Genomic DNA, 138,725 nt, shown 5'->3' with positions numbered 1-138,725 from the left:
AGCAGGAAACCAAACTGATTTTTCACCTCCCCGTTCAGGGGCACTGAGGTCAATTCTAGTGTCCCTACCACTGCTCCAACTGAAATCAGCTAACTCAGTGTAAACCATTCCTAAGTGATGAGGTAATGTTGACCGTGACAATTTATTTCTCCTTGTCCAGAAAAGTAGAACCAGAGGACACAGCCTGCGCTTGAAGGGGGATACATTCAAAATTAACCTGGGGAAACAATATTTCAATGAGCAAGTGGTCAATCTATGGAACAGGCTCCCTATGGAAGCAGGTTTTTCTTTATTCATTCATGGGATGTGGGCGTCACTGGCAAGGCCAGCATTTATTGCCCATCCCTAATTGCCCTTGAGCAGGTAATGGTGAGCCGCCATCTTGAACCGCTGCAGTCCGTGTGGTGAAGGTACTCCCACAGTGCTGTTAGGGAGGGAGTTCCAGGATTTTGACCCAGTGACAATGAAGAAATGCTGATATATTTCCAAGTCAGGAAGATGTGTGACTTGGAGGGGAACTTGGAGGTGGTGGCAATGTTCCCACTAAGCCGCGCATCCGCGCAGCGGTCTGGAGGTCCCGCTCACCGGCTTTTCAATGGAACCGCGCATGTGCAAAAAATTGAATGGGCCGCGCAGTCAGTTAAAGGGCCCACGCACCAAAAAAAATTACAGGGAACATTGCGTGGTGGTGTTCCCATGCGCCTGCTGCCCTTAGCCTTCTAGGTGGAAGAGGTCGTGGGTTTGGGAGGTGCTGCCGAAGAAGCCTTGGTGAGTTGCTGCAGTGCATCTTGTAGATGGTACACACTGCAGCCACGGTACGCCAGTGGTGGAGCTAGTGAATGTTTAAGGCGGTGGATGGGATGCTGATCAATGGGCTGCTTTGTCCGGGATGGTGTCGAGCTTCTTGAGTGTTGTTGGAGCTGCACTCATCCAGGCAAGTGGAGAGTATTCCACCACACTCCTGTCTTGTGCCTTGTAGATGGTGGAAAGGCTTTGGGGAGTCAGGAGGTGAGTCACTCACCACAGAATACCCAGCCTCTGAGCTGCTCTTGTTGCCACAGTATTTATGTGGCTGGTCCAGTTGAGTTTCTGGTCAATGGTGACTCCCAGGATGTTGAAGGTGGGGAATTCGGCGATAGTAATGCCATTGACTGTCACAGGGAGGTGGTTAAACTTTCTCTTGTTGGAGATAGTCATTGCCTGGCACTTGTGTGGTGCAAATGTTACCTGTCACTTATCAACCCAAGCCTGGATGTTGTCCAGGTCTTGCTGCACGTGGGCACGGACGGCTTCATTATCTGAGGAGTTGCGAATGGAACTGAACACTGTGAAATCACCAGCGAACTTTCCCACTTCTGACCTTATAATGAAGGGAAGGTCATTGATGAAGCAGGGAAAATGGAGAGGTTTCCCCCTGATTCCCATTAACTTAAATTTTACTAGGGCTTCTTGATGCCACTAGGTCAAATGCTGCCTTGATATCAAGGACAGTCACTCTCACCTCACCTCTGGAATTCAGCTCTTTTGTCCATGTTTGGACCAAGGCTGTAATGAGATCTGGAGCCGAGTGATCCTGAAGGAACCCAAACTGAGCATCAGTGAGCAGGTTATTGGTGAGTAAGTGCTGCTTTATAGCACTGTCGATGACACCTTCCATCACTTTGCTGATGATTGAGAGTAGACTGATGGGGCAGCAGTTGGCCGGATTGGATTTGTCCTGCTTTTTGTGGACAGGACACACCTGGGCAATATCCCACTTTATCGGGTAGATGTCAGTTTTGTAGCTGTCAGCTTGGCTATACGTGTGGCTAGTTCTGGAGCACAAGTCTTCAACACGATAGCCGGGATGTTGTTGGGGCCCATAGCCTTTGCTGTATCTACTGCACTCAGCCATTTCTTGATATCACATAGAGTGAATTGAATTGGCTGAAGACTGGCTTCTGTGATGGTGGGGACCTCAGGAGGAGGCTGAGGTGTATCATCCACTCGGCACTTCTGGCTGAAGATGGTTGCAAACGCTTCAGCCTTGTCTTTTGCACTCACATGCTGGGCTCCGCCATCATTGAGGATGGGGATGTTCATGGAGCCTCCTCCTCCCGTTAGTTGTTTAATTGTCCACCACCATTCACGACTGGATGTGGCAGGACTGCAGAGCTTTGATCTGATCCGTTGATTGTGGGATCACTTAGCTCTGTCTATAGCATGCTGCTTCCGCTGTTTAGCATGCATATAGTCCTGTGTTGAAGCTTCACCAGGTTGGCACCTCATTTTTAGCTACACCAGGTGCTGCTCCTGGCATGCTCTTCTGCACTCTTCATTGAACCAGGGCTGGTCCCCTGGCTTAATGGTAATGGTAGAGTGAGGGATATGCTGGGCTATGAGGTTACAGATTGTAGTGGAATACAATTCTGCTGCTGCTGCTGATGGCCCACAGCGCCTCATGGATGCCCAGTTTTGAGCTGCTAGATCTGTTCTGAATCTATCCCATTTAGCACGGCGGTAGTGCCACACAACATGATGGAGGCTGTCTTCAGTGTGAAGATGGGGCTTTGTCTCCATAAGGACTGTGCGGTGGTCACTGCTACAAATACTGTCATGAACAGATGCGACTGCGACAGGTAGAATGGTGAGAACGAGGTCAAGTAGGTTTTTCCCCTTGTGTTGGTTCTCTCACCACCTGCTGCAGGTCCAGTCTGGCAGCTATGTCCTTCAGTACTCAGCCAGCTCAGTAGTGGTGCTACCAAGCCACTCTTGGCGATGGACATTGAAGTCCACCACCCAAAGTATGTTTTGTGCCCTTGCTACCCTTAGTGCTTCTTCCAAGTTGTGTGAACATGGAGGAGTACTGATTCATCAGCTGAGGGAGGGAGGTAGATGGTAATCAGCAGGAGGTTTTCTTGCCCATGTTTGACCTGAGACTTCAAGGGGTCCAGAGTCAATGTTGAGGGCTCCCACGGCCACTCCCTCCCGACTGTATACCGCTGTGCCACCACCTCTGATGGGTCTGTCCTGCTGGTGGGACAGGACATACCCAGAGATGGTGATGGAGGAGTCTGGGATGTTGGCTGATAGGTATGATTCGGTGAGTATGACTATGTCATTCTGTTGCTTGACTACTTAAGGGAACAGTAGCAAAGTGGTTATCTTACTGGGTTATTAGAGTCATAGAGTCATAGAGTTATACAGCACGGATAGAGGCCCTTCGGCCCATCGTGTCCGCGCCGGCCATCACGCCCTGTCTAATCTAATCCCATATTCCAGCATTTGGTCCGTAGCCTTGTATGCTATGGCATTTCAAGTGCTCATCCAAATGCTTCTTGAATGTTGTGAGGGTTCCAGCCTCCACAACCCTTTCGGGCAGTGAGTTCCAGACTCCAACCACCCTCTGGGTGAAAAAGTTCTTTCTCAAATCCCCTCTAAACCTCCTGCCCTTTACCTTGAATCTATGCCCCCTAGTTATTGACCCTTCTACTAAGGGAAAAAGCTCCTTAGTATCCATCCTATCTATGCCCCTCATAATTTTGTACACCTCAATCATGTCCCCCCTCAGCCTCCTCTGCTCCAAGGAAAACAAACCCAATCTGCCCAGTCTCTCTTCATAGCTGAAGCATTCCAGCCCTGGTAGCATCCTGGTGAATCTCCTCTGCACCCTCTCCAAAGCTATCACATCCTTCCTGTAGTGTGGCGACCAGAACTGCACACAGTATTCCAGCTGTGGCCTAACCAGTGTTTTATACAGCTCCATCATAACCTCCTTGCTCTTATATTCTATGCCTCGGCTAATGAAGGCAAGTATCCCATGTGCCTTTTTTACCACCTTATCCACCTGTTCCGCCGCCTTCAGGGATCTGTGTACTTGCACACCCAGATCCCTCTGACCCTCCGTCTTGCCTAGGGTCTTACCATTCATTGTGTATTCCCTTGCCTTGTTAGTCCCCCCAAAGTGCATCACCTCGCACTTTTCCGGGTTAAATTCCATTTGCCACTGTTCCGCCCATCTGACCAACCCATCGATATCGTCCTGCAGACTGAGACTACCCTCCTCGCTATTTACCACCCTACCAATTTTTGTATCATCCGCGAACTTACTGATCATACCTTTTACATTCATATCCAAGTCATTAATATAGACCACAAACAGCAAGGGACCCAGCACCAATCCCTGTAGTACCCCACTGGCCACAGGCTTCCAGTCACAAAAACAACCTTCGACCATCACCCTCTGCCTTCTGCCACTAAGCCAGTTTTTTATCCAACGTGCCAAGGCACCCTGGATTCCATGGGCTCTTACCTTCTTGACCAGTCTCCTGTGCGGGACTTTATCGAAGGCCTTACTGAAATCCATGTATACCACATCCACTGCGTTGCCCTCATCCACACACCTAGTCACCCCCTCAAAAAATTCAATCAAATTAGTCAGACATGATCTACAGGCTCTGGACATAAGGCTCTGGACTAATGATCCCGAGGGACATAAGTTCAAATCACTGCAGCTGTGGAATTTAAATTCAGTTAATAAATAAACCTGGAATAAAAAGCTAGTATCAGTAATGGTGACTGTGAAACTACAGGATTGTTGTAAAAACCCATCTGGTTCACTAAAGCCCTTTAGGGAAGGAAATCTGCTGTCCTTACCTGGTCTGGCCTATCTGTGACTCCAGACCAGCAATGTGCTTGACTCTTAACGGCCCTTTGAAATGGCCGAGCAAGACACTTAGTTAATTAAGGCAATTAGGACTGGGCAATAAATGCTGGCCTTGCCAGTGACACCCACAACCTGTGAATGAATAAAAAAACGTCTGTGGAACAGCTCTCCCAATTTAGTCACAAGCACCCCCATGTTAGTGAGGAGGACTTTGCAGGGTCGACAGGCCTGGGTGTGCCTTTGTCAAGCTGAAACCTGCTAACACTACACAGTTAATATTGAGTCATACAAATGCAAATCGACAGGGTATTTAACCATGGGAGGACATCACAGGCTAGTCTGATCCTGTCCTCACTGGAATCCGCACACACACTTTCCAGCAGGGGGGATCACTGGATAGCAATAGTACTGGGAGCCCTCACTTCCCCTTTCCAGCCCGAGATTGGCTGAGAAGGATTGTAGCACCTTGCAAGCTGAGACCTGCTAACACAACACAGATCTAGGACAGTACCTGGGGCTTTGGCTGTCAGCCATGGCTCAGTGGGTAGCATTCTCACCTCTGGAGTCCAAAGGTTGTTGGTTGAAGTCCAGCTCCAGAGTAGTTGAGCACATAACCCAGGATGACACTCCTGCTGTAGTTCTGAGGGAGTCTCTTAGGCAGTCCCTTGGAACCGAGGATGACTTGCTTCCACATTAAAATGAGTTCTCAGGTGACTGCTGAGTCCAATGCGGGACCTACAGTCTCTGGCACAGGTGGGGCAGACGGTGGTTGAAGGGACGGGTGGGTGGGGTGCTTGGGTTGACGTGCGCTCCTTGCGCTGCCTGCGCTTCGCTTCCGCTTGCTCCCGGCAAAGAGACTCGATGTGTTCGGCGTCTTCCTGGATGCTTCACAGAATCACAGAATCACAGAAACCCCACAGTGCAGATAGAGGCCATTTCGGCCCATCGAGCCTGCACCGACACATATCCCACCCGATCCCTGTAACCCCTACACCAACACATATCCCACCCTATCCCCGTAACCCCACATATTTAATCCCCCTAACACTAAGGGTCAATTTATCATAGCCAATCAACCTAACCCGCACATCTTTGGACTGTGGGAGGAAACCGGAGCACCCGGAGGAAACCCACGCAAACACGGGGAGAATGTGCAAACTCCACACAGACAGTCGCCCGAGGCCGGATTCGAACCCGGGTCCCTGGCGCTGTGAGGCAACAGTGCTAACCACTATGCCACCGTGCTCCTCCACTTTGTGCGATCTTGGGCCAGGGATTCCCAGGTGTCGGTGGGGATGTTACACTTTTTCAAGGAGGCTTTGAGGGTGTCCTTGAAGTGTTTCCTCTGCCCACCTGGGGCTCTCTTGCCGTGCCAGAGCTCTGAGTAGAGCGCTTGTTTTGGGAGTCTCGTATTGGGCATGCGGACAATGTGGCCCATCCATCGGAGCTGATCGAGCCTGGTCAGAGCTTCGATGCTGGGGATGTTGGCCTGAGCAAGAACACTGACGTTGCTGCATCTATCCTGCCAATGGATATGCAGGATCTTGCGGAGGCAGCATTGGTGGTACCTCTCCAGTGCTTTGAGGTGCCTGCTGTACATGGTCCATGTCTCTGAGGCACACAGCAGGGCGTGTATCACTGCTGCTCTGTAGACCATGAGCTTGGTACCGGGTTTGAGGTCCTGGTCTTCAAACACTCTCTTCCTCAGGCGACCGAAGGCTGCACTGGCACACTGAAGGCGGTGTTGAACTTTGTCATCGACGTCTGCCCTTGTTGACAGTAGGCTCCCGAGGTATGGAAAGTGGTCCACGTTGTCCAAGGCCTTGTCGTGGATTTTGATAATCAGGGGGCAGCACTGTGTGGCGGGGGCAGGTTGGTAGAGGACCTTTGTCTTACGGATGTTTAGTGTAAGGCCCATGCTCTCGTACGCTTCGGTGAAAGTGTTGACGATGGTTTGGAGTTCGACCTCCGAGTGAGCGCAGACGCAAGCGTCGTCTGCATACTGTAATTCGATGACAGAGGATGGGACGACCTTGGATCTGGACTGGAGGCGACGGAGTTTGAACAGTTTCCCATTTGTTCTGTAAATTAGCTCCACTCCAGTGGGGAGCTTACCGAGGGTGAGATGGAGTATTGCAGCAAGGAAGATCGAGAAGAGCATTGGTGCGATGACACAGCCTTGCTTGACCCTGGTTCATACTTGAATTGGTGGAACCATTGGTCAGGATCACGGCTTGCATGTCGTCATGAAGCAGGCAGAGGATAGTGATAAACTTTTGAGGGCAGCCAAATTTGAGGAGGACACTCCATAATCCCTCACGGTTGACAGTGTCGAAGGCCTTTGTGAGTTCAAAGAAGGCCATGTTGGTGCTGTTCCCTGCATTTCTCTTGTAATTGACGGGCGGTGAAGATCATGTCCATTGTGCCCCTTAGTGGGCGGAATCCGCATTGCGACTCTGGGAGGAGCTCTTCAGCCACTGGAAGAAGGCGATTGAGGAGGATTCTTGCAATGACTTTCCCTGTGGCAGACAGCAGGGAAACTCCTCTGTAATTATCGCAATTGGACTTGTCACCTTTCTTGAAGATGGCCACAATTACGGCGTCTCTAAAATCCCCTGGCATGCTCTCCTCCTTCCAGATAAGAGAAACGAATTCATGAATTCGCGCCAGTAGTGCTTCTCCACCATGCTTTAGTGCCTCGGCGGGGATTTCATCTGCTCCTGAGGTCTTGTTGTTCTTCAGTTGTCGGACGGCCTGAGGGAGTGCTGTACTGTCGGAGGTACCGTCTTTCGGATGAGATGTTAAACCATGGCACCATCTGCCCTCTCAGGTGCATGAAAAAGATCCCATTGTACTATTCTGAAGAGCGGGGCAGTTCTCCTCTGTGTCCTGGCAAATATTTATCCCTCAACCAACATCACTAAAAACAGATTATCTGGTCATGATTACGTTGCTGTTTGTGGGACCTTGCTGTGTGCAAATTGTCTGCCCCATTTCCCTACATTACAACAGTGACTATTCTTCAAAAACTACTTAATTGGCTGTAAAGTGCTTTGGGGCATCCTGAGGTTGTGAAAGGCGCTATATAAATGCAAGTCCTTTTTTTACTATTAATGCAAGTTGTTGTTATTGGTGGGGGCATACCTGCCGCACACCAATCCTTCTGTCACCTGGCGTCCGCATGCAAATGCACTCCCAAGGATGGGGTCATTGGATAATGATCAGCAGCAGGGACCCTGGCTGATTTTCCCTCTCCTTAATCCAGAGGGTCTGAGGCCAATTGTAGCTTTCCTAAAGCCATTGCAGCTGAGATCAGCGGAGTCCCAGGGGGGAACTGAACCCGGGACTTCCCCAGATTCAGTAAGAGTTCAAGTAACAGAGGGCTGTTGACACAGGAACAAACTGCAACCTTGTGCCGTGGCTGCGGCAACTGAGAAAAAAAAACACCTTTTCACCTTGGGAGGAAAGAGTGAATAAACAGGAGAGAAAGAGTGGGAAGAAAGAGACAGACGGACAGAAACAGGGAGTGATAGAGAGAGCGACAGAGCAAGAGAGAGAGAGAGAGAGAAGGGAAAATGGAAAGAAAGAGCCATGGATCTCAAAAATATTTTTTCATAATAATCGGAGCAGTGTTAACATTCAACCTTAAACTCTTTGGAAGCACAGAAAAGATTCTTTTGACTGACACAGCACAATGTATCACAGACAACTCCATCGCCCAGGTTGTTTGCAGAGATTGCTGTGGCTGGTTCTGCCTCCCAGCCACCTCCCCCCTCCAATTCTTTCCACTTTTACTCCTCTCCTCTCGTGAAAGGCGCTATATAAATGCGATTTCTTCCTTATTAAGAAATGAGTGTCAAGGGAAGTGAGTCACCTCACCCGGCGTCATTACAAAATTTCAAATCGTTATTATTAAGTTACAAGAGAGCAACGAACAAAGACTTCCTCATTCAGTGTGCTGCACATCAAACTGGCGAGGGTTTCATTAAAAGAGCCTGGGTGTGGCACAGTGCAAAGCTTGGTGTGTGGTGGGGTTTCCTGAGATCACAGCCATTTTCGAAACCTCTCTCCAGTTCGCCTGTCCATCTTCAGCCTCTGGTGGGAGTACAGGCGGAGGCAGGTCAGCAGAGAACTGGCAAATTAATTTCAATATAAGTAAGTGTGAGGTGGTGCATTTTGGTAGAAGAAATTAGAAGGCCACATGCTCCTTGGGAAATAAGAGTCTAAATGGGGTAGAGGAACAAAGAGATCTAGGGGTACAGATACACAAATCACTAAATGTAGCAACGCAGGTTCACAAGGCCAAAGCACTGGGGTTCATTTATGGAGGGGCAGAATTGAAAAGCAGAGAAGTGATGTTAAACTTGTATACAGGAAACTTTTTTTTATCCGGCACCAATGGGACCGACGTGGTGCCGGTTCATCAAAAATTCCGGATAACCGAACGCTATAGTAAAAGATACGGAGCTGAGGGCTCCGTATAAAGCAACAAACCAACAGGTTCAGAACAATGGCCACAAGTTCCAAGCGTCTCTGTAGCTTAGCAACAGCTGCAGCCACACCCTTGCACAGCAACAGATCGAGGAAGGCAAGTAATAAAACTTACCTGAACCTACTCCTGAATTTTGCCGGTTAACCAAGATTTCCGGTTATTTTGGTGCCGGTAAATCGAAAGTTTCCTGTAGAACCTTGGTTAGACCCCACTTGGAGTATTGTGTGACAGTTCTGGTCTCCATATTACAAAAAGGATGTAGAGCCACTGGAGAAGGTGCAAAAAACAGATTTAGAAGGATGATACCAGAATTGAGAGGTTCGAACTATAGGGAAAGACTGGTCAGACTGGGGCTCTGCTCTCAACAAAAAAAGACTGAGGAGAGACTTGATAAAAGTCTTTAAAGTTATGAAAGGGTTTGATTGGGTAGATGTAGAGAAGATGTTTCCACTTGTGGGGGAGACCAGAACTAGAGGTCATAAATATAAGATAGTCACTAATAAATTCACTAAGGAATTCAGGAGAAACTTCTTTACTCAGAGAGTGATTAGAATGTGGAACTTGCTACCACAAGCAGTAGTTGAGGCGACTAGTATAGATGCATTTCAGGAGAAGCTAGATAAGGGTTAGATGAAGAGGGGTGGGAGGAGGCTCGTGTGGAGCACAAACACCAGCATAGACCAGTTGGACCAAATGGCCTGTTTCCATGCTGTAAAATTCTTTGTAACAAAATAGACTAAAGGGCCATTCATCTCATTATTGTTTGGAATCTTGCTGTCTGCAAAATTGGCTGCATAAGAACAATGACTGCACACCAAGGTGATTCATTGCATTTGAAGTACTTGCATACTTTTCTGAGCAAAATGATTGTTATAAATCTCATCACCATAAAGAAACTACTCATGAAATAACACTGGACGGCCAGCTGGTGGCGCCGTCCAAGGAGTATAAATACTCGGGCATGGGCCCAGCTTGCCAGGGACATTTTGTAAGACAAGAACTAGTGAAGTACAACTAGACCTCCATGTTCTGAAATAAGTTGATTAAAGCCTTGCTTTACACTCAAACCAAGTGCGTAGTGAGTTTTATTACGTCAGTGATATGATATGAATGCAAATCCTTCTTCGTGCATCATTGTCTTGGTAATGTCATTGATTTATGATTTTACCAGGATTCTGTAAATGCAGTTGGGTAATGGCAAGTTTGGTGATACATTATAAATGTCACCCACTGTGTTAGAAATAAAATTCTTTATTTTTCAGTGGAAAGTCAGAGTGCACCAGTTCACAGAATAAGACTATGGGCATGGTAGTGTAAAAACAAAGACTTGCGTTTCTGTAGCGCTTTTCATATCCTCAGGATGTCCCAAAGTGCTTTACAGTCAATTAAGTGCTTTTGTACTGTTGTAATGTAGGAAACCAGGCAGCTAATTTGTGCACAGCAAGCTCCCACACACAACAAATGTGATAATGATCAGACAAGTGTAGTGGTTATACTACTGGATTAGTAATTCAGAGGCCTGGACTAATAATCTAGAAAACACAAGTTCAGATCCCAACGTGGCAGTTTAAAAAAAGCTGGAAATAAAAAGCTGGTATCACTGAAAGTGACCATGAAACTGTTGGATTGTCGTCAAAACCCAACCAGTTCACTGATGTCCTTTAGGGAAGGAAACCTGCCGTCCTTACCTGGTCCGGCCTGTATGTGACTCCAGTCCCCACACCAACATGGTTGACTCTTAACTACCCTCTGAAGTGGCCCAGCACGACGCTCAGTTGTAACAAACACAATGATGCCCACGATAGCAAAATACTGCGGATGCTGGAAATCCGAAATAACAACAGAAAACGCTGGAAAAACTCAGCAGGCCAGGCAACATCCGTGGAGAGAGAAATAGGGCTAGATTTTTGGGGAGCCGTCAGGCGGGGTTTCAGGTGTGTGTGGGGGGGGGGGGGGAGTCCCGAATTTGGGGGTCGCGACACCATCTCGCCCAAAACCCCACCCCACATAAATTTCAGGGGCGGCGGGTACCCACCCCGCACTGGGACCCGCCGAAACCAGGCGGGAAGGGTTTAGTGCCAATTAACTGCCTGTTAACAGGTATGCATGAGTGTAAAGGTAAGTGTGTTTGGTGTGTCTAAAGTGTGTAAAGAACTTTTACTTACCTGTACTTACCTTAGCAGCCTTTCTTCCTGTAGCCGTCGGGAGCGCATCACTCAGCCGGAACTTAAAGCTGAACGGCCGCGATCTGTCAAAAGTGACAGCCTTCAGCTTTGAGTGCCGGTGTGAGTTCTAACTGAGTCTGTGCTGAATGACTCATGTCAGAACTCAGACTGTCAGTGTTTCACAGCTTCAAACAGCTGTCAAACGCTGATATTTCATCTGTCAAGGACTCAACAAGGTCAATCAAGGGAAAATCGCGCGGATTGGCCGGACGTCGAAGTAGGCGGGTCAAAAACCCGAAAGGGGAAGTCCCGCCTTCTTCCCGACAGGTTCAGCAAAATCTACCCCATAGAATCAACGTTTCGGGTCGAAACCCTTCTACAGAATAACGCACACCACTGCCTTCTCAGGGCAACTAGGGATGGGCAATAAATGCCAGTCTTGCCAACGGTGCCCACCTCCTGAGAATGAATAATAAAATAAAGACTGCCACGGTATCTCATATGGTGTAGTGCCAATCTTACCAGCAGCAGTGTGGGATGTGTGGTACAGTCTTCAGGGTCAGTTAGTCCTGGCTGTTCCAGGGATTCAGTTTGACTGAAGACCCTCCTATGTGGCAATGAAGTCCCTTGAAATAATGGCCCAGAAATTCGAGTCGGGGGCTTCCCACGGGTGTAAGCCCCCGACCTGCACTTACCTTGCGTGCCGGCCATTGAGCTGTGGGCCCCCGTGGAATTCCGATCCGGGGCCTGCTCCAGCTGCCGGCGCGCAGTGCTTGCGTATCCCAGGGGCGCAGTTAGTTCAAAGCGTCCCCTGGGATCACGTGGGCCATGGGGAGCCAATCGGAGCAGGGAATGCCCATTCATAAGTTTGACAGGAAGAGATGTCAAAATTTATAAATACTACGGGCCCCAAAACATCACTAAATCTTCAAATACATTCTTTTTTTAAATCACATTTTTTAAATAAACTATAAATTACATGAAAAATCTATTTTAAACAATAATTTAAATTTAAAAAAAAAATAATTTTATTTTCTAACGGGGCTAAAAATAAACTTACCTTGCTTTAAAGTATTTAAAAATAATAAACCTGTGGAAAAAATATTTTAATTTTAATTAATTCACCACTTACTTTGTAAAAAGCAGGCCTTACGCCTGCTTTTTAAATGTGTAACTTCTGGAGACTTACCCTCCCGGGAAAACCTGTAAAAAAAATGTAAGTTTGATGCGCACGCGCAGCCTCTCCTGCGCACGCGTTCGACCTCTGAACCCCTGCTTTCAGGGGAACGGAAGTGCCGGTTTCCCGCGCATGCGCAGTGCATGCAGAAAACCGGCACTTCCATTGGGCCTACGGGTGAGTATCCCGTGCGTACTCACCCGTGGAGACCCGAATTTCTGGGCCATTAATAGCAATTCTGCTTTTAAAATGCATCTCAGCATATCATCAGAAGGCCTCAAAACAATTCATACGATGAATCATTTTGAAGTGCTGTAAAATATTGGAACATTGTGTTCAGTCCCCGCCACAAACTCTGTTCCCTAGCCATCGACTCCATCCCACTCCCTGGCAACTGTCTGATGAGGCTCAACCAGACTGTTCAAAACATTGGTGTTGTATTTGACCGTGAGATGAACTTCCGACCACTTATCCACACCATCACTAAGACTGCTTATTTCCACCTCCGTAACATCTCCTAACTCAGCCCCTTGCCTCCGCTCATCTGCTGCTGAAACCCTCATCCTTGCCTTTGTTACCTCTAGACGCGACTATTCCAACACACTCCCATCCGGCCTCCCATCTTCTACCCTCCACAAACTTAAGTTCACCCAACACTCGGCTGTCCGTGTCCTAACTCGCATCAAGTCCTGTTCGCCCATCACCCCTGTGCTCGCTGACATACATTGGCTCCCGGTTAAGCAACGCCTCGCTTTCAAAATTCTCATCCTTGTTTTAAATCCCTCCATGGCCTCGCCTCTCCCTATCTCTGTAACCTCCTCCAGCCCTACAACCCTCCGAGATCTCCGCGCTCCTCCAATTCTGGCCTCTTGCGCATCCCCGATTTCAATCGCCCCACCATTGGCGGCCGTGCCTTCAGCTGCCGAGGCCCCAAGCTCTGGAATTCCCTCCTTAAACCTCTCCGCCTCGCTACCTCTCTCTCCTCCTTTAAGCCACTCCTTAAAACCTACCTCTTTGACCAAGTCATCTCCGTAATATCTCCTTATGTGGCTCGGTGTCAAATTTTGTTTGATTACGCTCCTGTGAAGCGCCTTGGGACGTTTTACTACATTAAAGGTGCTATATAAATGCAAGTTGTTATTGTAGGGAAAAGAGCCCATCCTGTTCAGTCTTTCCTGATAAGTTTATCCTCTCCGTTACGGTATCATCCTTGTGAATCTTTTTTGCACCATCTCCGGTGCCTCTGTCTACTTTTTATAAGATGGAGACCAGAAGTGTGCACAGTACTCCAAGTGTGGACTATACATGTTTACCATAACTTCTCTGCTTTTCAATTCTATCCCTTCATAAATGAACATCAGTGCCTTATTAACCTGCATTGCTACGTTTCATGATTTGTGCATCCGTACCCCTAAATCCCTCTGCCCCTGTACCCCCATTTAGACTCTTCTAGCCTATTTAGACTCTATGGCTGGAATTTTCTGGGCTCCGTGTGGGCGCGGTCGGAGGTGGGTCGGGTGGGAAATTTGAAATAAGTTGGTGCGGGTCGGGAACCCACTGTCATCCTGCCCCCACGCGCCTTTCCCTCAGGTGTGTGTGCCAGTGCGGCAGCGACCCAAACGGCAGAAACGGGCGACCTAATTCAAATCATAATCACCTTATGTCAGACCCTTAAGTGCCTTTTTTAGCCTATCTTTCAAATTTCCCTGGCTGACCACGGGATTCACGCAGCTTGGGAACCATGTCTGTCAACCTGAGGCGGGAGTTGAGTGACCATTGCTCCAGCTGATTAGTTGACAGCATGAAATGTACTATAAAAACTACCACCTCATAGCTGACCATTTTCCTCAGGCAGAAACTGTTGCTGACTGCATTCGCAGCACAGATTTAGCTTTCTACAGGCTGCAAGTGTTTGCAGCAAAGTCGCCATCCAGTCTCACCTCATTGGTACAACCTATCACTTCATTGACAGATGCTTCTCTCATCTCTACTTGACCTGCCATCTATTCCATCAGCATGGGTGCCATTTATACTGTCTCACCTTGGTCCTCAGAATCGGACCACGATGAGTCCCAACACCAGCAGCACCAGGCACACCAGAAGCACCAACAACAACACCACCAACGTTCTCTTCAACCACCTGATGCCACAAAGGACAGAGGGCATCAGCGCAGGGCTGCACCGCGCCGGAGGAGGTACCCCCAACAGAGGGTATACAGGCAGAGGATGAGCTTCCTCAACATTACTGAGCAACAGTGCCAAAGGAGGTGCAAGTTGGGTAGGATTGATTGGGGAATGTCACTCAAAGGGTTGACGGTGGATAGGCAATGGCAAACATTCAAAGATCGCATGGATGAACTACAGAATTTGTTCATCCCAGTTTGGCATAAAAATAAAACAAAAAAGGTGACTCAACCATGGCTAACAAGGGAAATTAGAGATAGCATAAGATCCAAGGAGAGGACATATAAATTGGCCAGAAAAAGCAGTAAACCTGAGGATTGGGAGCAGTATAGGATTCAACAAAGGAGGACAAAGGGATTAATTAAGAGGGAGAAAATAGAGTATGAGAGTAAGCTTTCAGGGAACATAAAAACTGGCTGTAAAAGCTTTTATAGATATGTGAAAAGAAAAAGATTGGTGAAGTCAAGCGTAGGTCCCTTGCAGTCAGAATCAGGGGAATTTATAACGGGGAACAAAGAAATGGCCGACCAATTAAATACATACTTTGGTTCTGTCTTCACAAAGGAGGACACAAATAACCTCCCAGAGATGTCGGGGAAATCAAGGTCTAATGAAAGGGAGGAACTGATAGAAATCAGTATTTGTAGGGAAATGGTGTTAGAGAAACTGACGGGATTGAAGGCTGATAAATCCCCAGGACCTGATAATCTACATCCTAGGGTACTTAAGGAAGTGGCCCTAGAAATAGTAGAGGCATTGCTGGTCATCTTCCAAAATTCGATAGACTCTGGAACAGTACCCATGGATTGGCGGGTAGCTAATGTTACCCCACTGTTCAAAAAAGGTGGTAGAAAGAAAACGGGGAATTACAGACCAGTAAGCTTGACATCGGTAGTGGGGAAAATGCTAGAGTCCATTATAAAAGATGTAATAGCAGAGCACTTGGAAAATAGCAACCGGATTGGACAAACTCAACATGGATTTACAAAAAGTAAATCATGCTTGACTAATCTACTGGAATTTTTTGGGATATAACTGGTAAAATAGATAAGGGAGAACCAGTGGATGTTGTGTATTTGGACTTTCAAAAGGCTTTCGATAAGGTCCCGCATAAGAGATTAGCGTGTAAAGTTAAGGCACATGGGATTGGGGGCAAGGTATTGACTTGGATAGAGAACTGGTTGGCAGACAGAAAGCAAAGAGTTGGAATAAACGGCTCTTTTTCCGAGTGGCAGGCAGTGACTAGTGGGATACCGCAGGGATCGGTCCTTGGACCCCAGCTATTCACAATATATATTAATGATCTAGACAAGGGAACTAGATGTAATATCTCCAAATTTGCAGACGACACAAAGTTGGGTGGGCGTGTGTGCTGTGAGGAGGATGCCGAGAAACTCCAGTATGATTTGGACAGGTTGGGTGATTGGGCATTTATCCACTTTGGTGTCAAGAACAAGAAGGCAAATTATTATCTGAATGGCAATAGATTGGGAGAAGGGGAAGTGCAACAAGACCTGGGCGTCCTTGTGCACCAGTCGCTGAAGGTAAGCATGCAGGTGCAGCAGGCGGTTAAGAAGGCAAATGGTATGTTGGCCTTCGTAGCGAGAGGGTTTGAGTACAGGAACAAGGATGTCTTGCTGCAGTTGTACAAGGCCTTGGTGAGACCACATCTTGAGTATTGTGCGCAGTTTTGGTCGCCTTATCTGAGGAAGGACATTCTTGCCATGGAAGGAGTGAAGCGAAGATTCACCAGGCTGATACCTGGGATGGCAGGAATGACGTATGAGGAGAGATTGGGTCGATTGGGCTTGTACTCGCTGGAGTTTAGAAGAATGAGAGGGGATCTCATTGAAACTTATAAAATTCTGACATGACTGGACAGACTAGATGCAGGAAGAATGTTCCCGATGGTCGGGGAGTCCAGAACCAGGGGTCACAGTCTAAGGATAAGGGGTAAGCCATTTAGGACAGAGATGAGGAGGAATTTCTTCACCCAGAGAGTGGTGAACCTGTGGAATTCTCTACCACAGAAGGCAGTAGAGGCCAATTCATTAAATATATTCAAGAAGGAGTTGGATATATTTCTTAAGGCTAAAGGGATCAAGGGATATGGGGAGAAAGCAGGGACAGGGTACTGAATTTGGATGATCAGCCATGATCGCATTGAATGGCGGAACAGGCTCAAGGGGCCGAATGGCCTACTCCTGCTCCTCTCTTCTATGTTTCTATGTTTCTATGTTTCAGGTTATCGCACCAGGTCGTCGCAGACATTTGCACATTGCTCGAGCAAGACCTGTAGCCCAGAAGACCTGGTGGACGTTCCTTACCAGTGGATGTCAAAGTCACCAGCGCCCTCAACTTCTTCGCCTCAGGCTCCTTCCAGGGATCTGCAGCAGACATTTGCGGCATCTCGCAGTCAGCTGCCCACAGATGCATCACACAGGTCACTGATGCCCTCTTTGACAAGTACGCCAATTATATCAACTTTGCCACTCAGGCTGTCTTCCCATGGGTGCAGGGCGTCATCGACTGCACGCATCAGGGCACCCCATCATAACCCAGGAGTCTTTGTCAACTGCAAGGGCTTCCACTCCCTCAATGTGCAGCTCATCTGTAACCACAGGAAGATCATCATGCTTGTGTGTGCCAAATTCCCTAGCAGCTACCGTGACTCTTTCGTCCTTCACCAGTCCACCCTCCCTCAGCTCTTCGTTTCTCCAAACAGACTTTCGGGCTGGCTACTTGGAGACAAGGGCTATCCACTGAAGACGTGGCTCATGACACCCTTGAGAAGGCCAAGTACTGAGGCCCAGGAGAGATATAATGAAAGCCACATTTCCACCAGATGATAGGCTTGCTTAAAATGCACTTCAGATACCTTGACAGATCTGAAGGATCCCTTCAGTATGCACCAGCCAGGGTCTCCAGAATCATCGTGGTCTGCAGCGCCCGGCACAACAGCGCAGCAGCGAGGATTAGAGCTGCATGAGGAACAAGGCACTGAGCGCACAGCCTCTTCAGAGGAGGAGGAGCAGGAGGAGGAGGAGCATCAGCTGGAAGATGAGGAGGAGCAGGAGCTGGAGGAACCTGTGGCCCAGATCCCACCAGCACCCGAGCACATTGCTGCCCGGGAGGCCAGGGATGGCCACATTATGGCCAGAATTACTTAACTTTACGCTGTACACCCATATGGCTGCCACATGCTGCGTCAGGTTGGCACCACCCCACAGCAACACCATAAAGGATCCCTACAATGACCAAGCCATTCCTTTCACACTGACCACCATTGCTGGAGGTACCTTTATGTCTCACCATTCACTGTAACTCATTGAGCCAGTTCCAAAGGTGCACACAAATTTGTCCAAGACGGGAAAGCGGTGAAAATAAAGATTTTTTTATGGTTGACATCACATTAACAGAAACTTGACATTAACATTGAATAAAACGCCCAAGTGGCTACCCTTGTGAATCTACTTATGGGTCATCTTTCTCTTATGCGTGCTTCTATGAGGTGCTGCCCCTGTGGCTTCAGCAGAGGTAGAGGCAGCCTGCTCAGTTCCCTGCTGCGACTGCTTAGACACTCTTGGTGGACGGCCTCTGGGTTTTGGAGCCTGTGATGGCCCCACCAAAGTCTGCTCCTCCTGCGATTGTACAGGGGCAGACTCGGCCATCGATGTCCAAGGAGGCATCTGGGACTCTGACTGAGCCTGTCCCTGTCTCCACCATCTGCTCTTGCTCACTTGTGACTTGTGACAGACCAGGTGACAGCACTAGCCTATCTCGCGTGGGACCCACCAAGGTGTGCATCTCTGCGATGGTGCTGGGTGCCCTCATGTCTGGTGACGCTGCGCCCTCAGAGGCTGGAGGCTCCCCCGAGGAGTCGTCTCCTCTTCCTCCTGGGCAATTGTGGGGGGGTGCTGTGAGGGGGTTGGCGGGAGCTCTTCATGGACCTGTGGGAGAGTAAAGAGGTGAGTTCGATATGTCATATGAAGAATGGGTACAGATACCATTATGCACATGATGACCATTCAGTTGCTGATGACATCAGTCCCCATATGAGTGACTGATGTATGCCATGTGATGCGCTATCAATTACTCATAAAAGACTGAGAGTTAGAAGAGTAACCAAAGGCTTTTATTAACAACAGAATGGAGGTCTGCCTCGAGTGGTCGACCGGTCCAGGATACCAAGGGCTGGGGAGCAGTCACCTTTATACTAGGACCTGTGGGAGGAGTCAGCCGAGGCATGTCCAGGCATGTACACAGTGGAATACAAACAGGACAAACAGGAATACAAACAGTGGTTTACCACATTCACCCCTTGTTTAAAATTGAGTCCGGCGGGGTGAAGTGTATTAAAAGTTAGTGTATTGGAGTCTCTCCGGAGGTCTTGTCTGCCGCTGTGATCGGCGTGGCGACGGCAGGGGTAGTGAAGCTTCCGGCGTCGAGTCCAGCGTAGGCTGTGGCACAGGCGTGTCGTCCTCGTAGATGTCGAGCGGGTCGCGGGGCCCAGGCCTGCCGTCTGCTGGGGCTGGATATCGGATCGTGGGGGGGGGTGGTAGTGGGTAGTGGGTTACTGTGGTCCCCGAGGGTGCAAGGTCTCTTATGGAGACTGTGTCCTCCCGCCCGTCCGGGTATGCGATGTAAGCATACTGGGGGTTGGCGTGGAGGAGGTCGACCCTCTCGACCAGGGGGTCCGTTTTATGGGTCCTCACGTGTCTTCTCAGTAGGACCGGCCCTGGGGACGTCAGCCATGGCGGTAGCGATGTCCCTGATGTGGACTTCCTTGGGAAGACGAACATTTTCTCATGAGGGGTGGCGTTAGTGGCAGTGCAGAGCAGTGACCGAATAGAGTGGAGCGCATCGGGGAGCACATCCTGCCAGCGGGAGGTTGGAAGGCCCCTAGACTTTAAGGCTAGCAGGACGGCCTTCCAAACTGTCGCATTTTCTCTTTCCACCTGTCCGTTCCCCCGGGGGTTGTAACTGGTGGTCCTGCTTGTGGCAATACCCCTAGTTAGCAGGTACTGACGGAGTTCGTCGCTCATAAACGATGAGCCCCGGTCGCTATGGATATAGCTGGGGAAGCCGAACAGGGTGAAGAGGTTGTTCAGACATTTAATGACCGTGGCACTGGTCATGTCCGGGCAGGGGAAGGCGAACGGGAAACGGGAGTACTCATCAATAATATTGAGGAAGTACACATTGCGGTCGGAGGAGGGGAGAGGCCCTTTAAAATCAACGCTCAGGCGCTCGAAGGGGCGAGTGGCTTTTATCAGGTGGGCCCTGTCTGGTCTATAAAAGTGTGGTTTGCACTCAGCGCAGACTTGGCAGTTCCTGGTCATGGTCCTGACCTCCTCAATAGAGTAAGGCAGGTTGCGGGCCTTGATGAGGGGGAAGAACCTGGTGACCCCCGGGTGGCAGAGGTCATTGTGGAGGACCCGTAGTCTATCGATCTGCGCGCTGGCGCAGGTGCCACGCGATAGCGCATCCGGGGGTTCATTTAGCTTCCCGGGCCGGTACAAGATCTCGTAGTTGTAGGTGGAAAGTTCGATTCTCCACCTCAAGATCTTGTCATTTTTGATTTTGCCCCTCTGCTTGTTGTTAAACATAAAAGCAACTGAACGCTGGTCAGTGAGCAGGGTAAATCGTTTTCCGGCCAGGTAGTGCCTCCAATGACGCACAGCCTCCACAATCGCCTGGGCCTCCTTCTCAACAGCGGAGTGTCTGGTCTCCGGACCTTGGAGGGTTCGTGAAAAGAAGGCCACGGGTCTCCCCGCCTGATTGAGGGTAGCGGCCAGGGCAAAGTCGGACGCGTCGCTTTCCACCTGGAAGGGGATGGATTCGTCCACTGCGTGCATGGTGGCTTTGGCAATGTCCTCCTTGATACGGTGGAAGGCTAAGCGGGCCTCTGCCGTCAAGGGAAAAGAGGTGGACTTGATCAGCGGACGGGCCTTGTCCGCATAGTAGGGGACCCACTGGGCGTAATAGGAGAAAAACCCTAGGCACCTCTTCAGGGCCTTGAGGCAGTGGGGCAGTGGAAGTTCCATAAGGGGACGCATCCGATCGGGGTCGGGGCCGATGACTCCGTGTTCCACAACACAGCCAAGGATGGCGAGGCGGTTTGTGCGGAATATGCACTTCTCCTTGTTATATGTCAGGTTTAGGAGTTGGGCAGTGCGGAGGAATTTTTCGAGGTTTGCGTCATGGTCCTACAAGTCACGGCCGCAGATGGTCACATTGTCCAGATATGGGAAAGTGGCCTGCAACGCATTTTGATCTACCATCCGGTCCATCTCCCTTTGGAAGATGGAGACCCCGTTGGTGACGCCAAAGGGAACCCTAAGGAAGTGATAGAGGCGGCCGTTTGCCTCAAAGGCAGTGTACTGGCGGTCCTCAGGGCGGATGGGGAGCTGGTGGTACGCTGATTTCAGGTCAATGGTCGAGAAGACGCGGTACTGCGCGATCTGGTTGACCATATCAGCTATACGGGGGAGTGGGTAGGCGTCCAGCAGGGTGTAGCGATTTATTGTCTGGCTGTAGTCGATGACCAGGCGCTGCTTCTCGCTGGTCTTAACGACCACAACCTGGGCTCGCCAGGGGCTGGTGCTGCCCTCAATAATCCCTTCTTTCAGGAGCCGCTCCACTTCGGTTTTAATGAAAACCCTGTCCCCGGCACTGTATCGCCTGCTCTTTGTGGCGATGGGCTTACAGTCGGGGGTGAGGTTAGCAAACAGTGGTGGGGGGGTGACTCTGAGTGTGGAGAGGTTGCACCTGGTGCGCGGCGGGCAATTTGGAAGCTGCTGGCTGCGGACTGTGAGTGGGGGTAGGGGTCCACCGTACGCCATCGTAACACTTTTAAGGTGGCACTGAAAATCTAACCCCAGCAGGACGGCAGCGCAGAGGTCAGGCAGGACCAGAAGTTTAAAATGATCGTACACGGTCCCGTCTACTACGAGTGTCACCACGCAGTAGCCGCCGATGTCCGCCGACTGGGACTCGGAGGCCATAGAAATCCGCTGTTGCGCAGGCAGGACTGGGAGAGAGCAACGCCGCACCGTGTCGGGGTGGATGAAGCTCTCCGTGCTCCCAGAGTCAAAAAGGCAGATTGTATCGTGACCATTTACCTTAATGTCCATTGTGGAACTGGCCAGTTGGTGCAGTCTCGCTTGGTCCAGTGTAACGGATGCCAGCGTAGGGGTCGGTGTGTCGCTGCGGGTATCAGATGAGGCGGTGTCGGGGGCCTGCTGCGTCCCGGCTGTCGTCCAAGATGGCGGCGTCCATGATCCCCATGTGGCTGGAGGCGTCCAAAATGGCTGCTGTACCGGTGATTCGCACACGGCCAGGGAGGTCCAAAATGGCGGCCCGCATGGCCCACACGCGGCGCTGCTGGGGTTCGGGGTGGCTTTGGCCCTGCAGACGCTAGCGTAGTGTCCCTTCTTCCCGCAGCCCGAGCAGATCGCGTTTTTCGCCGGGCAGCGCGCTCTGGGGTGTTTTGCCTGGCCACAGAAGTAGCATTTCTGGCCTTGGGGCACTGCTGTCTGGCCTTGGGACACTGCTGCGGTAGTTGGGCCGTTGTTGGGGTGTGGCTGGGGTGGCACGGCGCTATGAGGCGGTCCTACCGTGTCCCAGGCTGTCATTCCCCGCGGCGTCCACGGTGCAGAGGAGTAGGCATCCATGCCCTGGTAGGCTGCATCCAACGATAGTGCGAGTTCAGAGGCCTTGTTGAGGTCGAGGTTACTCTGCTGCAACAGTCGCTGTCGTGTGTAATTGGATCTGTGGCCCGCTACAAAAGCGTCCCGGATAAGTTCCTCTGTGTACACGGCGGCCTTTACATCCTTACAACCACAGGCCCGGCCAAGCACAGACAGTGCCTGAAGGTATTCCACGGTCGATTCCCCAGGTTGTTGTTTACGACTCCCCAGGAGGTGCCTGGCGTACACTTCGTTCACTGGGCGCGTGTACTGGTCCTTGAGGAGCTTGATAGCATCCGCGTACGAGGTCGCGTCTTGGATGACCGAGTACACTCGGTGGTTCACTTTGGAGGTCAGGACATCCAGTTTGTCCTCGTCCGATTTGATTGCTTCGGAGGCGGTCAGGAATTTTTCGAAACACTTAAGCCAGTGAGTAAACTTGGTGGATGAGTCCGCCTCCCGATGATCTAAGTCCAGGCATGCTGGTGTGAGGATCTTCTCCATTATAAAAATGTTGTTAATAAAATTGATGCGCTATCAATTACTCATAAAAGACTGAGAGTTAGAAGAGTAACCAAAGGCTTTTATTAACAACAGAATGGAGGTCTGCCTCGAGTGGTCGACCGGTCCAGGATACCAAGGGCTGGGGAGCAGTCACCTTTATACTAGGACCTGTGGGAGGAGTCAGCCGAGGCATGTCCAGGCATGTACACAGTGGAATACAAACAGGACAAACAGGAATACAAACAGTGGTTTACCACACCATGTAGCTGTATGGTAAAGCATCGAAGCTTTGACCACGCTCGATCAGCTCCGATGGACGGGTCACATTGACCGCATGCCCAATACGAGACTCCCAAAACAAGCGCTCTACTCGGAGCTCCGGCACGGCAAGAGAGCCCCAGGTGGGCAGAGGAAACGCTTCAAGGACACCCTCAAAGCCTCCTTGAAAAAGTGTAACATCCCCACCGACACCTGGGAATCCCTGGCCCAAGACCGCACAAATTGGAGGAGAAGCATCCGGGAAGGCGCCGAACACCTCGAGTCTCTTCGCCAGGAGCAAGCGGAAGCCAAGCACCCCACCCACCGCCCCTTCAACCACCGTCTGCCCCACCTGTGACAGAGACTGTAGGTCCCGCTTTGGACTCATCAGTCACCTGCGAACTCATTTTTAATGTGGAAGCAAGTCATCCTTGGTTCCGAAGGACTGCCTAAGAAGAAGAAGAATGATATGTAATTCTGTCACCAGGATGCTGAGATGTCCCCCTCTCTCCGTCTCCCGCCTCCAGCTGCTCGACCATTCCCAATACTTCTAATGCAGCCTCCTCTGCTGTTGTGAGGGTGGCAGGTGATGGAGGCCCACCTCCAGTTCTCTCCCTCTCCCTCTTATTGTGGGCTCCCTTTTCCTGCAAGGAAGGAATGAAGAGAAGGTTGAGAGAGAGTGATGGAATGAGTGTAAGGAATGGATGGGTTACATCATTAGAGGGAGACTATGATGGAGTGGGTGGCAATGCCAATTGGCCTCCTTGTGTGTTGTTAATTGGTATGATTGCATTAGGATGAGGGTGAGTGTGAGGGGTGGCTAGTAAATGGGGATGTGATAATGTAGATAGTGAGAGGGGGATGGGTGGATGTACAAGGTATGTTGGTGTGAGTAAGGATGTGCAGGAGTAGGGTTGGGAAGGCAGAGTGATGGGGAAGTGATGAGAGGCACAGCAGGATGAAGTTGAGTGTGGCTTTGTACTCTTTCCTGATCTAATGAGATCATTGAAACGTTTGCGGCACTGCACCCAGGTCCTTCTCATCACATCCCTGCTGTTCACCTCTTCTGCAATTTGGAGCCAGGCTCTTTTTGCCTCCTGGGGAGGTCTCTTCCACCCATTTGAAGGGAAGAGGACCTCCCTGCGTGCTCTGACTCCCTCCACAAGCATATGGAGGGAGTCATCGGAGAACCTGGGTGCAGCCCTCTGCCTCTGTGTAGTCATGTTTCCAAATGTTTGGAACAATTAAAACCTCCAGTGCAGTGCCTGCACACCCCTAGCTGAACCTTCAAATGTAATGTGGCCAGGGCTCCTTAAATATCCCGGCTGAAAACGCATCATCGATGATGACATCAGACCCGCACCATTTAATCGGGCCGGGTAACGCGCAGGGCAGACTTAATAGGTCCCATTAGCGCAAAGTCTATTTCTGCAGCGGAATGGAAGCAAGAACGGGGTCGTGACCCGCCACGCCGACCGCCCGCCCTCGACCCACCCAGGTAAAGAAAATTCCGGCCTATGAGACTGGTTAGTGACTCGGCAGGCTATTTCACTAAGAGAGGCATCAAAGCTGAGTTTGATCCAGTTTTCACCCAACATTCACACACTCAAACACACACATGCTTTCTAGCAGGGGTTAAAATGTATAATACAGGTTGACTATCCCTTATCCGAAAACCTTGGGACCAGCTGTGTTTCGGTTTTCGGAAATTTTCGGATTTCAGAAGGTATTATTTCAGACTGGGAAACTCTGAACATTAAATTAATTTGGTAATTAGTATTTGTATTTAATATAAATTTTAAAAGTTCAGGCTACTTCTTGCGACTGTTCCGTGTCTCATTCCCCTTCCTGCTTCTCTGTGCTGCCGCTCACAGTCTGTTTACAGCTCCCCCTGCTCCGTGTCTCATTCCCCTTCCTGCTTCTCTGAATTCCTTGACTTAGCGAGGGTCTGGGGCTTGACTGCCGCCGCCAGTTGTGGTAAAGCCGGATATCGGCTGACTCCTACGCTAAGCTGGCCCGCAAATCAGGTCGGGGGTGGGGGGGAGAAAAGAATATCGGACGGGCCGCTGCAGCTATCGGACAGGCCGCTGTATTGTTGGGTTCACTCTCCCGGTACCTCCTTCACACTGCCCGGCTCGGCCTGCAATCTCCTACCCAGGAGGGAACTCTGTGACCCTCTGCCCTGCTCACAGGGAAAGGCAGAGCTCCCTCAGTCACACTTAACATCGAGAGCGAAGGCCGGCGTGTCGACAATCTGCAGGAATTCTTGTTCTGGGCCCCGGAGAGCCACTCCTGTCATGTTTTGCGCCACTCGGGTCATGTCGTGCGCACGACTTACGCTGAACGAAAAAACTTTCGGTTTTCAGAGGTTTTCGGAAGTTCGGATAAAGGATAGTCTACCTGTAATAAGGAGCGAGACCTCCCATGGCTGATTTTTGTTCCTTCTCCAGGTGTTGAAGCCAGTTTCTGGGAGGGCAGACGGGCCCTCGGTTCATCGTCTCATCGGAAAGATGGAAGGATGTAAAAGCAATGGAAGAGGTGCAGTGTAGATTTACCAGGACGCTACCAGGGATTAGGGGGTTACGGTTATGGAGAAGAGACTTGAGAAGTTAGTAAAGATTTCCTCTGCTCATTATTTGTAGTGAAATCTTAAACATGTTCTTTATACAATTTTAGCAATTTGTAGCAAATGTCATTGTCCCATGTCCAGTGTTAGCAAAGGCTCTCTGGGGGCCCCTGGTGGTGGAAACATGCAGTGCACAAATTCCAATTCTATATTTACGATAGCAAAATACTGCGGATGCTGGAAATCTGAAATAACAACAGAAAATGCTGGAAAAACTCAGCAGGCCAGGCACCATCCGTGGAGAGAGAAATAGAGTCAACATTTCAGGTCGAAACCCTTCGTCAGGACTGAAAAAACACAGGAAATGAAACAGATTAAAAGGCCAGTTTGGGGCTGGGAAATGGGGATGAAAGTTCAACAATTTCAGATCATAACCTCGGCCCCTATTACATTTTTACATATTTTTTATCCACACCTTTGTTTTGTGCCCTTCCCCCCTTTTCTCTCTCCCACATGGCAGCTGTCTCCCATTCTGTCAGAACATTTCACACCTAATCTAGAGCCGTCTTTTGTCTCTTTACTAGTCCTGTCACCATCTCGTCTCGTTTTGAATACCTCTTAATGTCTCTTCACTTCTCTTTTGTTCTTTCATCCCCATTTCCAAGCCCCCAAACTGGCCTTTTAATCTGTTTCATTGCCTGCCTTTTTTCTCAGTTCTGACGAAGGATCATCGACCTAAAACGTTAACTCTGTTTCTCTCCCCACGGATGTTGCCTGGCCTGCTGAGTTTTTCCAGCATTTTCTGTTGTTATTTCCAATTCTTTATTTGTTCAATTCCTCTACAAACGACATTTTTTTTTAAAGTAACGGCCCCCATTGGGAACAGACAGTCTTGAAACATGCAATCCCTGTGAAGGCAATTGAGCTAAGAAGTTGCTAATCATTGGGAAAAAGCAGCACTTCCTTGTGTTTTATTTAACTAAAAGAGGAATTTCACCTCCCACATCTTTTTTGCTTCACTGATGCTTTGTTGGGGTGAGAGTACCACCCAGTATGGTAAGGTAAGGGGCAGGAGGTTTAGAGGGGATTTGAGGAAAAACTTTTTCACCCAGAGGGTGGTTGGAATCTGGAACTCACTGCCTGAAAGGGTGGTAGAGGCAGGAACCCTCACAACATTCAAGAAGCATTTAGATGAGCACTTGAAATGCCATAGCATACAAGGCTACGGACCAAGTGCTGGAAAATGGGATCTGAATAGACAGGGCTTGATGGCCGGCGCAGACACGCTGGGCCGAAGGGCCTCTTTCTGTGCTGTATAACTCTATGACTCTTTGACTCTAACTGTGCACAGGTTGAGGGAGGAATGTTGTCCAGGACATTGGGAGAACTCCCGGCTCTTCTTCATGAAAAGCTTTGGGATCTTTTACTTCCTCCACAGCGGGTAGAAAGAGCCCTGGTTTAACATCTAATCCAAAAGACAGCACCGTCGACATGTAGCATTCCCTCAGCACTGACTTGAAAGGCCAGCTTGGATTACGTGCTCAAATCAATGGCTTCAGAAGAGGAGAGGGAGCAAATCGGGAAGACTGTCAAGCGCCAAAGGCAGTCATGTCCTTAATTACCTTCATACATTCCTGCTGCGACGTTACAGAACGGGGCTCGCACAGACTGCGCTTCTTACCAACTGGTATGAAAAGCCACTCACAGCAGACGCTGGAATAATAAGAACCACAGACCCAGATGGTTCCACTCTTTGCCCCATTCATTTCAAGGGGGCGGGGGGGGCGGCCTTGATTCACACCAGACCACCAGAATGTGTAGTGACCCTGCGGAGATGGTTTTAATTAGAATCTCAAACATGCTAAATAGCAAGGGAAACCTAAGGAATGCGAATTTACTGGAGACACGGATGTTCTGTGCTGTCCCCATTCAGGCACCGGCTCGCTACACTGGGAATATAAACATAGCTTGAAGAACAAGACTGTTTTCTCCTCCTTGCCTGAAGGCATCGACTCCTTCCTGGGGTACAGTTCCACAGGTACTGAATGTGTCAGCCGGTGGCTCAGTTAGTAGCACCACCTCCTCTGAGTCAGAAGGTTGTGGGTTCATAGTCCCACCCCAGAGACTTGAGCATAAAAAACTAGGCACTGCACTGTTGGAGGTGCTGTCTTTTGGATGAGATGTTAAACTGAGGCCCCGTCTGCTCTTTCAGGTGAACGTAAAGGATCCTATTGCACTATTTCGAAGAAGAGCAGGGAAGTCATCCCTGATGTCCTGGCCAATATTTATCCCTCAATCAACATCACAAAAACAGATTATCTGGTCATGCGGTTTGTAGGAGCTTGCTGTGTGCAAATTGGCTACTGCATTTCCTACATTACAACAGTGACTACACTTCAAAAAAAGTACTTCGTTGGCTGTAAAGCACTGTGGGACGTGAAAGGTGCTATATAAATGCAAGTCTTTCTTTCTCCCATACAACACCAGACTGGCCAATCTTCGAGCGTGACCTTTAGCCTGCGAGTGTTGGCGGGCTATTCAACCATGGGAGGAGCATCACAGCCAACTATGATTCTTTCCTGAGGCCCCACAAATGCACTTCCCATCAGGAGTCAATGGATGGCAATCAGGAGCGTGAACCCTGGGTGGTTTCCTTGTCCTCCCTTTCCCAGGTTTCAGCCTGTGATTCCTAGTGCAGTTAAGTCCTGCCTGTGGTGGAAGTGGTGAGTGGAGGTGAGGCGTATTGCCCAGCCGCTGAAACGTACAGTAGGAGGGCATATCACCCAGAGCACTGTGTCCCTCTGGGCTGAGCTCAGAACTTTGCTACTTTACATTACGCTGAAAGGGAGAGGGCTGCTTATCCATTTTTTAATCATGCTTCAGGATGTGGGCGTCGCTGGCAAGACCAGCATTTATTACCCATCCCTAGTTGCCCTTGAGAAGGTGATGGCGGACCTTCTTCTTGAACCGCTGCAGTCCGTGTGGTGAAGGTACTCCCACAGTGCTGTTAGGGAGGGAGTTCCAGGATTTTGACCCAGTGGCGATGAAGGAATGGCGATATACTTCCAAGTCAGGTGGTGTGTGATTTGGAGGGGAACTTGGAGGTGGTGGTGTTTCCATGCGCCTGCTGCCCTTGTCCTTCTAGGCGGGACAGGTCGCGGGTTTGGGAGGTGCTGCTGAAGAAGCCTTGGCGAGTTGCTGCAGTGCATCTTGTAGATGGTACACACTGCAGCCACGGTGCACCGGTGGTGGAGGGAGTGAATGTTTAAGGTGGTGGATGGGCTGCTGATCAATAGGACTACTTTGTCCTGGATGGTGTCGAGCTTCTTGAGTGTTGTTGCAGCTGAACCTATCCAGGCCAGTGGAGAGTATTCCATCACACTCCTGACTTGTGCCTCGTAGATGGTGGCAAGGCTTTGGGGAGTCAGGAGGTGAGACACTCGCCGCAGAATAAACAGCAACTCTCTTCTTTCCCATCATTTATGGTGCTTTCTGAGTGTGAAACATGATACGGGATTCTGTTTGGGTGGGCAGAGAAAGTGCGTACAGAAACAGAAAATGCTTGAAACACTCATAAGGGTCCAGGTGGAGAGAACAGAGGAATTAACATTTTGGGCATGAACCCTTCATCAAAAATAAACTTGTAGAAGATAGAAAAGAGAGACTTGCAATTATATAGCGCCTTTCAGGACACCAGGACATCCTAAAGCATTTTCCAGCCAATGAAGTACTTTTGAAGAGTAGTCGCTGTTGTAATGTAGGAAACGCGGCAGCCAATTTGCGCACAGCAAGCTCCCACAAACAGCAATGTGATAATGACCAGATAATCTGTTTTTAGTGATGCTGGTTGAGGGATAAATATTGGCCCCAGGACACCGGGGAGAACTCCCCCTGCTCTTCTTCAAATAGTGCCGTGGGATCTTTTACATCCACCTGTGAGGACAGACAGGGCCTCGGAAGATATAAACCGGAGGAAGGCAATGGGAAACCACCTCAGATACTCTTCCCTAGTAATTGGCTCAAGAATCTCATGTGTGTGCGCGCCTGGAGTTAGGACCTGCCCTGGGGTGGATCATGATGGTCGGACAGACTTCAAAGTATAAATGAGAAGAAAACCAGTTCATTGTTGCTCATTTTTTCTGACCTCTAATTGACTTGAGAATCTGCTTGTAATTATATACATTCATGATACAGTATAATGTTCCTTATAAATCAAAGCATCCTCACACGCAACCCAACAGGAGATCCTCCAGACTGTCTAAAAGTTGTTGGATGGTATTTAAGTAAAGTATCTCTTTACAGTGGGGTTTTACAGTGATCCAAAAAATTGGAAACCTACAGACTAACCTGATGCCCAGTTTTGTTGGAATGACAAGTGGTGTTTATTGATGACACTACCAATGTTCCCCCTAATTTTTTGTGGGGGGGGTGCGGTCACTTTAACGGGCTGTGCGGCCCACTCAAAATTTTGTGCCTATGCAAAATCTCTCTTTCAAAAGCCAGTAAGTGGCCTGCGTGGGACCTCCAGACAGCTGCCCGTGCGCGGCCACACAGCTTAGCGGGAATGATGGTCGCTCCGCTCTGCAGCTCCCAATCTCTCTGTATCTCCCGACCCTTGTAAGCTCCTCCAGCTCTACAACCTTTTGAGATCTCTGCCCTCTTCCAATTCTGCCCTCTTGTGCATCTCCAAATTCCATCGCTCCACCATTGGCGGCCGTGCCTCCAGCTGCCTGGGCTCTAAGCTCTGGAATTCCCTCCCTAAAACTCTCTCCTCTTTTAAGATGCTCCTTATAACCTAACTCTTTGACCAAGCCTGTCCTGATATCCGGTTACGTGGCTCGGTGTCAATTTTTGTTTGATAACGCTCCTGTGAAGTGCCTTGGGACTTTTTACTGCTTTAGAGGTGCTATATAAATGCAAGTTGTTGTTGTTGTCTGTCTGTCTTCTGCAAAAGACACATCCTACTGTGTCAGTTTGGGGACGTGTTGCTCTGTATGTACAATTGGACACAATGTGGAAGCAAGTCATCCTCGGTTCCGAGGGACTGCCTAAGAAGAAGAAGAAGACAATTGGCCACCAATGAGAGTTTGGTGAAAGGAATTTTCCTTCATTTACACAGAGTGGAGAAATCACCCAACTTGCCACCAGTCCCTGCCGCTGCAGAACTTAAACACAGCAATGAAAAACTCGGCACAATGCTGAAGACGAGGCTATGAATAAATATTCAGCCGCTAGGGTGTGCTGCAGCACCAGTTCTGTACTTGCTTCAGAAGTTCAGCCTCCAAAGTATGGATCTGAGAGGAAACACCCTTCTCGGGATCCTCCTTTGTGGTTAGGATGTTGTCAAGGGATCTCTTAACTTAAGTCACCCCCCGCCCCATGCTTTGGAAACAATGACGCTCGTCAGTCAATCACATTCACTCAGGAAGTTCCAGCGGATGATATTAGCCCCCGGGGCTGGGACCAAACTAGGGCGGAGCAGCAAGTTAGTGCCAGCCAGGAGTTTTGTCCGTTTCAGGTGCATCCAGGAGGGAGCTCGCCTGTCACTATCCGGCACAAGAATGGGATCGGGTAGCTGTGGATCGGAGCTGCTCCTGCCTCTCAGCGAGGCACTCCGTTTGCCCATAGAACAGGTACCAACTTTACACATTTGTAGATGATCAGAATAAGGGGAATTACTCTGGTTTAAAACATCTATGCCCGAATGAAACGCTCGTGTGTTATCTTAGCGATATTTTGCCTCATCGTGGTAAATGATGGCTGATATCTCAGCTTCATTGACAGAACTCGGTGTCAGCCTTGGCTCGATGGGTCGCACTCTTCCCCTCTTGGGTTCAAACCCCACTCCGGAGACTTGAACACAAAATCTAGGCTAACACTTCTGTGCAGTACTGAGGGAAAGCTGAACGGTCGGAGATGCCGTCTTTCAGAGAAAATGTTAAACTGAGGCCCTACTTGCCCTCTCAGGTGGACATAAAAGATCCTACAGCACTATTTTGAAAAAGAGCAGGGGAGTTCTCCCTGGTCTGCTGCCCAATATTTATCCCTCAGCCATAACTAAAAAACGGATTATCCAGTCATTATCTCATTGCTGTTTGTGGGAGCTTGCTGTCTGCAAATTGACTGCCACATTTTCTACATTACAACAGTGACTACACTTGAAAAAGCACCTCATTGGCTGTGAAGTGCTATGGGATGTCCTGGGGCCATGAAAGGTGCTATTTCAATGCAAGTCTTCCTTTTCTTTTAACTCTTCCTCTTTGAGTCCGAAGGTTCAAGTCTCATTCCAGACACTTGAGCTCATAATCCCAGCTGACATTTCAGTGCAGCACCGAGGGAATGGGGTCTCGCATTGTAGGAAGTGCATTTTTCGGAGGAGCTGTTAAGCCGAAGCCCCTCTTTGCCCGAACAAAGATCCCGTGGCACTATTCCAAGATCAAGGAGTTGTCTTAGACCTGGGCGAAATTTATCCTTTAACCAACCCTACCAAAAATCAGATTAACTGGTAGCTTGCTGTTTGTGAGATCTTGCTGTGCACAAACTGGCTGCTGTCCTTGCCTACAGAAAAACAGTGACTGCACTTTACAAGTAATTCAAAGTGTCAGCTGTGGCTCAGTTGGTATCACACTTGCCTCTGCGTTAGAAGGTTGTGGGTTCAAGTCCCACCCCAGGGACTTGTAGCACATAACTCTAGGCTGACACTCCAGTGCGGTACCGAGGGAGTCTTTTAGATGAGACGTTAAACCGAGGCCCCGTCTGCCCTCAGGTGGACGTAAAAGATCCCACGGCCACTATTTCGAAGAAGAGCAGGGGAGTCCTGGGGCCAATATTTATCCCTCAATCAACATCACTAAAAACAGATTATCTGGTCATTATCACATTGCTGTTTGTGGGAGCTTGCTGAGCGCAATTTGGTTGCCGCGTTTCCCACATTACAACAGTGACTACACTTCAAAAGTACTTCATTGGCTGTAAAGCACTTTGAGACGTCTGGTGGTCGTGAAAGGCGCTATATAAATGTAAGTCTTTCTTTCATTGGATGTGCTGGGCTTTGGCATGTACTGGGGGTGTGAATGGTGCTATATCAATGCGAGTACTGTCTAGCAGTGTGATTGAAGTGCTGTTTATTACATGATGAGAATGCTAAATTGAATTTTACTTTTATGCACAAATTTCTAAAAGAATTTAAATAGTTCGACTAAATGACTAAGAGGGGCAGTCTACCCCTGTTAATTCAAAGTACTTTTTGCTTAAAAAAATTAAATGAGTCAGTTCTAATACTAATAAATGTAGAATAGGCTTTTTGAAATTGGACAGAGGGTATTATAACTATTGGAGGAATGTCCTTTTCTAAGCAAGGGTTGGTTTCTACAATCTTTACCATGGTGAATTTGTGTGACCAAACACAGAGGTCAATTTTAACTGTTCCTGCTAATACTTTCAATCGCTTTTCTTTCATTGAATCCAAAGATGTGCATTCTTTTGGTGATCTGACCAGGTTTGGCCCCGGGCAACTCCTGTTAGGTATCACTTCAGTTCATGATGATGCCAGTCAGCACAGGGAAACCCGAGCAACCGGTTTAACACCCATTAAATCTCCACATAGGATACCCATATAGACTGGAGTGGGCTCTCTGTAGAATAATGTGGAGGCCGGTAGTATATCCTGTAACTGTGCATTATTGATGGGCTGGCATCACAAATTACAACAGCAATATTCAACTTGAGGTCTACGTAAACATGAGGTCATCTAAAACTCGGTTGCCCGTGTCCTAACTCGCACCAAGTCCCGTTCCCCCATCACTCCTGTGCTCGCTGACCTACATTGGCTCCCGGTTAAGCAGCGCCTCGATTTCAAAATTCTCATCCTTATTTTCAAATACCTCCATGGCCTCGCCCCTTCCTATCTCTGTAATCTCCTCCAGCCCCACAACTCCCGAGATATCTGCACTCCCCTAATTCTGCCCTCTTGAGCATCCCTGATTATAATCACTCAACCTTGGTGGCCGTGCCTTCTGTTGCCTAGGCCCTAAGCTCTGGAATTCCCTGCCTAAACCTCTCCACCTCTCTTTCTTCCTTTAAGACGCTCCTTAAAACCTACCTCTTTGACCAAGCTTTTGGTCACCTGCTCTAATTTATCCTTATGTGGACCAGTGTCAGATTTGTTGTCTTAAAATACTCCTGTGCAGCGCCTTGGGATGTTTTACTATGTTAAAGGTGCAATATAAATACAAGTTGTTGTTGTTGTTAGTGTATTGATGCCTTAACCCAAACATGCAGGTGCAGCAAGCAGTTAGGAAGGCAAATGGTATGTTGGCCTTCATTGCAAGAGGATTTGAGTACAGGAGCAAGGATGTCTTACTACAGTTGTACAGGGCCTTGGTGAGACCACACCTGGAGTACTGTGTGCAGTTTTGGTCTCCTTACCTAAGAAAGGATATACTTGCCATAGAGGGAGTGCAGTGAAGGTTCACCAGACTGATTCCTGGGATGGCAGGACTGTCATATGAGGAGAGATTGGGTCGACTAGGCCTGTGTTCACTAGAGTTTAGAAGAATGAGAGGGGAATCTCATTGAAACGTATAAAATTCTGACAGGGTTAGACAGACTGGATGCAGGGAGGATGTTTCCCCTGGCTGGGGGGTCTAGAATGAGGGGGTCACAGTCTCAGGATACGGGGTAGGACATTTAGGACTGAGATGAGGAGAAATGTCTTCACTCAGAGGGTGGTGAACCTGTGGAATTCTCTACCACAGAAAGCTGTGGAGGCCAAGTCACTGAATATATTTAAGAAGGAGATAGATAGATTTCTAGACGCAAAGGCATCAAGGGGTATGGGAAGAGAGCAGGAATATGGTATTGAGAGAGAGAATCAGCCATGATCATATTGAATGGCGGAGCAGGCTCGAAGGGCCGAATGGCCTACTCCTGCTCCTATTGTTCTATGTTTCTATGAGTGGTGTTAGTGCCTTGATATGTGCTCTGCATAATATGTATAGTAATATAGCAATCAGTCAGCAGTTGGGGTGTTATAAAGAAGGAAAGACTTGCATTTATATAGCACCTTTCATGACCTCAGGACATCCCAAAGAGCTTTACAGCCAATGTAGTCACTGTTGTAATATAGGAAACATGGCAGCCAATTTGCGCACACACAGCAATAATGACCAGATAATCTGTTTTAGTGATGTTGGTTGAGGGATAAATATTGGCCAGGACACCGGGGAGAATTCCCCTGATCTTCTTCAAAATAATGCCATGGGATATTTTACGTCCACCTGAGAGGGCAGGCGAGACCTCGGCTTAACATCTCATCAAAAGATGACACCTCCGACAGTACTGCACTGGGAGCGTCAGATTATGTGCTCAAGCGTCTAGGAATGGGGCTTGAACCCACGACCTTCTGACTGAGAGGCGAGGATGCTATCCACTGAGCCACAGCTGACACACAAATTATAGCTGGTTTCGGTGTTCCTGTGCTAGGGAGGGGCAAATAGTCCCGATGACAGATCCTAATCATTATAATCGCCTGTTGTGAGGGTGTTGGGTGAGGATAGAATCTAGCTTAGCTGGGATACTGCGCCTCGGCAATCAAATAGCATACCAACTCTCACAGCCTAGACTGGCCCATGAAGATTGGTTACTTGAACGAGGTACTGGAGGGCAGTTGACATCACTGAAATTGAACTCTAGCAGAATCAGAGGGCTGGATTTTGATACTGGAGGCGTGTAGGAGGCGGGACTACAACTTTCGGGGTTGTAGTCCTGCCTCCATCGAGTTGTGGCCAACCCACATGATTTCACTTGATTGACCTTGTTGAGCCCACCCAGCAGGCTCAGCAGGCCAATTAAGGGCCACCCGGCAACAGGTGACGTCACAGATTGACATTTCATCTGTCAAGAGCTTTTGACAGATGAAATATCAACGTTTGACAGCTCTTTGAAGCTGTCAAACACTGACAATCTGTACACTAAGTTAATTCCTTCCTCTCAGGCTGATTTAGAGATCTCTCCAGAACAGAAAGCTGAATGCTGCAACTTTTGACAACTCGCGGCCATTCTGCTTTCTGTGTCGGTGAGATGAGGGACTCCCGAGACCTGAAGGAAGGAAGGCTGTAAAGGTAAGTAAAGGTAAGTAAAACTTCGTTAAACACTTTACACACACCAAACACACTTACCTCTGCACTCATGCACCCATCACTCACCTGAACACTGGACATCTCGAACCCTCCAAGCCCTTCAGCCCGACGGTCCACCTCGCTAACTTGGCGTGGTTTGGAGCCGTCGGGAATCCCACACTTCAGGGATAAAAATAGGGATTAGGCTAAAAACTGCCTGTTAACTACCTGTTAACAGGCAGTTAATTGGCACTAATCCCCTTCCCGCCTCGGGGAGGCGGGTCCCAGCACAGGTCAGGTATCCGCCTCCTTTGAAACTGGCATAGAGGCGGGTTGGGGCTGGGATGGGTTCGTGCCCCCAGATTTCGCGATTTTAACCCCCCACACGCCTCCAATCCCGCCTCCACGGCCCAATGAAAATCCTGCCCAGAGTCTTTTGGCGGAGAGGAGCTAAAATGAAATGTCAATTATTCTCGATGTGGAGTGGAGGGAGGCTGGTCTAGCCCCTGCTTTGCTTGGGTTGCCAACTTTAGTTGGACATATTCCTGGAGGTTTAGTCACATGACCGCCTGCCTCCAACAGCCCCGCCCCTACACTCCCGCCATTGGTCGCCCGGCATGTCCATCCTCACGACGCCCCGCCTCCCCATGCTAAGTGTAAAGTGGACAGACTCTTTTGTTACTCGATTGGATGGATTCTTGACGGCCAGTCAAATGGAACAATTTTCCTATCTCCAGTATTTTTACTACTTATAAATGAAAGTGCTCAAAGAAAATGAAAACAACACATAGGCCCAGAAATTCGGGTCGGGGGCTTCCCGCAGGTGCAAGCCCCCGACCTGCACTTACCTTGCGCGCCAGCAGTTGAGCTCTGGGCTCCCGTGGAATTCCGCTCCGGGACCTGGCCCAGCTGCCGGCGCGCTGTGCTGGCGTGTCCCAGGGGCGTAGTTAGTGCGATGCGTCCCCTGGGATCACGTGAGCCATGGGCAGCCAATCGGAGGAGGGAAAAGCCCATGCATAAGATTGACAGGAAGACCTGTCTAAACTTATGAATACTCCGGCCCCAAAATAGTAGTAAACCTTCAAATAAATTTTTAAAAATCATCACACTTTTTAAATAAACTATAAATTACATTAAATAACTATTTTAAACAATAATTTAAATTTTTGAAAAAAATAATTTTATAAAAAAACGGGGCTAAAAATAAACTTAGCTTGCTTTAAAGTATTAAAAAATAATAAACCTGTGGAAAAAATGTTTTAATTTTAATTAATTGACCACTTACCTTTTAAAATGCAGGCCTTATGCCTGGTTTTTACATTTCTAAAATCTAAAGACTTACCCTCACGGAAAAACCTGTAAAAAAACGTAAGTTCAAAGCGCTCGCGCAGACTCCCGCGCGCACGCGTTCGACCTCTGAACCCCTTCGTTCAGAGGAACGGAAGTGCCGGTTTCCCACGCATGCGCAGTGCATCCAAGAAACCGGCACTTCCGTCGGGTCCGCGCGTGAGTACCCCGTGCGTACTCACGCGTTGGGACCCGAATTTCTGGGCCATAGAATTTATAATTATTCTCCCGGGTGTTGCTTGCAGCCGTGTCCTGGAGATTAACCTTTAATCCCTGGAGACTCCAGGGCAATCCTGGAGGGTTGGCAACCCTATGCTCTGCTGAGTTTCCAGATCTCCGCTGTGCTTGATGGTAAGGGAGAATTGGACACGGTGTGTCTCCCAAGTGGTCCTCCAGTGGTCAGTCTAGAATGGCCTGGGAGTAGGTTCGCTTTCTCGCCACAGATGCCTGTGCCCTAGGGAAGGAGTTAGAATCAGAGAATCTTACAGCACAGAAGGAGGCCATTCAGCCCGTCATGTGCCGACTCTTTGAAAGAGCTGTCCAAGTTAGTCCCACACCCCAGCTTTTTCCACATAACCCTGCAAATCTGTTCTCTTCAAATACATGCCCAATTGCCTTTTGAAAGTTCCTATGGAATCTGATAGCACCACCCTTTCAGGTAGTGCGTTCCAGATCATAACAACGCTCTGTGTGAAATAATTTCTTCTCATGTCCCCTCTAGTTCTTTTGCCAATTATTTTAAATCTATGAGCTCTGGTTGCCGACCCACTTGCTGGAGGAAACAGTTTCTCCCTACTTGCTCTATCAAAACCCCTCATAAGTTTGAATACCTCTATTAGGTCACCCCTTAACCTTCCCTGCTCTAAGGAGTTAAAGAAGGAAGATAAAGAGGGGGAGGAATAGAAAGGAATTGCTTCTTTTGTCTTTGTTTTTATTTTATTTTGGGATGTTGATGTGACAACATCTGACATTTAGCTCGCTGCCCGTGTGCAACGTGACTATGTTAGGGTATTTGAGATTCAAGTAATGACCAGATCTAGGGAAATAGCACAACTTGTGTATGTACTTCAGCAATTGCACGATGAGGATTTTGGGTGTGAGAGGTTTCACAATGTCACCTGAACCTTAACAGTCACTTTTAGTTCATCTTGGAATTATATAGCACAGAAGGAGGTTATTTGGCCCATCGTGCCTGCGCCTTTGAAAGAGCGATCCAATTAGTCCCACTCCCCTGCTCTTTCCCCATAGCCCTGCTAATGTTCCCTTTATAAGTAGAGATCCAATTCCCTTTTGAAAGTTACTATTATTTATTTCTGTGTATATTATAAAATGAAGTAATTTTACAAAATAGGAGTGAGCAGGTTACAATTCAGGAGCCTCTCTAGTTATATATACCTTGCTGTCTAATCGCTCCACCATTGGCAGCCGTGCCTTCAGCTGCCTAGGCCCTAAAGTCTGGAATTCCCTCCCTAAACCTTGCCATCTTTCTACCTCTCTCTGCTCCTTTAAGACGCTCCTTAACACCTACCTCTTGTCATCTGTCCTAATATCTCCTTATGTGGCTCAGTGTCAAATTTTGTTTGACAACGATCCTGTGAAGTGCCTTGGGATGTTTGTACAATGTTAAAGGACTTATATAAATGCAAGTTGTTGTTGTCTAGAACACCGCCATCACAACTGAATGGTCCAATATAGGAAGGGGGGAGGGGAGGGAAGGGAAGATAACTGGAGCAGCCATTCTGAGCTGGGGGTTTCTGGAAGAGGTAATAATGCGCTACATATATATAAACACATTCCTACATTAATACAGCTTTTATAGAATCATAGAAAGTTACAGCACGGAAGGAGGCCATTTCGGCCCATCGTGTCTGCGCCGGCCAACAAAGAGCTATCCAGCCTAATCCCACTTCCCAGCTCTTGGTCCGTAGCCCTGCAGGTTACAGCATCCCAAGTGCACATCCAAGTACTTTTTAAATGTGGTTAGGGTTTCTGCCTCTACCACCCTTTCAGGCAGTGAGTTCCAGACCCCCACAACCCTCTGGGTGAAGAAATTTCCCCTCAAATCCCCTCTAAACCTTTCACCAATTACATTAAATCTGTGTCCCCTGGTTTTTGACCCCTTTGCTAAGGGAAATAGGTCCTTTCTATCCACTTTATCTAGGCTCCTCATAATTTTATACACCTCAATAAGGTCTCCCCTCAGCCTCCTCTGTTCCAAGGAAAACAGACCCAGCCTATCCAGTCTTTCCTCATAGCTAAGAATCTCTACTCCCAGCAACATCCTTGTAAATCTCCTCTGTACCCTCCCTAGTGCAATCATATCTTTCTTGTACGATAGCAAAATACTGCGGATGTTGGAAATCCGAAATAACAACAGAAAATGCTGGAAAAACTCAGCAGGTCAGGCAACATCCGTGGACAGAAATTTGAGTTGATGTTTCGGGTCGAACCCTTCTTCAAAACGGGAAAGAAAAGATAGATCGGAGGCAGGGCTGCGATCGGACAAAAGAATAAAAGAAACAAAAGAAGTAAAAAAAGAGACAATAAAAGGTATTCGAAGCTAGATGAGATGGTAATAGGCTGAGATTAGGTGTAAAGTGTACTGGCAGGGCAAGGGATAGCTGCCAGGTGTGAGAGTGAAACAAAAGGACAGCGGGGGGGGGGGGGGGAAGGAGTGGAAAAATTACAAGAAAAAAATGAAATAGGGGCCGAGGTTATGATCTGAAATTGTTGAACTCGATATTGAGTCCGGAAGGCTGCAGAGTGCCTAATCGGAAGATGAGGTGCTGTTCCTCGGGTTTACGTTGAGCTTCCGGGGAACAATACAAGAGGCCAAGGATGGTGAGGTCCGAGTGGGAATGGAGCGGTGAATTAAAATGACAGGCGACCGGAAGCTCGGGGTCACCCTTACGGACTGAACGGAGGTGTTCTGCAAAGCGGTCACCCAATCTGCGTTTGGTCGCCCCAATGTAGAGGAGACCGCATCGTGAGCAGCGAATACAGTATACTAGATTGCGAGAAGTACAAGTAAATCGCTGTTGCACCTGGAAGGGGTGTTTGGGGCCCTGGACAGTGGGAAGGGGGGAGGTATAGGGGCAGGTGTTACATCTCCCCCGCTCGCACGGGAAGGTGCCAGGCGAAGGGGAAGGGCTGTTTGGGGTGATAGAGGAGTGGACTAGGGTGTCTCGGTGGGAGTGGTCCCTGTGGAATGCTGAAAGGGGAGGGGAGGGGAAGATACGTTTGGTGGTGGGATCACTTTGGAGGTAGCGGAAATGCCGGAGGATGATCCGTTGAATGTGGAGGCTGGTGGGGTGAAAGGTGAGGACAAGGGGAACCCTATCGTAGTTCCGGGAGGGAGGGGCAGGGGTGAGGGCAGAAGTGCGGGAGATAGAACTGACACGGTCGAGGGCAGTGTCAACCACGGTAGAGGGGAATCCTCGGTTGCAGAAAAAGGAAGACATGTCTGAAGCACTGGTGTGGAAGGTGGCATCGTCAGAGCAGATACGGCGGAGACGGAGAAACTGGGAGAATGGAATAGAGTCCTTACAGGAAGCGGGGTGGGAGGAAGTGTAGTCCAGGTAGCTGTGGGAGTCAGTGGGCTTGTAGTGAATATTGGTCGATAACCTATCCCCGGAGATGGAGAAGTCGAGGAAGGGAAGGGAAGAGTCAGAGATGGACCATGTGAAGGTGAGGGAAGGGTGGAAATTGGAGGCAAAGTGAATGAAATTGTCAAGTTCGGGATGAGAGCAGGAAATGGCACCGATACAGTCATCAATGTATCGGAAAAAGAGGTGAGGGAGGGGACCCGAGTAGGACTGGAACAAAGATTGTTCCACATAGCCCACGAAAAGGCAGGCATAGCTAGGACCCATGCGGGTACCCATGGCAACACCTTTGATTTGGAGGAAATGAGTGGCGTTAAAGGAGAAGTTGTTCAATGTGAGAACAAGTTCAGCCAGGTGGAGGAGGGTGGTGGTGGATGGGGACTGGTCGGGCCTCTGTTCAAGGAAGAAGCGTAGCGCCCTCAGGCCATCCGGGTGGTGGATGGAGGTGTAGAGGGATTGTACGTCCATGGTGAAAAGGAAGCGGTTGGGGCCAGGAAACTGGAAACTGTTAAAGTGGTGGAGGGCGTCTGAAGAGTCGCGGATGTAGGTGGGAAGAGACTGGACAAGGGGAGAAAAGATAGAGTCAAGACAGGAAGAGATAAGTTCCGTGGGGCAAGAACAGGCTGAAACGATGGGTAATGTTGTGACCAGAACTGCACGCAGTACTCTAGCTGAGGCCTAACTAGTGTTTTATACAGTTGAAGCATGACTCCCCACTGCTCTTGTATTCTATGCCACGGCTAATAAAGGCAAGCATTATGTATGCCTTAATCATCTTATCTACCTGGCCTGCTACCTTCAGGGATCTGTGGACATGCACTCCAAGGTCCCTTTGTTCCTCTACACTACTCAGTGTCCTACCATTTAATGTGTATTCCCTTTCCTTGTTAGCCTTCCGCATTACCTCACACTTCTCCAGATTGAATTCCATTTGCCACTGTTCTGCCCACCTGACCAATTTATTGAGAAGGCTGAGGGGGGACCTGATTGAGGTGTACAAAATAATGAGGGGCATAGATAGGGTAGATAAAGAGGAACTTTTCCCCTTAGTGGGGGGGTCAATAACAAGGGGGCATAGATTCAGGGTAAGGGGCAGGAGATTTAGAGGGGATTTGAGGAGGAACTTTTTCACCCAGAGGGTGGTTGGAATGTGGAACTCAATGCCTGAAAGGGTGGTGGAGGCAGGAACCCTCACAACATTCAAGAAGCATTTGGATGAGCACTTGAAATGCCATTGCATACAAGGCTATGGACCAAATGCTGGAAAATGGGATTAGACTGGACAGGGATGGATGGGCGGCGCAGACACGATGGGCCGAAGGGCCTCTTTCTGTGCTGTAATAACTCTATGACTCTATGACTCCTGCAGTCTGCAGCTTCCTTCTTCAGTATCAACTACACAGCCGATTTTAGTATCATCTGCAAACTTCTTAATCATACCCCCTATATTCAAGTCTAGATCATTGATATATACCACAAAAAGCAAGGGACCCAGTACTGAGCCCTGTGGGACCCCACTTTTCTCCTTTTATTAAAAAAATTATTTGAATCTCTTGAGAGAGGGAAATACCGTTGGATATAACATATATCTTTACATGGGCCTGTCTTTTGAGCGGATCACATGGGGCTTCCGGTCAAGTGAGCACAGGGAGTCAATGAATCACAAGATTGTGACAACGGACTTGTGTTGCAATGCAGTCAATCGAGAGAGGAGATTACTGAGAAAGGTTGATGTTGCGTAACAGTGAGAAGCAGATAAAAAACTGAATGTGTAACTGTTTCCCGCTCCCTCCCATAAAATGGGAATTGTATGTACTTAAGGATATAGTGCAATCATTTTTTATGACCACAATAACAACAACTTTAATTTATATAGTGCCTTTACCATGGAAAAAACGTCCCAAGGCATTTCACAGGAGCGTTATCAGACGGAAATTTGACACCGAGCCATAGAAAGAGTTATTAGGATAGGTGACCAAAAGCTGGAAAAATGAGCAAAGATCCCAAATCCAATCCCTGGGCTGGATGGTGTCAGGTGGTCTCAAAAGAGTGTCGCTGCTGTCGTGTCAATATGCACCCATCGCCCCCTGTGCTCGCTGACCTACATTGGCTCCTGGTCTGGCAACGGCTTGATTTAAAAATTCTCATCCTTGTTTTCAAAACCCTCCATGGCCTCGCTCCCTCCTTATCTCTGTAACCTCCTCCAGCCCTACAACCCTCTGGGATCGCTGCGCTCCTCCAATTCTGGCCTCTTGAGCATGCCCGATTTTGATCGCTGCACCATTGATGGCCGTGCCTTCAGCTGCCTGGGCCCCAAGCTCTGGAATTCCCTCCCTAAAGCTCTCCGCCTCTCTACCTCTCTCTCCTCCTTGAAGATGCTCCTTAAAACCTACCTCTTTGACCAAGCTATTGGTCACCAGTCCCAATATTTCCTTTCCGTGGCTCGGTGTTAAATTTTGTCTGATCACGCTCCTGTGAAGCGCCTTGGGATGTTTTACTACGTTAAAGGTGCTATATAAATGCAAGTTGTTGTTACGCAGTTCAGTTCCAATCCGCAACATTCCAAAAGTTACAGAGCGTGTTTTTTTTGTAATTTTTTTTCCCACAGGTAAATTTTGCCATGTGCCAACTCTTTGGGTTATTCGCAGCTTTTTTATTTCGGAACTACCTTCACCCGAGCAAGACCAGCCACGTCATCAGGCATGCGGTAGTCACCCTCTTGGGTCTTCACTTTGCATTCTTCTGCTTTGGCCGGTAAGTAGTTCTGCAAATTCGCACTCGCAAACCAAACTCTTCCATTTCCAAGGCGCGTTGACTAAAACCAGAAGCTGGTATTGGGGGCTTCCATAGCTCGGGCAAGAGACCTGTCATCACTTGGAACAGCTGAGAAACCAACATTTTCGCTGCTTCAAGCATCTAAGCACACGGTAAGTGTAGAAATTCACAGCAGGCCTTGGAGAGGAGGCAGAGGAGATTTATCAGATTGGTACCGGGGATGAGGAACTTCAGTTACATGGAGAGACGAGAGAAGTGTTATAAATCTCATCATCGTAAAGAAACTACTCATGAAATAACACTGGGTGGCCAGCTGGTGGCGCCATCCAAGGTGTATAAATACTCGGGCATGGGCCCAGCTTGCCAGGGGCATTTTGTAAGACAGGAACTAGTGAAGTACAACTAGACCTCCATGTTCTGAAACAAGTATAAAGCCTTGCTTTATACTCAAACCAAGTGCGTAGTGAGTTTTATTATGTCAAGAAGCTGAGATTGTTTTCCTTAGAGCAGAGCAGATTAAGGGGAGATTTAATAGAGGTTTTGATAGAGTAAATAAGGAGAAACTGTTTCCACTGGCAGGAGGGTAGGTAACCAGAGGACATAGAGTTAAGATTTGTAAAAGAACCAGAGGGGACATGAGAAGAATTTTTTTTACGCAGCGAGTTGTTATGATCTGGAATGCGCTGCCTGAAAGGGTGGTGGAAGCAGATTCAATAGTAACTTTCAAAAGGAAATTGGAAAGGGAAAATTGCAGGGCTATGGGGAAAGAGCAGGGGGAGTGGGACTAATTGGATCGCTCTTTCAAAGAGCCGGCACAGGAACAATGGGCTAAATGGCCTCCTTCTGTGCTGTATTATTGTATGATTCTGCAACCCTGTCAAATGATTTGCCTGATTTTATTTAGTTGTTTGTTACAAATCTTAGTGAATCCAATACCCTCCTTTTTTTTGGTAAACTATTTCCTATTCCCCCATCCCTCACATGATCTTCCGCCCCCTCCCTCTTTCAATGCTGCCATACCCTGAACAGAGAGACAGGTAAGCAACTTGTTACCAGACCCCTGCCAGTGTCTCGATCTCCTGGACGATAAGCAAAGAATGCATAAAAAAATCAGCTAGGCTGTGGTCCCTGCTGAAATGTGTGTGTATGTGTACGTGTGTGTGTATGTGTGTGTATATATGTGTATGTACGTGTGCATGTGTACATGTTTAAGTGTGTGCGTTTGAGTGTATTTGTGTGTGTGCATGTGTTTTAGTGTGTGTGTGCATGTGCACGTAGTGAAGGCAGGAAGGTACTGGAGAATGACTAGTACGCAAGAGACTTCATGAGAGGGCAAGCATAAAAATTAGCAAAAAATGTATATAATGGTGTACTAATTGAGTGGCCTCTAGGCACTTCATTCCATTGTTCCTTTTGAGTGCCCCAGTAACAAGCTTGAAGGTTGATAGGAACTCCGTTGGAGTTCATGTAGCAACACAATTCTCAAAAAGTGAAGAGAAGTGGGTCTGATGTCTTGAACAGGAAACAGTCTTTGAATTAATCCATTAACCACAAATATTCTTCCAGCCTGACTACCGAAAAATATTTTGTTTTCTCTGTTTCTCCAATCTGGGTGTGAGGACACCGTGGAGTATTTCAAGAATTCCATTCACCCGATGCCAAAGTGATGTTTGAAATTTCTCCCAGTCTATAGAATATTGCGGGTGGCACAAGGGTTCATACGTCACACTTGGCAGTTTTTGAATGTTGCCAGAGCCTACAATTGGAAAGACACTCGTTTCCAACAGCGATTTCTGTTGATTTTAAGCTACATAAGATGCAGCGAGGTAGACCCTTGTCTAATTGGTGATGATACCCTCTATCACATCAGTCTCGGCCGTTCTGCTCAGGCTCGAGGGCCCGTATGGCCTACTCCTGCTCCTATTTCTTACGTACACTGCATGACATATAACGGATAGCAACAGGAACTTTCACCATACAGAAAGCCACAACTGTACCCTGACTAATCCGAAGCCCTGATTTATCAAACCCTCTCTTAGCTGCTGGACACGCAAAACCATTATTCATCCCTTTTCTTAAAAGGCCAGTGTCATTTTCTTTTCTATTGTACATACGTTTGATAGGGTGGCACAGTGGGCTAGCTCATTGGCCACTTCATCTTTGGGCGGGATTCAAACTCAGATCCCAGACTGATGGCACTGTAGTGGTTATGGTCCCTGACTAGAGGTTGTGGGTTCCCTTTCCCACTTATACCCTTCTGCCAGTGGAAACAGTTTTCTCCTTATTTACTCTATCAAACACATTCATGATTTCGAACACCTTTGTAAAATCTCCCGTTATCCTTCTCTGTTCTAGGGAGACCAAACCCCAGTTAGTTTCTCCAGTCTCTCCACGTAAATGAAGGTCCCTCATCCCTGGTACCATTCCAGTAAATCTCTTCTGCACCCTCTCCAAGGCCTTGACATCCTTCCTGAAGTATAGTGCTCAGAATTGGTCACAATACTCCAGCTGGGGCTTAACCAGTGTTTTATAAAGGTTTAGCATAACGTTCTTGCTTTTTGTACTCTATGGGCTCGAATTTCCAAACCCCGTGGAGGCGGGTTTGGAGGCGGGAGTGGGGGGGAAAATTGCAGAATCGGGGGCACGAACCCCTCCCGCCCCCCAACCTGCCCTCCATGCCCGTTTCCAGTAGGCGTGTGACATAAGAAAAACTACTAAGCACTTGGCCTAAGCATTAAACAAAGCTTTAATCAACTGTTTTACAACATGGAGGTCCAGTTGTGTCCTTCACTAGTTCCTGTTAAGAATGTCCTGCGCAAGCTGGCCCGTGCCTGAGTATTTATACTCTCCCTGGACAGCGCCATCCACAGGCCCGCTCAGTATTATTTCATAAGTCTTTCTTTCATGAATGACTGATTCATATCAGCAGGTACCCGACCTCTGCTGGGGAGGCCGCCTCCCTGAGGCAGGAAGGGGATTAGTGCCAATTAACTGCCTGTTAACAGGCAGTTTTTGGCCCTAATCCTTATTTTTAGCCCTGAAGTGTGGGATTCCCGATGGCTCCAAACCATGCCAAGTTAGCGAGGCGGACCGTCGGGCTGAAGGGCTTGGAGGGTTTGAGATGCCCATTGTTCAGGTGAGTGATGGGTGCATGAGTGCAGAGGTAAGTGTGTTTGGTGTGTGTAAAGTGTTTAAATAAGTTTTACTTACCTTTATTTACTAATGCAGGCTTCCTTCTTCAGGTCTCGGGGAGTCCCTCATCTCACCAGCAACAGAAAGCAGAATGGCTGCGAGCTGTCAAAAGTTTGCAGCCTCTGCTTTCTGTTCTGGAGAGATTTCTAACTGAGTTTGTGGAGAAGGACTCAAGTTAGAAGTCAGATTGTCAGTGTTTGACAGCTTCACAGAGCTGTCAAACGCTGATATTTCATTTGTCAAGAGCTCTTGACAGATGAAAATGTCAATCCCTGACGTCACCTGTAACCAGGTGTCCCTTAATTGGCCTGCTGAGCCCACTGGGCGGGCTCAACAAGGCCAATCAAGGGAAAATCGCGTGGGTTGGCCACAAATCGATGGAGGTGGGACCAGAACCCAAAAAGTGGGGAGTCCCGCCTCCATCACGTCCCATTGACAAAATCCAGCGCCTATGCCTCCACTTATAAAGCCAAGGATCCCGTATGCCTTAGAAACATAGAATAGAAAAATAGGAGCAGGAGTAGGCCATTTGGCCATTCAATATGATCATGGCTGATCCTCTCTCAATACCATGTTCCCGCTCTCTCCCCATACCCCTTGATGCCTTTTGTATCTAGATTTTTTTTTACTGCTTTAATTTTTTTGAAACATCGTTTACCAATTGCAAATTTTATATACAAATACGAGCCGTAGAAATCTGGTTTACAACATATTCTGAGCAAAATAAACAAACACAACCAAATCCCCCCACACATCAAATAAATTACAAATATACAAATATACAGGGAAACTAGGGAACAAATTTGATAAATTCCCAGCACATTTCACAGAAAAATATTTAATCAGGTTCAAAAATGAAAAAAAGTGAACATATTTTAATGCATCTTATTCTGTTATAAAACCATTGGTTATTTTTAAGGAAATCAGTCTTTCAGTTACTCAAAAGGAAGAGATTTTTTGATTTGATCTGTATTGCATTTTACTCAGCAGTTTCTTTTTTTACATTTCCCCCTTCCCTTCCCTGCACCCCCCTCGTCTCCTGAAGGTACTGAGGTATGGTACCACTGGCACCAAGTACCTTCTAACACCCCACCATTCTTCACTTGTGCGCCTAATCGTGGAGGCCATTACAGCCGGCACCGATTCTGCCCTCACATGACATCCTCACTTGCAGCTTCCAACAGCCGTGACTCAATAGCAATCGGGTGGGTGAATTCTGATTGATTTTCTTCCCCCTCCCACAGCACAGGGACACCGAGGCCAATTATAGCATGCCCAGTTCAGTTGAGGGACCTTCCAAATCTCCGTGGGCTCGATACCGTATCAGGTCAACCATCAGGAGAGCTACATTTAAAAAAAAAATTGTAAAATGAAAACTTTAGGCCGTAGCAATATACCTACAAGAAAAAAAAATGGAAAACTTTGAAAAGGAACAACAAATTAAGTAGAGGCCAGACACTGTACAGTAAACACAGGAGGGAGTGGGAATCCACTTAAAAAGGAACAAACTGCGCTGAGCATCCACTTAAAAGGTACAGGCTCTGCTGAAGTCGGACACTGTATGGCAGACACAGGAGGGAGTGAGCATCCACTTTAACAGCCTTCTCAACTCTATTCCTGTACCCCTTTTAAAATTCTACCATTTTGTTTATATTGCCTCTCTTCATTATTCCTACCAAAATGAATGACTTCACACTTCTCTGCATTAAATTTAATCTGCTATGTGTCTGCCCATTTCAGCAGTCTGTTTATATCATCCTGATGCCTGTTACTATTCTCCTCATTGTTTACTACATTTCTGAGTTTTGTGTCACTTGCAAACTTTAACATTATGCCCAGGTCATTAATATATATCAAAAAGAGTAGTGGTCCAACACAGAACCCTGGGGAACCCCACTGCACACTTCCGTCCAGTTTGAAAACAACCGTTCACCACTACTCTCGGCTTTGTGTGCCTGAGCCAATTTCGTATCCACGTAGCCACTGCCCCTCTAATCCCATGGGTTTAAGAATAAACATCAGAATTTGGAGCAGGAGTAGGCCATACAGCCCTTCGAGCCTGCTCCGCTATTCAATAAGATCATGGCTGATCTTCGACCTCATCTCCACTTTCCCACCCGATTTCCATATCCCTTGATTCCCCTAGAGTCCAAAAATCTATCGATCTCAGCTTTGAATATACTCAACGATTCAGCATCCACAGCCCTCTGGGGTAGAGAATTCCAAAGATTCACAACCCTCTGAGTGAAGAAATTCCTCCTCATCTCAGTCTTAAATGGCCGATCCCTTATCCTGAGACTATGCCCCCTAGTTTCAGACTCTCCAGCCAGGATTTTGCTAACAATTCTATTATGTGATACTATATCAAAAGCCTTTTGAAAGTCCATATACACAACATCAAGCCACTACCCTCATCAACCCTCTCCTTCACTTCATCAAAGCACTCAATCAAGTTAGTCAAATACGATTTGCCTTTAAAAAATCCGTGCTGGCTTTCATTGATTAACCCATATTTTACTAAGTGGCAATGAATTTTCTCCCAGATTATTGCCTCTAAAAGTTTCCCCACCACTGACGTTAGGCTGACTGGCCTATAGTTGCCGAGTTTATCCCTCTCTTTTGAACAGGGGTGCAACATTTTAAATCCTCCAGCCCTCTGGCACTACCCCCATATCTAAGGAGGATTGGAAAATGTGGCCAGAACCTCCGCAATTTCCACCTTTACTTTACTCAGCAACCTGAAATGCATCCCATCAGGACCAGGTGACTTTTCTGCTTTGAGCGCTGCCAGCCTTTTCAGTACCTCCTCTTTATCTATTTTTAATACTATCCAATATCGCTACTGCTTCCTGCTTTACTGTGACGTTGGCAGCATCCTTCTCTCTATTGAAGACAGATGCAAAGTACTCATTTAATACCTCAGCCATGCCCTTTGCCAAACAAGAAGATCACTTTGCTTCCAATTTCCACCCTTCCCTCACCTTCACATGGTCCATCTCCGACTCTTCCCTTCCCTTCCTCGACTTCTCCGTCTCCATCTCTGGGGATAGGTTATTGACAAACATTCACTACAATGTGTCGGTGCAGGCTCGATGGGCCGAAATGGCCTCTATCTGCACTGTGGGGTTTCTGTGATTCTGTGAAGCCCACTGACTCCCACCCTAAAATGGGGCGCCCAGAATTGGACGCAATACTCCAGCTGGGACCGAAGCAGGAATTTAGAAAGGTTTAGCTTAATGTTCTTAATTTTGTACTCTAATCGCTCAGTTGTCACGGCAACTAGGGATGGGCAATAAGTGCAGACTTCCCAGCGTTGCCCAAATTCCTAAGAACACTTTTTATTTTGAAAGACGCCTTGGCCGGGAATTTCCTCGACGCTGCTCCCGATCCACCGCCAGGACTTCGCCGGATGTGTGTCAGAAACCCCAAGAGCAGCTCCCAGGAATTTCCTGGCCCTCATGGCTCTGCTGGCTCATAGTGTCCTCGGTTGTAATGAATTTGGACACTTTCTCAAACCAGCATCTAGCGGGTTTGTGCCCAGGACAGCACTGCCCCCTAGTTTGCCGTGGCTCAGTGGGTAGCACGCTCACCTCTGAGTCAGTAGGTTCAAGCCCCACCCCAGAGACTTGAGCACAAAATCCAGGCTGATGCTCCCAGTGCAGTGTTGGAGGTGCCGTCTTTTAGATGAGACATTAAACTGAGGTTCCATCTGCTCTCTCAGGTGGATGTGTAAAGTCCCACAACCACTATTTCGAAGAAGAGCAGGGGGGTTCTTCCAGGTATCCTGGCTAATATTTATCCCTCAATCAACATCACTAAAATAGATCATCTGCTCACTATTACATTGCTCTTTGTGGGACCTTGCTCTGCACAAATTGTCTACAATTTTCTTACATTACAACAGTGACTACACTTCAAAAGTAATTAATTGGCTGTAAAGTGCTTTAGGATGTCCCGAGGAATTAAAAGGCTCTATATAAATGTTTTTTAAAACATTTTTTTTTATTGATCCTGGGCCCCTGAGGTTATGCTGATCTTCTCTCTCCCTAAGTCTAGATGATGTGCAGTTGCCTTAAAATTAATTCTTTCAATTTAAAAATAACTAAAGAAAGGGGTGGAATTAATGTTAAATTGAAGGAGAACCAATAGAAGAGAAAATTTAACTTGAATAGTAAGTCAAGAAAAAATGCAGCCAAAGTACAATCATTTTTATCGTGAAATCTTGCTTTTGTATAATGTCCTTCCAGAAATTCCCCTCTTTTACCTTTTCTTCCCTGTTCTTGCTTTTCTGTTACACATGGGTCCACGGAAATAAGAGATACAACCACTTTAAACCACTCAGAACAAAATAAAGAAGCGATGCAAAATTTAGATTGCAAAGTTTCACTCGTGTGTATGCACGAGTGTGTGTATGCGGTGTGTGTGTGTATGTACATGTGTGTGAAACGCGCGCGTGTGTCTATGTATGTGTGTGTATATGCACGTGTATGTCTACGTGCATCTGTGTGTATGTACATGTGTGTGTGAAACGCGTGCATGTGTATGTATGTGTGAATGCACATGTGTGTATGCACATGCGTGTGTATATGTGTGTGCGCGTGTGTATGCTCGTGTATGTACGTGCGTGTGTGTATGTACATGTGTGTATGAATGTGTGCGTACATGCATGTGTACACGTGTGTGTGTACATGTGTGGTGAAAATGAATGCATTTCAGTACTGGTTTAAACGTATTACAGGCTTCGAGCTTTGTCGTGGTTGCTCAGTGCTTATTTATTTGGTTACTTGGCTACATATTTTTAGCTGACATCATTGTGTGGGCCTGGCTGTGGTTCCTGAAATCTGTCATCATGCTCACTGGAAACAGCTGCTGAAGCAGTTTCCTTTTTGAACTACTAGAAATATATTCTTTCATTCCTGATCTTTATCCTTCCAGACTCGTCCCATCCTACCCCCGCGCCCCCAACTGATGTCACACACCATTTTTATCCCAAAGTAAACCGCTTTGAGACACCCTGAGGCTTTGAAAGGCGCTATATAAATGCAAGTTCTTTCAAACGGTGCAATGGTGCTCCAGCCAAGGCCTCCCCAGGGAACCGCAGGAACAAAGCCACATCTTCCATTCTCTGGCATAGAGCATTAGTGCGTCGTGCCATCATAATGCCTTTAGGATCTCCTCTCGTCCCCACCTCATCAACCCTAGGGTTACCAATACTCCAGGATTGTCCTGGAGTCTCCAGGAATTAAAGACTAACCTCCTGGACACTGCTGAGAGAGCAAAATCATAGGGGCATTCAAAAAATTGTGTTTATTTTTCATTTTCTTTTCAACGCTTTATCAGTTGTAAAAATATTGCAGACGGAGGAAGAAAAGGCTGTTTTCTTGGGCGGGGCACTTGGAGGCTGGAGGTCATCTGATGAAGCCTCTAGGAGTACGTCTAACCAGAGTCAACAACACAACCTCTCCCACCACCCCGCCCCGCTCCCCGCCCTCCCAAAGATTAATGATCCACAATTACTCTTGCTGTCTGGCATCCTCTTTAGTTGGCGGAGGAGGGGCCGAGGGATGGGCTGTGTAATCTCCAGATGTGCATCGGTGCTACTAAACAAATCCCCTAGGAAGTGCTCTTGAAAGACTGGGGAGGGGAAGATGCCCGATCCTGCAACAACCCCTCCCTATGTGTTTTTATCGTCATTCTAACAAGATATTAAAATTGTATCCAGATGTTTCTCCCTATTGGAAAACAGTTGGTACAGTCCTTCAGCTGGTTGACTGTACTTAAAGGGCTACTGTACTATCCTGAGCAAAACAAAAGTTGAGCAAAACATTATTTTTTTCGATAAAGTGGAAGGCTATGTATCAGTTTCAATATGATGTCATGTCCATGTGACTCAATGAGGCATTATAGCATGTTGGGTGTTTGACAACAGGTCACAAGAAAATGTGCAAAACACCTTTAATAAGTGTAATATCCTTTTAATTTAGGGGAGATGATCATGACTGCTATGAACAGAACAGAGAGTGTTTGTGTTCAGTGGGTCCTGTGAGGAGTGAGTTACTGTCAACTCACACTGGTTAGTAGATGGGGCAGTTTTGCAATGCCCTTCAGCACATGACATGAAGTCTATTGTCCTACTAGGTGTCAGCTGTGGCTCAGTGGGTAGCACTCTCGCCTCTGAGTCAGAAGGTCATGTGTTCGCAGTCCCACTCCAGAGATTTGAGCAGAAAATCCAGGCTGACACTCCAGTGCAGTACTGAGGGAGCGCTGCACTGTCGGAGGTGCCGTCTTTCGGATGAGACGTTAAACCGAAGCCACGTCTGCACTCTCAGGTGGATGTAAAATATCCTACGGCATTACTTCGAAGAAGAGCAAAAGAGTTTTCCCTGGTGTCCTACCCAATATTTTTACCTCAACCAACATCACTAAAATAAAACATTATCACATTGCTGTCTGTGGGACCTTGCAGCCGCGTTTCCTACTTTACAACAGTGACTACACTTATAAAAAGTACTTAATTGGCTGTAAAGTGCTTTGGGACATCCTGTGGTCATGAAAGGTGCTATATGAATCCAAGTTCCTTCTTTCTCTTTATTGGAAGGTTGTACTCGCTGACCTAACTTGAACCCAGCGCTGATAGAGTTCGCATTTCTCTGGGTTATTTTTTAGGCACGCTGTATGATTTCATTGTTAATGTAAACCAGACAGTGGAAAGTCCGCTTTCCTGAGTTTCTTCATCCAGTTTTTGTGGCAGATTCCCTTTTGTTGGCTGTTGTTCGATTCCAGTAACGTCTCAAACTGGGATTGAGGCAAACTATTCCAGTGACTGGAAAGTCAGTGGGACCCTGAGATAAAGTTTGGCAACAACATCAAGAGCAGCTTAAAAAAATATAAACCAAGAAAGTGAAGAAGAGCCCAAACAAATATCTTGCGCTGGAACTGGGAGACGGGGGACATCTCAACTGGATATACAACAACAACTTGCACTTATATAGCACCTTTAACATGGCAGAACGTCCCAAGGCACTGCACAAAATTAGGCACCGAGCCACGTAAGGAGATATTAGGACAGGTGACCAAAAGTTTGGTCAAAAGAGGTAGGTTTTAAGGAGGGTCTTAAAGGAGGAGGGAGAGGCAGGGAGGTTTAGGGAGGGAATTCCAGAGCTTCGGGCCTCGGCAGCTGAAGGCATGGCCGCCAATGGTGCAGCGATGAAAATCGGGGATGTTCAAGAAGCTAGAATTGAAGGAGCGCAGAGATCTGGGAGGGCTGTAGGACTAGAGGAGGTTACAGAGATAGGGAGGGGCGAGGCCACGGAGGAATTCGAACACAAGGATGAGAATTTTAAACTAATACAACAATGGGAGGAAACTTAATAACACAATATAATCTGAATACTGCATCTAACTCTGCAGCAACTCCACAAAGCTGAGAGAGAGGAAGAGTGTGCTTTGAAATTAGGGTACACTCTATCTACCAATTACATGTGAAAGGTTCCTAAGCCACACCCCTAGCCCCACCCTCAGTCCTCACCTCTACCCAGTTATGGATATGGCAACCCTCAATTTAAGCTTTCAAGACTCAGATCGACAGATTTTTGTTCGCTAAGGGTATCAAGGGATATGGGTCAAAGGCAGGTAGATGCAGTTAAGATACAGATAGCGATGATCTAAAAGAAAGTAAAGGAACTTGCATTTATATAATGCCTTTCACCATCTCAGGACGTCCCAAAGCGCTTTACAGCCAATGAAGTACTTTTTGAAGTGTAGTCACTGTTGTAATGTAGGGAAACGCGGCTGCCAATTTGCACACAGCAAGGACCCACAAACCTTGTGATGACAATGTGATAATGACCAGATAATCTGTTTTTGTGATGTTGGTTAAGGGACAAATATCGGCCAAAACACCGGGGAGAACTTCCCTGCTCTTCTTTGAATAGTGCCATGTTTTAGGTGGCCACCCAGGACGCCTGTAAAGCTACCTTTACCAACATGGTGGAATCCCTAAAGCCCACGGAAATTGGTCCTATTTTTGCCCCTGTTTTTCAACGGGCACAATGAGGACCAGTTTCTACCTCCTCAGTATCTGAGAAATGTCCTAACCCATGATACCTCTTCTATACCTCTAGCAGAAGTAATCTTGGACATTCTGGTCTCCATATTATTAAAAAGATTATAGAAGCACTAATGAAGGTGTAAAAAAGAGATTTACAAGGATGATACCAGAACTGAGAGGTTCTAACTATCAGGAAAGACTGAACAGGCTGGGGCTCTTTTCTCTAGGAAAGAGAAGGCTGAGGGGTGACCTGCTGATGGGGTTTGATAGGGTAGACGTAGAGAAGATGTTTCCACTTGTGGGAGAGATCAGAACTAGGGGCCATAAATATAAGATAATCTATATATATAAAAAATGGTATGTCTCTCTGTCTGTCTTTCTGTCTCTCTGTCCGGCTATACAATCAAAAGTTATAGAGCGTACCTACACGTGTGTTAGATCAAAAGAAAGCTTACGATTCCAGAACGGTTGTAAGCATATTTACGTTTCGGTGAGACAAAAATTGTGCCCGCGGTATCCAAAAAACGTTCAAAATTCCGCTCATTATCTGCTCATTAGCATTGAGTGACATCGAGGTTGACCAATCGTACGGTCGAGCGACCCGACGGTCGACCAATCGCTGCGTGGCGGGGGCGGGTTCCTGGCGCGTGCAGGCGGGCCCTCCTAGAGTCGAGTGACGGGACGATTGACCAATCCTACGCTTCGGTGACCTGACGGTCGACCAATCGGTGCGTGTGTGGGCGGGCCTTATCGTTCTGAACCGAGATGAGTCGCCGCCATCTTGATTCCAAACTTTTCATTTCTTTTTCTCGCTTTCTGCGTCTTTAAAAAAAAAAGTTGCTTTTAAAACACATATTGTTTTAAAAAAAAGTTAATTACTTTCTAAATCTTTTATCTAATCTCATTAATTTTCCTACCTTTCCCCGTTTTTGCAGGTAGGCCTCGAAGCCTGGGCGTCTGTTGCCAGCCATGCTGGACCCGAGGCAATTGTTTTGTGGCAAGCTCCTCCCACCCCTCACCCCCCACCCCCCCGCTGGGCCCGATTCCGAACCAGCGGCCAGCCATCTTGGTAAAGGCTGGCTGGGCTCACTGCAAGCTCCTCACAGAGCGCGGCCAGAGGGAAGCGAGCAGGTTAGCGGGGGGGTGGGGGGGGCGGGGCTCGGGAGGGGAGGGGGAGCGGAGAGGGTTACCCCGGCAACCGGGCTCGCCAGACGCAATCGGCTGTCTCAAGCCACTCAGGCCCAGTCCCGCAGATCGGGAGGCGGAGAGGGGAGGAGGGTTACCAAGGCAACCGGGCCCGGCCAGCCGCAATCGGCCATCTCAAGCCGCCTCAGGCCCGGCCTCAGGAGGGCGGGGCTCGGGCTGACCGGGGCGCTGCGCTCGGCATGTCAGTGCGTGGGCCGGCACGGAGCTCAGCGGAGCCATCGCCGGCAGAGGGGAGAGGGCCTGCTGGCTCCCCCCTCCCTTTCTCCCCCCCTCCTTCCCCCACCTCCCCCACCCCTCCCCTCCTCTCTCCCCCTCCCCTCCCCCCTCTCCCCCCCTCCCCTCCGCTCCCCTCCGCTCCCCTCCTCTCTCCCCTCTCTCTCCCCTCTCTCTCCCCTCCACCCCTCCTCTCCCCCTCCTCTCCCCCTCCTCTCCCCCTCCTCTCCCCCTCCTCTCCCCCTCCTCTCCCCCTCCCCTCCCCCTCCCCTCCCCCTCCCCCTCCCCCTCCCCCTCCCCCTCCCCTCCCCCTCCCCTCCCCCTCCCCTCCCCTCCCCCCTCCCCTCCCCCCTCCCCCCTCCCCCCTCTCCCCCTCTCCCCCCCCTCCCTCCCCCCTCCCTCCCCTTCCTCCCCCTCCCCTTCCTCCCCCTCCCCCCCCTCCCCTTTCCCTTCCCCCCCCTTCCCCCCTCTCCCCCCTCTCCCCTCCCCTTCCTCCCCCCTCTCCCCCTCCCCTTCCTCCCCCCTCCTCCTCCTTCCCCCTCCCTCCCCTTCCTCCCCCCTCCTCCCCCCTTCCTCCCCTTCCTCCCCCTCCTCCTCCCCCCTCCATCCCCTTCATCCCCCCTCCCCCTCCCCCTCCCCCTCCCCCTCCCCCTCCCCCTCCCCCTCCCCTCCCCTCCCCCTCCCCCTCCTCTCCCTCCCCCCTCTCCCCTCCCTCCCCCCTCCCCCTCCCCCTCCCCTCCCCCTCCCCCTCCCCCTCCCCTCCCCTCCCCCTCCCCCTCCCCCTCCCCTCCCCCTCCCCTCCCCTCCCCCTCCCCTCCCCCTCCCCTCCCCTCCCCTCCCCTCCCCCTCCCCTCCCCCTCCCCCTCCTCTCCCTCCCCCCTCTCCCCTCCCTCCCCCCTCCCCCCTCTCCCCCCTCCCCCCTCCCCCCTCTCCCCTCTCCCCCTCCCCCTCCTCCCCCTCCCCTCCTCCCCCTCCTCCCCCTCCTCCCCTCCTCCTCCTCCTCCTCCCCTCCCTCCCCTCCCCTCCCTCCCCTTCCTCCCCCTCCTCCCCCTCCTCCCCCTCCTCCCCCTCCTCCCCCTCCTCCCCTCCTCCTCCCCCTCCATCCCCTTCCTCCCCCCCTCCACCCCCCTCCCCCCTCCCCTTCCCCCCTCCCCTCCCCTCCCCTTTCCCCTCCCCCCCTTCCCCCCCACCTTCCCCCCGTCGCGCTCTCTCTTCCCCCCAGTTGCTCTCTCTCTTCCCCCAGTCACGCTCTCTCTTCCCCCCCAGTCGCGCTCTCTCTCCCCCCCCCCCCCCCCCAGTCGCTCTCTCTCTCTCTCTCTTCCAACAACAACATGCCCTCAAAAATCCCTCGGCACCGCCGGGCACTTCAGCTAGTCACTAATAAATCCAATAGGGAATTTAGGAGAAACTTCTTTACCCAGAGAGTGGTGAGAATGTGGAACTCGCTACCACAGGGAGTAGTTGAGGCGACTAGTGTAGATGCATTGAAGGGAAAGCTAGATAAACACACGAGGGAGAAAGGAATAGAAGGGTATGTTGATGGGGTGAGATGAAAAGGGGTGGGAGGAGGCTCGTGTGGCGCATAAACACCGGCATAGACCAGTTGGGCCGAATGGCCTGTTTCTGTGCTGTAAATTCTATGTATGTAACCAAGAGCAGATTAACTGGTCTTTCACTTTATATGCCACTTGTGCGCAATTGACTATCACATTTGCCTGAATAAAACAATGACTGTTCTTCAAAAGTAATCGATTGGCTGTGAAGCTCTTTGGGATGTCCTTACAAGGTGCTATATGGATGCAATTTCTGATTATTTTTGGCTGCTAGGATTAGATGAATAGGGGTGGGAGGTGGCTCGTGTAGAGTATAAACATTGACATGGACCAGTTGGGCTGAATGGCCTGTTTCTATGAAATTCACCTTGTTTGACTGCATTGCTCCGTGTGATGCAATAGCTTGTACTGATTGTGATTTTTCCATTTCAGATATGCTGTTCACTTTCTGGGAGAGGTAATCCTACTGTATTGTGTTATGGTGACTGTACACGTCAAGAGCATTCACAAGTGAGTAAAGCATTTCATTCTCTCCAAGGTAATGCAAGTGCTAGTATTGTATCGTGGTGCGAATTGGCCACTGAATTTCTTTTTTTGGTGTTGAATTAAAATTGGTGTTAAGGTCGTAACCACTAAACCATTTTGGTTTGGTTTTATTTCTGTTGCTGATGTGCTTGTCTCCTGTAGGCCTCGACGTTCACTGGGGTTTAGATCCACTGGTGCCAGTCGCCTGCTTAATTGGTCGGTACTCATGTCCAAATCTTGACCATGAGTGTCAGTAGGCCACTCAACCGGGGTGGAGGGGGGGGTGGTGGGGTGCGGCAGCGCAGGGGGGGTTGGGTAGGGGTGGTCGTTCCTGTCTACACACGAACATTTCCAGGAGTCACTGCATAATGATCAGCAATGGGGATCATTCCTGATGATCCACCTTCTCCACCCCTCTTCCTTAACCAAAGGCATTGAGGCCAATAACATCCCTATCCACTGTGGCTCGGTGAGTAGCACTCTCTCGCCTCTGAATCAGGAGGTTGTGGGTTCAAGTCCCACTCCCGAGACTTGAGCACATAATCCGGACTGACACTCCAGTGCAGTGCTGAGGGAGTGCTGCACGGTCGGAGGTGCCGTCTTTCGGATGAGACATTAAACCTAAGTCTTCCCTCTCAGGTGAACGTAAGAGTTCCCACGGCACTATTTCAAAGAAGGGCAGGGCAGTTCTCCCTGGTGTCCTGGCTAATATTTATCCCTCAACCAACATTACTAAAACAGATGATCTGGTCATTAATCTCACTGCTGTTTTGTGGGAGCTTGCTGTGTACAAATTGGCTGACACATTTCCCTATATTACAACAGTGACTACACTTTAAAAAGTACTTCATTGGCTGTAAAGTGCTTTGGGACGTCCTGAGGTCGTAGAAAAGCGCAATATAAATGCAAATCTTTCTTTTGGCCACTGCAGCTGAGGTACACTAACTCCCCGCAGGCCTTGGATCAAACCCCGAACCTTGTGGCCCAATTCACATTGTCTTTATCAAGTGATCTATTGGGAGGGCCCATTGTGTAACTTGTCATCTTGACAGATAATGCATCTCTGATGTCTTCCCGGAGTGGATTTAATATGAGAGACGAATGTTAACTGTTGGAGCAAGTGTTTTGAGAGGTCCATCGAGCTCTTCTATGGGAACGCAGCAAGCTAGGGTGGTGCCTGTTGTCAGTGCAAGTCCTATAATACTAGATGGAAAACTGTTGGAGAATGTGCAGCGCTTTCTTTATTTAGGAAGTGATATCAAGGAACGATGAGGCCAGCAGACATACTTCGAAAACCACAGACATATTTTCACTGGCTAGATACTAATGATGAGAATTAAATTTGAATGGAGCCTCAAATTTGCCTTGTGAATGTCCAAAACTTCTTTACTTGTGAAGCAGAATTCATACTTTTACCTCTAGCTTCATTTTCTCCAATGCTTTCCTTGCCGTTCTGCTCGTCTACAAATTGCTCCGGGGCCTTGCCTCACTCTACCTCAGCATTGCGTCCCATCCTATGCTGTTTAGTTCTGCAACCCTGGGCCTCCTGTGCCCTCCCCTCCTCCCTCCTTTCCACCGTTGGTGGCAGGGCCTCCAGCCGTCTTGTCCCTACTCTGGAACTCCCTCCCTAAATTCCTCCGCCTCATTATCTTTCCCCACCTTCAAAGCCTGCCTTACAACCTGTCGCCTCTCGGAACTCTCAATCTGCTGTTTGGTGCCTATTTTCTTATCCGCGGAGCACCATTTTACACATTAAAGGTGCCATATAAATGCAGGTTGTTGTGGCTGGTGATGATGGTTGTGATTGGTGATGGCTGTGATGGTGATGGTTGTGATTGGTGATGTTGGTTGTTGTGGTTGGCGATGATGATGGTTGGGGTTGCGATGGCGGTGATGTTGATAATGGTGATTGTGGTTGTGTTGGTGGTGATTGATGGTGATGATGGTAGTGGTTTTCCCCAATGTTATAACTGGAATCCAACTTGGGAAAAGTTCTATTCTTTTAGCCCATGCTCATTAGCATAGGAGAAATATTCAGCATTCCAGTCGGTCCAGATCGCTTGTGAGCATCCTACTTCTATAGGATAAGGGGTAAGCCATTTAGGACAGAGATGAGGAGGAATTTCTTCACCCAGAGAGTGGTGAACCTGTGGAATTCTCTACCACAGAAGGCAGTAGAGGCCAATTCATTAAACATATTCAAGAAGGAGTTAGATATATTTCTTAAGGCTAAAGGGATCAAGGGATATGGGGAGAAAGCAGGGACAGGGTACTGAATTTGGATGATCAGCCATGATCTCATTAAATGGCGGAGCAGGCTCGAGGGGCCGAATGGCCTACTCCTGCTCCTATCTTCTATGTTTCTATGTTTCTACTTGCTTCCTCTAGTGTTGATGCCTGTGTCAGCAGTGCTATGGCGAACTTCCAGGATTTGGTGCAGGACCTGTCCGCCGTACAGATGTTGAAACAGGCCAGTGCGAGCATCAACCCTTGTAGCGGGCCATTGTTGAGCGTGCGTGCTCGGCTGGTCTTGTCACCAAGATAGATGCGGAACTTACGGTGGCTCGTTAGGGTGTTGATAAGCCTGAGAGTCTTGCGGCATTGGATGATTATTGAAAGCTTCAGTAGCAAGCCTTCATGCCAGACAGTGTCGTATGCCGATGACAAGTCTGTGAAGGCAGCTCCGGTCTTCAGCTGTTTCTGGAACCCTGCCGCAATGTTGGTAGTGAGTGCGAGGACCTGGTCAGAGCAGCTTCTTCCCTTTCTGAAGCCCACCTGCTCGTTTGGGAGGGCAGCTTCTAAAGCTGGTTTTATCCAGTTAAGGACGAGCCATTCGACCACCTTGTAAACCGTAGACATAAGGGTGATGGGGCAGTAGCTTTTGGGATCGTTGGCTGGTTTTCCTGGCTTTAGGATGGTAACGAATTTGGAATGGCGCCAGACTTCTGGGATTATCCCAGTGTCAAGGATGTTGGAGGTGAGTTTGGCAAGCCACATCCGTCCATTTGGGCCCTGGTTCTTGAGGAATTCTGGGTAGATGTCATTGATCCCAGTGACCCGCCCTGACTCGGTGGCTGTCAGCGCTGTGTCCACCTCTTTGGTGACGAGGGGCGCCGAAAAGATGGTGTGCGGAGTGACTCTTTGCAGAGGGAGCTGTAATGTCATGGGGGAACACTTTGCATCGTAACAGTGGCCCTCATCTACTCTGCTGCAGAATACTGTTCTGCTTCATGGTCCTGCAGCTGCCGGACAAAGATTGTGGACGTACGGCTAATCACCGCCATGAGGACGGTGTCAGAGACGCTCAGGTCCACTCCAACTGAATGGCTCCCGGTGCTGTCCCACATTGCCCCGCCTGCCATTCGCCGCGACACCACCGCGCTCCGTGAGATGGAAAAAATCATGAGCAACTTCGACCTTCCCATTCACGAAGACATGAAAAGCCCAACATGAAAGCGCTTAAAATCCCGCTGGTCATGCTGGGAAACAGCAGCCAATATTCACGCAGCTGGCATCGACCCACTATCCAGATGGACGCAATCGTGGGACGCATGCAAGATAAAGAACCAACACCTCATCACTGACCCAACAGCAGAGGTCCCCGGCTTCGACCTCCCTTGAAGACAGTGGACGGCGCTCAACCCAATCCGCACAGGACGTGGACGATGCGGCCACCCGCTCCCCAAGTGGAAGATGAGGGACGACCCGAAATGCGACTGTGGCCGTGAGTCCCAGACCGTGGAACACATCACATCCACCTGCCCACTGAGATCTGTTGCGGGAGGCACCTCATTTCTCCACTTGGCATCTCAGGAGGCCATCAAATGGATAGCCAAACTAGACATCCCATTATAAGCTTTTCCCGTCATACGAAAGTAGTAGTACTGTGTTTCGCATGTGGAGATGCCCCAAAATGGACTCTTACATGATTCCATAGCAGTATATCCAGGCAATGAAGGAATAGTAGAGGTTAGTGATGGTGCTGCCCTAGAGAACTACTTTCAGGCATGGACTTTGGAAGTTAACACAATGTTCTCTTGAGTAGGATGTAGCGGTGATTTTCAATTACTTTAGATTTGACTCATGAATTGGGGTTGGATTTGCCCTAGATTTGGGTTAGTGAGACAATAACAATCACTTGCATTTATACAGCACCTTTAATGTAGTAAAATGTCTCAAGGCGCTTCACAGAAGTGTTATCAAACAAAATTTGACACCGAGCCACATAAGGAGCTATTAAGATAGGTGACTAAAAGTTTGGTCAAAGAGCTAGGTTTTATTGTGTGCCTTAAAGAAGGAGAGAGAAGTGGAGAGGCGGCGAGATTTAGGGATGTAATTCCAGAGCTTAGGTCCTCGGCAGCTGAAGGCATGGACGTCAATGGTGGAGCGATGAAAATCAGGAATACGCAGCAGGCCAGAATTGGAGGAGCGTAGTGATCTCGGAGGGGGTTACAGAGATAGGGAGGGGGCGAGGCCATGGAGGGATTTGTAAACCAGGATGAGAATTTTAAAATCAAGATGTTGCTGGACCAGGAGCCAATGTAGGTCAGCGAGTGCAGGGGTGGTGGGTGAACGGGACTTGGTGCAAGTTAGGACACGGGGCAGTGAGCACAGGGGTGGTGGGTGAACGGGACTTGGTGCAAGTTAGGACACGGGCAGTGAGCGCAGGGGTGGTGGGTGAACGGGACTTGGTGCGAGTTCGGACACGGGGCAGTGAGCACAGGGGTGATGGGTGAACGGGACTTGGTGCGAGTTAGGACACGGGGCAGTGAGCACAGGGGGTGATGGGTGAACGGGACTTGGTGCAAGTTAGGACACGGGGCAGTGAGCACAGGGGTGATGGGTGAACGGGACTTGGTGCGAGTTCGGACACGGGGCAGTGAGCACAGGGGTGATGGGTGAACGGGACTTGGTGCGAGTTAGGACACGGGGCAGTGAGCACAGGGGTGATGGGTGAACGGGACTTGGTGCGAGTTAGGACACGGGCAGTGAGCACAGGGGGTGATGGGTGAATGGGACTTGGTGCGAGTTAGGACACGGGGCAGTGCGCACAGGGGGTGATGGGTGAACGGGACTTGGTGCAAGTTAGGACACGGGGCAGTGAGCACAGGGGTGATGGGTGAACGGGACTTGGTGCGAGTTCGGACACGGGGCAGTGAGCACAGGGGTGATGGGTGAACGGGACTTGGTGCGAGTTAGGACACGGGGCAGTGAGCACAGGGGTGATGGGTGAACGGGACTTGGTGCGAGTTAGGACACGGGGCAGTGAGCACAGGGGGTGATGGGTGAACGGGACTTGGTGCGAGTTAGGACACGGGGCAGTGAGCACAGGGGTGATGGGTGAACGGGACTTGGTGCGAGTTAGGACACGGGCAGTGAGCACAGGGGGTGATGGGTGAACGGGACTTGGTGCGAGTTAGGACACGGGGCAGTGCGCACAGGGGGTGATGGGTGAACGGGACTTGGTGCAAGTTAGGACACGGGGCAGTGAGCACGGGTGATGGGTGAACGGGACTTGGTGCGAGTTAGGACACGGGCAGTGAGCACAGGGGTGGTGGGTGAATGGGACTTGGTGCGAGTTAGGACACGGGGCAGTGAGCACAGGGGTGATGGGCGAACGGGACTTGGTGCGAGTTAGGACAAGGGGCAGTGAGCACAGGGGGTGATGGGTGAACGGGACTTGGTGCGAGTTAGGACACGGGGCAGTGAGCACAGGGGGTGATGGGTGAACGGGACTTGGTGCGAGTTAGGACACGGGGCAGTGAGCACAGGGGGTGATGGGTGAACGGGACTTGGTGCGAGTTAGGACACGGGGCAGTGAGCACAGGGGGTGATGGGTGAATGGGACTTGGTGCGAGTTAGGACACGGGGCAGTGAGCACAGGGGTGATGGGTGAACGGGACTTGGTGCGAGTTAGGACACGGGGCAGTGAGCACAGGGGTTGATGGGTGAACGGGACTTGGTGCGAGTTAGGACACGATGCAGTGAGCACAGGGGGTGATGGGTGAACGAGACTTGGTGTGAGTTAGGGCACGGGGCAGTGAGCACAGGGGGTGGTGGGTGAACGGGACTTGGTGCGAGTTAGGACACGGGGCAGTGAGCCCAGCGGGTGGTGGGTGAACGGGACTTGGTGCGAGTTAGGACATGGGGCAGTGAGCACAGGGAGTGATGGGTGAACGGGACTTGGTGCGAGTTAGGACACGGGGCAGTGAGCACAGGGGGTGATGGGTGAACGGGACTTGGTGCGAGTTAGGACACGGGGCAGTGAGCACAGGGGTGATGGGCGAACGGGACTTGGTGCGAGTTAGGACACGGGGCAGTGAGCACAGGGGGTGATGGGCGAACGGGACTTGGTGCGAGTTAGGACACGGGGCAGTGAGCACGGGGTGATGGGCGAACGGGACTTGGTGCGAGTTAGGACACGGGGCAGTGAGCACAGGGGGTGATGGGTGAACGGGACTTGGTGCGAGTTAGGACATGGGGCAGTGAGCACAGGGGGTGATGGGTGAACGGGACTTGGTGCGAGTTAGGACACGGGGCAGTGAGCACAGGGGGTGATGGTGTGAACGGGACTTGGTGCGAGTTAGGACACGGGGCAGTGAGCACAGGGGGTGATGGGTGAACGGGACTTGGTGTGAGTTAGGACACGGGGCAGTGAGCACGGGGTGATGGGTGAACGGGAGTTGGTGTGAGTTAGGACACGGGGCAGTGAGCACAGGGGGTGATGGGTGAACGGGACTTGGTGTGAGTTAGGACACGGGGCAGTGAGCACAGGGGGTGATGGGTGAACGGGACTTGGTGTGAGTTAGGACACGGGGCAGTGAGCACAGGGGGTGATGGGTGAACGGGACTTGGTGCGAGTTAGGACACGGGGCAGTGAGCACAGCGGGTGATGGGTGAACGGGACTTGGTGTGAGTTAGGACACAGGGCAGCAGAGTTTTTGGATGAGCTCAAGTTTACAGACCATCTCTACACACGACATGATCTGAAACTCTCACCTCTATTATTGTTTCCTATCGTAATACAATGGCTTTGATGCAATGCACATTTGCAATCATACTATTGATAAGCAACCAAAGCTATTTGTATAAGGTCCAAATGTACCATGCCTTGTACTGAAAGGCACTTGGAAACAGTAAACTAGTGGTGAAGGGCACTTAACTACTAAGAAAACAAAGGTGTTTATGTAAAGATAGACTCCTTGATGCCTTTAGTTTTTCAATACATAACCCCCCCCCACCACCACCCCTCTCAATAAATGCTAATCTGCTAATTGTTCAGTTATTTACTTGGGGATAGCCAGTGTTAACACTACAAGGCTGCTGCCGTTTGGTCCCTGCAAAGGTTGCACACTATCAATGGGCATAGCTTTCCTTCAGGTTCTTCTGCTTGTTTCTTTAGTCTTTCTCTCCCTCCTCTCCTGACGGTGCTGACTAGGGTTATCAACTTTGGTTGGCGCAGCCTGGAGGTGTCATCACATGTACGATTTGGACAGGTTGGGTGATTGGGCAGAAACATGGCAAATGCACTATAATGTGGATAAATGTGAGGTTATCCACTTTGGTGGCAAAAACAGGAAGGCAGATTATTATTTGAATGGCAATAGATTGGGAGAAGGGGAAGTGCAAAGAGACCTGGGTGTTCTTGTGCACCAGTCGCTGAAGGTAAGCATGCAGGTGCAGCAGGCAGTTAAGAAGGCAAATGGTATGTTGGCCTTCGTAGCAAGAGGGTTCGAGTACAGGAACAAGGATGTCTTGCTGCAGTTGTACAGGGCCTTGGTGAGATCATACCTTGAGTATTGTGTGCAGTTTTGGTCGCCTTACCTGAGGAAGGACATTCTTGCCATGGAGGGAGTGCAGCGAAGATTCACCAGGCTGATACCTGGGATGGCAGGAATGACGTATGAGGAGAGATTGTGTCGATTGGGCTTATACTCACTGGAGTTTAGAAGATTGAGAGGGGATCTCATCGAAACCTATAAAATTCTGTCAGGCCTGGACAGACTAGATGCAGGAAGAATGTTTCTGATGGCCGGGGAGTCCAGAACCAGGGGTCATAGTCTAAGGATAAGGGGTAAGCCATTTAGGACTGAAATGAGGAGGAATTTCTTCACCCAGAGAGTGGTGAACCTGTGGAATTCTCTGCCACAGAGGGCGGTGGAGGCCAGTTCATTAAATATATTCAAGAAAGAGTTGGATATATTTCTTAAGGCTAAAGGGATCAAGGGATATGGGGAGAAGGCAGGGACAGGGTACTGAATTTGGATGATCAGCCATGATCTCATTGAATGGTGGAGCAGGCTCGAAGGGCTGAATGGCCTACTCCTGCTCCTATCTTCTATGTTTCTATGTTTCCAGCCGCCAACTGTCCCCGTCCACACGCTCCTGCCATTGGTCGCCCTACATGTCTGTCTTCGTGGTGCCCCGCCTTCCCAGCCCAATTGGAAAGCGAACAGACTCTTTGTTACCCGACTGGATGATTCTTGGCTGTCAGTCAAACAGCCTTTTTTCCTCATGTCCAATATTTTTAGAACTAATAAACAAAAGTGTTCAAAGGCATTAAGAAAAATCACAATTTTTTAATAACCCTATGATATTTCTGCTGGGTTGCTTGCAAAAGATTAATCTTTAATATCTGGAAACTCCAGAGCAATCCTGGAAAGTTGGAAACGCTAACTCTTACTGGGGTACAGGTCCTTGGGTGCTGCTACGTGTCTGGATCCTTAATCATAGAATCATAGAATAGTACAGCACAGAATGAGGCCATTCGGTCCATCGAGTCTGTGCTCTTTGGAAGAGCAATCCAGTTAGTCCCACTCTCCCCGCTCTGTCCCCACATTCCTGCAATTTTTTCTCCTTCAACTATTTACCCAATTCTGAAGGCTACTATTGAATCTGCCTCCACCACCCTATCAGGCAGTGCATTCCACATCCTAGCCACTCATTGTGTAAAACAGTGTTTCCTCATGTCACCTCTGGTTCTTCTGCCAATCACCTTAAATCTGTGTCCTCTCGTTATCGACCCTTCAGCCATTGGCAACAGCTTCTCTTTATTTACTCTATCTAAACCATTCACAATTTTAAACACCTCTATCAAATCTCCTCTTAGCCTTCTCTGCTCCAAGGCGAACAACCCCAGCTTCTCCAGTCTGTCCACATAACTGTAATCCCTCAACCCTGGAACCATTCTAGTAAATCTCTTCTGTGCTCTCTCCAAAGACTTCACATCCTTCCTAAAGTGCGGGGCCCAGAATTGGACACAATACTCCAGCTGGGGCCGAACTAGTGTTTATATAGGTTTAGTATAACTTCCTGGCTTTTGTACTCTGTGCCTCTACTTATAAAGCCCACGATCCCATATGCTTTATAAACTGCTTTGTTAACCTGTCCTGCCACCTTCAAAGATTTGTGCACAAACACCCCCGGGTCTCTCTGTTCTTGCACCCCTTTAAAATTGTACCATTTAGCTTGTATTGTCTCTCCTCATTCTTCCTACCAAAATGTATCACCTCACACTTTTCTGTGTTGAATTTCATCTGCCATGTGTCCGCCCATTCCACCAGCCTGTGTATGTCCTCTTGAAGTCTATCACTATCTTCCGCACTGTTTACTGCACTTCCAAGTTTCGCTTTATCTGCAAATTTCAAAATTGTGCCCTGTACCCCCAAGTGGCCGTTCTTACAGTGTTGCGCACTGGATGCTGTTCCCAACCAGCGATTCAGAGTAGAACCTTGATTGATGGGTTTATTTAGTTATACCTTTCCTTTTTGCACAGAATCTTTTCCTCTGAGTCACAATGCCATTTATTTCCAGGATACAGGTCCACAGACACTGGCAACACACCAGTATCTCTTCATATGAGAAAAATGAAATCATGACTCATAGGAAAAGATTCTTACATACATAGAATTACATAGAATTTACATAGAAACATAGAAACATAGAAGATAGGAGCAGGAGTAGGCCATTCGGCCCCTCGAGCCCGCTCCGCCATTTAATGAGATCATGGCTGATCATCCAAATTCAGTACCCTGTCCCTGCTTTCTCCCCATATCCCTTGATCCCTTTAGCCTCAAGAAATATATCTAACTCCTTCTTGAATATATTTAATGAATTGGCCTCAACTGCCTAATGTGATAAAAATGATAACTTCCGGGAAGTTATGTCATCACTTCCTGTGAACTATGAACTGTGTACATACCTCACTTCCTGTCATATGTCACTTCCTGTTGGACTGGTATAAATACTGGTCTGTTCAGTATTGTAAGAGGCTTCTACCAGAGGCATGGTAAAGACCTCTCTTGTGTATATAAGTTACTTAAAGCTTACTTTAAAGTTACTTGATGGTAAGTCTCCTTTTTCTTACATCAATTTAAGTAACTTAGTATTTACACTGACAAATACTAGACCTTCAGACAAACTCGGAAGTTAAGGATCCAGGGAACCACCCATCATGGAGAAAATCCTTAGACCTATTCGTCTGGACTTGGACCCGAATACACCAGCAGCTGGCAGGGTATGGAAGCATTGGTATCGTACTTTTGAGAATTTTCTGGATGAATGTAAAGCGGATGCTCCTGCTAAATTGAAGATACTTGTCAATTATGTGACCCCAAAAGTGTTCGAATATGTTGATGAATGGGATAATTACGAAGTGGTGATTCGGGCACTTAAGAAACTGTATGCGAAGACCCCAAATGAGGTCTATGCTAGACATCTACTGGCCACAGCCCGACAAGGGCCAGGGGAATCAATTGACGAATTCCTGCAAGAACTTCGCAGGCTCAGCGTAGATTGTAACTTTCAGGCAGCCTCAGCTGAGCTGTACCGCCAAGAAATGATTCGTGATGCTTTCATCTGCGGGATTGCCTCTCCATTTATACGCCAGCGTCTACTAGAAAGTAAAACACTTGAGCTACAAAAAGCTTTTGACCTAGCTTGTTCACTGGATTTGGCAAAGAGAAATGCAGACCTCTATCAGCTGCCCAGATCTCGATCTGCTGCTGTAGCTGCAACCAGACAATTCAAGCGGTCTCAGGTGAACCCTATCATGGGGGAATCTAATTCTGATAATTCTGATGAAGAAGAGGAGGACGACCCCACTTTAGCAGCCTCTTGGCAATCTAGGAAGGAATGCTTCTTTTGTGGAGATGCTTTTCACCCTAGGAAAACCTGCCCTGCTCGCAATGCAATCTGCAGTTATTGCGGGAAAAAAGGACACTTTGCTAAAGTTTGCCTATCAAGGGCCTCTACGAGGGCCAATCCAGCTAAGGCCTACCGAACTGCCCCAATTAGGGCCTATCAAGATGCTCCAGCTAGGACCTATCAAGCTTCCTCTCGAGCTCTCTCCCGAAGAAGCACACCAAGAGTTTTAGCCACTCTCTGTGCAACGACACCAATTACAGCTGCTTGCCCACAGAACCTGTCTCATGCAGCCACAAAAATTTCAATTAAAGGGCATACCTTAGATGCCTTAATTGACTCAGGAAGTACTGATAGTTTCATTAAGGAACAGATTGTTGCGAAATTGAAACTACATGTCTTCCCATCGGACCAGGCAATTGCGATGGCCCAGTCATCACTTAATACCAGAATCTCCGGCTTTTGTGTTGTTGATATGACACTTCATGGTCGTATGTATCCCTCCACCCGACTTTCGGTGCTCAAAGACTTACGTAGTGATCTCCTCTTAGGGCTGGACTTCCAAAAACAGCATAAGAAACTCACCATTGAGTTTGGTGGATCCAAACCCGGACTTACTATTTCTAATATACTGTCTAAATTACCATTTTGTGCATTATCAGCAGCTTCACTTGATGAACCCTCATTATTTGCCAGTATTCCGCCTCAATGCCAACCGATAATAACAAAATCGCGGCGCTTTAATCAGGAAGACCAATCTTTTATTGCGGCTGAAATCTCTCGACTTCTAGCAGAGGATATCATTGAACCATGTTCGTCGCCCTGGCGGGCTCAAGTCGTCATTGTCAAGAACCCTCTAAAACCTCACAAACAGCGACTATGCATCGATTATTCGCAAACCATCAATCAATATACCGACTTGGACGCCTACCCATTGCCACGCATTGATGATATGGTTAATAAACTGGCCGAATACAAAGTGTTCTCAACTTACGATTTAAAAAGTGCCTATCATCAGTTACCCTTGAAGGTCTCAGATAAGCAGTACACAGCCTTTGAGGCTAATGGACGGCTGTACCAATTTCGTCGCCTCCCATTCGGGGTTACTAATGGAGTGGCTGTCTTTCAACGGGCAATGGATGGCCTGGTTAAGCAGGAAAACCTAAGGGACACTTTTCCCTATCTTGATAACATTACCATTGCAGGTCACGATCAACAGGAACACGACTCCAACCTCCAAAAATTTCGGGATGCCCTCCATCGCCGTAATTTGACCCTGAATGAATCCAAATCTGTTGAGTCGCAACCGACCATCAACATCCTTGGCTACTGCGTAGGCAATGGTATCATTAAGCCAGACCCAGAAAGACTTCGCCCGCTCCAAGAGCTCCCGTCACCTAAGAATCCGGCTTCTTTACGTCGGGCTCTCGGTCTGTTTGCATACTACGCTAAATGGATTCCTCATTTTTCGGACAAAATCCAACCCTTGCTGCATGCTAGATCATTTCCACTGGGAACAGCGGCTGTTGCAGCCTTTAACCTTCTCAAAAAACAGTTGGAGAAAGCGGCTCTTCACTCCATTGATGAGAATCTCCCTTTCGTGGTTGAATGTGATGCCTCGGAGGTGGCGATCTCGGCTACTCTGAATCAGGAAGGTCGTCCTGTAGCATTTATGTCCAGGACCTTACAAGGTGCCGAGCTACATTATCCTCCGGTTGAGAAAGAAGCCACAGCCATCATAGAGGCAGTACGGAAGTGGAACCATTTTCTAGCTCGCCAGCACTTTACATTGATCACGGACCAACGATCAGTCGCCTTCATGCTCGATAATCGAAAACGAACCAAAATTAAGAATAATAAAATACAACTTTGGAGGATGGAACTGGCCTCTTTTGGTTATACCATTCTCTATCGGCCTGGCAAGGAGAATGTGGCCCCGGACACCCTCACACGGGCATTCTGCTCCACTATGTCATCCTCCACCCTCATGGATGTCCACAATGGTTTGTGTCATCCTGGCGTTACGCGCATGCTACATTTCGTACGATCACGGAATCTCCCTTTTTCCACTGGAGATGTAAAGAAAATATGCTCAGAATGCCGGCTTTGTGCGGAATTAAAACCTCAGTTCTTCCGCCCCTCAGATGGTATACTCATACATGCAACCCAACCGATGCAACGACTTAGCATCGATTTTAAGGGCCCAGTGCCCTCTTCAACTCGGAACACATATTTGCTCACCATGATCGACAAATATTCACGTTTTCCGTTTGCCTTCCCCTGTTCCAATATGCTGGCGTCCACAGTAATCTGCTGCCTTGAGCAGGTATTTTCTCTCTGTGGCATGCCGGCTTATATTCACTCAGATCGGGGTCCATCCTTTATGTCAAGGGAACTCAAGGACTACCTCTCAGAACGGGGAATTGCTACAAGCAAAACAACACCATACCATCCCATCGGAAATGGGCAGGTAGAGAGGTATAACGGTATCATCTGGAATTCCGTACGTCTCGCTTTAAGATCTCGGGGCCTACCAGACCAGCAATGGGAAACAGTGCTTCCGGATGCATTGCACTCTATACGGTCCCTGCTTTCTACAGCCACAAATACTACACCTCATGAGCGGTTCTTTGGATTCCAGCGTCGCTCATCTCATGGGACATCACTCCCGTCATGGCTAACTACTCCTGGACCTGTATTACTCCGAAGATACGTTCGGACGTCTAAAAATGACCCTCTTGTAGACGAGGTCGAACTAACCGATGCCAACCCCACCTATGCAAACATACGATATTCCGACGGCCGAGAATCTACCGTATCATTACGGGATCTGGCTCCCTGCCCACCAGGACCTAGTGGGACATCGGGTGATGGCATTTCACCAGGAAACTCTTGGGACCTATCAGGTACCCCTCTCCAGGATCCTGATCGGACACCAACTAGCTTGGTGCCGGTAGAACCCCGTGCTCAAGGTTGCGACCCTCCCAGTACCGCGCATGAAAGTACTGATCCGCCACAGACCAGCTCTGCACCTCCCTCTGAACAGAGGCAGTCCGACTTTGAACCTATTGGGGCTCGTACTCGAAGCCATGATCTCCCCGACCCTTCACAGGGCAATCCAGGCCACACAGACTCTGACCAATGGCCAACCGCATGTAAGCGGACCAGCGACCCTCTACGACGGGAATCCAAACGGGTGCGACTCTTCCTTGTTCGGCGGCTGCGGACCAAAAGGTAGACCACAGCCTCCTAATCCTGCAGGAGGGAAGAATGTGATAAAAATGATAACTTCCGGGAAGTTATGTCATCACTTCCTGTGAACTATGAACTGTGTACATACCTCACTTCCTGTCATATGTCACTTCCTGTTGGACTGGTATAAATACTGGTCTGTTCAGTATTGTAAGAGGCTTCTACCAGAGGCATGGTAAAGACCTCTCGTGTATATAGTGTGTTTATAAGTTACTTAAAGCTTACTTTAAAGTTACTTGATGGTAAGTCTCCTTTTTCTTACATCACCTTGTGTGGTAGAGAATTTCACAGGTTCACCACTCTCTGGGTGAAGAAATTCCTCCTCATCTCTGTCCTAAATGGCTTACCCCTTATCCTTAGACTGTGACCCCTGGTTCTGGACTCCCTGGCCTAGTCCTGTTAGAATTTTATAAGTTTCAATGAGATCCCCTCTCATTCTTCTAAACTCTAGCGAATATATGCCTAATCGACCCAATCTATCCTCATACGTCATTCCTGCCATCCCAGGTATCAATCTGGTGAATCTTCGCTGCACTCCCTCCATGGCAAGAACATCCTTCCTCAGATAAGGTGACCAAAACTGCACACAATACTCAAGGTGTGGTCTCACCAAGGCCCTGTACAACTGCAGCAAGACATCCTTGCTCCTGTACTCGAATCCTCTCGCTATGAAGGCCAACATACCATTTGCCTTCTTAACCGCCTGCTGCACCTGCATGCTTACCTTCAGCGACTGGTGCACAAGGACACCCAGGTCTCGTTGCACTTCCCCTTTTCCCAATCTATTGCCATTCAGATAATAATCTGCCTTCCTGTTTTTGCCACCAAAGTGGATAACCTCGCATTTATCCACATTATACTGCATTTGCCATGCATCTGCCCAATCACCCAACCTGTCCAAATCATACTGGAGTTTCTCTGCATCCTCCTCACAGCACACACGCCCACCCAGCTTTGTGTCATCTGCAAACTTGGAGATATTACATCTAGTTCCCTCTTCTAGATCATTAATATATATTGTGAATAGCTGGGGTCCTAGCACCGATCCCTGCGGTACCCCACTAGTCACTGCCTGCCACTTGGAAAAAGACCCGTTTATTCCAACTTTTTGCTTCCTGTCTGCCAACCAGTTCTCTATCCAAGACAGTACCTTGCCCCCAATCCCGTGTGCTTTAACTTTGCATGCTAATCTCTTATGCGGGACCTTATCAAAAGCCTTCTGAAAGTCCAAATACACCACATCCACTGGTTCTCCCTTATCTATTCTACCAGTTACATCCTCAAAATTTTTTCCAGTAGATTAGTCAAGCATGATTTACCTTTTGTAAATCCATGTTGACTTTGTCTGATCCTGTCACAGTTTTCCAAGTGCTCTGCTATTACATCTTTTATAATGGACTCTAGCATTTTCCCCACTACTGATGTCAGGCTTACCGGTCTATAATTCCCCGTTTTCTCTCTACCACCTTACAGCACAGAAAGAAACCATTCGGCCCAATAGGCCTGTTTTTCTGGTTCACACGAGCCTCCTCCCACCCTATTTCATCTTACCCTATCAGCATATCCTTCTATTCCTTTCTCCCTCGTGTACTTACCTAGCTTCCCCTTAAAGGCGTCTATGCTATTTGTCTCAACTACTCCCTGTGGTAGCGAGTTCCACATTCTCACCACTCTCTGGGTAAAGAAGTTTCTCCTGAATTCCCTATGGATTTATTAATGACTATCTTATATTTATGACCCCTAGTTTTGGTCTCCCCCACAAGCAGAAATATCTTCTCTACAACTACCCTATTGAACCCCTTAATAATTATAAAGACCTTTCAGCCTTCTCTTTTCCAGAGAAAAGAGCCCCAGCTTGTTCAGTCTTTCCTGATGGTTATAACCTCTCAGTTCTGATATACTCCTTGTAAATCTTTTGTGCATTTTCTCCAGTGCCTCTATCTTTGTAACTCGGAGATCGGAACTGAGCACAGTACTCAAGTGTTGTCTAACCAAGGTTCTCTAGAAGTTTCACATAACTTCTCTGCTTTTGAATTCTATTCCTCTAGAAATGACCCCATGCTTTGTTTGCATTCTTTATGACCTTGTTAATCTGCGTTGCTAGTGTTAGTGATTTGTGTATCTGTACCCCTTGATCCCTTTGCTCCTCCACCCCATGTAGACACTTATTTTCCAAGGCACATGTGGCCTCCTTATTCCTCTTACCAAAATGCGCCATCTCACGCTTATCTATATTGAAATTCATTTGCCAGTTACACGCCCATTCTTACAGCACAGGAGGACACTTGGCCCATCGTGCCTGTGCCGGCTCTTTGAAAGAGCGATCCAATTGGTCCCACTCCCCTTTCCCGATAGCCCTGAAACTTTTTTTTCCCTTTTTAAGTATTTATCCAATTCCCTTTTGAAAGTTACTATTGAATCTGCTTCCTCTGCCCTTTCAGACAGTGCGTTCCAGATCACAACAACTCCCTGTGTGAAATGTTTTTCTCCTCGTCTTCCCTCTGGTTCTTTTGCCAATTACCGTAATTCGGTGTCCTCCGGTTACCAACCCTCCTGCCAGTGGCAAAAGTTTCTCCTTATTTACACGATGAAAACCCTTTTGAACATGTCTACTAAAAATCCTCGTAACCTTCCCTGCTCTAAGGAGAACAGTCCCAACTCCTCTCGTCTCTCCGCGTAACTGAAGTTCCTCATCCCTGGTACCATTCCAGTAAATCTCCTCTGCACCCTCTCCAAGGTCTGCTGTGTATTTCTACACTTCCCGTGTGTGGCACGAAAAGCGGCTCAAGTGTGTCACTTAGATGCTTGAAACAGCAAAAATGTTAGTTTCTCAGCAGTTCCAAGTGATGACAGGTCTCTCGCCCGAGCTAACATAACTGGAAGTGTTTGAATTTAGGAGGGAGGAGTTTGACATTTCTTTATAAAATTGCATTCCTAGAAAATTCATGTAGGTGGACAAATGTCGGGCATCTAAATCTAACAGGCACTGTGACCTTAATGGCCTTTATTCCAACTGTTCTCGGGTTGAGGTGGGTGTTTGACTGGAGTGAATCAATGAGTAGTTAGTGAAAAAGGATTCCCTCTGGCGAGTGGGTCAATAAACAGAAGCTAGAGATTTAAAATTATTGGCAAAAGATCTAGAGGGGAGGTGAGGAGAAATGTGTTCACTCGGAGAGTTGTCGGGATCTGGAACGCTCAACCTGAAAAGGTGGTGGAACTGATTCCATCAATAATTTTAAAAGGGAGTTGGCCGGGTACTGGAGGATGAGGAACTCGCAGGGTGAGGGACAAAAAGCGGCGGGGCATGGGACTGAGCACGACTGCTCTTTCAAAGAGCCGGCACAGGCACAACGGTCCGAATGGCCTCCTTCTGTGCTGTAAGTTTCAATGACTCTTTGAGTACATGGGCACTGTTCCTTTATAACCTGCCCTGGGTTCAAGTGGTGATTGACAGCTGTAATCTTCAATGGATTGCTAGCCCTGCCTTGTTTTTGAAGCCTTTGCCTGTAAAGACTGTGTGGAGTTGGGTCCAAACCGCGCCCCTACTGCTCCCAGGCTTGATGTTCAGACGCCGCCCTAGTCACTACATCTGTGGCCTCAGTTAATCTCGTCGACTCTTGTATCTGCTTGGGGGCTTACGGTTTCCAACTCTGGCTGGACGTATTCCCGGAGGTTTCATCACATGACCTCCCTCCCCGCCCATCTCCCCAAACAGCCTTTTTCTCCCGTCCCATCTCTGACAATTTTATAACGCAAGTGTTCAAAGAAAATGAAAAGAAAACACACACAATTTGTTTTAAATGCACTGTAGGCATTCTGTATGTCTTCCAGCATAAAATAAGTAAAAGAGTCATTGTTAATTCTGGAGCATGCACTACCTACCCACTCCAGTGATGAACAATATTGGTTTTGGTTGAAAGGAATGTTGGATAAAAGCCCAAGTTGTAACATTCTGTTTCCTAGGACAGTGCAGCTTATGTTTAGCAAATACGACTGTAGATTTACATTAACTACAATGCTGCTACAGCAACTAATATTAAATATTTACCTACTGTGGGTCCTTTAGTGATATCATGTATGTACACCAACAGAAAAGGGTTCATTTCTAGAGAGTTGGAATTGAAGAGCAGAGAAGTGATGTTAAACTTGTATAGACCCTTGGTTTGACCACACTTGGAGTTCTGGTCTCCAGATTACACAATGCATTTGGAGGCACCAGAGCAGGGGCAAAAACAATTTAGCAGGATGGTACCCGAACTAACAAGGGACAACTATCAGTGTCGATCTCGCCCGGTGTCGATCTCGCCCGGTGTCGATCTCGCCCGGTGTCGATCTCGCCCATTGTCGATCTCACCCGGTGTCGATCTCGCCCGTTGTCGATCTCGTCCGTTGTCGATCTCGTCCGTTGTCGATCTCGCCCGTTGTCAATCTCGCCCGGTGTCAATCTCGCCCGGTGTCAATCTCGCCCGGTGTCGATCTCGCCCGGTGTCGATCTCGCCCGGTGTCGATCTCGCCCATTGTCGATCTCGCCCGTTGTCAAACTCGCCCGTTGTCGATCTCGCCCGGTGTCGAACACACTCGATGTCGATCTCGCCCGTTGTCGATCTCGCCCGTTGTCGATCTCGCCCGTTGTCGATCTCGCCCATTGTCGATCTCGCCCGGTGTCGATCTCGCCCGGTGTCGATCTCGCCCGGTGTCGATCTCGCCCGGTGTCGATCTCGCCCGGTGTCGATCTCGCCCGGTGTCGATCTCGCCCGTTGTCGATCTCGCCCGGTGTCGAACTCGCCCGGTGTCGATCTCGCCCGGTGTCGAACACACTCGATGTCGATCACACTCGGTGTCGATCTCGCCCGTTGTCGATCTCGCCCGTTGTCGATCTCGCCCGTTGTCGATCTCGCCCGGTGTCGATCTCGCCCGTTGTCGATCTCGCCCGTTGTCGATCTCGCCCGTTGTCGATCTCGCCCGTTGTCGATCTCGCCCGGTGTCGATCTCGCCCGGTGTCGAACACGCCCGTTGTCGATCTCGCCCGTTGTCGATCTCGCCCGTTGTCGATCTCGCCCGGTGTCGAACTCGCCCGGTGTCGATCTCGCCCGGTGTCGAACTCGCCCGGTGTCGATCTCGCCCGGTGTCGATCTCGCCCGGCGTCGATCTCGCCCGGCGTCGATCTCGCCCGGCGTCGATCTCGCCCGGCGTCGACCTCGCCCGGCGTCGACCTCGCCCGGCGTCGACCTCGCCCGGCGTCGAACTCGCCCGGCGTCGATCTCGCCCGGCGTCGACCTCGCCCGGTGTCGATCAGGTTTATGCACTCATGTCTCTGAAGTGGGGCTCAAACCCACGACCTTTTGACTTGGAGATGAGCGTGCACCCCACTGAGCCACAGCTGACACCTGTAGCTTCTGAGTTTCTAAGTGGTAGTAGTCTGCAACATTGCTGATCTAGCGGGCTGTCTGGAGAATTCCTTCACCGCTTAACTTCTCTCTCTCCACAAATTAATGCAAAATGTTTGTGTCACTGAGGTAATGGCAGAGATGTGGCTTGGCTCTGCAAAGTGACTTAACCCCACCTTTGGGTGGTCACCTTTGGGTGATTACCATCTCCTTTCGCCTAGCACCATCATCCCTTTCGTCATTTAATCTCTCCGACCTTCCACCCTCTCACAGACCTGCCCTTTTGTTCTTTCCTCCCCTCCCACCTTTCTCTGCCTCTGTTCCTGCTTAAAACCTGTTATGTCTCCAACTTTTTCCAGTTCTGATGAAAGGATCATTGAGCTGAAACGTTCATTCGGTTTCTCTCTCCACAGATGCTGCCTGACCTGCTGAGTGTTTCCAGCATTTTCTGTTTATATTTTGGGTGATCGCTCCCGAATGATAACGCCGGTGTAACGTTTCTATTTTGCATACCAGTTCTGCTCGTGAATTGTAAATCGAAAATTCCAGAACTGCTCAGCAGGTCGATCAGGATCTGGGTGGGACTTTTTGGCCTTGAGTTTGCGGTTGGAGGCTTCCCGCGGGGAAATGCCTCCAATCCGCAAATAAAATGTCCGGGTACCTGGCGGTCCGGGAGGTACGGAGACTCGTGCTCCTGGGCCTCTCCAGGTACCAAGCGCCCCTGGGATCACATGAGCCGGCCTAACGAATGAAAGAAGGGAATCCCCATTCATGCTTATGGTGATTTTGTATGTACGGAATGCCCATGAATGGGAATACCCCCAAAAATACATCTACACGTCAAATACATTTTTAAAAATTACATATTTAAAATGCCATTTAATTAAATATTTAAAACAGAAATTTAATTTAAAAAAAAATGTTTAAATGTTTTTAAGGGGCTAAAAATAACCTTCCCTTATTGTACAGGTGTTTTAATAGTTAAATGATTGAAGAAAATGTATTTTTATATTCATTTAAACTCTTATGCTGGTAAAAGCAGGCCTTACCAGGCGTAAGAATTTCACGGGCATTCGCTGGGTAGAAAACTCTCCTCCCAAGGATGCCCTTTTCCCGGGGATGTGCGCGCAAAAACCCGGAGCTTGCGCGGCCCTTACGGGCGCGTACACACCATGTACGCACCCCTAGGGGCCGCAATTTACGGGCCAATGTCACACGAAATGCTCCCTTTGCGATACTGATCAATCTACATTTTCTGGTTTTATTTCATATATTCCTTTTATCTTGGTTATCAGACTTGTTTTCCTGAGTGGGATTAGTATTTTAATGTCCGTTGGTGCCAACTCATGAGCACTTTTGTAGCACGGCACTTAAAAACTGGGTTGGGGCTGCTCGTACCCATTCCTCACTGGAGCCTTACAACCAACAGCAGAGAGAGATGTGTGGGGCCCAGTAGTGCAGTGGTCATGTTATTGGACTAGCAACCCAGGGGCCTGGACTAATAATCCAGAGAATCCTACTAGTTTGAGAATTTGAATTCACCTTAAAAAAAAAACTAAGTGGAATAAAAAAGCTTTTAGGGAAGGAAGCCAGTCTGGGCTATCTGTGAATCCCCCATCAAAGTGGTTGACTCTTAACTGCCCTCTTAAGTAGCCTAGGAAACCACTTAGTTGCATCAACCTGCTGAAGGGCAACTAGGGATGGGCAATAAATGCCTTGCCAGCGACGCCCACATCCCGAGAGTGAATGTAAATGAACCTTTCACCCTGTCAGTCTGGGCTGGATTTGAGCCAAGGCCCCAGAGGTACATAGTCAACACCCTAGTGCATTGTCTGGAGTTTTAGTACAACTGTTTTAATGTGGATTCTGGGAGGATGGTGTCTTTGAACTCCCTGGGTTGTATAAACGTCCTGGGGCACAGCACAGGGGAGAAATTGGATCTGGTCTCGCCTGGGGATGAATTCAGGGTCGCGATCTCTCGCGCCGATCGCCCCAGGAATTGCGCCGTCTGCCAAATTGGAAACCCGACAACTTCCTGCCTGAAACAGGTGTTAGGCGGTTAGGATATGTAAATGACGGTCCTAAAACCTGTGTTAAGACCCCACTCGCAATTCATCATCAGCTGGCCCGTGTGCGATCTGTTGCACTTTGTAGGGTCGAGGGTGGTTTAACCAGCGGTCCTTAAAGGGACCACTGGCCACCCACAGAAAGGTAAGTAGCACTTTACAACCTTCCGGCCTCAACATTGAGTTCAACAACTTCAGATCATAACCACTGATCCCATTTTTTCGGACAGCAGGTGTTGGTAATGATTCTGCTGTTGCCATTTACACCTCCTCTAGACTCATCTTTTGTTTCTTTACTTGTCCCATTACCACCCCCTTTTTGCCTTGTACCATCATTCATTTTGTCTTTTAATCTCTCCTGCCTTCCACCCTATCACAGACCTTCCCTTTTGTTCTTTCCACCCACCCCCTTTTCCCTGGCTCTGTATTTACATAAAAACTGTTAAATCACTAATCTTTTCCAGTTTTGACGAAAGGTCATTGACCTGAACTCTGTTTCCCTCTCCACAGATGCTGCCTGACCTGCTGAGTATTTCCAGGTCATTTCCTCTTTTTATTTTGGTGTGAAGATGCCGGAGTTGGACTGGGGTGGACAAATGTAAGAAGTCACACAACACCAGGTTATAGTCCAACAGCTTTATTTGAAATCACAAGCTTTCGGAGCGCTGCTCCTTCGTCAGGTGAAGTGGAGAAATGCATAAAGACACAGCTTATATAGTCAGAGAATAATGTCAGATGTTTACAGGTAATCTTTCCAACTGCCATTTATCACACCTCGGCAGAGAGATAATCACAGCAATCAAAGGTGTGAATGGTGTCCAAACAGGTCAGTCAGGAAAACATTACATCAAAGAACATGCAGATGCTGGGGTCTGTATGAAAAACAAAAAAACAGACAAAAACATGTAACCCCACCTGACGCAGGGTCATCCAGATGCGGCCGGACCTGCTGTGATTTCCAGCAAAAAAAAAAGTTTTTTGTCTTTTTTTGTTTTTCATACAGACCCCAGCATCTGCATGTTCTTTGATGTAATGTTTTCCTGACTGACCTGTTTGGACACCATTCACACCTTTGATTGCTGTGATTATCTCTCTGCCGAGGTGAGATAAATGGCAGTTGGAAAGATTACCTGTAAACATCTGACATTATTCTCTGACTATATAAGCTGTGTCTTTATGCATTTCTCCACTTCACCTGACGAAGGAGCAGCGCTCCGAAAGCTTGTGATTTCAAATAAAGCTGTTGGACTATAACCTGGTGTTGTGTGACTTCTTACATTTATCTTTTTATTTTAGCTTTTATGTGTTTCAGAAGATTCTACAAAAATACTGTGGGCTGCTGTCGGTCTGGGCCTGACCCTCACCTGTTTACCTACCACTCCTCCTCCCCTCCCCCTCCCCCTCTCCTCCCAGCCCCCTGCCTCTCCCCCATCCCCTTCCCCCTTCCTCCCCCTCCCCCTCTCCTCCCTGCCCCTCCCCCACTCTCCTCCCATCCCCTTCCCCCCTCCTCCCTGCCCCCTCCCCCTCTCCTCCCTGCCCCATGCCACTCCCTTCACCTTGCTCCTCCCTGCCCCCTGCTCCTCCCTCACTCTCCTCCCATCCCCTTCCCCCTCCCTTGCCCCCTCTCTCCTCCCCTCTCCACCACCTTCCCTTCCCCTCCTCCCTCTGTCCTCTCCCCCCCGCCCACCTCCTCCCCTCCCTCTCCTCCCACTGTTCTCTTCTCTTTTCCCCATCTCCCTCTCCCCTGTACCTATCTGTCTGGCTCGAAATCGGAGTGGCCCAAATTTCCTAAGCTGCCCTACTGGCGAGTTGTGTTGAGGCGGCTGATTGGCGTCCGCGGCTCGCTGTTTCGATGTGGATGAGGACCGAGGTCCAATATCCAGCGAGTCTCGGAGCGAGGTCTCTGGGCTCGTGTTCCAATCACAACGTCTAGACAAGGGGGTGGGGGGAAGTAATCAGACCCGGCTCCTTCTCCTGCTCACTATCCAGTGGCTCAGCTGTTGGAAGGGGGAAGGATAGGATTGCAATGCTCTCCAAGGTCAACTAGCTTAACCTAGTCTCACCCATGAAGAATGGCCACTTGGGGAATGGTAATGGAGGGCAGTTGGCACCTGTGGTACCATACCCCAATAAGAGTTGTTCCTTCAGGAGAGGAGAACATGGGGGACTGGGTGATGCACTAGACCAGCACAACTCTATTCATAGCAGGACCTGGCCTCCACCTGTGGAGTGTATGCACTTTGTTCTCATCTGACCCACTATTTAATGTGTTGTTTCAGGTACAGTTTCCTGGTAGCAATGGCCTACCTAACCATCTGTCAGATTATCCGAGTCTATGTCTTTGATGGCAAAGAGCGGTCTGCTGACTTCTCAGGGTAAGTAGAGGAGAAGGACTCCTTCATGCTAATGATTTGAAATGGTTATTGATCGCAGGTTGGCACCATGTGATGTTTGAGCCATAATATGTGCAGCCAATTTGACTTGTGGCCTTTATAAAAGCAGCGGTGCTCAGTAGCCTCACCATAAAGAGCGGCCACTTGACTAAGATATTAATGGCCTTATGGTGCCTCTGACACTATACCACAGTAAGAGTTGGTGCCTTTCAGGAGAGAAGGGGAATAATACTGCTCTCTTCATCGGATAGGTGTATCTGAGTGCCTGTGGTGTTAATAGTGTCTGTTTGTTTATAACAATGTCACTTATGGTCAATTATACATGTTTATATTACAGAGCACTCTCTCCTGAAGTGGAGGCACTGGGTGTGAGACGCACACTTTGGGCCATGGGCTGGATCAGCTCTTGCACAAACTCACAAGATTCCAGTTTATAGCCACAGTCATGGCACCTGACTGTTAGAAAAGGGAATACAAATTGTGGGTCACAGTGTAGCACTCTACTAGCCTGTGGGCTGGACGGGCAGGGGAGTGGGGGAGGTGGGGAGGGGGGTGCAGGCGGGTAGGAAACAGCCATGTTCAAACCAATGTCATTAGAAAGTTAATAAGGCTCAAGGAAAACTTGGCATTAGAGCTTCTCCCCATCAAATATGTAGATATATGAGTTTTAAAATTTTTTTGAGGATGAGGGTGTCGCTGGCAAGGCTGGCATTTATTGACAATCCCTAGTTGTCACTTAAGAAGATGGTGGTGAGCCGCCTTCTTGAACCGCTGCAGTCCGTGTGGTGAAGATACTCCCACAGTGTTGTTAGGGAGGGAGTTCCAGGATTTTGACCCAGCGACAATGAAGAAATGACCGATATATGTCCAAGTCAGGTTGGTGTGTGACTTGGAGGGGAACTTGGTGGTGGTGGTGTTCCCATGCACCTGCTGCCCTTGTCCTTCTAGGTGGGTTTGGGAGGTGCTGCCGAAGAAGCCTTGGCAAGTTGCTGCAGTGCATCCTGTAGATGTGGTTGGGGTGCCGATCAAGCGGACTGCTTTGTCCACCAGCTAAAGCTGTGTTGATGACCAAGTATTTTTGAAGAGTTAGACGACCATGATATGAGCTGATTCTAAATTGGGTAATTTTAACCACTGGAGTTAACAGAGAGTAAAATCGGCGGGCTGTAAAACCGACTTTCCATCAGTTTCCCGACGGACGATTAAGGTTCAAATTAACTCGTTGGATTCCCTCCTTAAAGTTCAGCCATGATCTCATTCATTTTGGTGACAGACAATTCCTTCTCTCCTTTCGACCCTCTCCCCCCTCCACACCCCCCACCCCCACCACTAGTGTGCTGTGGGAAATTTGAATGCTTGAACAGATCATGTTCACCTAGAGAAAGCAAGGACTGAAAGATGACCTTGTTGAGGTATATAAGCTAGTAAATGATATGGAAGATCGAGATTCAGAGAATTACTTCACAGTGAGAGTAAGGCAAGGGGACACGGGCTCAAACTAGTAATGGCTGGTGCCAGCAAGCTCTTCAAACAAAGGATTATCAACACGTTGAATGGACTTCCTGGTAGAGCAGAGGGAGCCTGCTAGCCCTGGAATTATTTAAGAATGATTGAAGAAATGATTAGTTGTCATGTGGAACTCACCCCTCCCTACCTCTGTAACTTCCTCCAGCCCTACAACCCTCCGAGATCACTGCACTCCTCCAATCTTGGCCTCTTGTGAATCCCCGATTTTCATTGCCCCACCATTGATAGCCGTGCCTCCAGCTGTCTAGGTCCTAAGCTCTGGAATGCCCTCCCTAAACCTCTCCGTCTCTCTCTACCTCTTTCTTTTAAGATACTCCTTAAAATCTATCACTTTGGCCAAGCTTTTGGTCACCTGTGTCGAAGTCTCGACTTCCGAGTAAGACTCTTTAAACACAAAGTATCGTCAAAGGAAGACTTTATTAGTTCTTGTATACAAGGGAAGCGGACATGTAGACAATGGCTACGCTGACCACTTCTAAGATCATAGGCAAAAGGTAACATATTTATAGTTAAAGCAAGCCTTCAGAATCACATGATCGAAGTCTGAGATCATAATTAGTAATAAGAAAAATATAGTGTTAGTCAAACTGTAATCAAGGATAAAAAGGACTGGAACAAAAGGAATGCCTACAGATAGGGTTATCTAATCTATAAGTTCTGTTCTTCTCTGACTCCCCATCCTGGTTTATACATGACTCAAGGACTCTCTTCATCTAGCTATGAGAAAGAGATAGGGAGGCTTGCAGTATGTACCTTTGAAGGTCTTTGTTCTAATTAACAGTTGAGGTCATTTTGTTAATTGGAGAGTTCTGCTTTTTCAGCAGAACTAGCAATTACTAATCTATGGAAGCCATTTTGTGTTTTCTATTCTGTATCTTGTGAAGCCATTATGTAATATAAAAGTACACTTCCTCACCTGTCCTAATCTCTCCTTATGTGACTTGGAGTCAAATTTTGTCTGATGACGCTCCTGTGAAACGCCTTGGGACGTTTTACTATGTTAAAGGCGCTATATAAATGCAAGTTGTTGTATGGAACATAATGGATCCGGAGCAGGAGGGACCTTGGACTTGTCGTTCTGAGGCAGTCGTTGGTCTCGGATGTGTAATGTAAGATACAAATTTTTAATCTGGATTTCTGTTGGACTTAATTTTGGGTGAAGATGGAAAGAAACGTTGCCCAACTTTTTCTCGGGGAGAATAAATGGCTGTGTTATGTCTGTGATAAAGTGGGATTGTACACGATAAGTGGCAGGGGTGAGTTTGATGGGTCACGTGGCCTTTCCTTCCAGTGTTTGTTGTGTACGTCTGTATCAAAACAGGCTGGAAGGTTAGAAGATGTTGAAATACTCCAGAGAATGCAATACTTTGGGACTTTGGGAATGCCATCTGTGAACTTGGGAATGCCATCTGTGAAATGGATCAGTTAGGGTCGAATAACGTCAATTGGAATAAATAAATTGAGGAAACCGAGGTGAAAGGTCAAAAGGTAGGATGCCACAAAAAGGTGAGAAAATGAGGAGATTATCAGAAAATACTGGTTAGGTGACATGAAGGCTGGGTTACATAAGCCTTACGATTGTAGAAGGATACAAAGACTGAGAGAGAGCAGAGAACCACAGCTGCTGCGAAAGAATGAGCTGGAGTAACAGGTTGTGCACTCGTCCTGATTTTAACCTAAGTAGGGATTCAGGGAGGAGAGCAAGTGTGTAGAACATGCATTCTGGGACTTGGAAGGAACAATAGAAGGATGTTTCTAGAAGTACTGACCATTGTAGTATTGATAAAGTAGGTACCTGATTTAGAAAGAAGAAAGACTTGCATTTAGATAGCGCCTTTCATGACCACCAGACGTCTCAAAGCGCTTTATAGCCAATGAAGCACTTTTTGAAGTGGAGTCACTGTTGTAATGGCAAATGAAGTTGGGCAGGAAGTTGGAGAGAAATTGCAATGTTGTACCTCCTTAGAAAGACAGAAAGAAAAAACTTGGATTTATGTCGTACCTTATCACACCCTCAGGACATCCCAAAGGTTTAACTGCGCCGATTCACTGTCCTGCTGTTTGTGGGAACTTGCTGTGCACAAATTGGCTGCTGTGTTTCCTACTTTACAATATTGACTACACTTCAAAAGTACTTAATTGATTGTAAAGCACTTTGGGACATCCTTAGGTGGTGAAAGGCGCTATATAAATGCAAGTTTTACTTCCTTCCTTCCTTCCTTTCTTCCTTCCTTCCTTCCGTCTGTCTTTCTTTTTGTCTCTCTATCTTTCTTTCCTCCTTTCTTTCCTCCTTTCTTTTATTCTTCTTTCTTTCCTTCCTTCTTTCTTTCCTTCTTTCTTCCCTTCTTCCTTTCCTTCTTTCTTCCCTTCTTCCTTTCCTACTTTCCTTCTTTCCTACTTTTCTTCTTTCTTTCCAGCTTTCAGACAGGTTGAAGAAAGAAAGTAACTCACACTCCTGTGTATAACTATCTTCAAATGTTTTCATTTGCCTAATCCACACGCGCTGGCCTCCCCACTTTTATCGAAATATCCTTTTCTAGTGCTGCCTCCCACCCATTCAACACCCAAGTGTCAACCGCCAAACGATCTTCATCGGGAATCTAGTGTAGCCGCTGGCAATCGGCCAGATCCTGCGTATGTCTAGCGAGGCTAATTCACTGGTGTGTGTTGCTGTGTCCCGAACATTTTCAGCTGAGTTGACAATTAGGGTGAATGGTTTTTCCAACCCCTTTACATGGAGTTGATGATGAGGCAACTAGTCGACAAATTGTGGAATAATGGCTAGTTCCAAACATCTGGTGTGCACATGAAGCTGGAGAAACTCCAGGAACTGGAGCTGTCCTCAAATAAAATCTCCTCATTTAGTTTAGCAACTAGTTTCCAGAATCTGTCATCACCGTGTGAATACCAGCAACTGTTTTCTGTCAATCTGAACGACAAGTTTATTTGTGAATTGGTCACTACATATAAACATCGCTGCAGGAGTTCCTCAGGGCAGTGTCCTAGGCCCAAACATCTTCAGCTGCTTCATCAATGACCTTCCCTTCATTATAAGGTCAGAAGTGGGGATGTTCGCTGATGATTGCACAGTGTTCAGTTCCATTCGCAACTCCTCAGATAATGAAGCAATCCGTGCCCGCGTGCAGCAAGACCTGGACGAGATTCAGGCTTGGACTGATAACTGGCAAGTAACATTCATGCCACACAAGTGCCAGGCAATGATCATCTCAACATAAGAGAGTCCAACCACCTCCCCTTGACATTCAACGGCATTACCATCACCAAGTCCCCCACCATCAACATACTGGGGGTCACCATTGACCAGAAAATTAACTGGACCAGCCACATAAATACTGTGGCAACAAGAGCAGGTCAGAGGCTGGGTATTCTGCTGCGAGTGTCTCACCTCCTGACTCCCCAAAGCCTTTTCACAACGTGCAAGGCACAAGTAAGGAGTGTGATGGGATACTTGCCACTTGTCTGGATGACTACAGCTCCAACAACACTCAAGAAGCTCGACACCATGAAGGACAAAGCAGTCCACTTGATCGGCACCCCACCACCTTAAACATTCACTCCCTCCACTACTGGCGCAATGTGGCTGCAGTGTGTACCATCTACAAGATGCACTGCAGCAACTCGCCAAGGCTTCTTCAGCAGCACCTCCCAAACCCGCGACCTTTGCTACCTAGAAGGACAAGGGCAGCAGGCGCATGGGAACACCACCACCTCCAAGTTTCCCTCCAAGTCACACACGATCCAGACTTGGACATATATCGCCGTTCCTTCTTCGTCGCTGAGTCAAAATCCTGGAACTCCCTCCCTAACAGCACTGTGGGAGTACCCTCACCACACGGACTGCAGCGGTTCAAAAAGGCGGCTCACCACCACCTTCTCAAAGGATGGGCAATAAATGCAGACCTTGCCACCGTGCCCACATCCCGTGAATGAATACATTAAAAAAAAACACTTGTCATTAAATCATCCTCTGCCACTGTATCGTGATGTTCAGTAAAATAACCACTAAACCAAGACTGGCTCTTGACATATAGGTGATCTCTGTGTAAATGGTCCATGGAATGAAGTGCATTATCTTGTGGGTGGGGTGGGGGGCGAAAGGTACAAACCAGACAAAAGACAAATGATTCATCAGATTCAGGTCGGCAGAGATCCATACAGTCGTACTGAACAGAAGGAGGCCATTCGGTCCATTGTGTCTGTGCCAGCTCTCTGAGAAAGAGCTACCCAATTACTCCCAATTTCCCAGCCCTTTTCTCACACCCTGTTAATTTTGTTTTCTTTTTCGAATATTTATCCAGTTCCCTTTTACAAGCTATTCTGGATTCTGCTCCCAGCACTGCTTCTGGCCGAATTCGATATCCCAACAACATTGTGTGTGTGTGTAAAAAAAACAAAGGCCTAGAAATTGGGGAATGCTGGAAGCCTGCCAGTAACATTTGTGGCCAAGGATAACGGCTGCCGGCCGAGAGAGCACAGGCAGTACCGGCATTTTGGTACTGCCTGCTCATTATCATCAACGTGGCGGTGATTGTCTAGTGCAACGAGCTCTTTGTAGCGCTAATCTCAAAAGGAAGCCAAAGGTCTCTTCGGTCTCCCGCTCGCAGTGTAGGGGAGCGGGGAAGAAAGGAGTGCCCTACGTGCTCCAAAAATATTAGCTGCCGCCCGATGTTTGTTGACTTTTTGTTTGTTTGTGACATGAATGCAGATAAAAGAGATCATAGCAGAGATCATCTTCAATCGGTACAATGGGGTTCACCCATTGACTTACTGACCCACAAACATGGTAGGCCTCCCGGAAAGCTGCCAGAAAATGCAACCCCCCCCCCAACCCCCGCCACTGATGGGCAAAAATTGAAGTTTAAAAGAAGAACCTTGGCAAAGGAGCCGTTTGAGTTCCGGCGTCCATCCTCATAAGTCCTGCCAGACACCTCATGGCCGCTAACACAGCTGAGAGACCTTTTAGCGGCAGCACTCACTGGCGCGAATTAGCGCGGGCGGCAGTGCGAGCGGAGAGCTCCAAAATGGACGAGCTGGCGCCAACTCAGCATTGCACGTCGATTGACGTCACACTGCACCTCATTAAAATACTCTCGCCGACAGCAGGTAACGGCAGCACTGACGACCTGCCCAAAATGGCGGCCACCGCGGTACCCACCACCAGCTGGTGGAAGAGCACCGGCCGCCGTTTTCTCGCCATTTCATGGCGCTAACAGGTGGCGCAAACCACCCAAATTTCTAGGCCAAAATATAGAAGTAGTTACCTGATCAAAGCTCCTCATCAACTTGTATGGTTCTGTCCACTCTCTTAACTTTCTCTGTTCTAATGTAAAGGACAACCACCATCATTAACTTTGAGTGTTACAAGTATATTAAAGGCAGTCACATCAAATGGTTCTGAAGAATTTTGATTTCAAATTAGTGCCCTTTTCATTCAATTTATTTTCTGTTTGACCTTTACATGTTGTTTAACTCATGACTGCTGGTGATATCACTTAGGTATGAGGTTCAACAAGTTACTGACAGTGAAACCTGAAGGGTGTGTCAAATTCATTTGCATGTGTTGCTCCCAGGGCCAGGCCCAGAGATTTTCACCAACTACTGTCTGTGATTTCATCAGTACTTCCTGCTGAAAGAGAAAATGTCGACTGCCAGAGGGAGTTTGAGTTAAATCCCTCATTGCTTGTCGTGTGATACCTACTAAAGTGTCTTCCCTTTGTTTGTAGGCCGTTGATGGTGATCACGCAGAAAGTAATAAAGTTGGCATTTGAACTTCATGATGGTAAGAGACTTGAACCGAAAGAAAGGCATTCAACTGATGCCCTGAGCAGTTGAGGTACAGATCAGCCACAATCTAATAGAATGGTGGAACAGGCTCGAGAGGCTGAAAGGCCGACCCCTTTTCACAAAGTTGCAAAGTATTTACAGCACAAAAACAAGCCGTTCAGCCCAACAGGTCCATGCCGGTGTTTGTGCTCCACACGAGCCTCCTCCCACCCCTCTTCATCTAACCCCAGCAACATATCCTCCTATTCCTTTCTCCCTCGTGCGCTTATCTAGCTTCCCCTTAAATGCATCCATGTTATTCACCTCAACAGCTCCTTGTGGTAACGGGTTCCACATTCCTATGGATTCCATGTTAAAAAAAAGAAAGACTTGCATTTATATAGCGCCTTTCGCAACCGTGTGACATCCCAAGGAGCTTCACAGCCAATGAAGTACTTTTTTGAAGTGTAGTGTCTGTTGTAATGTAGGAAACACGGCTGCCAATTTGCACACAGGAAGCTCCCACAAACAGCAACGTGATAATGTCCAGATAATCTGTTTTAGTGCTGTTGGTTGAGGGATAAATATTGGCCCCAGGACACCGGGGATAAATGCATAGCACAGCACAGCATTGAACTATACAGACAGGAAGGTCTTTGGTTTGATTTTCCCATCGGTGCAGAGTTAGTCTTTCTTAGCTGGGGTGGAGATGCAGCCATTATAATTGGCCTCAGACGATTTTAGGCCCGAGTTTAATCAGGGTTCCCACTGCCGATTGTTTCCTACTGCCCTCTGCTGGAAAGTATCCACGGATGCTGAGTGAGGGGAGGATTGGACCCAGCTGCGATGCCCCAAGAAACACACAGCCTGTTGATAACAAGTGTTTAAGGGGAACTGATAGGGTAGATAGAGAGAAACTATTTCCACTGGTTGGGGCATCTAGGACTAGGGGACATAACCTAAAAATTAGAGCCAGACCTGTTATATCTCAAGAGTTTAATAACCTTACTTGTATAACAATTAAAAGAGTACGCAGGAGACAGAGTTCAGTTTGCAGCCATTACTCTCAAGGGATTCTTCTCAACTCAATGCACTCTATTTCCCATAGTGCATTGCACATCCCAACTACGGTAAGCTATATGGGACAATTCAAATACAACATTCAAAATACACAACAAGACCTTTACATAAGAACATAAGAAGTAGGAGCAGGAGTAGGCCATAAGGCCCCTCGGGCCTGCTCCGCCATTCAATAGGATCATGGCTGATCCAAATCTAGACTCATGTCCACTTCCCTGCCCTCTCCCCGTATCCCCTAATTCCCTTATCTGCTAGGAAACTGTCTATCTCCGTTTTAAATGCATTTAATGTTGCAGCTTCCACAGCTCTCTGGGGTAGCAAATTCCATAGATTTACTACCCTCTGAGTGAAGAAGTTTCTCCTCATCTCAGTTTTGAAAGGGCAGCCCCTTATTCTAAGATTATGTCCCCTAGTTCTAGTCTCACCCATCAGTGGAAACATCCTCACCGCATCCACCCGATCAAGCCCCCTCACAATCTTATATGTTTCGATAAGATCGCCTCTCATTCTGCTGAACTCCAATGAGTAGAGTCCCAATCTACTCAGCTTTTCCTCATACGTCCATCCCCTCATCCCCGGGATTAACCGAGTGAACCTTCTTTGTACTGACTCGAGAGCAAGTATGTCCTTTCTTAAGTATGGACACCAAAACTGTACGCAGTATTCCAGGTGCGGTCTCACCAATACCTTGTACAACTGAAGCAATACCTCCCTATTTTTATATTCTATCCCCCTTGCAATAAAAGCCAAGATTCCATTGGCCTTCCTGATCACCTGCTGCACCTGCATACTAACTTTTTGTGTTTCATGCACCAGGACCCCCAGATCCCTTTGTACTGTAGCACTTTGCAGTTTCTCTCCATTTAGATAATAACTTGCTCTTTGATTTTTTCTGCCAAAGTTCATAACCTCACACTTTCCAATATTATATTCCATCTGCCAAATCTCTGCCCACTCACTTAGCCTGTCTATGTCCTTTTCCAGGTTTTTTTTATGTCCTCCTCACTCACTGCTTTCCCTCCCATCTTTGTATCGTCGGCAAACTTGGATATGTTGCATTCGGTCCCTTCCTCCAAATCGTTAATATAGATTGTAAAGAGTTGGGGTCCCAGCACTGACCCCTGCGGAACACCACTAGTTACTGATTGCCAGCCCGAGAACGAACCATTTATCCCAACTCTTTGTTTTCTGTTAGATAGCCAATCTTTCACCCATGCCAGTATATTACCCCCAATCCCGTGATTTTTTATCTTGATCAGTAATCTTTTGCGTGGAACCTTGTCAAATGCCTTTTGGAAGTCCAAATACACTACATCCACTGGTTCCCCTTTATCCACCCTGTATGTTACGTCCTCAAAGAATTCGAGCAAATTTGTCAAACATGACATCCCCTTCATAAAACCATGCTGACTCTGTCCTATTAAATTATGTTTATCCAAATGCTCTGTTACTGTTTCCTTAATAATGGACTCCAACATTTTGCCAACCACAGATGTTAGGCTAACTGGTCTATAGTTTCCAGCTTTTTGTCTACTTCCCTTCTTAAATAAGTGTGTTACATTAGCAGTTTTCCAATCTGCCGGGACCTTTCCTGAGTCCAGGGAGTTTTGGAAAATAATCACCAATGCATCCACAATCCCTACCGCCACTTCTCTCAAGACCCTAGGATGTAGGCCATCAGGTCCGGGGGATTTATCCGCCTTAAGTCCCATTATTTTACCGAGTACCATCTCCTTAGTGATTTTAATCGTGTTTAGCTCCTCCGCCCCCCACCCCCCGCCCCCCCCCCCCCATTGCCCCCTGTTTGTCCAGTGTTGGGATATTTTTAGTGTCCTTTACTGTAAAGACTGATACAAAATATTTGTTCAGCGTCTTTGCCATCTCCATGTTCCCCACCACTAGTTTCCTGGTCTCATCCTCTAAGGGACCAACGTTCACTTTAGCCACCCTTTTTCTTTTTATATAGCTGTAGAAACTCTTGCTATCTGTTTTTATATTTTTTGCTAGTTTACTTTCATAATCTATCTTCCCTTTCTTAATTAATCTTTTAGTTATTGTTTGCTGGCTTTTAAATGTTTCCCAATCTTCTATCCTCCCACTAGATTTGGCTACTTTATATGCCCTTGTTTTCAGTCGGATACTATCCTTTATTACTTTACTAAGCCACGGATGGCTGTCTTTTCTTTTACTCCCCTTTTTCCTCAGTGGAATATATTTATCTTGAAAGATGTGAAATATCTCCTTGAATGTAGACCACTGCTCTTGTACTGTCTTACACTTTAATCTGTTTTCTCAGTCCACTTTAGTCAATTCTACTTTCATACCTTCATAGTCTCCTTTATTTAAGCTCAGTACGCTGGTTTGAGATCCAACTCTCTCACACTCAAACTGAATTTGGAATTCAACCATATTATGGTCACTCATTCCAAGGGGATCCTTTACTAGGACATTTTTTATTAATCCTGTCTCATTACACAGGACCAGATCTAAGATTGCCTGCCCCCTGGTTGGTTCAGTTACATACTGCTCAAGGAACCCGTCCCTAATGCACTCTATGAACTCTTCCTCAAGGTTGCCATGCCCAATTTGATTCGTCCAGTCAATATGAAAGTTAAAATCCCCCATGATTATAGCTGTTCCCTTATTACAAGCCCCAACTATTTCCTGATTTATACTCCGACCAACAGAGTTGCAACTGTTAGGAGGCCTATAGACTACGCCCACTAGTGACTTTTTCCCCTTATTATTTCTTATCTCCACCCAAACTGTTTCACTATCCTGATCCTTTGACCCAATATCATTTCTGACTATTGCAGTGATTCCATCCTTGATTAACATAGCAACCCCACCTCCCTTTCCTTCCTGTCTGTCCTTCCTAATTGTCAAATACCCTTGTATGTTTACTTTCAGGAGTGAAATTAGGAAACACTTCTACATACAAAGGGTGGTAGAAGTTTGGAACTCTCTTCCACAAACAGCAATTGATGCTAGATCAGTTATTAATTTTAAATCTGAGATTGATAGAGTTTTGTCAACCAAAGGTATTAAGGGATATGGGGCAAAGGCGGGTATATGGAGTTAGGTCACAGATCAGTCATGATCTCATTGAAAGGCGGAACAGGTTCGAGATGCTCAATGGCCTCCTCCTGTTCCTATTTTCCGATAATACCCACTGTCCAGCTGTCAGATTATCATGATGTTCATCATGTTGTGTTCAAAGTGATGAAGGGCTTTGATAGAGTAGTTAGGGAGAAACTGTTTCCACTGGTAGGAGGGTCAGTAACCAGAGGACACAGATTTAAGATCATTGGCAATAAGAACGAGAGGGAAGATGGAGAATATTTTTTTTACACAGTGAGTTTTAATGATCTGGAATGCATTGCCTGAAATGGTGGTGGAGCAGTTTCAAGAATAACTTTCAAAAGGGAATTGATAAATACTTGAAAAGGAAAAAAATTGCAGGTCTATGGGAAAAAGAGCAGGGGAGTGGGACTAATAGGAGAGCTCTTTCAAAGAGGCATGATAGGCCGATTGGCCTCCTTCTGTGCTGTAAGCTTCTGTAGATTCCTACATTACAACAGTGACAACACTTCAAAAGTACTTCATTAGCTGTAAAGCGCTTTGGGATATCCTGAGGTTGTGAAAGGTGCTGTATAAATGCAAGTCTGTCTTGCTTTCTTGCTTTCTCCTCCAAGTTGGTGTTGGACTAAGTGTTGGAGGTTGTAGATAGAATAAAGGTGTGGAGCGCTTTGTATCTGCAGATCTGGGGCGCGGCTTCCTTCTGACTCCGAGGCTGAGTTTGGACGATTTGCTGTCCCCCTGAGGGACAGCACCTGACATCGCAAGGATCATGAACTTTGACCTTCTGGCACTCCGGGACGCCCCCGAGTGTAATGAGATTTGACACTGGAGGCGTGAAAAGGTTCAGCCAGCATTCCTTCAACACTGCGAGGAAGAAAGGAAAAGGCAGTACTTCCTGGCCTTGCGTCACTGCTATCTCCGCAGTTGTCAGTGTAAAATTGGCAAATGCCCGGTTAGTGTTCCTGCTCTTACCTGAAACTTGGCAGAGTGGAGTCTGAAATCCAGCTTACAACAACTACTTGCATTTACACAGCACCTTCAATGTATAAAAACACCCCAAGGTGCTTCACAGGAGCGTGATCAAACACAATTTGACACCGAGCCACATAAAGAGATACTAGGACAGGTGGTTTTAAGGAGTGTCTTAAAGGAGGTGAGGCAGAGAGGTTTAGGGAGGGAATTCCAGAGCTTAGGGCCTAGGCAGCTGAAGGTACGGCCGCCAATGGTGGAGCGATTAAAATCGAGGATGTGCAAGAATACAAAATGGAGTATATTTGGAGGCAACAAAACACTTGATGGATTCAGTTTACAGCGTATCACTACATGCTCATCACAGTAGACACACAGCCGTGAATCAGTTGATAACTCTCCCTCAGCTCGGAGTCAGAAGGCTGTGGGTTCAAGCCCCACTCCAGAGACTTGAGTACAAAATCTAGCCTGACCCTTCCAGTGCAGTACCGAGGGAGTCAGAGGGGCTTTCCTTCAGATGTGACAGCAAACCGAGAGAAAGACTTGCATTTATATAGTGCCTTTTACTACCTCAGGACGTCCCAAAGCTCTTTACAGCCAATTAAGCACTTTTGAAGTGTAGTTACTGTTGTAATGTAGGAAATGCAGCAGCCAATTAGCACACAGCAAGCTCCCACAAACAGTAATGTGATAATGACCGGATAATCTGTTTTATTGATGTTGGTTGAGGGATAAATATTGACCCCAGGATACCTGGGAGAACTCCCCTGCCCTTCTTTGAAATAGTGCTGTGAGATCTTTAACATCCACCTGGAGGCCAGATGGGACTCGGCTTAACGTCTCATCCGAATGATGGAACCTCTGACAGTGCAGCGCTCCTTCAGTACTACACTGGCAGTGTCAGCCTGGACTTCGTGCTCAAGTCTACCAGTTGAGATGGGTGTGAAAGACCCCATGGCAACTATTCGAAGAGGAGCACGGGCATTCCCTTGGAGCTGATCCCTCTCCCTCGCCAGGGGTTTCCAACACATTTCCGATGAAGTTACAGCGCCAGAATGGCAGCAGCTCCGAGGAAAATTCCCGGCCATAGTGTCCTGGCCAACATTCCTCGTCCACCAAAGCATAGTCCTAAACAATTTGTGGGATCTTTCTGTGCGTGTATTGGCTGCTGTGTTTACCTGTGTAACAGCAATCACTCCACTTCAGTGTAGTTTGTTGTACTTGAAGTGTTCTGAGATGTGATGAGGTGCAATAATTGCTGAAAGTCTTTTCCCCACCCTTCTTTCATCAGCTCCTGGTAAAACAATGCATTTGTTTTCTATGTTTAAACAATCCCAAACCTCTTTGTTTTAATTCCATTTAGGTCTGGCCCGAGATGAAAATGAACTGAATCCATCTCAGAAACTTTTAGCAGTGAGGTAGGTACAGAAAGCGCATTGAGGAAGATATGGGTTGAAATTGCAATGTGTGATAACCGTTGAGAAAAACAGATTACTGTGTTGGTGTGTAATCCCCTCATCTGCTATCCATCAAAGGTGTTAATCCCAAACTGGTTAAATTCTTCATTAAAATAGAGGGCAAAGGAATTCTGCATGAATGGGTTTCATTCCTAATATTGTACAATCTGATTTCAATGCTAGTGATTGGACCTGTACTTATTCACTTGTAGTAATATTTGTAGCATTTGTTATTCATTTTAGTTAAGTAACAAACAACAACAACTTACGTTTATGTAGCGCCTTTAACATAGTAAAACGTCCCAAAGAGCTTCACAGGAGCGTCATCAAACAAAATTTGACATCGAGCCACATAAAGAGATATTAGGACAGATGACCAAAAGCTTGGTCAAAGAGGTAGGTTTAAAGGAGCGTCTTAAAGGAGGAGAGAGAGGTAGCGAGGTGGAGAGGTTTAGGGAGGGAATTCCAGAGTTTAGGCAGCTGAAGGCACGGCCGGCAATGGTGGGGCGAAGGAAATCGGGGATGCGCAGGAGGCCAGAATTGGAGGACCGGAGAGATCTCGGAGGGTTGTAGGGCTGGAGGAGGTTACAGAGATAGGGAGGGGCGAGGCCAAGGAGGGATTTGAAAACAAGGATGAGAAATTTACTAGAAAAGACTTCAGAGCTTCAAAATATGGAGGAGCAGATTTTCCTCTTAATCGGACAGGGAGCTGGCCATTAATATAAATCTCTCTGGCCTAGAAATTCAGTGGGTTGCGCCACCCGTTAGCGCCTTAAGAGGGCACTAAGTGGGTCGGAAGCCACTGGCCACGCCTCCCGCTACATTCAGCGGGATACTAATGGCGGCGCTAGCCGTTAGCGCTGCACCGCTACCGATGACGTCATCGGTGTGCACAGCGCCCCGCTAACACCCTGATCACGATATTTAGATGCGCCCCCTGCTTTAACGCCGGACGCTATGTGCGACCGGTTCAGGGGGGCCTACCTGCGGCGGTAGAGGCGCTAATTAAAGGAGAGGTGTGGGGCGGCCATTTTTGTTGCTGGCTGCCTGCCAGCACCTCTCCGCGCTGCCGTCCCCGGCCTCCTGAGCCCCCCCCGCGGAGTGCCGACTGCGTTCCAAGAGCCCGCCACTTCTCCTCGGTGCCGGGCTCTTTTGCCGGCACTCGCGATCCTCGATCACGCTGCACAAGGCCCCTCCCCTTTAAGAAGGGGAGGAAGGCCTGCAGTACCGCAGCGCGCCGTGCCGCAGCGTATGGCGCTGCGGCACGTTGTGCTGCGATATTCAGTTGCAGCGCCCCAAGAGGGATGCGGGGCGCCTCCAGTAGCGCCGCGCTTCCTTCTGGGGTGTGCCAACTGAATTTCTGGCGGGCGGGCGCGACTGCTTCCGGGGCGCTACTTTTAGCACCCTGGCGAGGCTGGCGCCCCAAACGGGGCTATAGTCAATTTCTAGGCCTCTGTCTTTAACCATGATGCAAAGTATTAGCAATATTGATCAATTGTTCAAACATCCCGAATGGATCTGATGGACCAATAAGATCACTGGTCTTAACCTGTATCCCTGTACTGTCAGCACAGTTGGTCCTATCATGGTTTGATCCAGAATTGCCCTGGGTTCATATACACACACCAGCCCTGGGGGTATGTTTACTCACTAAGAAGCGTGTGTACACACTAACCATAGTGTCGCAGCGCAGTGACTTCCACTAAGGTTTGTGTGTAAAGAGAATCAGATTAATGATCAGACTCCCCATCACGTTGGAAATTCAAAAGTGAGATGGCAGAATATTTAGATCCTATAGCGTAGGGTAATCAGCACGATCCCACGGTGAAACCGAGAGCGATTCACCGTGGTTGCTGTGCGTGGTGTGAACACACGCTCAGTGTAGGGTGAGCACTGGCAGCTCGGGTTATCAATAAGGATTATTCATTAACTATCGACACTTTCATCGCTCTGATTCAGGAAGTGAATCTTTGATCTTGTGCCGCAGTCTTGCTGTAATACAAAGATGTGACTCACACACTATGACACTGAAGAAACCACACTAATCGTGTAGTAATATCCGTAGACCAGGAATGGACCATATAAAATTAAAATATATATTTAAACCTTAATTTGAAGTAAAAACAAGAAAGGGACAGCAGATGTAAACTATCATCCCCATTTCTCTCTCTCCCTTCCTCTTTCCCTTTCTCTCTCTCCCTTTCTCTCCCTTCCTCTTTCCCCTTTCTCTCTCTCCCTTTCTCTTTCTCCTTTCTCTCTCTCCCCTTTTTCTAATTGTCTTTTAATTTTCCCCTTTACTCTGCTCCGCTCTCATCCTTTCCTGAAGGTCAGGCTCCCTTGCTGGTTGCCCCCAGACACCGTACTCAAGTAGTCATTCTTTTTGTGTGAGCCTAGATGGCAAGTGCCAGCTGGCTATTTAACTGCAGAAGGTGACACAACTGAGCCTGGGCCTATCCTCCTTTAATGTTCACACACTTGCACCTCCAGGTGATTCAAAATCCTCTGCATTAAAGAAAGAATATAGTGCCTTTCATGACCTCAGGACGTCTCAAGGCGCTTTACAGCCCATGCACCTTTGAAGCGTTGTTGCTGTTGTAATGTTACTAAGTTCACATCTTAAGCCTCACAGACTAGTGATATCTGCTTATGTTGGATCAACAAGGCCATGCACCATAGCTGGTGTTGCACCTGGATGGTGTAATTTACTTGAAAGAGACTTTTGCAAACCATTTTCACTATGCATGCAACTGCAAATAAAGGCTGCAATGGCTCAATTGGTAAATGCACTGCCTATTGTGTTACCCTGTGAACACTGACTAGAAAGATCACAGGATGAATCCCTGGGCAGTATCGAGGCAGTGGAAAGAACATCACAAACAAATGGGTTTGACGCCACCAGAGACTGGAGAAGCTGGGATTCTTCTCCTTGGAGCAGAGAAGGTTAAGGGGAGATTTAATCCGGGTGTTTAAAATTATGAGGGGTTTTGAAGGAGTAAATAAGGAGAAACGGTTTCCACTGGTAGGAGGGTCGGTAACCAGAGCACGCAGATTTAAGGTATTTGGCAAAAGAACCAGAGGCGAGATGAGGAGAATGTTTCTTTATGTATATCATAACAGAGTTGTTATGATCTGGAATGCACTGCCTGAAAGGGCAGTGGAAGCAGATTTAATAATAACTTTCAATAGAAAATAGGATAAATAATAGAAGGGGAGACAATTGCAGGGCCATGGGGAAAGTAATTGGATCGCTCCTTCAAAGAGCTGGCACAGCAACAATGGGCCGAATGGTCTCCTTCTGTGCTGTATGATTCTATGATTCTACACCCCGGGATAGAAACATAGAAACATAGAAGATAGGAGCAGGAGTAGGCCATTCGGCCCTTCGAGCCTGCTCCGCCATTCAATGAGATCATGGCTGATCATCCAAATTCCGTACCCTGTCCCTGCCTTCTCCCCATATCCCTTGATCCCTTTGGCCTCAAGAAATATATCTAACTCCGTCTTGAATATATTTAATGAACTGGCCTCCACCGCCCTCTGTGGCACAGAATTCCACAGGTTCACCACTTTCTGGGTGAAGAAATTCCTCCTCATTTCAGTCCTAAATGGCTTACCCCTTATCCTTAGACTATGACCCCTGGTTCTGGACTCCCCGTCCATCAGAAACACCCTTCCTGCATCTAGTCTGTCCAGGCCTGACAGAATTTTATAGGTTTCAATGAGATCCCCTCTCAATCTTCTAAACTCCAGTGAGTATAAGCCCAATCAACACAATCTCTCCTCATACGTCATTCCTGCCATCCCAGGTATCAGCCTGGTGAATCTTCGCTGCACTCCTTCCATGGCAAGAACGTCCTTCCTCAGGTAAGGCGACCAAAACTGCACACAATACTCAAGGTGCGGTCTCACCAAGGCCCTGTACAACTGTAGCAAGACATCCTTGTTCCTGTACTCGAACCCTCTTGCTACGAAGGCCAACATACCATTTGCCTTCTTAACCGCCTGCTGCACCTGCATGCTTACCTTCAGCGACTGGTGCTCAAGAACACCCAGGTCTCTTTGCACTTCCCCTTCTCCCAATCTATTGCCATTCAAATAATAATCTGCCTTCCTGTTTTTGCCACCAAATGGATAACCTCACATTTATCCACATTATAGTGCATTTGCCATGTTTCTGCCCAATCACCCAACCTGTCCAAATCGGACTGGAGTTTCACGACATCCTCCTCACAGCATACCCTCCCACCCAGCTTTGTGTCGTCTGCAAATTTGGAGATATTACATCCAATTCCCTTGTCCAGATCATTAATATATATTGTGAACAGCTGGGGTCCTAGGACCGATCCTTGCGGTACCCCACTAGTCACTGCCTGCCACTCGGAAAATGACCCGTTTATTCCAACTCTTTGCTTTCTGTCCGCCAACCAGTCCTCTATCCAAGTCAATACCTTGCCCCTAATCCCATGTGCCTTAATTTTGCACGCTAATCTCTTTTATGTGGGACCTTATCGAAAGCCTTCTGAAAGTCGAAATACACCACATCCACTGGTTCTCCCTTATCTATTTTACCAGTTACATCCTCAAAAAATTCCAGTAGAGTAGTCAAGCATGATTTACCTTTTGTGTGCAGGAAGTGTGTCCAGCTGCAGCTCCTAGCGGACCGCATGGCGGCGCTGGAGCTGCGAATGGACTCACTCTGGAGCATACGCGATGCTGAGGATGTTGTGGATAGCACATTCAGTGAGTTGGTCACACCGCAGGTAAAGGCTAGCTCAGACAGTAAATGGGTGACCAAAAGGCAGGGTAAAAGCAGGAAGGTAGTGCAGGAGTCACCTGTGGTCATCTCCCTCCAAAACAGGTTTACCGTTTTGGGTACTGTTGGGGGAGATGACTTACCAGGGGAAGGCACCAGCAGCCAGGTTCAGGGCACCATGATTGGCTCTGCTGCACAGAAGGGAGGGAAAAAGAGGGATAGGGCTATAGTGATAGGGGATTCAATTGTAAGGGGGATAGATAGGAGTTTCTGTGGCCGAGACCGAGACTCCAAGATGGTATGTTGCCTCCCTGGTGCAAGGGTCAAGGATGTCTCGGAGCGGGTGCAGAGCATTCTGAAGGGGGAGGGGGATCAGCCAGTTGTCGTGGTACATGTAGGTACCAACGATGTAGGTAAAAAGAGGGAGGAGGTCCTACAAGCTGAATTTAGGGAGTTAGGAGCTAAATTGAAAAGTAGGACTTCAAAGGTAGTAATCTCTGGATTGCTACCAGTGCCACGAGCTAATAAGATTAGAGAGAGTAAGATAGATAAGCTAAATACGTGGCTTGAGCAGTGGTGCAAGGGAGAGGGATTTAAATTCTTGAGGCATTGGAACCAGTTCTTGGGGAGGAGTGACCTGTACCAAGGGGACGGTCTACACCTGAACTGTGAGGGAGCCGATGTCCTCGGGGTAATATTTTCTAGGACGGTTCGGGAGGATTTAAACTAATTTGGCAGGGGGATGGGAACCTAGGTAGTGGAAAAGAGGGAAGTCATATGAAGTCAGAAATAGATGGTAGAAAGGTGAGAAGCAATAAGCAAAGGAGAGAAACACAAAGGGCCAAACTAATTCATAATGAGAGTGTGAAAAAAGCAAGCCTGAAGGCTTTGTATCTTAATGCTAGAAGCATTAGGAACAAGGTGGATGAATTAGTTGTGGAAATAGAGGTAAACAAGTATGATTTGATTGGGATTACAGAAACGTGGCTGCAGGGTGGGCAAGGCTGGGAACTTAACATCCAGGGATATACAATATTTAGGAAGGATCGGCAAAAAGGTAGGGGAGGTGGGGTAGCATTGCTGGTAAAGGAGGGGATTAATGCAATGGAAAGGAAGGATATTAACTCGGATGAAACGGAATCTGTATGGGTAGAAATGAGAAATAGCAAGGGGAGAAAAACGTTAGTGGGTGTGATATATAGGCCTCCAAATAGTAATATGGAGGTGAGGGAAGGCATAAAAAGGGAAATTAGAGAAGCGTGCGATAAGAGCACAGCTGTCATCATGGGTGACTTTAATTTACATATTGATTGGACTACCCAAATTAGTAAAAATTCTGAGGAGGAGGAATTCCTGGAATGTTTTCGGGACGGTTATCTGGACCAATATGTCGAGGAGCCGACTCGAGATCAGGCCATTTTAGACTGGGTATTGTGCAATGAGAAGGGACTTATCACCAATCTTCTTGTACGAGGCCCCTTGGGTCAGAGCGATCATAATATGATCGAGCTCTCAGTCGAGATGGAGAGTGAGGAAATTGAATCAGAGACTAAGGTCCAGAACTTAAATAAAGGGAATTACGAGGGTATGAGACGGGAATTGGGTAAGATTGATTGGGTGGTGTTTCTGGGGGGATTGACAGTGGATAGACAATGGCAAGCATTCAAAGATAGAATGGAAGAATTCCAGAACATGTTTATACCGGTTTGGCATAAAAATAAACCTAAAAAGGTGACTCAACCGTGGATAACGAGGGAAATTAGGGACAGCATAAAATCAAAAAAAAGGGCATATCAACTGGCAAAAAAAAGCACCAGACCGGAAGATTGGGGGCAGTACAGGATACAGCAGAAGAGGACAAAGGGATTAATCAGGAAGGGGAAAATAGAATACGAAAGTAAACTTGCAGCAAAAATAAAGACAGACTGCAAAAGCTTTTATCGGTATATCAGGAGGAAAAGACTGGTAAAATCCCAAGTCGGTCCCCTGCAGTCCGATTCGGGAGAATATATAATGGAGAATAAGGAAATGGCAGACCAATTAAACTCATACTTTGGTTCTGTATTCACAAAGGAGGACACAAATAACCTCCCAGGAATATCGGCAAACATAGGGACTAATGAGAGGGAGGAGCTGACAGAAATTAGTATCTCTAGGGATATGGTGTTGGGTAAGTTGAGGGGACTGAAGGCCGACAAATCCCCGGGGCCTGATAAACTACATCCTAGGGTACTTAAGGAGGTGGCCCTGGAGATAGCAGATGCTCTAAGGATCATCTTCCGGAACTCCATTGACTCGGGAACAGTACCCGTGGATTGGAGGGTAGCTAATGTTACCCCAATATTTAAAAAGGGGGGGTAGAGAGAAAGCAGGGAATTATAGACCAGTAAGCCTTACATCGGTTGTGGGCAAAATGCTAGAGTCCATTATTAAGGATAAAATAGCGGAGCACTTGACAAATGGGGAAAGGATCGGACAGAGTCAACATGGATTTACAAAGGGTAAATCGTGTTTGACTAATCTGCTGGAATTTTTTGAGGAAGTAACTGGTAAAATAGATGGGGGAGAGCCAGTGGATGTGGTGTACCTTGACTTCCAGAAAGCCTTCGATAAGGTTCCACACAAAAGATTGTCATGCAAAATTAAGGCTCATGGGATTGGGGGCAAAGTATTAACGTGGATAGAGAACTGGCTGGCGGATAGAAAACAGAGAGTTGGAATAAACGGCTCGTTTTCAGAGTGGCAGGCAGTGACCAGCGGGGTGCCGCAAGGATCTGTCCTGGGACCCCAGCTGTTCACAATATATATAAATGATCTGGATCAGGGAATTGGATGCAATATTTCCAAATTCGCTGACGACACTAAACTAGGAGGAGGGGTGGGCTCTGATGAGGATGTCAGGAGGCTACAGTGCGATTTGGACAGGTTGGGGGAATGGGCGGATACGTGGCAGATGCACTATAATGTGGATAAATGCGAGGTTATCCACTTTGGGGGTAAAAACAGGAGGGTAGATTATTATCTAAATGGCAATAGATTGGGAGATGGGGAAGTGCAGAGGGACCTGGGTGTTCTTGTGCACCAGTCACTGAAGGAGAGCATGCAGGTGCAACAGGCGATTAAGAAGGCAAATGGTATGTTGGCCTTCATATCAAGGGGGTTCGAGTATAGGAATAGGGATACCTTACTACAGCTGTACAAGGTGCTGGTGAGACCGCATCTGGAGTATTGTGTACAGTTTTGGTCGCCCCATCTGCGGAAGGATGTTCTTGCCATGGAAAGAGTGCAACGGCGATTCACCAGGCTGATACCTGGAATGGCGGGAATGACCTACGAAGAGAGATTAAATAGTTTGGGCTTGTACTCACTGGAGTTTAGAAGATTGAGAGGGGATCTCATCGAAACATATAAAATTATGGCAGGCCTGGACAGGCTGAATTCAGAGAGAATGTTTCCAATGGCCAGGGAGCACAGAACCAGGGGCCACAGTCTAAAAATAGCGGGCAAATCATTTAAAACAGAGATGAGGAAGAATTTCTTCACTCAAAGAGTGGTGAGCCTGTGGAATTCCCTGCCACAGAGGGCTGTGAAGGCTAATTCAATAAATATTTTCAAGAGAGAATTGGATATATTTCTGAAGGCTAAGGGGATTAAGGGTTACGGAGAAAAGGCGGGGACGGGGTACTGAACTGGTAAGATCAGCTATGATCTCAGACGAGGATCAGCCATGATCTCATTGAATGGCGGAGCAGGCTCGAAGGGCCGAATGGCCTACTCCTGTTCCTATCTCTATGTTACTATGTTACTATGTTATCCGATCCTGTCACTGCTTTCCAAGTGCTCTGCTATTACATCTTTTATAATGGACTCTAGCATTTTCCCCACTACCGATGTCAGGCTTACCGGTCTATAATTCCCCACTTTTTCTCTACCACCTTTTTTGAATAGTGGGGTAACATTAGCTACCCTCCAATCCATGGGTACTGTTCCAGAGTCTATCGAGTTCTGAAAGATGACCAGCAATGCATCTACTATTTCTAGGGCCACTTCCTTAAGTACCCTGGGATGTAGATTATCAGGCCCTGGGGATTTATCGGTCTTCAGTCCCATCAATTTTCCTAACACCATTTCCCTACAAACACTGATTTCTTTCAGTTCCACCCTTTCATCAGACCCTATGTTCCCCGTCATCTCTTGGAGGTTATTTGTGTCCTCCTTTGTGAAGACAGAACCAAAATATGTGTTTAGTTGGTCTGCCATTTCTTTGTTCCCCATTATAAATTCCCCTGATTCTGACTGCAAGGGAGCTACGCTTGACTTCACCAATCTTTTTCCCTTCACATATCTATAAAAGCTTTTACAGTCAGTTTTTATGTTCCCTGTAAGCTTACTCTCATTCTATTTTCCCTTTCTTAATTAATCCCTTTGTCCTGCTTTGTTGAATCCTAAACTGTTCCCAATCCTCAGGATTATTGCTTTTTCTGGCCAATTTATATGTCCTCTCCTTGGATGTTATGCTATCCCTAATTTCCCTTGTTAGCCACGGTTGAGTCACCTTTTTTGTTTTATTTTTATGCCAAACTGGGATGAACAAATTCTGTAGCTCATCCATTCGGTCTTTGAGTGTTTGCCATTGCCTATCCACCGTCAACCCTTTGAGTGCCATTCCCCAATCAATCCTACCCAACTCGCTCCTCAGACCATCGTAGTTTCCTTTATTTAAATTGAGGACCCGAGTCTCTGAGTCAGCTACTTCATTCTCCATCTTAATGAAGAATTCGATCATATTATGATCGCTCTGACCCAAGGGGCCTCGTACAACAAGATTGCTAATTAATCCTTTCTCGTTACATAATACCCAGTCTAAGATGGCCTGATCTCTGGTTGGTTCCTCGACATATTTGTCCAGGAAACCATCCCGTAAACAGGAAGGTGAGAAAGCAGCCAGTCCCACTCCTGATTACAGCAGAGTGACTTCTGTTGGAAAGTGTTCGTGAGTTGACATTTGGCTGTGAGGCCCCTTGCAATCGAATAGGCTGATGACACTCATTAGAATCACACATGGAAAATGGCCATTGGGTGAGGTACTGGAAGGTACCTGATGCTTGTGGAACTGTGTCTCAATGGGCCAAGGATGCAGGAGAAGAGGGGAGACAACTGAAGGGAGATTTCAAAACAGGAAAAATATAAAGTGAAGTCTTTGTGTCAGTGCCCTGCACTCGCGAGTGGAATGCCCCCGCAATCGAGTGCCCCCCGCAATCGAGTGCCCCCCGCAATCGAGTGCCCCCCGCAATCGAGTGCGCCCCGCAATCGAGTGCGTCCCCGCAATCGAGTGCGTCCCCGCAATCGAGTGCGCCCCCGCAATCGAGTGCCCCCCGCAATCGAGTGCCCCCCGCAATCGAGTGCCCCCCGCAATCGAGTGCCCCCCGCAATCGAGTGCCCCCCGCAATCGAGTGCCCCCCGCAATCGAGTGCCCCCCGCAATCGAGTGCCCCCGCAATCGAGTGCCCCCCACAATCGAGTGCCCCCACAATCGAGCGCCCCCACAATCGAGCGTCCCCAGAAGCGAGCATCCCCCACATGTGAACAACCCCCACACGTGTCTGTCTTGCGTTAAAGTGCTGTGGTGCAATATCTGAAGTACGTGTAGCTTTCCCTGCAGTGTTTTTTGGAATAAGACATTTTTATTGGGGCTTTCAGGCGAATACCAAGTCTACTTGAGTACGTCAGCTACAACCTCAACTTCATGGGCATCCTTGCTGGACCTCTGAACTCGTTCAACGATTACATCACCTTCATTGAGGGCAGAAATTTTGAGGTCGGAACAAACCACCTTGCTAATGGGAAGAAGAGCAACAAGCGCCCCCTGAATGAACCTTCAGCTCTGGTATGCTGATGAACTGACCTTTGTTTTATAAAAAAAAAACCTTTGTCCTTTAATGGGTAGAAAGCAAAGCGGGCATCTTGGTTTTCTTTACTAGGGTTGCCAATCCTCCAGGCTTGGCCTGGAGTCTCCAGGAACTAAAGATTAATCCCCAGGACGTTGCTGCGATACAAAAAGTTATAGGGGCATAAAATAAATGGTGTGATTTACTTTTCCATTTAATTTGAACACTTTTGTTTATTAGATATAGAAATATTGGCGATGGGAATGTTTGACATGCTGGGGGAGTTGGAGGCAGGAGGGTCATGTGACGAACCTCCAGGAATATGTCCAGCCAGAGTTGGCAACCCTAGTCTTGACCCGTTGTTTGAAATATAAAAAATCCTTGATATATGTTTTGTGTCCGCCCATCGGAAAGAGTTTAAAAAACAGACAATGAGATAAATCAAGAGCTAACGATTAGTGATGGAGAAGGGGTGAGATTTGGGAAAGATGTTTTGGGAGGACACAATTCACGAGCTTGTTGGATGACTAGATTACACACTCCTTGCACAATGGGATAGATGTTTCTCTGGTGTCGGCAGTTCTATTTGTACTGGGTGTGTTGGTAAGGAACACTAATCCTTGTTTTCAAATCCCTCCATGGCCTCCCCCTCCCTATCTCTGTAACCTCCTCCAGCCCTACAATCCTCCGAGATCTCTGCATTCCTCCAATTCTGCCCTCTTGAGCATCCCTGATTTTCATCACTCCACCATTGGTGGCCGTGCCTTCAGCTGCCAAGACGCTAAGCTCTGGAAGTCCCTCCCTAAACCTCTCTGCCTCTCTCTCCTCCTTTAAGTTGCTCCTTAAAACCTACCTCTTTGACCAAGCTTTTGGTCACCTGTCCTAATATCTCTTTATGTAGTGTCAAATTTTGTTGGATAATGCTTCTATGAAACTATAGACCGGTTAGCCTAACATCTGTGGTAGGTAAAATTTTGGAGTCCATTATTAAGGAGACAGTAACAGGACATTTGGATAATCATAATTTAATAGGACAAAGTCAGCATGGGTTTATGAAGGGGAAGTCATGTTTGACAAATTTGCTGGAGTTCTTTGAGGAAGTAACGTATAGGGTGGATAAAGGGGAACCAGTGGATGTAGTGTATTTAGACTTCCAAAAGGCATTTGACAAGGTGCCACACAAGATTATTGCTTAAGATAAAAAATCACAGGATTGGGGGTAATATTCTGGCATGGATAGAGGATTGGCTATCTAACAGAAGGCAGAGAGTTGGGATAAATGGTTCATTCTCAGACTGGCAATCAGTAACTAGTGGTGTTCTGCAGGGATCAGTGCTGGGACCCAACTCTTTACAATCTATATTAACGATTTGGAGGAGGGGACCGAGTGTAACATATCAAAGTTTGCAGATGATACTAAGATGGGAGGGAAAGTAGTGAGTGAGGAGGACATAAAAAACCTGCAAGGGGACATCGACAGGCTAAGTAAGTGGGCAGAGATTTGGCAGATGGAATACAATACTGGAAAGTGTGAGGTTATGCACTTTGGCAGGAAAAATCGTAGAGCAAGTTATTATCTTAATGGCAAGAAACTGGAAAGTACTGAAGTACAAAGGGATCTGGGGGTCCTGGTGCACGAAACTCAAAAGGTTAGTATGCAGGTGCAGCAAGTGATTAAGAAGGCCAATGGAATGTTGGCTTTCATTGCTAGGGGGATAGAATATAAAAATAGGGAGGTATTGCTTCAGTTGTACAAGGTATTGGTGAGACCGCACCTGGAATACTGCGTACAGTTTTGGTGTCCATACTTAAGAAAGGACATACTTGCTCTCGAGTCAGTACAAAGAAGGTTCACTCGGTTAATCCCGGGGATGAGGGGATGGACATATGAGGAGAGGTTGAGTAGATTGGGACTCTACTCATTGGAGTTCAGAAGAATGAGAGGCGATCTTATTGAAACATATAAGATTGTGAAGGGGTTGGATCGGGTGGATGCGGGGAAGATGTTCCCGATGATGGGTGAAACTAGAACTAGGGGGCATAGTCTTAGAATAAGGGGCTGCTCTTTCAAAACTGAGATGAGGAGGAACTACTTCACTCAGAGGGTGGTAGGTCCATGGAATATGCTGCCCCAAAAAGCTGTAGAAGCTACATCATTACATAAATTTAAAACAGAAATAGACAGTTTCTTAAAAGTAAAGGGAATTAAGGGTTACGGGGAGCGGGCAGGAATTTGGACATGAGCCTAGGTTCGGATCGATCATGGCCCTGTGGGTAGCGGAGCGGGCCCAGGGGCCGTGTGGCCTGATCCTGCTCCTATTTCGTGTGTCTAATTCTGTTAGATTCAGGAGATGGTTCTGTGATAGTGGATTGGCGGTTAGGATCAGATCAGCCATGATCTTATTGAATGGCGGAGCAGGCTCGAGGGACCGATTGGCCTACTCCTGCTCCTATTTCTTATGTTCTTATGTTCTTATGAAATGCCTTGGGATGTTTTACTATGTTAAAGTCGGTATATAAATGCAAGTGGTTGTTGTTTAGTCGGTGAGGGCAGTGATCTGAGATCCTGAGATCATGTGACATCAGTGTTATAAATAACCCATATTTTGTAATGCTAACCAATAGAGAGCTTGGGATGTTATACACAGGACACAAGCACATCAGTGGGTGAGAGTGTAGTGGTCGATAAGTTATGGTGGAGGGGGGGATGATTACAACCACTGGATGCACCGTTGGGCATCTAAGGCCGGCGTGATGCCATTTTGTAGGGTGTCCAGTACTCTTGCCTGAACCAAGTGGGAGGTTGTTTTCATATTTAATATAGCACTGTAAAGAAAGAAAGAATTTGCATTTATATAGCGCCTTTTACGACATCAGGACATCTCAAAGCGCTTTACAGACAATGAAGTACTTTTGAAGGGTAGTCGCTGTTGTAATGTGGCAGCCAATTTGCACACAGCAAACTGCAATGTGATGATGACCAGATCATCTGCTTTAGTGATGTTGGTTGAGGGATAACTATTGGCCAGGACACCAGGGACAACTCCCCTGCCCTTCTTTGAAATAGTGCCATGGGATCTTTTACGTACACCTGAGAGGGCAGACAGGGCCTTGGTTTAATGTCTCGTCCCAAAGAAGGCTCCTCTGACAGTACAGCACTCCCTCGGGCTCTGGAGTGGGACTTGAATCCACAACCTTCTGACTCAGAGGTGAGATTGCTATACACTGAGCCACGGCTGACACCAAATATACGGGCTGGACCATTCTTGGGAGGTGGGGGTGAATTTCTGTGGGGTCAGGAGGACCAGGAATGCTCCTTTCAGCCCCACTAACATACCCTGGCCACTGCCAGCAGATAGGCAGGCCCTCCCCTTTCCCCACCCCGATCCCTCCGCTTTACTGTTGACTTTTGGTTCACTCGCTCTTCTGCCCCCTTTGACCTTCCGCCCCTTTGGCCTTACGTCCCTTTGACCTTTCGCCCCCCCCCATTTGACCTTTCACTCCCTTTAACCTGCGCCCCTTTGACCTTCTGCCCCTTTGACCTTCTGCCCCTTTGACCTTCTGCCCCTTTGACCTTCTGCCCCTTTGACCTTCTGCCCCTTTGACCTTCTGCCCCTTTGACCTTCTGCCCCTTTGACCTTCTGCCCCTTTGACCTTCTGCCCCTTTGACCTTCTGCCCCTTTGACCTTACGTCCCTTTGACCTTTCGCCCCCCTTGACCTGCACCCCTTTGACTTTCCGCCCCTTTGACCTGCTGCCCCTTTGACCTTCTGCCCCCTTTGACCTTTCACCCCCTTGGACATTCTGCACGATGGACAATCTGCCCCTACCGGTTTGGTGAGTTGCCCCATGGCACTCACTGAGGACTGGGCAGCTCGCTGACTGCATTCTAATGAGGACCTCCCCTTGCTGAACCCATTGAGCAGGCACTAGGACCATAGGAACGGGGGGAGGCCATTCAGCCCCTTGAGCCTGTTCCGCCATTCAATTAGATCATGGCTGATCTGTATCTTAACTCCACCTAACCGCCTTGGTGCTGTAACCCTTGATACCCTTGTCCAACAAAAATCTACCAATCTCAGTTTGAAATTTTCAATTGACCCCCAGCCATAACAGCTTTTTGGGGGAGAGAGTTCCAGATTTCCACTAGCCTTTGTGTGAAGAAGTGCTTCCTGACATCACCCCTGAATGGCCTAACTCTAGTTTTAAGGTTATGCCCCCTTGTTCTGGACTCCCCCCACCAGAGGCAATAGTTTCGCTCTATCTACCCTATCAAATCCTTTAATCATTTTAAGCACCTCAATTAGATCACCCCTTAATCTTCTAAACTCAAGGGAACACAAACCTAGTCTATGCAACCTGTCCTCCTAATTTAAACCTTTTAGCCCCGGTATTATTCTGGTGAATCTGCGCTGCACCCCCTCCAAAGGCCAATATATCCTTGCTGAGGTGCGTGGCCCAGAACTGAACACAGGGCTCTAAATGGGTTCTAACCAGAGCTTTATATAACTGTAGCATAAATCCACCCTTTGTATTCCAGACCCCTTGAGATCAAGGCCAACGTTCCTGTAGCCTTTTAAAAAAATTTTTGCGGGCAAAAGTTTGGGCATATGTTCAAAATCTCTCCCCAAGGCATCTCGATGGCTGACATCACTTGTGGTTATATTAAATGGTCAATATAGTCCTTGGTATCAATGGAGATGGGGGGAGAAGACAGATAAGTAAAAAATATATAATCTTAGAGGAAGAGTCCAAAGTACAAAGAGGTTAATCTCAGCCCAAAGCAAGATCACGAAGAGGGAGGAGGGATCGACCGACCGCCAATCTCCACAAGATTATATAAGATTTAAAGGTGACATTCTCCTCCTTCAAAAGTGAACAAACACAGCCACAATGTGGAGCTCTTTACAAAGAAAAGAGCTTCAGCGTCAGTCTCACACTGAACAGTGCATTCCGCCTCAACCAACAGCAGGGCACTACTTTCAAAAGCTCAGTATTCTTGTGGGATCGCGATGCGGTTCAGACATATCACGCAGCAGTTGTGGAAAGCTGAAAGCATGTGGTTCCCTGACACAGTAAATATGTAATTTCACAACTGTAATCTCGGGATTACTACCCGAGCCACGTGCTAATTGATATGGAGATAAACAGATTAGGAAGGTGAATGCATGGCTGAAAGACTGGTGTGGGAGAGAGTTCCATTGCCTGGGACACTGGCACCAGTACTGTGACAAGAGGAGCTGTACCGCTGGGACGTGTTCCACCTGAACCGGAGTGGGGCCAGTGCCCCAGCGGAAAGGGTAAGTAGTGCTGTGGATGAGGGTTTAAACTAGTATGCAAGCAAGCCGTGATCCTGACCAACGGATCTACCACAGACCCAATTCACGTACGGACCGGGGTCAAGCAAGGCTGTCTCATCGCACCAACACTCTTCTCGATCTTCCTTGCTGCAATGCTCCATCTCACCCTCAGTAAGCTCCCCACTGGAGTGGAGCTAATCTACAGAACAAACAGGAAACTGTTCAACCTCCGTCGCCTTCAGTCCAGATCCAAGGTCGTCCCATCCTCTGTCGTCGAATTACAGTATGCAGACGATGCTTGCGTCTGCGCACACTTGGAGGTCGAACTCCAAACCATCATCAACACCTTCACCGAAGCGTACAAGAGCATGGGCCTTACACTAAACATCCATAAGACAAAGGTCCTCTACCAACTTGCCCCCGCCACACAGTACTGCTCCCCGATTATCAAAATCCACGACAAGGCCTTGGACAACGTGGACCACTTTCCATACCTAGGGAGCCTACTGTCAACAAGGGCAGACATCGATGACGAAGTCCAACACCGCCTTCAGTGTGCCAGCGCAGCCTTCGGTCGCCCGAGGAAGAGAGTTTTTGAAGACCAGGACCTCAAACCCAGCACTAAGCTCATGGTCTACAGAGCAGTAGTAATACCCATCCTCCTGTATGCCTCAGAGACATGGACCATGTACAGCAGGCACCTCAAAGCACTGGAGAGGTACCACCAACGCTGCCTTCGCAAGATCCTGCAAATCCATTGGCAGGATAGGCGCACCAATGTCAGTGTTCTCGCTCAGGCCAACATCCCCAGCATCGAAGCTTTGACCACGCTCGATCAGCTCCGATGGACGGGCCACATCATCCACATGCCCGATACGAGACTCCCAAAACAAGCGCTCTACTCGGAGCTCCGACACGGCAAGAGAGCCCCAGGTGGGCAGAGGAAACGCTTCAAGGACACCCTCAAAGCCTCCTTGAAAAAGTGCAACATCCCCACTGACATCTGGGAATCCCTGGCCCAAGACCGCACAAAGTGGAGGAGAAGCATCCGGGAAGGCGCCGAACACCTCGAGTCTCTTCGCCGGGAGCAAGCGGAAGCCAAGCGCAAGGAGCGCACGTCAACCCAAGCACCCCACCCACCCGCCCCTTCAACCACTGTCTGCCCCACCTGTGACAGAGACTGTAGGTCCCGCATTGGACTCATCAGTCACCTGAGAACTCATTTTTAGCGTGGAAACAAGTCATCCTCGGTTCCGAGGGACTGCCTAAGAAGAAACTAGTAAGACGAGAGGCAAGGGTTGGGGGGCGGTGGGTTGGGGGGGGAGGGTGGGGGGGGGGCGCGGGGGGTGGGGGCGGAGGGGGGAGGTAATATGATAGAAATAATGTAAGCCTAAAGATGAAAGAGACAGGAGGTGAGAGTAAAGGTCAGACAAAGGTAAGGAATAAAGATAACATAAACAGTCAGGAAACAAATGCAGCATAACTCTATGACTAAGAGAAGTATAAAAATCTGTTACATAGTTACATCGAGTCTACAGCACAGGAACAGGCCATTCGGCCAAACAGAACTCTGCCAGTGTTTATGCTCCACACGAGCCTCCTCCTCTGTATCTAACCCTATCAGCATATCCTTCTATTCCTTTAGAGAGAAAGAAAGAACAAACCTTGTGTTTCTATAACACCTTTCACGACATCAGGACGCCCCAAAGCGCTTTACAGCCAATGGAGTGCTTTTTTTGAAGTGTAGTCTCTGTTGTAATGTAGGAACCGCGGCAGGCAATTTGTGCACAGCAAGGTCCCACAAACAGCAATGAGATCATGACCAGAAAATCCGATTTTAGCAATGTTGGTTTGTAAGCAAATCCTCAATGGGATAAAGAAAATAAACCCGAATCAAGCCACGCCAAATTAGCAGGACAGGCAAGTTTAGGACAGACACTGGCAAGTATTTGTTACACACTGATCAACAGCGGGCGCACATTGCCTTGACTCTGGATTGCTTTAAGTAACAGTCGGGTGCAGTAATGGGGGAGATGGTAGGGAGGGAATTGGGCAAAAGATGAGATCAAACGGTCAGAATGGCCTCCGTACAAACCCAACTGTCAAAATGTCTGATTTTTTTCCTGCGGTAGTTCTGACAGAATAATGGCGCTGTTTCAGCTTTCCACAACTGCTGCGATATGTCTGAACTGCATCGCGTTCCCACAAGAATACTGAGCTTTTGAAAGTAGTGCCCTGCTGTTTGAGGCGGAACTCACTGTTCAGTGTGAGGCTGACGCTGAAGCTCTTTTCTTTGTAAAGAGCTCCACATTGTGGCTGTGTATGCTCACTGCACCCTCTTGCGCATGTGGCGATGGTTTGTTGTCAAGTGACAGGAGGCACCTTACAGAGTTTAACATTAAAATTGAACAAATAATTTCACTTATGTAACTGGGTGTCTCCGAAGTTAATTCCTCTTTACTGGAACGGTCTACTTTTAACAGTGATTCAGTTTAGGTGTCAGCTGTGGCTCAGTGGGTAGCGCTCTCACCTCTCAGTCAGTAGGTCGTGGGTTCAAGTTCCACTCAGGAGACTTGAGCACAAAATCTAGGCTGACACTCCCAGTGCAGGACTGAGGGAGCGCTGCACTGTCGGAGATGCCGCCTTTCGGATGACAGTTAAACTGAGGCCCCGGCTACTCTCTCGGGTGGATGTAAAAGATCCCACGCCACTATTTCGAAGAAGAGCAGCGGAGTTCTCCCCGGTATCCTGAGCCAATATTTATTCCTCAACAACCATCAACAAAACAGATTATCTGGCCTCTATCTCATTGCTGTTTGTGGGAGCTTGCGGTGCACAAATTGCAATTACATTTCCTACATTACAAAAGTGGCTACACTTCATTGGCTGTAAAGCGCTTTGAGACATCCTGAGGTCGTGAAAGGCGCTATATAAATGCAAGTTCTTTTTTTTAGTTCTGTAATATGGAGATCACCGTATCCTGTTGAGTAAATAGGATCATAGGAATAGGAGTAGGTTATTCAAGCCTGTTCCGCCATTCAATCAGATCATGGCTGCTCTGTACCTCAACCCCATTTCCCTGCCTTTGATTCATATCCCTCAATACCCTTACCTAACAAAAAATCTCAGTCTTTAAAACTTCAATTAACCCCCAGCATCCACAGCCAATTGGCGTCATCAGCCTTGGTCCAGTGGTTGCAATCTCACCTCCCACTCCCCCTTTCCATAGCCCATAGCCCACTCCACATAGTCCTGCAAACATTTCCTTCTCAAGTATTTATCCAATTCCCTTTTGAAAGTTACTATTGAATCTGCTTCCACCGCCCTTTCAGGCAGTGAGTTCCAGATCATAACAACTCGTTGCGTTAAAAAAAATTCTCCTCATCTCTCCCCCCTCTGATTCTTTTGTCAGATTGGGTTGCTCTTGAAACAAAGAAAGTTTATAAACATAAGAAATAAAAACAGAAAATGCTGGAAATGCTCAGCCGGTCAGGCAGCATCTGTGGAGAGAGAAACAGAGTTAACGTTTCAGGTCAATGACCCTTCGTCAGAACTGGAAAAAGTTGGAGATGGAACAGGTTTTTAAGCAAGTGCAGGGGCAGGGAAAGGGGGGAGGGGAGGAAAGAACAAAAGGGAAGGTCTGTGATAGGATGGAAGGGAGGAGAGATTAAGAGACATTAAGAGAGATTAAGAGATGGTGCAAGGCAAAAAGAGATGGTAATGGGACAAGTTAAGAAACAAAAGATGGCTCTAGATGAAGTGTAAATGGCACTGGCAGAAGGAGAGACAGCTGCCATGTAGGAGAGAGAAAAAAAAAGGATGGGGCAGAGGTTATGGTCTGAAATAGTTGAATTCTATGTTGAGTCCAGAAGGCTGTAAAGTGCCTAATCGAAAGATGAGGTGCTGTTCCTCGAGCTTACGTTGAGCTTCATTGGAACAGTGTAAGAGGCCGAGGACAGTGAGGTCTGAGTGGGAGTGGAGCGGAGAATTAAAGTGACAGGCGACCGGAAGCTCGGGGTCCCCCTTACGGACTGAACAGAGGTGTGCTGCAAAGCAGTCGCCCAATCTGCGTTTGGTCTCCCCAATGTAGAGGAGACCATATCGTGAGCAGTGAATACAGTATACTAGATTGCAAGAAGTACAAACGCAGATTGGGTGACCACTTTGCGGAACACCTCCATCCAGGAAAAATAAAAAAGCAAATTATTATTTAAATGGAGAGAGATTACAAAATGCTACAGTTCAGAGGGACCTGGGGGTCCTTGTGCATGAAACACAAAAAGTTAGCATGCAGGTACAGCAAGTAATCAAAAAGGCAAATGGAATGTTGGCCTTTATTGCAAGGGGGTTGGAGTATAAAAGCAGGGAAGTCCTGCTACAACTGTACAGGGTATTGGTGAGAACACACCTTGAGTACTGCGTACAGTTTTGGTCTCCTTATTTAAGAAAAGATATACTTGCATTGGAGGCAGTTCAGAGACGATTCACTAGGTTAATTCCAGAGATGAGGGGGTTGACTTATGAAGAAAGGTTGAGCAGGTTGGGCCTATACTCATTGGAATTTAGAAGAATGAGAGGTGATCTTATTGAAACATATAAGATACTGAGGGTGCTCGACAAGGTAGATGCAGAGAGGACGTTTCCCCTCGTGGGGAAATCTAGAACTTGGGGGCATAGTTTCAGAATAAAGGGTCGCCCTTTTAGAACTGAGAGGAGGAGGAATTTCTTCTCTCAGAGGGTCGTAAATCTGTGGAATTCTCTGCCCCAGAGAGCCGTGGAGACTGGGTCATTAAATATATTTAAGGTGGAGATAGACAGATTTTTACAAGATAAGGGAGTGAAGGGTTATGGGGAGTGGGTTGGGAAGTGGCTTTGAGCCCAAGATCAGCCATGACGTTATTGAATAGCGGAGCAGGCTGGAGGGGCCAAGTGGCCTCACATCACAAAAAACCTCCCAGAAATACGAGAAAACCAAGGGTGTGGCGAGAATGAGGAACTTAAAGAAATTATTCTTAGTAAAAAAACAGTGCTAGCAAAATTAATGGGACTAAAAGTCGATAAATCCCAAGGACTGGATGACCTACATCCTAGGGTTTTGAAAGAGGTGGCCATTGGGATAGTGGACGCATTGGTTGTCATCTTCCAAAATTCTATAGATTCTGGAACGGTTCCTGCAGATTGGAGGATAGCAAATGTAACCCCGCTATTTAAGAAAGGAGGGAGAGAGAAAATGGGGAACTACAGACCTGTTAGCCTCACATCAGTAGTTGGGAAAATGCTGGAATCTATTATAAAGGATGCAATAACTGGGCACTTAGAAACTAATAGTAAGATTGGGCAGAGTCAACATGGATTTATGAAAGGGAAATCCTGTTTAACAAACCTATTGGAGTTCTTTGAATATGTAACTAATGGATAGACAAAGGGGAACCGGTAGATGTGGTGTATTTGGATTTTCAGAAGGCCTTCTATAAGGTCCCACACAAGAGGATGGTGAACAAAATTAGGGCACATGGAATTGGGGGTAATATACTGGCATGGATTGAGAATCAGTTAACAAACAGAAAACAAAGAGTAGGGATAAACGAGCCTTTTTCAGGGTGGCAGGCTGTGACTAGTGGGGTACCGCAAGGATTAGTGCTTGGGCCCCAGCTATTCACAATCTATATCAATGATTTGGATGAGGGGACTAAATGTAACATTTCCAAATTTGCTGATGATAGAAAGCTAGGTGGTAGTGTCAGTTGCGAAGAGGATGTGAAGAGGCTTCAAGGGGATCTCGACAGGCTCAGTGAGTGGGCGAGAACATGGCAGATGGAATATAATGTGGATAAATGTGAAGTTATCCACATTGGTAGAAAAAACAGAAAGGCAGAGTATTTCCTAAATGGTGAAAGATTGGGGAATGCAGATGCTCAAAGGGACCTGGGTGTCCTTGTACATGAGTCACTGAAAGTGAATGTGCAGCTGCAGCAAGCCATTAGGAAGGCAAATGGTATGCTGGCCTTAATTACAAGAGGATTTGAAGTCAGAAGTAAAGAAGTCTTACTCCAATTATATAGGGCCTTGGTGAGACCACACCTGGAGTACTGTGTACAAATTTGGTCTCCTTACCTAAGGAAGGATATACTTGCCATAGAGGGAGTGCAACAAAGGTTCACGAGATTGATTCCTGGGATGGCGGGACTGTCGTACGCAAAGAGATTGAGTAAACTAGGCCTGTATTCTGGAAATACTCAGCAGGCCAGGCAGCATCTGTGGAGAGAGAAACAGAGTTAACATTTCAGGTCTGGGACCCTTCATCAGAACTGGAAAAAGCTGGAAATGTAACATATTAAGCAGGTGCAGAGACGGGGGGGGGGGGGGGGGAGGAGGGTGATTTAGGAGGGGAGGAAGGAATTGAAAGAACATACTGTGAAAATGTTGCAAATGGGAATGGCCCTCCAGAACCTTCTTCCCCGTTACTTTCCTCTGATCCCATCCCTTCTTCCAATCTCACCCCCTGCCGTGTTTTCACTATCCCCTCCGACTTTCCCCTCTCTGACCCCGAACGATCAGTCCTCAGCAAAGGCCTGAGCTTCATCCCCTTACGCCCCCATCTGAATGAATTTCGAGCTCGGCACGATGCTGAGCTCTTCTTCCGTCGCCTTCGTCTCCGTGCCCACTTCTCTGGCCAGGAGTGTTCCCCCCGCACGGCTGATCCTTTCTCCTGCTTTATAAATTCTCTTTCTACTTGGACCCCCTCCCTCTGGCCTCTTACCTTCTCTAGATCTTTTCATTGCTAGCTGCCGGCGTGACATCGGCCGTCTCCATTTCTCTGCTCCCCTCTCTCACTCCAACCTACCTCCCTCTGAACTTGCAGCACTCCGTTCTCTCCAATCCAACCCTAACATTATCATTAAACCTGCTGATAAGGGTGGTGCTGTTGTTGTTTAGCGAACCGACCTCTACCGTGCGGAAGCTGAACGCCAACTCTCCAGGGCAGCACGGTGGCATAGTGGTTAGCACTGTTGCCTCACAGCGCCAGGGACCCAGGTTCGAATCCGGCCTCGGGCGACTGTCTGTGTGGAGTTTGCACATTCTCCCCGTGTTTGCGTGGGTTTCCTCCGGGTGCTCCGGTTTCCTCCCACAGTCCAAAGATGTGCGGGTTAGGTTGATTGGCTATCATAAAATTGACCCTTAGTGTTAGGGGGATTAAATACGTGGGGTTACAGGGATAGGGTGGGATATGTGTTGGTGTAGGGGTTACGGGGATCGGGTGGGATATGTGTCGGTGCAGGCTCGATGGGCCGAAATGGCCTCTATCTGCACTGTGGCGTTTCTGTGATTCTGTGAACACCTCCTCCTACCTCCGCCTGGACCATGACCCCACTAGCAAACATAAAGCCATTGTTTCCAAGACTGTCACTGACCTCATCTCTTCTGGAGATCTTCCCTCCATGGCCACCAACCTCATAGTTTCCCAACCCCGCATAGCCCGCTTCTACCTCCTTCCCAAGATCCACAAACAGGACTGCCCTGATAGACCCATCGTTTCTTGCCCCATGGAACTTATCTCTTCCTATCTCAACTCTATTTTTTCTCTCCTTGTCCAGTCTCTTCCCACCTACATCCGCGACTCTTCCGACGCCCTCCGTCACTTTAACAGTTTCTAGTTTCCTGGCCCCAACCGTCTCCTTTTCACGATGCACGCCCAATCCCTCTACACCTCCATCCCCCACCAGGACGGCCTGAGGGCACTCCGCTTCTTCCTTGAACAGAGGCCCAACCAGTCCCCATCCACCACCACCCTCCTCTGCCTGGCTGAACTTGTTCTCACACTGAACAACTTCTCCTTTGACTCCACTCATTTCCTCCAAATCAAAGGTGTTTCTATGGGAACCCGCATGGGCCCTAGCTATGCCTGCCTTTTCATGGGATATGTGGAACACTCTTTGTTCCAGTCCTACTTAGGTCCCCTCCCTCCCTTACATTGATAACTGTATCGGTGCCGTTTCCTGCTCTCGCCCTGAACTAGATAAGTTCATTCACTTTACTTCCAATTTCCACCCTTCCCTCACCTTCACATGGGCCATCTCTGACTCTTCCCTTCCCTTCCATGACTTCTCCGTCTCCATTTCTGGCGATCGGCTTTCGACAAACATCCACTACAAGCCCACCGACTCCCACAGCTACCTGGACTACACTTCCTCCCACCCCGCTTCCTGTAGGGACTCTATTCCATTCTCCCAGTTTCTCCGTCTCCACCGCGTCTGTTCTGACGATGCCACCTTCCATATCAGTGCTTCCGACATGTTTTCCTTTTTCCTCAACCGAGGATTCCCCTCTACCATGGTTGACATGGCCCTTGACCGTGTCCGTTCTATTTCCCACACTTCTGCTCTCACCCCTTCCTCTCCCTCCCAGAACTACGATAGGGTTCCCCTTGTGCTCACCTTTCACCCCACCAGCCTCCACAGCTAACGGATCATCCTCCACCATTTCCGCCACCTCCAACATGATCCCACCACCAAACACATCTTCCTTTCACCTCCCCTTTCAGCATTCCGACGGGACCACTCCCTCCGTGACACCCTGGTCCACTCCTCAATCACCCCCAACAGCCCTTCTCCTTCACCTGACACCTTCCCGTGCAAGCGCAGGAGATGCAACACATGCCCTTTTACCTCCTCCCTTCCCACTGTCCAGGGCCCCAAACACCCCTTCCAGGTGAAACAGCGATTTACTTGTACTTCTTGCAATTTAATATAATGTATTCGCTGCTCACGATGCGGCCTCCTCTACATTGGGGAGACCAAACGCAGATTGGGTGACCGCTTTGCGGAACACCTCCGTTCAGTCCGTAAGGGTGACCCTGAGCTTCGGGTCGCCTGTCACTTTAATTCTCCGCTTCACTCCCACTCTGATCTCTCTGTCCTTGGCCTATTACATTGTTCAAATGAAGCTCAACGTAAGCTCGAGGAACAGCACCTCATCTTTCGATTAGGCACTTTACAGCCTTATGGACTCAACATTGAGTTCAACAATTTCAGATAATAATCCCTGCCCCCATTTTTCATGCAGTATGATTTTGCCATTCCCATTTGCAACATTTTCACAGCATGTTCTTTCAATTCCTTCCTCCCCTCCTAAACCACCCCCACCCCCGTCTCTGCACCTGCTTAATATCTGTTACATTTCCAGCTTTTTCCAGTTCTGATGAAGGGTCCCAGACCTGAAACATTAACTCTGTTTCTCTCTCCACGGATGCTGCCTGACCTGCTGAGTATTTCCAGCATTTTCTGTTGTTATTTCAGATTTCCAGCATCCACAGTATTTTGCTATTATATAGGCCTGTGTTCTCTTGAATTCAGAAGAATGAGAGGGGATCTCATTGGAGCATACAAAATGATTTCAGAGCTCGATAGGGTGGATGCTGGGCGAATGTTTCCCTTGACTGGGGAGTCCAGAACCAGGGGCCACAGCCTCAGGATAAAGGGAGGGCCATTCAGGACTGAGATGAGAAGAAATGTCTTCACACAGAGGGTGGTGAATCTTTGGAATTCTCTACCCCAGAGGGCTGTGGAGGCTCAGTCATTGGGTATATTCAAAACAGAAGTCGATAGATTTCTGACTAGTAAAGGCATCAAGAGCTATGGAGATAGGGCCGGTGAATGGCGTTGAGGCAGAAGATCAGCCATGATCTCATTGAATGGCGGAGCAGGTTCATAGGCCCGAATGGCCGACTCCTGTTCCTATTTCTTATGTTCTTATGTTTGGTCCGTAAGGGGGATCCCGAGCTTCCGGTCGCCTGTCTCTTTAATTCTCCGCTCCACTCCCACTCAGACCTCATTGTCCTCGGCCTCTTACACTGTTCCAACGAAGCTCAACGTAAGCTCGAGAAACAGCACCTCATCTTTCGATTAGGCACTTTACAGCCTTCTGGACTCAACATAGAGTTCAACAATTTCAGACCATAACCTCTGCCCCTATCCTTTTATTTCCCATTTTTTTTCTCTCTCTCACATGGCCGCTGTCGATCATTCTGCCAGCGCCATTTACACTTCATCTAGAGCCATCTTTTGTATCTTAACTTGTCCCATTACCATCTCCTTTTGCCTCGCACCATCTCTTAATCTCTCTTAATGTCTCTTAATCTCTCCTGCCTTCCAGCCTATCACAGACCTTCCCTTTTGTTCTTTCCTCCCCTCCCCCCTCTTTCCCTGCCCCTGCACTTGCTTAAAAACCTGTTCCATCTCCAACTTTTTCCAGTTCTGACGAAGGGTCAGCGACCTGAAGCATTAACTCTGTCTCTCTCTTCACAGATGCTGCCTGACCCGCTGAGTATTTCCAGCATTTTCTGTTTTTATTTCGGATTTCCAGCATCCGCAGTATTTTGCTTTTGTATTGGTTTATAAACATAATAAGGACCTACTCAAGAATGTGCATTTGGGGAAAGGCGGGTGGGGGGGTCGGGTTGGGTAAGATTGATGCACTCATGTACCAGGGGTTTTGCAACGCTGAGGGGGAATCACCTGTTGCTATGGAATCTGTTCATTGACCGAGGTTAAATTGATTCTTCCTGCAGGGCGCTGTGGGATGTAAGATGCTGATCTGTACCGTCTGTGTGTTTATGCATCTGTCGCTGTTGGAAGTATTTCCCATCTCCTACAACACGGACGACACGTTCATTGCCACAGGAGCGATCCCCGTGCGCTTACTTTATCTCTACGTTTCCCTCATGGCCTGCAGACCCAAGTATTATTTTGCATGGACTATTGGTAAGCACAATATTAGACCTAATACATTCAGTGGATTCGGGGTCTGATGTAAGAAAACTACTGAGCACTTGGTTTGAGTGTAAAACAAGGCTTTAACCAACTGTTTCACAACCATGAGTTCTAGTTACATCACTAGTTCCTGGTTACAGAAACGTCCTGCGCAAGCTGGGCCCACGCCCGAGTTTTTATACTTTCCTTGGACGGCGCCACCAGCTGGTCGCCCAGTGTCATTTCTACATGAATGGTGAGATTCATGACAGGGTCCAAGTACAGAAATGACTAAAAGCTAGTGGACAGGTACAAAAAATCATTTAAAAGGTTAATGGAATATTAGCCTTTATCTCAAGGAAGCTGGAATACAAAGGGGTTGGAAGTTATGTTACAGTTGGTCAAAGCTCTGGTTAGACCCCCTGTAACGTACTGTGTTCTGTTCTGGGTACCGCATCTCAGGAAGGGGGTATTGACCTTCAATTAGATCATGCAGCGCAGGTACACCAAAATGATACCGGGGCTAAAAGAGATAAAATATGAGGACAGGTTGCATTGACGAGGCTTGCATTGCCTCGAATATAGAAGATTAAAAAGTGATCTAATTTAGTGGTTCTCAAACTGGGGTCCACGGCCCTCTTGGGATCCGTAGAGAGCTTCCAAGGGGTCCGCGGCCGGAGGTGATTTCAAGCCTGCTCCTCTTTATAAAACCGACACTGATTCAGTTCTTGTGAAGTATTCTCGACGGCTGGGCCCGCCTCCTCACGGAGCTCTCACTCACTTTGCAACGAGCCCTCCCTGCCGGCCGAGCCCATCCCTCTCGCTGGCGCCACGACGCTGCGCCATCCTCCCGACACGTGATCAGAGTGCCCGCGGGGCCCTTCAAACACGTGCCCGAACCTGTTCACGCAAACACGTACAATCCCGCAGCCCAGCTGTTACAGAACTTGCCCAGCGGAACAGTACGGCGGCGAGTCACGCTTCCAGCGACATCCCAGCACGTGCACGGGCGCTCCTTTCACCTCTGCTGTCTGGTTTCAGTCCTTCCCGCCCCCCTCCCAGATTAGTGGCCAGAAGGCTCGTTCCCTCTGTCAGGTGTAGGAGGCTGAAGTGAGGTGCGTTGGACATCCTTGACTCAATGCCTCACAGTTCCGCATGGATTGGCAATACGCCTCAGTGAAGCCACGAGGAAGGGAACGCAGTAGCCAAATTGCATGCAGCAAGCTCCCACAAACAGCAATGTGATAATGAGGGATAAATATTCACCAGGACACCGGGATGAACTCCACTGCTCTTCTCCAAAACAGTGCCGCGAGTTCTTTTACGTCCACCTGAGAGGTCAGACGGGGCCACAGTTTAACGTCTCATCTATAAGACGGCACCTCCGACAGTGCAGCACTCCCTCAGTACTGCACTGGTGCATCAACCTAGATTTTATGGTCAAGTCTCTGGAGTGGGACTTGAACCCACTCTGACTCAGAGGTGAGAGTGCTACCCACTGAGCCATGTCTGACACCCAATGTATAATGTGAAGAATGGCTTTGCCCGTCATTATATTGAGCAGGATGTGTTGCCTGACTCCAGCCCCTGGCCTGTGGGCACAGGATTGGTGGCACTACTTGTGAATGTGTTTGTTTTGCACACAGCCGATGCTATCAATAATGCCGCAGGGTTTGGATTCTCTGGTTACGACAGTCGCGGCAAACCTCGATGGGACATGATCTCCAATCTCAACATCGTCAAGGTAGAGGTAAGAACTGAACACTTACACCCGCACCAAACACAGACACACACACCTACACACACACCTACACACACACCTACACACACACCTACACACACACCTACACACACACACACACCTACACACACACACACCTACACACACACACACCTACACACACACACACACCTACACACACACACACCTACACACACACACACCTACACACACACACACCTACACACACACACACCTACACACACACACACCTACACACACACACACCTACACACACACACACCTACACACACACACACCTACACACACACACACCTACACACACACACACCTACACACACACACACCTACACACACACACACCCACACACACACACACACACACCTACACACACACACACACACCTACACACACACACACCTACACACACACACACCTACACACACCTACACTCACACACACAAACCTACACACACCTACACACACCTACACTCACACACACAAACCTACACACACCTACATACACACACCTACACACACACCCCTACACACACCCCTACACACACCCCTACACACACCCCTACACACACCCCTACACACACCCCTACACACACCCCTACACACACCCCTACACACACCCCTACACACACCCCTACACACACCCCTACACACACACCTACACACACACCTACACACACACACCTACACAGACACCTACACACACACACCTACACACACACACCTACACACACACACCTACACACACACACCTACACACACACACCTACACACACACACCTACACACACACACCTACACACACACACCTACACACACACACCTACACACACACACCTACACACACACACACCTACACACACACACACCTACACACACACACACCTACACACACACACACCTACACACACACACACCTACACACACACACACCTACACACACACACACCTACACACACACACACCTACACACACACACACCTACACACACACACACCTACACACACACACACCTACACACACACACACCTACACACACACACACACCTACACACACACACACCTACACACACACACACCTACACACACACACACACCTACACACACACACACACCTACACACACACACACACCTACACACACACACACACCTACACACACACCTACACCTACACACACACACCTACACCTACACACACACACACCTACACCTACACACACACACACCTACACCTACACACACACACACCTACACCTACACCTACACACACACACACCTACACCTACACACACACACACCTACACACACACACACCTACACACACACACACACACCTACACACACACACACACACCTACACACACACACACACACACACCTACACACACACACACACACACCTACACACACACACACACCTACACACACACACACACCTACACACACACACACCTACACACACACACACACACCTACACACACACACACACCTACACACACACACACACCTACACACACACACACACCTACACACACACACACACCTACACACACACACACCTACACACACACACACCTACACACACACACACACACCTACACACACACACACACACCCCTACACACACACACACACCTACACACACACACACACCTACACACACACACACACCTACACACACCTACACACACCTACACACACCTACACACACCTACACTCACACACACAAACCTACACACACCTACATACACACACCTACACACACACCCCTACACACACACCTACACACACACCTACACACACACACCTACACAGACATCTACACACAGACATCTACACACACACACCTACACACACACACCTACACACACACACCTACACACACACACCTACACACACACACCTACACACACACACCTACACACACACACCTACACACACACACCTACACACACACACCCACACACACACACCTACACACACACACACCTACACACACACACACCTACACACACACACACACCTACACACACACACACACACCTACACACACACACACCTACACACACACACACACACCTACACACACACACACACACCTACACACACACACACACACCCACACACACACACCCACACACACACACACACCTACACACACACACACACCTACACACACACACACACACCTACACACACACACACACACCTACACACACACACACCTACACACACACACACCTACACACACACACACCTACACACACACACACCTACACACACACACACACACCTACACACACACACACACACCTACACACACACACACACCTACACACACACACACCTACACACACCTACACACACACACACCTACACACACCTACACACACCTACACACACCTACACACACCTACACACACCTACACACACCTACACTCACACACACAAACCTACACACACCTACACTCACACACACCCCTACACACACACCTACACACACACCTACACACACACACCTACACAGACATCTACACACACACACCTACACACACACACCTACACACACACACCTACACACACACACCTACACACACACACCTACACACACACACCTACACACACACACCTACACACACACACCTACACACACACACCTACACACACACACCTACACACACACACCTACACACACACACCTACACACACACACCTACACACACACACCTACACACACACACCTACACACACACACCTACACACACACACCTACACACACACCTACACACACACACCTACACACACACACCTACACACACACACCTACACACACACACCTACACACACACACCTACACACACACACACACACACCTACACACACACACACACACCTACACACACACACACACACCTACACACACACACACACACCTACACACACACACACACACCTACACACACACACACACACCTACACACCTGCACACACACACACACACCTACACACACACACACCTACACACACACACACCTACACACACACACACCTACACACACACACACCTACACACACACACACACACCTACACACACACACACACACCTACACACACACACCTACACACACACACACACCTACACACACACACACCTACACACACACACACCTACACACACACACACACCTACACACACACACACCTACACACACACACACCTACACACACACACACCTACACACACACACACACCTACACACACACACACACCTACACACACACACACACCTACACACACACACACCTACACACACCTACACACACACACACACCTACACACACACACACACCTACACACACACACACACCTACACACACACACCTACACACACACACACCTACACACACACACACCTACACACACACACACCTACACACACACACACCTACACACACACACACCTACACACACACACACCTACACACACACACACCTACACACACACACACCTACACACACACACACCTACACACACCTACACACACCTACACACACCTACACTCACACACACAAACCTACACACACCTACATACACACACACAAACCTACACACACCTACATCTACATACACACACACAAACCTACACACACCTACATACACACACCTACACACACCCCTACACACACACACCTACACAGACATCTACACACAGACATCTACACACACACACCTACACACACACACCTACACACACACACCTACACACACACCTACACACACACACCTACACACACACACCCACACACACACCCACACCTACACACACACACACACACCTACACACACACACACACACCTCCACACACACACACACACACACACACACCTACACACACACACACACCTACACACACACACACACCTACACACACACACACACCTACACACACACACACACCTACACACACACACACACACACACCTACACACACACACACACCTACACACACACACACACCTACACACACACACACACCTACACACACACACACACCTACACACACACACACACCTACACACACACACACCTACACACACACACACACACCTACACACACACACACACCTACACACACACACACACCTACACACACACACACACCTACACACACACACACACCTACACACACACACACCTACACACACACACACACACCTACACACACACACACACACCTACACACACACACACACACCTACACACACACACACACCTACACACACACACACACCTACACACACACACACACCTACACACACACACACACCTACACACACACACACACCTACACACACACACACACACACCTCTACACACACACACACACACACCTCTACACACACACACACACACACCTACACACACACACACACACCTACACACACACACACACACACACACCTACACACACACACACACACCTACACACACACACACACACCTACACACACACACACCTACACACACACACACCTACACACACACACACACCTACACACACACACACACCTACACACACACACACACCTACACACTTACCTACACACACTTACCTACACACACACACACCTACACACACACACATACCTACGCACACTCAACGTCACACACACCTACACACACACACACCTACGCACACTCAACCTCACACACACCTACACACACACCTACACACAGACACCTACGCACACACACCTACACACACACACACCTACACACACACACACCTACACACAGACACACATACACACACACACAGCTACACACACCCCTACACACACCCCTACACACACACCTACACACACACCTACACACACACACCTACACACACACACCTACACACACACATACACACACATACACACACCTACACACACACACCTACGCACACTCAACCTCACACACACCTACACACACACCTACACTCCTACGCACATACACCTACACACAGACACCTACGCACCCACGCCTACACACACATACACATACACACACCTATACACACACACACCTATATACACACACACACCTACACACCTACACACACACACACCTACACACACACACACACACCTACACACACACACACACACCTACACACACCCACACACACACCTACACACACCTACACACACCTACACACACACACCTACACACACACACACCTACACACACCTACACACACACACACACACACACACCTACACACACACACACCTACACACACACACACACACCTACACACACATACACCTACACACACACACCTTCACACATCTACACACATATACCTACACACACACCTACACACACACACATACACACACCTACACACACTCAACCTCACACAAACCTACACACACTCAACCTCACACACACCTACGCACACATCACACACCCCTTTACCACAAAATGGATGGACTGTAATTTATTGCTGCTTTTATTTTTCAGTTTGCAACGAGCATGAAGATGTTTATTGACAATTGGAACATACAGACAGCTTTGTGGCTCAAAGAGTAGGTAGTTCCAATCTATAGCGCAGCACTTGCTCAGTCTGCTTTAGACCATGTTATATATTGTCCTAGGTGGGGTGGGGGGGGTATATGGATTTTTTTTTAACACAGTGAGTTGTTGTGATCTGGAATGCACTCCCTGAAAGGGCGGTGGAAGCAGATTCAATAGTAACTTTCAAAAGGGAATTGGATAATTACTTGAACGGAAAAAATTTGCAGGGCTGTGGGGAAAGGGCGGGGGGAGTGGGATTAATTGGATCGCTCTTTCAAAGAGCCGGCACAGGCACGATGGGCCGAATGGCCTCCTTCAGTGCTGTATCATTCTATGATTCTATAATTCCATGAATCTCAGTATTTGTACATTAAGTTGACACTAAATGTTACTAAATGTTGCCTCCCATTAGAGTCTGCTATGATCGATGTCCATTCAGTCCCACGTTGGTGACGTTCCTTCTATCTGCAGTATGGCACGGAGTTTACCCTGGCTATTACTTCACCTTCATCGCAGGCATGTTCATGACACTAGCGGCGAGAGCAGTAAGTAATCCTGGAGAGTTTGGTCTGGTATTCCGTTAGATGTAAAGAGATGTAGAGCCTGAAATCCCTGGTGGTCCGACTGCTCCACCAGTAAAATGTCCCAAAGCGCTTCACGGGAGCGATTATCAAACGAAATTTGACACTGAGCCACATAAGGAGATATTAGGGCAGGTGACCAAAAGCTTGGTCAAAGAAGTAGGATTCTAGGAAGCGCCTTAAAGGAAGAGATAGAGGTAGAGAGGCAGAGAGGTTTAGGGAGGGAATTCCAGAGCTTGAGGCCGCGGCAACTGAAGGCACGGCTACCAATGGTGGAGCGATTAAAATCGGGGATGCTCAAGAGGACAGATTTGGAGCAGCGCAGAGATCTCGGAACATAGAAACAAGAGTAGGCCATTCTGCCCCTCAAGCCTGTTCCACCATTCAATTAGATCACGGCAGATCTGTATCTTAGCTCCATTTACTCGCCACTGAAACAAGTTTAATTTTTTTTGTGCGTGTGTTTGGTTTTATGCAGGTTAGAAAGAATTTGAGGCCCCATTTCCTAGCTTCGCCAACACGCAAGGTGTTCTATGATGTGGTGACGTGGGCGACTACACAGGTGGTGGTGAGTTACACGGTGGCACCATTCGTCCTTCCGTTTGTGGATCCGTCACTCAAGTTTTACAGGTGAGGAGATGCGTCAAGCTAATGATGTAGATCAAAGTGATTTGCCATTTATGCTCCTCACATTGCTATCAGGGACAGCAGAATGTAATATTGGTAACTTAAGCCATGTCATTCATAGCTGGTAAAATAGTTAGCAATGAGTGCATCTATCTGTGATCACTGGTATGTAACCCAGCTATCCATAAAAGGTTCTTCCTCCCTTCATCTTCCCTACATGGACGCCATGAGAAAAGGTTTCCTCCATATGATGTGATAGAAAGCCATTGCTTTACCTGGTTAATCTGTAGACACTTCATTCTGAATTCAAATGGTCACTGGGCATCTTTAAATGGCAGATGGGCTATTAAAAGAATGACCAAGAGGACAAGCAACCTGCCTCAATCTGTCTGTTGGGTGCCTCCTGGTCATTTTATTTGTTGACCAGCCAGTCGATGTCAATCAATGCCCCTTCTTTGTTTCTTTAGCTACAATTTTAAGTTAAGTGGCAAAAGAGCCAGAGGTGAGATTGGGAGATTTCTTGTAAAACAGCGAGTTGTTGTGATCTGGAATGCGCTGCCTGAAAGGGCGGTGGAAGCAGATTCAAGAGTAACTTTCAAAAGGGAATTGGATAAATTTGCAGGGCTATGGGGGAAAAGAGCAGGAGAGTGGGACTAATTGGATCGCTCTTTCAAAGAGCCGGCACAGGCATGATGGGCTGAATGGCCTCCTCCTGTGCTGTAAGATTCCATGAATTCAGTTTCTGTATTTTGTCCCCTCAGGACTTGGTACTTCAGTTTTCATATCATCGCCATTGCGCTCATCCTGGTGTTGCCAAAGGAACCAAGCTGTACATCGGGAGAGGGCCAGAGGCACCAAGTGACGAAACAAGCAGAGACAATGCACCACTGCAATGGTCAACAGAATGGTCGAGCGTCTATGTACAAGAACCAGAACCACCGGACGAAGATTGACTAGTGGAGAGAGGGGCGCCTCGAACTTGAGAGGGGAGCAAGCAGAATGTTTGATGGACGATTTTAACTTGTTCAGGAAAAGCAGCGAAAGGAACCCCAGGGCCAACGGCCTTACTATTGAAAGCTGCTCCTCAATTCAGTATCAGTTAAAGAAAGTGTTTTTTGGTCATGAAAGACCAGCAAGGAGGTGTGCAATAATTGAATCTTTGTTGGGGGGGGGGGGGGGGGAGCTTTAACCCCCCCCCCCCCAACCGCCCACTATGACGGGCGGGAGAGAGTCGAGAAGAGGAGGGAGATTAAATCGTCAAATTCGCGAACCCGCCGTGCTCGTGCGCCAGTTTTCCTTTTAATGCAACAGATATCGGGGTGTCCAAATAACCCGCTCTGGAGAGGTGGGTTCATCTTTATAATATTTAAGTGAGGCTCCTTTCCTGATATTTTGGCTGCAATTTCAAATCAATGCCTCCCGCATGGATTTCCTGGGGTTCGGGAAACCCGGCAGCTAAAGGGAAGCGGGAGCAGCCGGATCCAGCGGATAAATGAGTGTTTGTGGGCCAGGAGGAGCAGGAGTGCGTCCCCGCCCCCTGGCCCGCCTGCCGCAATCGGCCAACCCCAGATCTTTCCCGATTGCCGGGGACCTTCTGGTGCTGGCTTTCCTGCCTGGCGGCTGGCTAGACTCTCAACCTGGCCGTCTGCTGGGCGGGAAATGGAGTAAAATAAACGACGAGGTCCTGCCATTAAATTCCGCAGGGCCCCCACATTCCCGGCATTTGCAGGTTTCCCCTCTTCCCCACCCTCGCAAACACCCCCCCCCACTACCTCCCTGCCTTCCAAATATCAGGGCCTTTGACTCTCCTCGATCGGTTTTAATATTGTAGGTACTTTGACAGCTTTCCACACCCCTCCTGGAAAAACGACATACCCAGGTTGCACTTCAAATAGATATCAGGCTAAGATTTAAAAAAAAATATAGCACCCTTGACCTTTGCACTACACATCCTGCGACAAGAGTACAAAAGCCAGGAAGTTATGCTAAACGTTTATAAAACACTAGTTCAGCCCCAGCTGCAGTATTGTGTCCAATTCTGGGCACCACACTTTAGGAAGGATGTCAAAGCCTTGGAGAGAATGCAGGGGCGATTTACTGGAATGATACCAGGGATGAGGGAATTTCAGTTATGTGGATTGTTCTCCTTAGAGCAGAGAAGGTTAAGGAGAGATTTAATAGGAGTGTTCAAAATTATAAGGGGTTTTCATAGAGAAGATAGGGAGAAACTGTTCCTACTGGCGGAAGGGTCGGTAACCAGAGGACACAGATTTAAAATAGTTGGTTGGAGAACCAGAGGTGAGATGAGGAAAGATTTATTTACGCAGCGAGTTGTTCTGATTTAGAACGCACTACCTGAATGGGTGATGGAAGCAGATTCAATAGTAACTTTCAAAAGGGAATTTAATATATGATTGAATGGGATAAAATTTGCAGGGCTATGGGGAAAGGGCAGGGGAGTGGGACTAATTGGATAGCTCTTTCAAAGAGCTGGCAAAGGCACGATGGGCTGAATGGCCTCGTCCTGTGCTGTAAGAGCCAGTGACTTGGAGTGGTTCTGGGGGGTGGGATGAGGAGCGAAAGAGAGAGAGTAGAATTCACACTCGCGTTAAATACCAATACCACCTCCCAGCAGCTATCTCACTGCTAAGCTGAGGCTTACCTGCCTCTCAAAAGGGGTGAAGATGAACAGGGAAGGAGCGAGGGTAAATGTGCAGGGCCGATTTCACAAGTCACTGCTCTCCTCAGGGTCACTGGGCACGTGGTTGAGGTACGGAGTGAACCTGCCAGGGTGTACACACACACACACACACACACAAATGAGCCTCCTCCCACCTTACTTCATCCAACCCTATCAACATATCCTTCTATTCCTTTCTCCCTCATGTGCTTATCGAGCTTCCCCTTCAGTGTATATCTGCTATTCGCCTCAACCACTCCCTGTGGTAGCAAGTTCCACATTCTCACCACTCTGAGTAAAGAAGTTTCTCCTGAATTTCGTATTGGATTTATTAGTGACTATTTTATATTTGTAGCCCCTAGCTCAGTACTCCCCCACAAGTGGAAACATCCTCTCTATATCTACTCTATCAAACCCCTTCATAATTTGAAATACCTCTATCAGATCACCTCTCAGCCTTCTCTTTTCTAGAGAAAAGAGCCCCAGCCTGTTCAATATCACGGGTATTTCTGTATTTCAGTTGATTCTCTGTTTTCGTCAGACTTGGAGCTGGAGTCACTATTGTCCACAGCAGCATTGCAGTTTGATGTTTTGAGCTTTGGATTTGAACTGGAGATAAGCCATTGGAATTGGATTCAAAAGCATCATGGAAGATGTGTTGCTGGGAATATCTTAATGCAAGAGTATTTTTTAACAAGTGTTATCTATGACCATGTTTTATCTGTGAATCTAACTTTTAAGATAAAATAGTTCAGCTGTGTGCTTGCAAACTCCTTTCTATTGATTGGTCAGAATGATTGCCATGGTTCCTCATGACTGGGTTGGATTGGAGTGGGAATAGGAGAGAACCAGATGAGATTTATTGCTGGTACGTGATCTTCTTTAGTTGGGGAGAAGGACTGCATCTTGTCACAAGGCTCTTCCACCACTACCACTAATACTGGCCAACTAAAGATAGACTTCTACCAGGGTTGGATAGACAATGTCCATCCTTTCTGTTTCACCCAAAATGATGCCAACCAAAGTGGGAGGAGTCCAGTGATTGACAGCTTTGGAAGCTAACACCCATAACCAGTAGACTACTCGTCACCTAATTCATCACGTTTGTTAACTGTTAATAAGGATTGTGAATACATGACATGTATACGTGGCATGAGCCACCATCACCATTTTGTCCATGGCAACTTTGACCTTGATCTCTTCAGGATGTGGACGGGCACCTGAGCATACTGACTGACAATGTATACACTTGTTCTGGCATTCAATCCAAGTGACATCTCAACCTCTCTAACGTAACAATGCCGATCAGAGTTTGACTCCCTTCACAACCTTAGCTATGACTGATGTGCATTTGTTTTTTTTTTCTGCATATTTTATTTTGAATTCAATATAATACTGCATCTTTTGAGTCAAGTGTCCAGCTTTGGCCAGTGTCTAAGCCAGTTCAGTCACACTGGTTGACGGTTGAGGCCTGATTTAGATGTCTATGCCCAAGATCCACATGAAGTTAGTGTGAAAACACAAATTAACTGAGGGGTACGCTCATGGGCATTGTTAGAAGTGGCGGATGATGAGGCACTTAGAACTCAAATGCTCGTTTAAAATGTCAGTGTTATTCTTTTCCACAGCCTTAACATGACTTGCACTTGATGGTGCAAACAAGCATTCACTGCGCTCGAAACAGTTTTCTGGAGATGATTTGCAGGTCACTTCTCTTGAAAGCGAGTAGCATTTTTCAGGCCAAATGATTTTTGTATCCTTACGTGGAACCAGGGTAAAGGAAATCTCACAGAAATGTAATGGTGAACACAATGAACCAACAATGTGTTGGAAGAACCTGAGATTTTTTTCTTCTAATGCCTCATCGTGAGCTCTTGATCTTCCACCCAGAATTGATGGGTGAGAAACATGCTTTTAAAGAGAAAATGACATTGAACTCCTTCATTCAGCACAGCCCTTACACTTTATATAGATCTGAATCTGCTTTTTACAGATTCAATGAGACTACATAAGGACATAAGAAATAGGAGCAGGAGTAGGCCATTCGGCCCCTCGAGCCTGCTCCGCCATTCAATAAGATCATGGCTGATCTGATCTTGGCCTCAACTCCACTTCCCTGCCCGCTCCCCATAACCCTTGTCTCCCCTGTTTTTCAAAAATCTGTTTATCTCCACCTTGAATATATTCAATGACCCAGCCTCCACAGCTCTCTGGGGTAGAGAATTCCAAAGATTCACGACCCTCTGAGAGAAGAAATTCCTCCTCATCTCCGTCTTAAATGGGCGACCCCTTACTCTGAAACTATGCCCCCTAGTTCTCGATTCCCCCACGAGGGGAAACATCCTCCCTGCATCTACCCTGTCAAGCCCCCTCAGAAACTTATGTTTTAATAAGATCACCTCTCATTCTTCTAAACTCCAATGAGTATAGGCCCAACCTGCTCAACCTTTCTTCATAAGACAACCCCCTCATCTCCGGAATCAACCTCATGAACCTTCTCTGAACTGCCTCCAATGCAAATATATCCTTCCTTTAAATAAGGAGACCAAAACTGCATGCAGTACTCCAGGTGTGGTCTCACCAACGCCCTGTACAGTTGTAGCAAGACTTCCCTACTTTTATACTCCACCTCCCTTTGCAATAAAGGCCAACATTCCTTTTGCCTTCCTAATTACTTGCTGTACCTCCATGCTAACTTCTTGTGTTTCATGTATGAGGACACCCAGATCCCTCTGTACCACAGCATTCTGTAGTCTCTCTCCATTTAAATAATATTTTGCTTCTTTATTCATCCTACCAAAGTGGATAACCTCACATTTTCCCACATTATACCCCGTTTGCCAAATTTTTGCCCACTCACTTAACCTATCTACATCCCTTTGGAGATTCTTTGTGAGTTTCTCACAACTTGCTTTCCCATCTATCTTTGTATCGTCAGCAAATTTGGCTACAATACACTCGGTCCCTTCATCCAAGCCATTAATATATTGTAAATAGTTGAGGCCCCAGCACTGATCCCTGTGGCACCCCACTAGTTACAGTTTGCCAACCTGAAAATGACCCATTTATCCCGACTCTCTGTTTTCTGTTAGTTAGCCAAGACTAGCTGGCAACTTTCTGTGTCTCGCAACCTAATACCAGCAAAATGGTGTCCTTGATAGTGAATAAGTCAATTGCGGAGCCTGGTTACATGTGACTGTTAACCCATTATGTTCTGACTCATCTCACTGGAATGCGGGGGAGTCCAGAACCAGGGGTCACAGTCTAAGGATAAGGGGTAAGCCATTTAGGACAGAGATGAGGAGGAATTTCTTCACCCAGAGAGTGGTGAACCTGTGGAATTCTCTACCACACAAGGCAGTTGAGGCCAATTCATTAAATATATTCAAGAAGGAGTTAGATATATTTCTTAAGGCTAAAGGGATCAAGGGATATGGGGAGAAGGCAGGGACAGGGTACTGAATTTGGATGATCAGCCATGATCTCATTGAATGACGGAGCAGGCTCGAGGGGCCGAATGGCCTACTCCTGCTCCTATCTTCTATGTTTCTATGATGCAAGCTGCTTCGTGTGCTATGTTACAAAGTGAATTTGAATGGTCAAACCTAAAGGTCTGTTGGAATGATTTTACAGTATGTTACTTTATTGTGCTCTTCCTTAAAAAAAACCAACTAAAAGTTTTAAATCACATAAATGATACGTTTTCCTTTTATAAAATAATTTTGACATTTTAAACTGGCTATTGTGTTTTTTTTACTGTTCCCGGTCCAGCAACACTTTGATTTTAAAATTCTCATCCTTGTTTTCAAATCCCTCCATGGACTCACCCCTCCCTATCTCTGTAACCTCCTCCAACCCTCCACGATCTCTGCGTTCCTCCAATTCTGGCCTCTTGCGCAGCCCCGATTTTAATCGCTCCACCATTGGTGGCCGTGTCTTCTGATGCCTAGGCCCTAAGCACTGGGATTCCCTTTCTAACACTCTCTCTCTCCTCCGTTAAGACGCTCCCTAAAAGCTACCTCTGTCACCTGTCTGAATATCTCCTTATGTGACTCGGTATCAAATTTCATTTGGTAACGCTCCTGTGAGGCGGCTTGGGACATTTTAAAGGCGCTATATAAATGCAAGTTGCTGTTGTTGTTGTGTGGTGTTATACACTATTCTTTGGTTAATGATCATCCATGTGGTCCTTTGAAAGCATTACATTTCACTAAGAAAAGCCATGTTGCTTCATGATGAGTATAGGAGATTTGATTATCTTAAGAGTCGGGAGCAGTGATTCAGAGCCGGTATAAAAACCGGAGAGAGGCGAGGCCCGAGACCAGTCGGGACCAGCGGGAGCAGCGAGGAGGAGCTCGGGAGAAAACCCGGCGACCAGCGAGGCCCGAGACCAGTCGGGAGCAGTGATTCAGAGCC

The 138,725-nt window shown here is 47.9% G+C and overlaps 1 protein-coding gene across 1 annotated transcript; it reads left to right on the top strand.

Annotated features, from left to right (window-relative positions):
- Positions 1-31,002: 31,002 nt before the first annotated feature.
- LOC147103320 (membrane-bound glycerophospholipid O-acyltransferase 2-like) lies at positions 31,003-138,038 on the top strand. Its single transcript, XM_085962803.1, has 13 exons — positions 31,003-31,315; positions 43,361-43,506; positions 58,174-58,251; positions 82,393-82,488; positions 89,778-89,833; positions 96,311-96,365; positions 106,857-107,043; positions 122,911-123,103; positions 124,738-124,841; positions 130,368-130,432; positions 130,834-130,966; positions 131,481-131,632; positions 132,391-138,038. The coding sequence occupies exons 1-13, from the start codon at positions 31,076-31,078 to the stop codon at positions 132,584-132,586; spliced, it is 1,701 nt and encodes a 566-aa protein (XP_085818929.1). The 5' UTR covers positions 31,003-31,075; the 3' UTR covers positions 132,587-138,038.
- The last annotated feature ends 687 nt before the right edge of the window (positions 138,039-138,725 follow it).

The sequence above is a fragment of the Somniosus microcephalus genome, chromosome 20, assembly GCF_052327205.1.
Source record: "Somniosus microcephalus isolate GS21.2 chromosome 20, FLI_Smic_1.0, whole genome shotgun sequence".
Classification (NCBI taxonomy): Eukaryota; Metazoa; Chordata; class Chondrichthyes; order Squaliformes; family Somniosidae; genus Somniosus; species Somniosus microcephalus.
The sequence above is the reverse complement of the archived record's forward strand: the minus strand, read 5'-3'. Positions and strand labels throughout refer to the sequence as shown.

Bases quoted from the DNA above. Each gene is read 5' to 3' on its own strand.
- LOC147103320 (XM_085962803.1), top strand. From the start codon at position 31,076: ATGACGCTCGTCAGTCAATCACATTCACTCAGGAAGTTCCAGCGGATG. The intron at 58,252-82,392 runs GTGAGTAAAGCA...GTGTTGTTTCAG, and splicing joins CACGTCAAGAGCATTCACAA to GTACAGTTTCCTGGTAGCAA. The intron at 96,366-106,856 runs GTAGGTACAGAA...TGGGGCTTTCAG, and splicing joins CAGAAACTTTTAGCAGTGAG to GCGAATACCAAGTCTACTTG.